Genomic DNA, 144,179 nt, shown 5'->3' on the forward strand with positions numbered 1-144,179 from the left:
ATTTGATGGATGGTATGGGGATGATAGCTATGGGAGATGGAGGTGATATTATAGATGGGGAAGCTTCATTATTGACTACTTCACATGGATGGATTAGATGACATGGCTTATCAACTGCTGGAGGTGACTTTTCTTGTATTTCCTCTAGGAGATTCCTTGGAGACTCATGTGTCAGAGGTGGAGGTGGATTGACAGGAATAGCTAGTGTGATGGGGATGGAAGATTGGAAGCTTGGTTGATTGTGTGATGGAGGAGAAGCTGGGATATCAGATGGCATGAATAGATAGTTTGGAAGAATGCATGGATTTTGTGGGATGCTTGGGGGAATGTTTCTAAGGCTTTCAATATACCCATCATAGTCAACAAGATTTTCATCATCATTGGAATAGGAGGTGGCAGGAGCAAGGACAATATGACTGAACACATCATGATAGGTTTGGAATTTCATGTTTTGATGAGGAGTCAGATGGGGATGAGGTCTTGCATATGGATGAACACAAAAGCTCATGGTTGGATTTGGATTAAGCGCAAATTTTGGATTGGCTGATGAAGGATTTTCTAGGGAGAGTCAAAGCTATATGACAGACCTAAGGAGGATTGGCTGGAGATTTTTGGCTTTCCTGTGGATGGAAGACTTCAAGGGCATGCTGTCAAAAAGTGAGAGTTTTGCTTTCCTATGCACTGGATTGGTGGAGATTGTGTCAACTTAAGGATAGAATAATGATCCTATGGGCATGACACGAGATTGACCACTTGTGGATCCCAACCTTTAGCTCAAGGTGATGAGGGATAACAAGTGACAAAGCTAGATTACCCTAGACAAAGCTCTGTCAAAGTGATAACCTTGGTGAGGCTGGTGGATTGGTTGAATTGATTGGATAGCAAATTCTAGTAGAATGACAACAACTCTCTAAAAGATTGGGTGTGATTTTGGATTGGGTTGCTAGCTGGTTGGAGGGGATGATTTGGAGAGACTTTGGATTTGGGATTGTTCTAAAGCAAGGAACTAGATAGATTCGGTTGCAGCAGGGGAGCTTGGATGATTTTCTGATCAGGCAGTGACTATGCTAAGTATGCCTTGAGCTGGGAGATTTTTGCTTTTTTGGGATTTTGACCAAAGTTGGCAAACATTCATTAAAAAGCTATGAACAAACAAGCAGACAAAATTTTGGAGCAAGCACATCAAACACACCAACATCCTAGGAAGCTTTCTACAAGGATGAAATTTGTTATAGCTAGGGAGTCCTCGATATACGCAAGGTACGTGAGGCCCAAATCTGTAGATGAAACCAAAAAGATGTCACACAGCCGAGAGGAGCGGTAACCCACTTCTCCTCTTTCACTTCTCAAGGGTATAAAGTTCTTTGAGGCTTAGCTCGAGTGACAAAATCTTGATCCCAAGAGAGGTGTCTTTCGATTCACCTCTTGGTTCTTATACTCTGTTGAAATGCTAGAGTTGAGGTCGTCCAAGGGGTGATGAAATCCCCAAGCAGGCCTCCTAAAAAGAAATAAGGTTTTGGATCCTAATCTTATGCACCCAAGATGGCCTCGAAAGACGACAAGAGGAGAGAAGACTTGGATGACCTTGGGCTAAAAAACACGCTTGTTCTTTTACCATCTGACTCTTATGTGTGCTGATCTAGACTTTTCAAGCACTCATGTTTAAGAGACAATGTTCAATTCCAACTTTGAAATGCGCCAACAAAGAAAAATCGAGCGAAGAATGAATACAAGAAGACGAGCTAGGGTCAACAAAAAAGTAAACCCGCACGCCCAGAGGCCCTCCACGTGAAGTATCGATTAATTTTCTTTAAGGCATTCAAGAGTTGGTGTGATTTTGTTTTTAAGCCCAAAACAAAGATGTGCGAGATTCCATTTCAAGCGTGCGCCCGGAGGCCCTCCACGTCAAGATTTGTCCAATTTTTATGACCAAATGAAGTATGAGCGAGATTAATGTGCATTCAAGGAATTTTTTTAACTTAGAAAAACCACTAAAGACCCAAGTGAGTGGAGTTTGATCTTTGTGGAGCATTTAACACCCTCTTAGGTAGACCCATCCCCATAGATGGCGCTGAGATTGCAACCAATGGTTAAATTGATGGGTGATTAAAGAGGGTGAGTCCAACTACAAACTTACTCAAAGCATCTTTATTAATTTTTATAACTTAGAAGATTTCAAAAATGTGGATTCCTTTTATGCTCCAAAAGATGATTATTTGATCTATGGCATTCAAGATTGGATTTGTTGTTTTAATCATGCATTCATAAAAAAAATAAACTTGATTTTAATCCATGGCACTCAAGAGTGATTTTAGCAACATGCATTCAAAGACAAGTGATTAAACATTCAAGTTTTTTCCTTTGAGCATTCAAGATTGAGATTTTGTGTGTTGTTTTAAGAACTTTGAAGTGCTTTGTTTTAACCTTAGATCATTCAAGATTGTTTTGGACTCAAAAGTGAAAATGACTCTTTAGACTTTGGTTTTCATTCAAGATTTTGTGTTCTAGTTTGCATATTTTAAGCCCAAAAATGATATTCCTAGATTGTTTTGATGCATGAAAAACCTAAGAAACATTCAAGATTTTGCAACAAGACATTTGTTTGGAACAAATAACAAAGCTTTTAGGACCATTTTTGGCAACCATTTAGGACTCTTAGTTTTCATGAGATTTTTAAAAGAACTTTAAAATATTTGCAAATGAGGTTCATTTTATCCTTGATTGATGCTTTGAGTTTGATTTAGATTTTAGTATGCACTTAGTGTTGATTTTGAACCTTTTGAAATGGAAACTTGAAGTTCTTTTTAAATTCCCAAAAATGAAGTGTTCCTAACTTTGCATGAATGCATCTAAAACCTTGATGTTGCAAGGATGCAAATGATTGGATTGGTTTAGTTTCACTTGTTAAAAGATTTTTTCTTTTTTGCAAATTTTTAATTTTTTAATGGATTTAAGTATGATTTGGGGGTTCATTTTAAGCACTAAAAAGAAGTGTGTATGATTTTTCTTCCTTAAAAAAAAATGGCCAAGATCTCCCAAAAGAAGAAGAAGAAGAAGTAGATGGAATAAGAAGAATATAGACAAGAAGAGAAAGAAGAATTCCAAGTGCTTTGTCCACCTATAAGCTTGAAAAATCTGCAAATACTATGAGATAGACTATGAGTTCCTTTGTCTTCTTCATGCTCATGTGGACCTACAAAACCAATTTATACAATCCTACCAATCACAAAAACAAGCAAAATTAGCCAAAATTAGCAAATGACATACAAAATTTAACTAAAAAAGCTAATGAAGATGACCCATGCGGGGTCCCACTAGGCGTGCCAAAATGTATATGAGCAATGCTAGTATGCTAATAGAAACCAAATTTAAATAAAGCTTCTACAAACTAAACAAAATTCATAAACTTCAAGATAGACTAAGATGAGCTCTCAATTAAGAATATGAGCCATTAATGGGCTCTCTCAATAAGAAGCTCTCTTGTTGAGTGGCTTTGTCTAAATAGATAGGATGTATGCTCAAGCTTATGCTTCAAAAAGGGCTGTAAATGGAGTTGGAATTTGGGTGTGAGTGTATGGTTTTGATGTAAAATGGCTTCTTAAAATGGCATTATGACTTTACTTCATGGATTGTGTTGTTTTGCAAAGGGGAAGGATCCAATTTATAGGCAAGATGCTTGAGGGATTGAGGGCTAAGATGCAAGGATAGGGAAAAGCTCATGGAGGGCTCAGATTGCATGAGAGGAGAGCACATGGATTGTGCTTCCTTATAGCCAATCAAGGAGTGACACATGTCACAGGGTGAGAGGATGGAGGAAAGGGGAAGGATGAGTCAAAAAAGGAGGCTCAAGGGATAAAATCTTCATAAAGACCCTCATAATGGCTTGTAAGAGCAATAAAAGGGCTTGGAAGAGTCATTTATGGCCTAGTGGGCTTTATAAAGTTTTATGGTTGGGATATTTTGAAGGAGATGAGAAAATTTTTGACTTGGGCTTGATTAGGAGGGTTTTAAGCTTTCTTAGGATTGTGCAAATGATTAGAGGATGGATTAGGATGGTTTAGGATTAGCTTAGGGATAGGCAAGTGGATGGCATTTAATGAGGGTGGGTGAAGGAGGAGATATTTGTTAACTTTGGCTTGGGTTAGTAAGTTTTAACCCATGTTTAGGGAATGTGACAAGATTAGGAGGGGATAAGGATTAGGTTTAAAGACATCTTCTAGAAGAGTCTAGACTTTGGATGAGGATAAAGACTTTCTAGAATATCTAGAACTTCCTAGGATGAGGATGAAGACTTTCTAGAAGAGTCTAGAACTTCTTAGGATAAGGATAAATTAGATTTTTAGGAAATAAATAAAGTTTTATTTAATTCAAGGTTTTGGTTTGAGGAGATATTTATTAAAACTTTTTTAATAAACATGAGGATTAATATTTAATCTTAATTAAATATTTTGTGTTGGGATTAGGGGTAGGAAATGATGGGATTAGCCTTTAATCAAAATTAAAGAAGGATTAGAAGATTTTGGAAGAGGTTAGTGGTCTTAAGGAAATTGGCCAAATTTTGGGCAAAAAATAAATTTTTTATTTATTTTGAGTTTTTTGGTCAATTTATTAATTAAATAATTAATAAATAAGGAAATAATGTTTAAATAAGATTTAAACATTTTTGGGAGGGATTCCTTAATTAAATATTTTTAATTAAGATAAAAGAATTTAATGACATAAAAATTAATTAATTAATTAATGATGATGTCATCAGAATTTTTTTAGAAAATAAAAATACTTTATTTTCTAAAGATTTTTAGGTGTCTACACTAGTTACTCAACTCACACTAAATATTTGTCCCTCAGAATATACTATTTGACAACTTATGCTTGATATGTATTATTTGTTTAGCATGAACTAAGTAAATAACTTAAGTATATTGTCACTCATATGTCAAAACCAGTCTAAGATTAACACAAGTGAGTTGTTTTGTTATCAGACCAAGTCCTACTGCTACTTTCTAACAATCGTATTAGTCTAGATAAATCTTTTGGATTAAGGTTGACCTAATAGTCATGTGTAAATCCTTTAACCGGGTGATATTCTAATGGAATATTCTAAATTCCTCTAACAAGTCTCACTCCTAACAGGGTGATTGAAATCCTTTAATCAAGGTCACATTTAATAGTGTACATGTAATCTTTAACAAGGTTGGCTCCTCATAGGGCTCACTTAGAAGAGTGAAAATTTGTAGCATGTTACTAGTATTTTTTCCCAAATTGGGTTTCCACATTAAATCCTTTTGTAAAATTATGTGAATGATTTTTTAATGTTTCATTTTTACATTTCTACAAAGTTATTTTGACCTAGGACAATAATATAAAAAGTTATGGATTTATTGAATGATTTAATCAATGCATGCACATATATGTTTGATGAGTATTGAAAAGTTTTATTTGTACATTTGGACCTTGGATAACTGATTCACCCCCCGACCTAGTTATTCTAAATATTCCAAAAAAAATTTCTCAAAAAAATTATTATATATGTGTGTTGTGTCTGTATATGTATGTGTGTGTGTGTGTATCTATGTATATATGTGTGTATATGTATATATATATATATAGATATATACATATACATATATATACATACATCTACATCTATATGTGTGTGTGTGTGTGTGTCTATATATGAATGTATATGTATGTAGATTTATAAGTATATTTATATATTCAATAATCATGATCCACAACACTATGGAAAAGTATCCATAATTTCCTAAGATCTCACAATACATATGTATATATGTGTGTGTGTATGTGTATGTGTGCATGTATGTGTATGTGTATATACATGTATATATGTATATGCATATATACATATACATACATACATACATATATGTATGTATGTATGTATGTATGTATGTATATGTATATGTGTATGTGTGTGCATTGTTGATCTCCAATTCATGTTTCCTATTAGTTTCAAACACTTAATCATTTCCTAGGAAGATTCGGTCGGTCATCATTGTGACCAAGCTATTTTATGAAGGTCAAGTAATGTGAATGACTTGTTCACATTTCATTTTGAGTCGAGAAAGTCTTACATTTTCAAGCACCCTAGTATGTAATGAGTGTGAGTTTATTTGAAGTAAGTCAAAAGTTAGTGGAAGCCGAGATAAACAGAGTTAGTTCACGCTAAGTCACATAGTTAGTACCAAGCATTTAGAAGTCAAGTGACATGAGTTGTAGTTGTGACCGAGCATCGAGGTATTCAAGTGTCGATTTAAACAGTTTTGGTATATGTGTTTGGAATGGAAAAAACACTTATGTAAACCATTTTGGCCAAATTTTTTACATTATTTATGGTTCTGGAGATAGCTAAGGAGTTGTTTGTGCATTTTTTCAGAGATTATTCATCCCTATGAAGGTAGTGTAACCAATTTTTAAAAATGGAAGGACTAAGAGACAAAAGGGAGAAATATGGATCATTGATCATAACCTAGAACCTTCTCTAGTTGGTTATTTAAAGAGGGTCTAAACCATAAATCAAAAAGAGACAAAGGAGATAATTAAAGAGAGAAGTATATGTGTGAAAGAGGCTATGTTTGGATATTTGAAGCAAAGACCAAGTAGAGAAACATAGTAGTGAAGGACATAACATATTTTATCATATAGGAGATCATATCATAATGGGAAAGAGGATATTTGTAATCTACACTACTACATTTGACCTCATTTTTCTACAAAAATTTCCAACCATCGATTAAAAAGGTTTAGGTTGGTCAGATTGTAGAAGGATTTTTTTTTTAAATCAACCCCATGTTGGTCAAAATTTTGACCAACACGGGCTTAACTTTAAAATGAAAAATTATCTTTGATTTCATTAATGTTTGATGGAGTGTGCAAAGGAGCTGGATGGAGCATGGTGTAAGGGTTTCCTTGAATTTTCATAAGATATTTAGAATCTCTACACTTGAATCCTCAGCATACTTACCACTATCCTATGTTGTACACCGCTTATTTTCTCGTGCCTCATTTTGAGAGGAGGTAGCACTATGGGCATTAGAAACATGGTCTTCAAGTTTTTTTTGGGAAGTGTCGACTTGCTCTTCTAGGTTTTTTAGGATCTAGATTGATTTGTTCATAGGCCAATTTTAATGAAAGATAATCATTACTGAGGAATAGAAATACAAATCTCTATTTGGACACCCTTGATTACCAAATTGGGTATATGTTTCAGCTCCCCACAAATTTGAGTTCCTTGGGCTATCGGTCTAAAATGAGGTAGGTATTGTATTTTCTCTCTGAAAGTTCATTGTGTGTGATACATACATGTTATTCTTATTCAATTTGAATATTTTAGAACATAAAATTGATTTAAATGTTAAGGGTTTTTTAATTGTGTCAAATGTTGCTGGAAATTCTATTTGACATGTATGAAAATTGTAGTTGCAAAGACAATGCACATGAACTATTGTAAAAAAATGCTTCAAAGAAATTTGTTCTAATAGAATGCCTTGATTTTTGGGTATTTACTAAATGGATATTTTAAAACTTGAAAGGGCTTTAGGATTCTATGAGAAAATGCAATTGATAGGTTTGAAAGATGAACACTACAACCTTTGTGTTCCTCTTAGCAGCATGTGGATGGAATAGGTTATGGACATTTTGTTCATAGTCTTGTGTGGGATGAACTTATAAGGAAATACAATTATTGACTGGTGTAAAAAATGAACTCTAGAACCTTTGTCTTCTTTCTTGTAGTTTGTGGAGAATGGAAGCTTTGGAACAGGGTATGGATGTTTTGTGCACCAATTGGTGTAATTGTGCTCAAATTTCTTGTATTAATGTAGGCCTTGTGTGGGCTAAACAAGAAAATGCAATTATTGACTGGTGCAAAAGATGAACTTTACAACCTTTGTCTGCTTTCTTGTAGGTTGTGGAGAATGAGAGCTTTGGAGTAGGGTATGGATGTGTTGTGCACCAATTGGTGCAATTGTGTGCTCAAATTGCTTGCATTAATGTAACACTGTAGAATATATACCACAATTATAAGAATTATCTATGTTCTATGTGTATGTAGCCATTTAGGTTTAGAGGGTGAGGATTGTTATTTAAATCACATGAAATGGCCTTAATTGCAACCCTACAATGCATGACCTTTATCCAACGACCTTTACTTAGCTTCTTGCCTATGCCGAGTAACTCAAAGGACATCCTTAGCTTAATCATAAAGATGCTAATCAAACCTATAGTAGTTGGGGTTGAGCTTCTTACTTATGCTTAGTAACTCATAGGAAATCTTAAACTTAATCATTAAGATGCTAGTCAACCTGTGGTTAGTTGCATGGGTGTCTTTATAGGTTTTTGAGTATTTGACATTGCCTTATTTGGGCAAGTGGTGTAAGATTCAAATGCTATATTATTACATCTACAAGCAAAAGAGGATTAGTGTTTAAAGGATGAGGGTTTCTATTTAAATCACACATGAAATGACCTCTATTGCATGATCCCTACAATTGATCATTGTGTGCATGGTTGAGCTTCTTTCCTATGCTAAGTACTCAAAGGACATCCTAAGCTTAATCATTAAGATGCTAATCAAAACCATGGCAGTGGGGGTCGAGCTTCTTGCTTATGTGGAGTAACTCAAAGGACATCTTTAACTTAATCATTAAGATGCTATTCAAACATGTGGTTGTTCCACACCATGTTTTTTAGGTTTTTGAGTATTTGGCATTGCTTAATTGGTCAGGTGATGTAAGGTTCAAATGCTAAATCATTATGTCCACAAGCACAAGAGGATTCATGTTTAGAGGATGAGGGTTGGTATTTAAATCACACATGAAATGACCTTTATTGCATGGCTATATCGAGTAACTCATTATGTGCATGGTTGTGGATGGCCCCTATACTGAGTAACTCATTATGTGCATGGCTGTACTTTTTGCCTATGTTGAGTAACTCAAAGGGACATTCTAAACTTCATCAGTAAGATGTGTGATCAAATTTGTCAAATCTGTGGTAGTTGTAAGGGTTGAGCTTCTTATGTATGTTGAGTAACTCAAATGACATCATAAACTTATAATCAAATCTGTGGTAGTTTCAAAGGTTGAGCTTCTTGTGTATGATGAGTAACTCAAATGACATCTTAAACCTTAAATCATTAAGACGCTAATCAAATCTATGGTAGTTGTTGGGGTGTTTTTAGATTTCTAAGTATTTGACCAACTTTAGTTGGATGGGTGAGGTAAGGTTAAATGATATTATTACATCCATAAGCACAAGCGAGTTATGATATATTACCAAGAGATTGACTGGGTAGATGAAAGTAGGGTATTTCTAGATTAAGGACATTTATGTAGTAGTGCTGAGTAGGAAAAATGTTTTTTCCTCTACTACCATAGAAGATGAAATTTTTTCACTTGATTATGCATCCATAAGCTGATTGCCACATTGCAATAAAAATAATCTCCGTAACTTTTGTAAGAGGATTGGTGGAGAAAAATGTAAACACTTTCATCATTTTAAAAAGGGAAAATGTTTTTTTGAATATTATTGGAGAATAAATGAGGTAACTCAAATTTCTAGAAAGCTAAATCTAGTTGTGTTTTTGTTTCTTGTTTTGATAATAGCAACATTTTTCATAAACCTATCATAAGTAATGATGCTTAGGGTCATTAATGTGTCATCTATCCATGTGATTTTTCACTGAATAAATTTTGACCTATATAAGCATATACCTAGGTTGGTACACTTTATGATTAGCCTTGAACAAAAATGAAGATAGTTGTTGAATAGTGAATGCACATAACCTTGTACATTCAGATATATTGATTTTTGAATTGTGAATGATAATATATTGAGACACATTTTGCATGATTTTTGCTAGTCTTATTAATAGACTATATTTCAATGATTCTTTTTTTAGTTCACGATCCATTTAATGAATATATTTCAAGTGTTGGAAGTGGGTTGATCTAAATAGGGCCTAAGGGATTATTATATGCTTATAAATCATTTGATATGATAGATGGATCCAAAACCAATCATAGTCCAATTTTTTGTTTTTTAGAATGCTTGTAAAAGTAATTAAATAATAGTTAGAAATTCAAATTTTAGAAATCTAATGACTAGTTCAAGATTATGAGGGAAACTTGATTTAATGCCTTTAATGAGTTTGTAATGAATTGAAACCTGCATGGATTGCTTGGGACAATTGAGAGGTACTTAACATTGCATGGTCAAGGCATGGGATGAAGGGGAGTGAAAATTGGATTGGAATTCAAATGCAATATAGCAATTGATTTTTGAAAGGCATGGGATGAAGGGGAGTGCAGATTGGACCGGGATTCAAATGTTATAAAGCAGTTGATTTTTGCATTTTTCCTCTATGATTTTGATTGCTCATTTGTTTCTTATGAACTTCTAATGATTAAGGAATACTAGTAGACTTTCCTAGAAGCATTGCATGATTTGAAGACACTTTAAAAGCATTTTCCTTTCACTTGCTATTGATAGGGTTAAAAGCATTGCATTTTAATATTTTTTTTGAGTTTTTATAGAAAGCAATCATTACATGACTATATTGATATGTTTGTCATGGAATGATCATAAAATGACATGTATGATATGATACTAATTATTTTTTGCAAAGTAGTGTTGAAAGTTGGTGATCACTATATGTTATCTAAAATTCGAAGTTCACATGTAGTTAGGAAATTCATTATGATATGGGATCTTACAAGGGTTAAAATATAGTACCCTAGAGTCTTAGTTGAGTGGTTATGAAAAATTATTTTTGTTGAGATAATCCTCATAAAAAGCTCTTTTTTAATACCATTTATCGATGTTCTATAAGCTATTTGTAGATCCATATGCAGATCACCGGGTATCGTGAACTATAAAAGATTCTTTCTTTTTAATCCCTACAATTTATTATGGTAGTAAATATTTGATAAATGTAATATTTGAATCTTTTTGCATATACAGATGCATGAACCATCAAGTATTTCATTTGCTTCTGATACAACACTTGCATATCCATAATTTCCCCAATTATAGTGGACACAAATGCAAATAGGCTTGTCCTGCAATATGGAGGAATCTAGAGAACATGCCCTAAAAAAAAAAAAAAACACTTGGCCCCTATTGAAGGCTGCAGAGAAGCCAATTCTCAGGTACCTTAAATCACTTTACTACAACCATGTTAATCTTATCAAATTTCCATATTCTGTTTGAAATATAATTTTTTGTTTGTTTTTGGATTTGATTGTGTGTATTTTTTAAGCATCAATGTTTTGGATCACAGAATATGATCCAAATCATTGATGCTAAAAAAACACACAACAAAATCTCGAAACAAATAAAAGTATACAATCACGTTCAAAATATATTGATAATGGATTTTTTAAGAGGTACAGAGACACTTAACTAGTTTTCATATGAATTTTTTCTAACCTAGAATGATCTCAGATGCAAAATCTATGGGATGATGAACTACAAAGTGTTGTTCAATTAGGGTTTGGGAAAAATATGCAACCTACTTTCACCCCTCAAAGATTTCAAGGTTTGTTCATATTTCTAACTCTGAGTAATTGGGTGCCCATTTATCTTTTTCTTCAATACAAATAATCTTATATTGTCTTCAATACATAGAATCTCTATATAGATTGAATGAGTTGCAAATGCAATATTTGATTTTGTAAGACAGATATTTGGATATGTTTGTGAATCAATCTTGTATGGATTGGATGAGTATAATTTTTGATCCAAACAGTAATCTTGATATGATGGCATCAAATGGATTAGAAAAGGTTAAATGAATAAGGTAACCTCCCTTAAATGAAATAATTATATGCTAATAGCAACTTTACAAAATTAAATATCCAAGTTTTATTGCTTTCTGCACTGCACACAAAAAACAACTTTACAATTTGAATTAGTGATGAAGAGAAAAAAGGGCTGCATGATTGGTGAAATTCTTTTTTTTTTAGTATTGTCATGATCGACAAGATGAGAAGTAGTCATTGCAGGTAGGAAGAGTATACAAGGAAAATGTTCCTTCCCTCTTCATTCTCTTAGGAGTTGCTTTGCATGTTGCACTTTTGCTACTAATCTCTATTCTTCAACTCTTTTGTGGGTTGTCAACATTTTCTTCCTTAATTTCTCTTCTAAACTTGATCTCATCTTTTCCATTTTCACCTACCACACACCACAAATTATAGCTTGTAGAGGATTAGGGTTTAAAATGGTGTAATACCCATTTGCAGATGGTTGTGAATGAACTCTTGTTCAAGTGAAAAATGGATGTTACTGTGAATCTCTATATTGAGAAATCTAATACATCTGCAATGAGAACATAACAAAGTATGATTATTTTATTCTTGATTCCATCTACTATGTCATCGATGGACATGGGAATAGGTAGTCATTGTTATGTTCATGGAAGTGGATACATATGCTTAAAACTATGCCAACCATGGAAAACTAATGCTCAGAGTTTGAGTAATATAAATGAATTAAAAAAGAATGCACAGTTTTACCTCAAGTTTGCTTGATTTAGATTCGGCTTTGGCACTCTAAAGTTTTACCCAAGCTTTAATTCTTGCTTCTTCTCATTGGTACTTGGTTTGGAGTTAATTGTTTAAAGAATTTCTCAATCTATTTAATGTCCATAAGTCATTCATGAAAATGAAAATCCATTTAATCCAAACAATAAATAAATTAAACTCAATATAATACTCTGTATTCTAACTCAAAACTATATGATTGAATATCATAAAATTGGTGGACTTTGAAAGTCCAAGCTCTGGACACAACCTCAATCGTTCAAAAATCCCAATATTTGAAAAGAACATGTTGGAGATTGTTGCCCAACATTCTTGATCTGCCTAATGATTGGGTGACTTGGATATTTCTATGGATTATATATTAATCTTTCTATGGAGTTTGGTTCCAAAACATACTACTTACAAATGGTGTGAAGTAGATAGAAATGAATTGTGAATTTTTGAGCAGTGCTATGAAAATTTGACAGTCTAGAATAGGTAGTTGCAGGAGGAAGTGCATGAGTTGCAAGCTCTAAAGGTTTCAACTCTATTGTACATGCAACTTCTAGCAACAATCCTCACCATGTGTTCCTCCTACGAAAGAGTGAGAAGTCTCATCCATAAGAGACGAATGGAATCACATCAACTACCTGTAGAATAATTTGAAGGAATCAACAGTTTTCATATATTTTACAAATTTTATTGTCTTATGACTATAATTTATAGGCTTAAAATCTATAAGCTTATTTTTATAAGATCAAAATCTTTTATAACAATTTAAGAAAGATTCATAGTGTCCTTTGGGTAAAATTCAATTATGTCCTTGTCATCAAGTATAGAATATCCCAAACATGGGTGTGCGAAATCATGGAGTTCTTTTCCCACCTCTAAAAAGGCTTGAAATAAAATCATACAAGCTAATCATCTGTAAAATTTAGAGAAACCTCCAATGGATTTAAATATACATCATTTCATTATCACAATTAGCCAACTCAAATTGATTATAGGAATTTGAAGGCACTTCCACCATTAGCATGTTTGTTCAAGAATATGGAGAAATATACTATTTGGAAGCTTGTATTTGTCTATGGCATATTTTCTCTGAGGTTCTCTAGTATTTCTCTCAAATTATCTTTGTTTTTTTTAAATACATCCATGCAACAAGATATTTTGTTCAACTCTTATAAGTTTTTTTTTTTGAGATTATTAGTAGAAATATGACATGAAGGAAAAGCTATACATTAGATGCTTCAAACAACCATCAATCTCAAAAATATCAATACCATATATGGAAGTTCTATGGAGTTCAATTTATCATGATTTATGACTCCTTGTTGAATTTATTGCAAGCAATGGAGAGAAGGGAAAAATTATTTGTTCATGTACCACATATAGCATATGACTTGAAAGGGAATATAGCCTATAAGAAAAGAACAGGGGGATGGAAGGCATCACCTTTCATTATAGGTCTAGTAGACTAGCACATTCTGAAATCAAATCAATGCTTGGTTTCAAGTAACATCATAGTTTCATTTATTATTATTATTTATTCATTTGTTAAGTGTTAAGTATTATGTTTGAGTAGACTTGTGTCAATTAACATCTACAGTTTCACTTATCATTATTATTTATTCATTTGTTAAGTGTTATGTTTGAGTAGACTTGACACAAGATTTTTCAAATAAGAGACTTATAATTTATGATTTTTTCTTTTCTTTATGTAGAACATTAAACAAATGACAATAAGTTTAATCTGTTTGTGTGGATTAATAGTTTAGCACTTCCTCAACAACATAATCTTTATATGATCTCTCATTTTTCTTTTTGTGTGGAGTAACAGTTTAGCACTTCCTCAACAACATAATCTTTATATGGTCTCTCATTTTTTTGAGTTTTGAATTGTGATTTAATTACTTTGAATGTGTTGTCAATCTATACAGTCTTAATGGCCTTGTCCTCTAAATATGGTTTTACTCAAATTAGATGAAATGATACTAATGTTGAATTCATGTGATACTTTGCAATGAATGAGGTGGTTGAAAGGCTTGCATACTATTTAGTTGATATGAACATGTTCTTATATGTGATAAGAGAGTTGCATGAGAGCACACCAAATGCTACTAATTTTGATATAGACTGGATAGGTGCTACTTTTGTGCTTACACTACTTCAAGCCTTCCTTGCTGATGCATATTTGGGATGCTAATTAATTTGCACCAAATAGTAGATGTGCTTAAGCCTTAACAAATAGTAGATACTCTAACCATCATTAAAATAGTCCTTAATATTTAAGACCATTGATGAGCATTAACGAATAGCTAGAATCCTTCTGTTGATGTATGGGAGTGAAAAACACTTCAGCAGCCTTGAATACTTTGAGCCACAAAAAAGACTTCAACTAAGAAGGTGGTATATTATGCTTGTAATTCAGCTTAGATCCTACTTTGTACTCCACTACAACATATAATCTTATATGGATTAACATTGCTTTTAAAGTACTACTTCAAATTAGTCGATTCTCCTGCAATAGTGATCCTAAAACTTATTAATCTTAATTTTAGGCCTTCTACACTTGATTGAACTATATCCTCCTCTTTTTTAATTATTAGAGGTTATCCTCATGCTCCACTAATTATACTACAATACTAGATTATGTTGAAAGACTCAAATCATCTTCATGGATACTTCAACCAAACACAGTATTTTCAAACTTGGTGAAGGTTGACATATTGAAGTTAGTCCATACATAAAATTTAGAACTCAAATCCTAAGGAATTGAATTCTAGAACTTGGTATCACTAGATTTTCGTATGGATCATCCCATGTTAGGTTCATTAACAGTGAGCTCAACCATCTAGTCTGTGGATTGGTCTACCAAACCCAGGAAAAAATCCAACACACTCTGACTGCCATAGTGGAAGAATCCATGAGGAATTTTGGACATTTTATCTTAAAAGTTTTGTCTTTTTTATCAACTCAACCCCCTAGCCCTAAAATTATTAAATAGGCCAGTGACTTTTGAAATTTTTTTGCTTTACTATTAATCTAGCTACTCATTCTAAATTCAAACCTAATAGGCATTGAATCTATTTCTCATCCCACAGCTTCTATATTTCTGGTTCACATGTTGTTCAATTGCTCTAAGGGTGAAGCTTGTATGAGGTAAGTCAATCATATGCTTGTACTCATTTTCATCTTTAGTTTTACCTTGAGATGTTTTATGTGCTACTGCCATGATGGAAACCTTCTCACCAAATGAAAGAGTTGAGCAAGACCTATTAGAAACTAAAACAAGAAATGGGTATTGTTTTTTGCAGCAAATAGATGCATTGCCAAATCACTTGAAACTAGGGATGGATGTAGAGCTGTGTTTAAGAAAAACCCGCAAAGAAGAAAGTGCAAGGCCAGAAGAAGCAACCAACAACCTATTTCCTCTTGGGGCTATACATGTAACAATTAAAGAGGATGCAATGCTACCCCTGATTGGACATTAAAGAATTGCCCAATCCATAGCCTTTAAATCAACAATGTTGACCAAGTTGAGATTAGAAACTGTATTCAACACACTTTCACTTATTTTTTTCACTTCAGCTTCTACATTAGCACTCACATAGGGGATGGGATCCCACAAAAAAATGAAGACCATCGATCTGTGGTGCAAGTTCATCAGTGATGAAGTGGACAATGAAGAAGTTCCCTCTCCATAGCCCTTACAACCATAATGTCGACCTCATGGAGATCATAAACCTTATATTAATTGGTGGGTTTGACCCAAAAAATTTGGCTACATCTACATCACTCACATAATTGATGGTGCCCTATGCATAAATGTCCAATTTTTCCATGCTGTATCAAGCAATTGTTTTTAATCCAAGCCATTTAATTTGCAACCTTTTAAATCTCTGCAAAGATAAAGTTGGAGCAGGAGAATTTTTCTTTTCAAAGCTGTCCTTTGACACTTTACAATCAGATAACACCTTTAAGAAGAAAAATTCTCCTACTCCAACTTTATCTTTGCAGAGATTTAAAAGGTTGCAAATTAAATGGCTTCGATAAGAAACAATAGCTTGATAAAGCATATTAAAAAAATTGACCAAACATTGGTGGAAATTTCAGACAATTCTTGATAGTTTTCTACTAAGAATTGGTTTAAATTTCCACCAATTATTTAAAAAAAAAAAAATTGACCAAACATTAGTGGAAATTTCAACCAATTCTTGATAGTTTTCTACCAAGACTTGGTCGAAATTTCCACCAATTATTAAAAAAAATTGACCAAACATTTGGTGGAAATTTCAACCAATTCTTGATAGTTTTCTACCAAGAATTTGTCAAAATTTCCACCAATTCTATAAAAAAAATTCAACCAACCATTGGTGGAAAACAATGACAAATTAGAGCTAGCAAAAATTAAAAAAATTTGACGAATGTATAGGTCAAAATTTTGACCAACCTGCAGTTTGATCAAAATTTCAACAAGAAAAATTACTACGAACTATTTGGTCAAAATTTTGACCAACCTAGGTCAAAATTTTGACCAAAATTCATTGAAATTTGAGTTTAAATTTACTAGTGCTAGCATCAGAGTGTTAACTAAAGGATCAAGTGTTGATATATTCTAGAAAGTGAATCAGGGTAAATCTCTTAATAGAGTGGTCCTAACAAGCCTATGTAAATCTCCTAATAGAGTACTTACTTAGTTGTAAGTTTAAATCCTTTAATCAAGGTAGACCAAATAAGTCTTGTAATCTCTTGGCAGGGAAAACCCCTCACAAGGTAGATCACCAAAATTGATCAAACATTGTAGCCTTAACAAGCATTCTTTATTATTGCAGTAGTGAAGATTTTTGAGTGTCATCTCCACCCTAGTTTTAGCTTCACCTTAGAGGGTTTCTAGGTAACCAAATATTTTATATTATGTGTTTATATTTACTTTCTTATTTATGCATGTGATGGTAGTTAGATCTATTTTAGTTTATCATTATATGATTCATGATGCTAATATGCGATGGGTTGAAGGTGAATACATTTAATTTGTTTATAAGTAAATAAAAGTTTTATAGATCATGATTCACTCCCCTCCTCTTAGTATCTTGCTTTCCCAATAGACTTCCAATAATTTATATTAGAGAAAGGTTCTCTTAGAAGAAATCTAACCACTTGAGAGTTGAGATCTTGGAGATGGAGACTTATATGTTGGGAAAGATCATTGAGAATCATAATTTTGACAAACAAATCATACTACAACAGCTTGAACTAGTAAGAAAGGAATTTTCTATCCAATATAATGACACTCAATATCAAGAAGAAGACATTGAAGGTCTACTTGATAATGTCAATTCTAGTGAAAGTAATGAGCAATAGAAGACCTATTGGAAAAGAACAACACACCGAATGACGAGTAAGAGCACTAAAGAGAGAACATAAAATTTGGTAAGTAAGATTGTGTGAAGTGACTTGTAGTGTATCATCTTAAAATGGAAGCACTTTCCACTTCTATCTTGGTAGGTTTAGCAGCCTCTTTTAGTATATTTATCATGATATATTTACATTTAGGATGCATTCTGCACTTGATTCCTTCATTTTAGGTGAAATTAGGGTTAGGATCTTAGAGATTCTCCTTACTTTCCCTCCTCTATGGCTCTATTTTCTAGGTAGAACTTATGAATAGGTCCTCCTATCCTTCATCATATTCATTATAGGATTTTGTGCCTATTCTTGGTATTCAGTCCTATTCTGATATCATTTCTAGGTCTCTAGGTATCCTCAAGACTTTTCTGTTTTTTGCTCTAGTTGGGTTTTGACCCTTAGGTCAACCCTGACCTAGGGCAAGGTTGATTAGGTCAAGCCCAACCTAGGATAGGGTTGAGGTCATCCCTAACCTAGGTCAGGGTCAAGGTCATCATTGACCCTCTTCTTGAATTGATTCCCTTTTCAGATTTTGGTCTTGGAGGGTCCTGAAATCAATGTTGGGCTTTCAAATTCGAATATGAAAGGGGTTTATTCAAGATTCATTTAATTATTTTTCCTCCTTAGTTTTTTATTGTGATTGGACCATAATTTGAAGCAAAATTTGAATTATGGGTCCTCACATTACTCTAGGAGCCTCAGCTTGAAGCCTCTATATAAAGACTCTCATTTGCATATATCTACAACTAGAGAGAAGAGAAAGAGAATAAAAAAGAAACTATAAAAGAAAATACAATCAAGAGATGACACTTTGAGGATGAAATATTGCAAGATAATTATATAGAAGATCAACCTATTGTGGACATCAAGCATTTTTATACCCTTGTGGATATCTATTTGGAACAAGAGAGATCTAATCTTCCTTGATCCACCATTATCGATACTCAAGCATTCAAAGATATAATCATGGGGTAGATATTATAGATTATGAGTTTGGTAAGAATACCTTAGCCTTGGGGGCTTGGTATTCTTTCTTATCCTATTTAAGTCTATGCATTGCTTTCTCATATATATATTCATGCTAGACTTTTAATCTAGTAGATTAGATCTTGGCATTACACACACATTCTATTATATCCAGTTATTTTTGGAGGTGGAAATCACCAAAATGAGGGTTTAACTAAGGCAAGACCCTATATAGCCACCCCAAAACCCTATTTTTAGATATATGCAAGTGTTGTTTGAAAGATCAGAGTGCAGATTTGGATACCCTTTTTTGGCAAACTTCCAAGATCTACAAACAAACATTTCATTAGAGCAGAAAAGGTCAAGGTCAACTTTTTGGGGCACAATTGTACCCTGCCAATAAGGTCAAGGTTGACCTCCCTTCAAAATGACAAAATATTTTTGGGTTTTTTTCCATTTCAACATTTCCATTCTAGAATAGATTACATATTTTCCAAAAATTGTGCACAGGCATCAAAAAATGGGTATTTTCATATTGGTTCCATTTTGAGGTATGTATCTTATCCTGTCAAATTTGAATCATTTCTATTACTTTTTTCATATCAACTCTAAATAAAATGAATAGTGATGAATGTCTTATGCATTGTAAAAGATCCACTTTTACATTATTTATTTTGGTGAGCCTGCGATAGACACCTCTTTCTTTTTTGTGTTAGATCTTGCATGTTAATTATATTTCCTTTATTTATATGTTTCAAAAAAAAAAAAATGCAAAATTTCTTAAAAAATACAAAAGCATTTATATTTTCACACTTTTTGTATTTTAATATGTATTATTTTTGTCTGGAATACTTTGATGAAGTTTTTATTGTAAAACAGGATAGATTCCCTAATGAGGTACATGGAAGTGAGATTGAAAATGGTTTAGATAAGATCTCCATTGATCCTATTCATATTTAACTCCCCTCCTCAACCTCTCCAATTGACATTTACCATAGGGTGTGTGCATGGTTAACTTCATATTCCACTATATGCAATCATGATAAACCTAAGATGATATATCCTACACCTTTGATGACAGTTAAAGGATGTCCTTGAATAAAAATTAAGGGTAAACCTAGAAATCCTTTGGATTTATTTGATAAAATTGATTCCATTTTACATGCTTATCGCACATGGAATAACCCTCAACCTATTTTTCCAGTATCTTTACTACCTTCTCAACCTATTCTTCCTCAAGCTCCTAAGTTTTCTTCTACCTTTAAGGAGTATAACTTAGTTGATCAATTATGTGTTGCTCCTACTAAGATATATTTATGTGAGTTACTTCAAACTTCTCTGACATATTATGAGGCATTGCAAAAAGCTATATCTAATCTTCCTGCTTTGTCTCCTAATCAAAAAAATATTCATTCTATTTTGGATTGCATGCATAGTATGCCTTTTGTACCTCCTATTATCTTTTCTAAAAATGATTTAACTTATCTTGGGGTGCAAAATCAATATGATGCTCTTGTGGTTGTTGTTTCTATTAATTAGAGTATCATTCAAAGAACATTAATTGATAATGGATTTGGACTTAATGTTTGTAGCATGGAATTGCTTAAAACAATTAGGGTTGATCTTACTACTATTCAACCTGATAATGTTCCTATACATGGATTTGATAATATTACGAAGAGAACTTTGGGAATTATTACTTTCCTATTAAAGTTGGTCCAATTATTCTAAACACACCTATTCATGTTATTCTTGGACCTCTCAATTATAATCTTTTTGTTAGGAAGACCTAGGTTACATACTATGCATGTAGTTTTGTTTACTCTTCATCGTAAGGTTCAATTTATTTATAATGCATTAATGTATACATTACATGTGGATGATGCACAAAATCCTTGCTTAAATGTAGATTATGTTAAAATCTCTGAGCCACTTCAACCAAGTAAAGAGATTGAAAAACAACCTGAGATTCAATAACTAGAAACTTCATCTTCTTCTTTAATTGAGGATGATTAGCGGACGTTGGATTCTAATCCTACTTTCATTGGAGAATATAAGGTCTCTAATTTGGAATTCATGAAACAATAAATTGAATTTGAGAAACAAATTTTTATACCTTCCCCACTTTCTGAGGAATTAAAATGTAATTTTGTTGCTGCCTTGATCAATGAAATGATTGAAATGGTAAAACCTAATTGTTCTAATATTGTGATATATGCCACTCTTTGGATTCCATCTAAAATGGCTGATTGGTATGGTCTTGGTTATCATTTGCTTAGGAAATTGGAATTTAATGGAAAAGGATGTGATAAATATGATCAAGGTATACAAGTACCTCTGGGTAATGAAATTTATTATCGTGTGTATGGATTAGGGTTTAATCCATATCAACAACCATTTTCTTTTCCTCTTAATGTTAATCATATATGTGGTGGTCAGTTGAAATTGGTTAACCCATTGCTTATTGACATAAATCAAGCACCTACTTTGGATATTTTTCTTGAAGATGAAAGTTTAATGGAATTTTTTGGGATTTATGATGATTTACCTAAGTTCCATCACAAACAAAGAAAGCCTTATTGTTTAAATATAGATGCTTATTTTGGAGAACATGATAATCAAGATATTATTTCTTTACTGATGGATTCTTTGATACGAAGTGATTTGTTAATAATTGAAACTATTGATATTCAAATGGATGAGAATAATCCTAAGAAGATAATAAAGATTGGGAAATGTTTGAATTAGGATTAGTGTGATCAATTAGGTTCCCTTTTACTGGAATTTAAGGATTTTTTGCTTGGACATATTCGAATATGCTGGGTATTGATTCTAAGATTGTTACTCATAATATTATTTTAAAACCAAATATGAAACCTGTGAAGCAAAAATTTTGAAAGATGAATCCACATATTTCTTTATTAGTCAAAAGTAAAATTGAAAAGGTATTGGATTATGGATTTATCCATTCTATTGATTACCCCATTTGGATTTCAAACATTGTATATATTTCAAAAGGAGAAAATAAGATAAGTATGTGTACTAATTTTAGAGATTTAAACTTGGCATCCTTAAAGGATGATTTCCTGTTACCCAATATTTATATGATTGTGTATTCAACAACAAGTCATGGTTTGTTATCTTTTATGGATGATTTTTTTCGGATATAATCAAATCTGTATTCCTCCTAAAGATCAATTTAAAACTAAATTTATAACACCTTGGGCAACATTCTGTTGGGTCATGATGCCTTTTGGATTAAAGAATACAGGAGCAACTTATCAACACGCTATGACTTTGATTTTTCATGATTACATCCATAAGATTCGTAAAGACTATGTGGATGATATTTTAGCAAAGTATATACAAAGAGAAGATCATGCTACTATTTTATGACAAATATTTGAATGGATTAGAAGTTACAACATGAAATTGAATCCTAAGAAATGTATTGTTGGAGTTGACTCTGGTAAGTTATTAGGATTTATAATCTCTAAGTGAGGCATAGAATTTGATATTGAAAAGATTGATGCTATTTTTAATATGCGTTCTCCTAAGAATATTTCTCAGCTACATAGTTTACAAGGAAATATACAAGCTATTCATTGATTTGTTTCTAAGTTAGCTAATTGAACAATTCCTTTTACTTCCTTGCTTAGAAAGGATATCGAACTCTCTCCTAGAATGATGAATGTAAACGAACTTTTGAGAAATTTAAGGAGTATCTTGCAAATCCTCCTATCTTGCAACCAGCTAAATTTGATAAGCCATTTCACTTGTACACTTCAGCAATTTGAAGGCCGTGAGTGCCTTGTTATCTCAAAATGATGATGATGATAAGGAAAGACATGTGCGTTACATTAGTCAGCCTTTACTTGATTATGAAACAAGATACACAAATTTAAAAAGACAATGTCTTGATGTAGTTAACACATGTCAAAAACTCAAGCATTATCTTGCAAATGTTGAAGTCAATGTGATTGTCAAGTTTAATCCTTTGAGACATCTTTTCTCACAAACTAATCTCTCTGGCCATTTGGCAAAGTGGGTGATGTTACTTAGAGAATTTGATCTTAATTTAATTTCTCAAAAATCTATTAAGGGACAAGCTTTAATATATTATTTAGCTAAAGCTCCTTGTCCTCATTTGGAAACATATTCTACTTCAATGGAATTTGCTGATGATAATATTCTTGCTATTCAACAAGACGATATTTGGGAATTGTATTATGATGGATCTAAATGTAAGACAAGATCTCATGTTGGTATTATCATAATTCCTCCTATGAAAAAGCTAATCCCTTTATCATACAAAATGACTTTTCCTTGTATTAATAACATTGGGAAGTATGAAGCTCTTATAGCTGGTTTACAAGCAGCTTCATCCCTTAACATCAAACAATTGCAAATATATGGAGATTCATAATTGATTTTTGAAAAATTTAAAGGAGGTTATCAAAATAATAATGATAAAATGACACAATATAGAGATTTGGATCTTGATGTGCTTTCACAATTCTCTTCTTATACAACTCAAATCTTACCCAGAAAAGATAATCGACATGCAGACACCATGGCAAGTGCAACTTCTTTGGTATGTCTTAAAAATAATGTGGAGAAATTTCAATTTACTATAAAAACTCTTAAAAACATACAATTTATAAAAATATTACCTCTGATTATTTTAGCTTGCATTTGGATGAATGGCATTCTCACATTTTTCATGTTTTGAAATATGGTACTTTTTATGAATTAGCAACAAGAAACATGCATAATCATATTAGGAATCTTGTAGCATGTTACATAATTTTAGGAGATATGCTTTACAAACACTCTTATGAAGGATTGTTATTAAGATGTCTCAACAGAACTAAAATTTTGATAGCTTTGGGACAAGCTCATTCTAGTTCTTGTGGAGGGCATTTTGGTAGAAAATCTTTGGTTAATAAATTACTTAGAATGGGATATTATTGGAAAACAATGGAGCAATATTCCTTTATGTTTGTTAAGAAATGTCCTTAGTATCAACAACATAGTAATTTTATTCATGCTCTTGCTCATGAACTTCATAATCAAGTTTCTCCATGGCCTTTTAGTATTTGGGGTTTTGATCTTATTGGAAAAATCTCACCACCTTCTTCTCAAGGACATACTTACATTCTAATTGCTATGGATTCTTTTACAAAGTGGGGTGAATTTGTTCCTCTTTGTTCAAAAACTACAGATGTTATTTGTGATTTCATCCTTAATAATATCATAACAAGATTTGCTATACCTTCAGCGATAGTTTTGAATAAAGGTACTTATTTCAAAAATAAAAAAGTCACAAAATTCTTGGAGAAATATTGAATTCAACATAAATTTTGAACTCCTTATTATCCTCAATCTAATAGTCAAGTTGAAGCATCAAATAAAATCATTGAGAAGATTTTAAGAAAAACAGTCAACAAGCATGTGAAAGATTGGATACTCAAGGGTACTTCTCCTCACAATCTCGTTTATGGTATTGATGCTACTATGCCTATGGAATTAGAAATACCTTTTTTGTGTGTTTCATTTCATGGGATAATTGAGAAAGATACTTTTTGAGAACAATGTTTACAAGAGTTAGAAATGTTTGATAAACAATAAATACATGCATTAGAACATATAAAAGCTTATCATAAATCTTTGCGAAAACAATATAATCATAAGTTAATTGAACGGAAATTTTCAGTTCGTGATTTAGTTTTATATGAGAATCAATGGAATGTGAATGTTTTACCTGGTGAAAAAGGAAAGTTTAGCCTTAATTGGCTTGGACCTTTTGTTGTTATTGAAGATTTTGGTTCAGGTGCTTATAAACTTGCTGATATGGATGGTGTTTCTTTTAAAGAACCTATTAATATTGTGCATCTTAAACATTATTATCCTTAATTTTAATCTTTCTTTTTCTTTTTGTATTTATATATTCCTTATAGACATTGTTACATAGGTTATGTATTTTTAGAAAAATTACATATTGAATATATTTATGCATCTTTTATTAAGTTGTATATTAAATAGTAAACAAAGTTTTTCATTCATCACATAGTGATTTAATTTTTGATACATATATGGGCAATGGCCCTATCTATCATTATTCCTATCACTGCGCTTTGAAGGTTGATGGCTACCGGATGTCTCTCGCCTATAATAGGAAGTGATAGATATGTGTGTTTGCATATGACTCCTAGTATGCTCATACTATGTAAGCACTCTTGGGCACTTTGTAGCTCATCTATCAGTTTCTCCTCCCTTTCCATGCACATCCTTAACTCTCGTTGGACAACTACAAAGATATCGGCATGCCTATTGGAATCTTTGTAGCCAATAGATGACTCTTGCTCACTCACTAGTAGTTAGTTGGATATACATGTATCCTTGAAAATCTTAGATACAAAACTCCTCCACTCCTCTATGCTAGCTATAGAATAAAAATTAAATTTATCAATTTCATACTTTTTCAAGTCAAATTACATATTTACTCATATTTCATATTTCATGCCTGGTTCTGCCTCCTAGATGTCACTGAAAGGTTTCGATGGTGGGGGCATGGAGTGACTACTCTCTCCATGCTTACTATATTGAGGCCTTGTTGGTGATATCTTTATGTGGGTGTGTGGGGACTGTCGAGATCTTAGTGGTGATATGTGATAAATGTGTAAATCTTCACCAATATCACCAATTGGGGGCATCTCCTCTACTCTCTCCTCCTTAATGGTCTCTCATTTAGAAAAGTGCTCCTTCTCATCTCTGATGTCCTCATCATCCCTTATGTTAGGAATAAGGTGTCTCAACCTTGTATAATTCATATTCATTATTATTTGTTTTGTAAAATGTATTTCTTGCAAATAATGTTGATGTGTCAACATCTTGAATTGTGTGTAAGGAGATCATGACTAAAATGGTTATGAAAAAATCCTATGACATGTAAGAGCTATGTTAGGAAGATTCAATGATAGGTGAAGACATGTGGCAACTAAGATATTTGAGTACTGTACACTCTACCCCAATAGTGGGGTTCGAGGCATCGCCCTAAAAATTTTTTTGGGGTTCCTATTTTCTTGGAGAATGGTAAAACCCTAATACGGTTTACCTTTGGGAGTAGCCCTAAAGTGAAATGCATGTTATAAGAATTTTTTAGGGTTGCGAGGAGATGCAATGTGAAAAAGGTGTATTGTTGGTACTGCGAGTAGCTACTAGAGTTTTCTGTTGTCAATGTTGAAATTGCATTGCAAGTGTATTGTAACCTTATGTTGAAGATAATAAATTGTGTAGGTTCTGAAGGGGTGGGGTTGTTTTACTAAAAGGTTTTTCCCCACTGAAAAATCCTTGTGTTATGTGTTCCTTTCTCTATCTATTTTTTGTATGCATGGTTGGCTGCAATATTGTTGTTTACATGATATTGAATTTGTAAGTGAAGAAGATTTTAATAGGATTTGCATCATACTTTCCTTATGAGATTAGTGTAGGAAGCTATTTTCACACCTGAGTTTCCTTACACCTTATTGTACCATCATCTTGGTGTGTCCTCTCTAAAGGACCTAGATCACCTATAAGATAATCCTCAAGGAAGATAGGATGGGACCCCTATAGACTACAGTACCCAATGTAATCTTGGCTCATGCTTGAATAGGTCATGTCTGATGGTACCTCTATATCATCTATATCATCGACATCACTATCCTCCATATCTATTGTCAATGGTTGACATATGGTGTTGGGTCTCTGATAATACCTTGTCAGATGTACATAGTAGGTACTTCTCTAGGGACTCCCTATACTAGATGAAACTATCTCATCACCCAATCCTAGTAGTAAGGCACCACTTTATGATTCAGATGAATCTCTAGCATCTTTCACCACTATGAGTATCTCATCTAGAATCATGTATCAAGACACTCTATCATCCAGTAGTAGGGTCTCCATATCACATCTACACTAGGAATATGGTTTAGAGATACTCTCCAAAGTAAGATATCTTCAAACTGATAGAAATTCTTTAGTGTATAAGGAAAAACTCTAGATATACTTGCATCTACCATCACTGGGATACCCTATGGGCGTGTACATGTAAAGTGCTCAAACAACCAAATTTGTAGAAGAGTGCAAATAGATAGACACTCTCTCTAATATCTCACCAACTGACATAGCTCATGGTATAGTTGAGCTAGCATGTTGTGACCTCATGAGAATATATCCCTCTCACTCTCCATCCTCTATATAATGTGAGTAAGTAATGTCAAAAATATAGTACCCTTTGAGTTGGGTAACACAACCAAAGATACTATACCAAGCATCACTCTCTATACTAGAGGAGTAGGGCTTGATAATATGGATGATAGAAGGACATGGTCTAATTGGATCTACATCTATGGAATGTGTCCCAAGAAATACTCCTTATCTATAAGGATCTCCTCATAGACTCTTTGTGATCTAGGTTTTATGGTCTCACCTCGGACTAGAAGCCGTGGGATCCTATACACATCCTCTAATATAATTATGATCTCTCTTGAGGGAAGATGAAAGGAGCAAGTATCCTCATCCCACCTCTCTATAAGAGCTGATAACATGGCTCAATGTAATCTAATCTGTGGGTACGACTACTACCTAGTATAGTCCTACATCTCTCAATAGTTGTATATCATCCTCATCTAGCTCAAAAAATCTCTCTCTGATGGTAACAAGAAACTCTCCAAAGGGATGCTCTCAAAAATGAACTATGTACTATAAGCACAAATAAACAAAATATCAATATTTAGTATCATCAAATCTCTAAATTGAACTTGACTAGGTCAAGGTCAACCTTTATGGGTCAACGTTGACCTTGTTGGGTCAAGGACAACCTCATTCCAAAATGAGAGTAAATTTCATAGTTTACGTTGACCTTCTTGGGTCAAGGTCAACCTTTCCTATAGAAATCACATATTTTAAAAGTACAAAATCAAACAAAAACAAACTCACCTCAAGAAGTGGTTGTCTGGTGGCTAGGCACTATCTCAACAACTCTAGGTGTGTCACTCAAAGTTCTTCTCTCCTCGACATCTTGATTCCTCATTTTGAATCTACAAAAGGTAAGAATGAGTAAGTATGAATCCCTTTTCATTATTTGTAGGTAAAAATAGGGTTTCTTTTAGGGTTTACTCATGGTAAACTCAGATTTCTCTTATTTCATGCATTTAGTTAGACATTCATTCTTTTCATCATAACTTGAGCTCGATTTCTTTGGTTTCAGTTCCATCAGTGGCATTGGAAATGTGATTTAGATACCTAAATCCTTGAATAAATTTAGGAAATTTATGAATCCTTCTAAGTGGTTTAAGAAATATCTTTTCAAAAAATTTCATATTCAGTGTCTAGAGTTATCCTTATCACCCTGTTTCACCCTTCGGAAATAGAAAACTAAAATAGGGGGCATAAGGGGATTTATGCACTTCTCAACTAATATTTAGTAATATTTAGGTGGTTTATGGATTTTCATTAACCTTGTGTGTTGTAGTTTCTAACCATTTTTGCAGGATCTCTACATCGAGGACTTCGCTATATCATTTTTATTTACTATGATATTTTCTTACTTTAGCTTGCATATTCATGTACTGTCATATTTGAGATAAAGTGGAGGCTAAATGTATCATCTTAAAATGGAAGCACTTCCATCTTGGTAGATTTAGCACCCTCTTTTACTATATTTATCATAATATATTTACATTTAAGATGCATTCTACATTTGATTCTTTTATTTTAGGTGAAATTAGGGTTAGGATCTCGAAGATTCTCCTTAATTTCCCTCCTCTATGGATCTATTTTCTGAGTAGGACTTATGAATAGGTCCTCCTATCCTTCATCATATTCATTATAGGATTTTGTGCCTATTCTTGGTGTTTAGCCCTATTCTGATATCATATCTATCTCTCCAAGTATCCTCGAGACTTTTCTATTCTCTGCTCTGGTTAGGTTTTGACCCCTAGGTTAGGGAAAAGTTGACTAGGTTGACCTTGATCTAGGGTAGGGTCAAGGTCATCCCTGACCTAAGTCAAGGTCAAGGTCATCATTGACCCTCTTTGGGATTTGATTCCCCTTTTTAGATTTTCGTCCCAGAGGGTCCCAATTAAATCAATGTCAGGCTTTTAGATTCAAATATGGAAGGGGTTGATTGGAGATTCATTTAATTCTTTTCCTTCCTTAGTTGGTTATTTTGATTGGACCATAATCTGAGGCAAAATTTGAATTATGGCTCCTCACATTACTCTATGAACCTCACCCAGAAGCCTCTATATAAAGACTCCCATTTTCATCTATCTTCAACTAGAGAGAAGAGAAAGAGAATGAACAAGAAACTAAAAGGACAACTAAAATAAAGAGATGATGCTATGAAGATGCAAGATTGATAGATAATGATATAGAAGATCAAGATATTATAGACATCAAGCATTTTTATACCATTGTCGACATCTATTTGGAGCAAGAGAGATCTAATCTTCCTTGATCCACCATTATCGATATTTAAGCATTCAATGATACAATCATGGGGTAGCAATTATGGATTATAAGTTTGGTAAGAGTACCTTAGCCTTGGGGGCTTGGTATGCTTTCTTATCCTATTCAAGTCTATGCATTTCTTTCCCATATATATATATATATATATATATATATATATATATATATATATATATATATATATACATATATATATACATATATACATATACATATATATATACATATATATATATATGTATATATATATGTATATCTATATATGTATATATGTATATATATATGTGTATGTATATATATATATATATACATACACATATATATATACATATATACATATATATATATATATATGTGTATGTATATATATATATATACATACACATATATATATACATATATATGTGTATATATATATGTGTATGTATATATATATATATATGTATATATATATGTATATATATATATATATGTATATATATACATATATATATATATATGTATATGTATATATATATGTATATGTATATATATATGTATATATATATATATACATATATATATACATATATATATATATATGTATATATATACATATATATATATATACATATATATATACATATATATATATATATACATATACATATATATATATACATATACATATATATATATATATGTATATATATATATATATTCATGCTAGGGATTTAATCTAGTAGATTAGATCTTGGGATTACACATACATTACACACACACTCTATTATATTTGGCTATTCGCAAAGGTGGAAATCACCAAAATGAGGGTTTGACTAAGGCAAAACCCTATATAGCCACCTCAAAACCCTATTTTCATATATATGTAGGTGTTGTTTCATAGATCAGAGTGCAGATTTTTATACCCTTTTTGAAAAACTTCCAAGATCCATGAATAGAATTTTCATTGGAACATAAAAGGTCAAGGTTGAATTTTTAGGGCACAATTGTACCCCGCCAACAAGGTCAAGGTCGACTTCCCTTCGAAAAGATAAAATGTTTCTGGGTTTTTTTTGTTTCAACATTTCTAGTCCAAAATGGAATGTAGATTTTCTAGAAAATGTGCACACACATTAGAAAACATATATTTTCATATTGGTTCCATTTCAAGGTATGTATCTTATCCTATCAAATTTCAAGCATTTCTATTACTTATTTCATATCAACTCTAAACAAATAAATAAATAGTGGTGAATGTCTTACACATTGTTAAAGATCCATTTTTAAATTTTTCAAATAGAAATGAAAGCTAAAGAGGATAAATATCATAAATCTATGAACTTCATGACAAGACTAGTGAAGTACAAAGGCTTACTCAAAAAAAAAATGATATGGCTAATAGGCTTCTCCATACAACTCAAGAGTTCAAGAAAAAGGATGTGGAGATTGCAAATTTGAATTCTAAGAATGAGAATCTCAAGAATTTACTAAAACATGAGAAGGAATTCATTGAAAGGTTGAACAAACCTAAAGAATTTTGTGAGATATTATAAAGAACTAATGAGATTACAAAGAATACCACATGACACATCTGGTCTAGGCTATACCAAGCACCTATCTAAGGAAAGAGAGTCATCAAAGAGTGGAGAGAAAAGAAATGTAAAGTCAAAGAATAAACCTACATGTCATTATTGTGCTAAGCTAGGCCATACAACAAACATTTGTAGAAGAACGATTGGTAAGAAAAACCCTAACCCCAAATTTATTGGTAACTTGTTTAATTACAACAAGCAAGGACATGAAGCACAAACTGTAGATCCAAAGTAGCAATACACCAATTGCACCTATATTTGAAGGTCATTGCTATGATTGTCAAAAATATGGACATAGAGCTCAAGACTATTGATCCAAGGAAAAATATAACTAGACATCCAAGAATCAAGGGAATGCACCTATGCAAGGTAACTCATATTATTGGGATTACAACACATGGTAAAACTATCATTACTATGATGAGTATGAGCATGGTGCATCAAATTTCATCAGGACACATTTTAAAGGTAAATCTAAGAGTTAGATGAATGGAAGTTTATTTTCTATAATTGTTACAAGATTGGACATGTGAGTAAGAACTCCAAGACTTGAGCATCATCACCTAACAATGAACATAATAAAGAAAAAGGCAAAGCTGATGTAGAAAAATTAAGGAATCAGATGAACCAAACCTAGAGAAAGAAGGAAGAAGAAGGAAGTAGTGTAACCAATGAAGATAAGGTCACCTATCCAATGGATCAGGTGATCACACTACTTCTAACTAAGCAAAGAAGGTATATAAGGAATTATACATTTGAATGTTAAATTTTATACCAGTTCCTAACATAAGATGTGTTAAAAGTTCATATCTACATAAATCAAGATGCGTTAGGAGAAATTTGAGGCAATAATTGAGCAAAGAACTCATATACATTATTGATATCGAGGCCAAGTGTTGAAGTGACACCAATACATATAACATTGTCAAGCACTAGTACACCAATGGAAAAGAAGATGAAGAAGAAGATCAAGTCACTTGGAAAACTAGTGACACTAGATGAGGTCATAGCAATTCCCAAGTTTGATCCCAATAATATGACTCTTGATCAAATGCAAGTTTTCCAAGATGTATTGGCCAGGAAGACATAGCAAGAAGAAATGAAAAGAGAACATAAATAGAGGAAATTACTACACAAGATCAAGGATATTTTTGTTGATGTGTTTGATATACAAGGTATTAATGAGTAGAAACCTCTAATAGACTAGTTAACTAACATTCTTGATAAGGTTAATGATGATGACATTGAGAGGCTAATGAAAAATCATTGCACTAGTCTGAAAAGAAATTTGAGAAACAAGTTTTGGAGAAAGTGTCATCTGAGATTGCTATAAGGCAAGTTAAACTTTCTAGCCTTGTATACAATATAGAGGAAGTTGTAAAGAATATTTAAATTTTGTATAAAACATTGTGTGATGTACCAAGGTTCACGCAAGATATTCAGGATCAGATTGAGAAATTATAGCTAGACTTGAAGACTACATGACATTCTTCGAGCATGGATGCAAGTTTAGGCTCTATTCATTTTAATAAACTAATTTTTGTCCAAGGAAGATTGGCTGAATTACAAGCCACTGATAGTCACATGATCTAGCTAAATTGACTTCTATTCAATCCATGTTGATACCTCATTTGGAGGTAACAAGTCGAGATTCCCATCTCTCTATTGCAAAAATTCTAGTTGATTAGCTATTCAACTAGAGATTAAAATTTCGTTTTTGGAATTTGTTAGAACTAGTTGGGATAATGCACTTTCCATGGTTATACAGATTCACAAATCATTTTTGGATAAATATGGTTTGACCCCTTCACACAACAACCATAAGTGAAAAAAATAAAGGGGAATTAGACAAATAGATACATGCCACATGGGGGAATAAGATATGACACACATATTTTAGTCACATTTTTCAATACCTAGTTTTTATTGCACTTAGAGTATTTTATAGGTCATGTATATATGATGTATATTATGAAGTATTTATGAAGATCAAGTCACAATCCAAGAGGGAGTGCTATTTTGTAATTTTAAATCTAATAATTAGTCCTGAAAAAGTTTTTCTACTACTAATTTCAAAGGGGGAGATTGTTGACCACCACATCATGTTGCCTATTAGTGTCAAACACTTAGTCACTCCTTAGGTAGAGATGGTCAATCATCACTATGATTGAGATATTCTATGAAGGCTAAGTAATGTGTATGACTTGTTCACATTTCTATTTGATCCAAGAAAGTCTTAGGTTTTCGAGCACCCTAGTATGTACAAAGTGTTAGTTTATGTCAAGTAAATTAGAAGTCAGAACACACTAAGCTAAATAGAGTTATTTCATGTTGATTCACACATTTAATATTGAGCATTCAGAATCAGAGTGACAACATAAGTCATTATGTTTTACGAATCATGACCGAGCATCAGGGTATTCAAGTGTCAAGTAAGTAGTTTTGATATATGTGTTTGGAATGGCACAAAAAATTTTGTAAACCATTTTGGTTGAATTCTATACACAATTTTACGGTTGTGGAGACAACTAAGGATTTTTTACACATTTTGTAAGAGATCATTAATACCTATGAAGGAAGTGTAACCAATCAGAAAATGAAAGTACTAAGTGATAAAAGGGAGAAAATGGGATTGTTGATCACAATCTAGAATACTCTTCGGTTGGTTATTTAAGGAGGGCCTAAACCCTAAATCAAAAATAGATGAAGGAGAGAATCAAAGATAGAAGTGTATGTGCAAAAGAGTTTATGTTTGGATATTTGAAGAAAATATTAGGTAGAGAAACCTAGTGGTGAAAGAAAAAACAAAGTTTATTAGATAGGAGATTATATCAAAATTGGAAAGAGGAGATCTTTAATCTAGCATCAGAGTGCTAGCCTAAGGATCGGGTACTAATACATTCTAGCAAGTGAATCAGGGTAAATCTCTTAAAAAAGAATCCTAAGAGTTCTATGTAAATCTCCTAATAAAGTTCTTACTTAGTTATAAGTTTAAATCCTTTGATCAAGGTAGATCACAAGAAGTGATCAACCATAGTAGCCTTAACAAGCTCACTTTATTGCTACAGTAGTGAAGATTTGTGGGTTTCATTCCCACCCCAATTTTTGGAGGGTTTATGGGTAACCAAATCTATTTTTTTATGTGTTTATATTTAGTTTCATGTTTATGAATGTGATGGATAGTTAAGTCTATTTTACTTTATGATTATATGATTCATGATGTTGGTATGAGATGGGTTAAAGGTGAATTCATTTGATTTGTTTCAAGTAGACAAAAGTTTTTTAGATCCTGATTCAACCCTTGCTCTTAGTATCTTTCTTTCCCAATAGATTTCCAACAATTTATATGTATATATTTATGTATAAATGTATACATTTATGTATAAATGTATATATTTATGTGTGTGTGTGTACCTACATATACATATATCCATAGATTTCTATATAGATAAATAGAGGTACACAAATACATACATACATGTATATATGTAAACAGGCACATATATGTACACATACAAATATGCATATGTGTGTGTGTGTGTGTGTGTGTGTGTGTGTGTGTGTGTGTGTGTGTGTGTGTGTGTGTGTGTGATCATGCATTTACATATGTAAATGTATGTATATATGTATATGTATGTACATATATACACACACACACATACATACATACATATATAAATATGATAGTGAGATATTAATTGCATAATAATAAATATCTTCTAGTTGAATATATATCATGGTTTTCACACACTCAACTAAGATTCTATTAATGTTACATAATAAAATAGAAATAATAACTCTAATCCAAGAAAACATCATTCTCTATCAAAATATTTTATTGAAACATATAACTAAGATATTCATGATATTATGATTAAAACAATGTTACAATGAAATTCCCAATAATCAACTATCTAGGCACTCTAGCCATCCATTTTCTCATCCAAATATAATATGATAAAGTACAATAAAAAACAAAATATTGATGACCTAGATATGAATCAACATTGATAATATTTATTACTATAAATAATGCATTTCTACATAATGTACATGCAAAACACACCACAATGTAAGTATCTAAAGTTTAAGATAGTAAAAAAGATGTCTTGTTGATCTCAATTCTTAAGTGTAAAATCTATTTATTCAAAACAAACCTACGATCAAGTAACCATTGTTAAGGAGAAAAGTAAGCATCCAAACGATATGAGAAAACTCTATTGAACCAAAAAAACACCTGTAATGATGAACAATAAAATCAATACTTGTAGGCTCACATTCATATGAATCATGTATGCATGTCTATATATCAAAGAGTCTCACATTTGATAAGCTAATGTACCATCATATTGTCCTTAAAAAAATATTTACTCCCACAATTTTTTACCTACAAATTCATCTTTATGTTCACATAATCATACCTTGAAAAGCAGTCAACTATAAGGGTTCAAAAATATTTTCCTTACCTTCCCAACTTAAAACCACTTGATCCATTATGTGACATGTGACAAATAACATCCATAAAATTATAAAATATATATTTATGTGTGAAAGATATGACCTATTAATCATTCTAGGGAAATCTCAACTTCATGCTTCAAACTTGACACAAATAACAAAATCCAAAATGTCAATCTATACCACTGCATATTTTGTGATAGATTTCTAAATGATTGTGAGCAATAAAAAATATTTAAACATTGATGAAAGTTATTATATGAATTCATTGTTGTGATTTGTTCCATATTACTCATATTAGAAACAAGAAAGACATTCCTTTTTTTCAAGTTTTGTTTGCATTTCTTCAATATAATTTCCCTCAAAAAAATAATTCATTTTTCTATCCTCAATACAATCCTCATACAAAAATTTATATTTTAATATTAAGATTCTTTAGATGCCATTTGTTTCCACTTCACAAAATCTCAATTATTTTTTTAATTAATGATTTATGAGATAAGAGTTTGTAGTTGGAATAAATTACCTATTATGTTTAGTACTTGTTTAAGCTAGTCAGGTTGGGTAGTTAGGTGGTGAGGATATACTTCAATTGGTTTCCAACTAACTGGCCCTTCTATAAATATTTTGAACATTGGTAATATACTCATGTTTGTTTTTTGGTATGAATAAAGAAATCATTTCCTTGCCTATTAGCATTATGGTATGTTCTAAGTTTTACTTCATATGTATTAATTGATTATTTATGTATATGTGAACTTGTGTAATATCCCAATATACATTTTTGGTGTTATTGCCTAAGTCCGAACCTAGAGGTTGGCAAGATGGAGTAATGGGAAGGTCATTTGTACCACTTATCAAGAAACAAATAGTGATAGGAAGAGGAGGAAATAACCAAGGATGATAAGTTGAAACATGATCTGGTGGTGGCATAGGAAGTTGCAATCAGTACATATGAAGTGAAGCTTGTGAGAGAATGGTCCCTAAAGGTATAGTAAATGATGAACTTCCAGTATCATTAGCAGTGTGTGATCTCCTAGGAGAGTTTCCTCGCCTGTTAGCAAGTAATTTGTTATGAGTAAAAAAGAAAGACAATAGAAATGATTCATGCCCCTGATTCCTAATATATATCCCAGGTAGGAATAGGGAGAAGAAACCGAGGAAGAAGTTTCCTTGAGGATATTACATCTCCAATAGTAGGAGGAGAGACATTGTAATTGGAAAGGAGGACAAGGGGATCCCATGAGAATCTAGGAAGGGTTGATCAAGAATACAATCAAACGTATAGCAAATTTTGTCATCTCTAAGACACCAACAAGTTGGGATACAAAAACCTAGAGACACGAGTAGGAAGAGACTTTTGACAAGAGCAAAATCAAGAAGAAGGGGATACTTTTAGTAGTTCCTCCTTGAGAGTGAACTTCAAACTGGGAGGGAGTGTTCCATCCAGAGGTGTTCCATGGGGAGGTGCTCCATTGGAAGGTTTTCCATTTGGAGGTGTTCACATAATGGTAATAGATAAACAACAATTACCAAGTTTCACAATGGATGGCTTGGAGGACCCTGCTCACCACTATAAAACATGTATAGCAATATGGTAGGGGAATGGACAAAATGATGTGGTGGAATGGCTAAAAGCCTTTTTGGCCACATTAAGGGGTATTGCCATTAATTGGTATATGGACTTGGAGGTAGGAAAGAAAAACACATGGAGTAATATCTGTACAACCTTTGAATAAGAATTCAAACTCTTGAGAGGTGATGATGAAATAGTAACAGAGATTTATAACACAAGAGAAGAGTGAATCTATCAAAGCTTATAGTAAAAGAATGAAAGAGCTGATAGGGAAACTAGATAACAAGCTGATAGATGGACTAAAGAAATGATGGTTCATCAAAGAATTAACACCATCTCTTACAAGAAAGATGAAGATAGTCTCACCATCAAATTTTGTAGATGCATGTACTCATGCCATGGACATAGAAAGTCAAAGTAAAACCTATAAGGTGAGAAGGCATGGAAGCTCTAGTGAAAGTTTCAAAGAGAGTGAAGAAGAATCCAAAACTATTAAAACCTTAAGAAAAGATCTGAGATGATTGATAAAGGAAGTGGCAGGAAGTAAAGAAGAAAAGAAAGAAGGGAGAGAACTCTCATGTACTAACTATGAAAAGGAAGGCCATACAAGAGGATCTTTCCCAAAGAAAGCATTTTGTGAGATTTTTTAGGTAATGGGGCACACAATTAAAGTTTGTCCTTACAATTTAAAAACATGGAGCACTCAAGTATTCCTAACCCAAGGGGAACAATCCACACCTACCTCCACTCCTTAGAAGACTACAAATATGGAAGCTTCATTAGGAGGATATAGAAACAATAGGAGGGTAAGTATCAATAATAGTAATAAAAATAGCAATAACAACACACCCTGGCATCCACTTTATTATGATTCCAAAGGGAGACCAATGATCCAGTGTAGGAGATGTAATGAATGGAGACACTTTGCACAAGATTACCAAAGCAGAGGAGGACAAAATGGAGGGATGCTTTGTAAATGGTGTGGGCTAGGCAATCATGAAGATGAAAATTTCTTGAGATAGAAGGAAATAAATATGCTAGACACTGAAGATGTAGAAGATGAAATTCGTGCGATCACCAGGATGCAAGCTAGAAAATTAACCTACCTAGATGCTAGTACGAAGATGGAAAGATTTTAGGAAGTGAAGAAAGAAATTCAAGATAGCATGAGGGAGGGAGGAAAGGAAATGTTAGAAAAACCTACTTCCACTAGGGGTGTAATGAATATTGTGAGGCAAGTACTAGAAACTACTATCCCAGTAAAATTAGGTGATTTATTAGAAACATTACCCCAATTGCAGTTAGCAGTAACATAAGGGGAAAACCTAAGAGGGACAACCTCAAAGAAAGAGAAGGAAGGAGAAGGGAAGGAAGAAGAAGTATGCACAAAAGAAAATACCCTATTCACCATAGGAAAGGGGATACCATTGTTGATGGAGTTTCTAGTGTAAATGTTTTATCAGAGGAAACATGGAAGGAATTAGGGAAACCTACACTATGGCCCCCAAATTTTCAACTAGTAGGAGTGGACCAACATGGAATCAAGAGTATAGGAATTCTTATGGGACAAAAATCCATCATTGGGTATGACTCTTTATTAGGTAGGAGATGGTTGGTCACAATAAAAGCTACCATAACTAGAAATGGAACATGCTATCTATTGAGATTGAAGGAAGAAAGTACATCATAAATCTTAGGAACTAGTTAGTAAGTCAAGACTTGGCATCAAACTCTAAAGGAGAAAACTATGGAGGGATAGAACTAGATGAGGAAGGGGTGCTCAGACTAGGGGAATGCTCAAACGATGACACAAATTCCCTTTATGGATTATTCCACTGGAAAATGGGAGACTATGAAATTTTCCATGCAAAATGTAATATGTTACAAATACAAGACTCTCAGCCAGAAGGAAGGTACCTTGAGGAGTACATGAAGTATAAAGAGAATGGGGAACTGAAGTTATCTACTTTGGATAACAAACCTATCAGAGACCTAGTAAATGGGTCTAAGTTAAAAGCATATGAGAGACAAAATAAATTAGCAAGTAGCTATTATATAAATATAAAAGAGGAAAAAAAGGAAAAAGGACAAAAAACAAAAAGAGAAAAAACTGAACCAAGCCCTTATAAAGAGGTAGAGTCACAAAAAATTACCCAAAACATTAACCAAAGTGACTAGAGGAATTACCATTACCAGAGAACGAAGTGACAGATAAGAAAGTAGAGAGGCAGTCAAAGTTGTACAGACAATTGTACCTAAGGAAAGAGTGGTTGTATGGATAGCCATAAGAAATGAAAGGGTGGTTGTATAGAAGGTCATACAGTAGGAGAGAAGGGTGGATGAAGTAGTAAGAAACATAGTCATACATAGGGTATCAAAACTTATACAATCATTATAGGAAAAGAGCCCATACGGACAAGGAGTAAGGAGAAGACCACTATACAGAAAACCACCGTATGGTAGACCATCATATGATAGACTACCATATGGTAGACCTATGTACAAAATACTTGCAAGAAGACCCTCATACAAACTAGGCATACACAAATTTCCAAATGCCCTTGTATGGGCAATGAATAAGGTCATATGGAAAAAGTGCTCATAAACCAAATTCATAAAATAGGGAAACAATCCTATACGGTTATAGTATGGAAATAGTTTTGCATGAAAAAATAGTTTCATATGGCAATAGCAGTACCTGGGAGGGGATTTCATACGGGGCAAATTTAGAGAGAAATCTGTACCAAGGAAGGAAGGACAAAAGAGAGTTGTACTAGGGGATACCATGTAGTCAGTGCAATTTGTGAAACTACATAAGAGAGTTGGTTATGAGCAATTACTCTAGAAGGATAGCTAGTATAGGTGGCATATACAAATAGTTTGAGAGATTTGGAGATTGACTCATCAATGTAAAATGGTGAAATTAAGCATAGGGAATCCTAACTAGGAAAACATATCGTCTCCAAAAAGAATAAACATGTGGCACTAGAAACAAAGAAGATGACAAAAAGTAGAGGGAAAATGACACAAAAAATCACAATCATAGCTAAGAATATTACATTTGAAAGTGTGATGGGAAGCAATTGCAGGACTTGGTGGGAAAAAGCTAAGGCAGATCATCATCTGAAGAAAGCATTATGTGTAGCTGAGGTAGATAAAATTATTTTCATGTCAATTTTTGAATTAAAAGAGTTTGAACCTACAGAACATAATTTAATGACAAGGTATGAGGCATCAGGTCGTAAATTGGTAGTACAACATTTTCAACAAATAATGATAGTTTCTTATTTCAGAAGAAATAAGTAGGGTTTTTGGAATTCTCAACAAAGGAAAAGATGTGGAAAAAATTCTATGATAGTAGAAGACAAGAAGAAATGGTTGAAATTAATGTGCTAGAAAGATCTTACAAACCTGGAATGGAAAGGTATCTTGAAGAACGGCAGGGGTCTAAAGAAAATTTTCATAGCAAATGATGAATGGTGTTGTGCTATAGAATTGGTGAAAAGTAATCTCACTTTAGGTGTAGAACTTAGTTTAGTAGTGCAAATTAAAAACTACCTATTAAGGAAAGCATTAACAATACTAAAATGAGTAAACACTTAAGATAGGACTAATTTGTTATCACCACAAATGGAGGCAAACCAAGAATGGTAAGCTCCAAATGATATAACACAATGATACAATAGATTTTTCCCCGATTTAAGGTATGTGTGCTCACAAGTATAGCTCAAGCTTCAAATGGATGGATGAGGTGAGTGAGATAAGGTTTCAATAAAGGATTCATGGAATGATTCCAACATTATAATGGTATTTTGGTAGTTTATGAGCTCTCAAAATAGCATTATAGCTTTGCATGGAGGATGGATCCTTTTTGTGAAGGGAGGAGGTTCAATTTATAGGCCAAGGGTTGAAGGAATGGATGGCCAAGATGCCAAGATGATGAGATGGTGAGGGAGGGTCAGGATGCACTCAAAAGGGAGCACAAGGATTGTGCTAGTTTAGCATCAATGGGGAGGTGACACTTGTCACAAGGAGGATGAGTGTGAGAGGATAGTATAAGAGTTGGTCAAAGGCTTGATGAGGGTGGTTGAGTATGTAAGAGTCATGAATGAAGGTGTAAGAGCCATTAAGAGCAGTGTAAAAGATATTTGAGGGTCATTTATGTTGGAGGGTGAGGGGAAGATATTTGTTGACTTTAGCTTGGGTTAGCAAGTCTTAACCCATGTTTATGATTGTGCACATGATTAGAAGAGGTTTAGGATTAGCTTAGAAGGGGGGTTAGGGGTGAGTGATTTAGATTTGATGGGATGGGTTAGTTAGGTGGCTAAGTGAGGTTAGTATGTGTGAATGGGTTGGATTAGGGGTTAGGATAGGGTTTAGGGAGGCTCTTGGATTTTAGATATTTTATTAAATGTTTTATTTAATAAAATGGGGAGTATGGAATTAAATTGAATAGATTTAATGATTTATTCAATTTAATAGGGGAAGAGGGATTTAATTGATAAATTGATTTTGGGTGATCATTTGATTTTATCAATTGGACTATAGTTAATTTAATTAATTAATTAACTAGGGGATGACAATTAATTAATTAAATAGTAAATATTTAATCAATAATGTCCTAGGAGATGACTAAATATGATTACTTATTGATGTAATCAGATTTAGGTGTCTACATTTTGCCCCTCTTTGACATAGTGTTGGAACAACACTATTTCAAAGAAGTTCAAACATAAATGACACAAAGAAGACTTTTTAAGGAAACATAGTTGCCCTAATTTTGCATAGAAGAGGAGAGAATGGACTGCATGATGCCCCTTCAAGAAGGTGATAGGGAGAGAAGGTGAGGCCTGACAAATTCTTGAAAAGCACAAGAATCAAGGACAAGCAGGAGGACAGAGAGGGGCTAAGAGAGGAGGGGAGAGAGGTCATACTCTCACTATGGGAGAATGAGATAAAGGAAAACCATGTGCACAAGGATAACCAAGGGCTGAGAATGGGAGGGTAGGGTTGGGGAGAGTATGATTCTAGGATTATGATCAGTGATGATTAAGATTATGATTGATGCAAGAGCTATGATTATGATTGATGCAGGAGATATGATTATGATTTAATGCAGAAGCTATGATTATGAGTGATGCAAGAGCTATGCTTATGATTGATGCAGGAGCTATGATGATGATTTGATGCAAGAGCTATGATGATGATTTGATGCAAGAGCTATGATTATGATTGATGCAAGATTGGATATGATGGGATTGAGAGATTGGTTGGATCATGATAGCAAGATTGATTGGATGGGATGCTTGGATAGGATGGGATGTTTGGATAGGATATGAGGCTTTGATAGGATGGAAGTGTGAAGTAATCCATTTAAGCTTGAGTGTGGGGGTGTTCTAAAGGGAAGCACCATCATGTGATTGAGCATTTATTTTGATATAGGAATTTAGGGTATATGCGAGCATTACCAAGAACATCAAGGCCTTTGTACCAATATTACATAAGACTAATATGAAACAAACACACAAGGGTTGCCCCAGCATCACACATGAATCTTGGAAGAATCAGAGTGGAAATGATACTGGGTAACCCACAAGTAGAAGAAAAGAAAAGATGAAAGACCTGATCAAGACCTTGCACTCGAATTGCCCCATTCATAGCACACCATGATATAAAAGATCATGGTGACCATGAGGAGGGAACAACCCAAATTACTTGGAAGAGATACATTAAGAACCAAACTTGAAATCTCAAAAAGAAAATAAATCGAAAGAAAATGTAAATCCATAAAAAAGTTAACCTTTTGCCAAAGAGATCGGTAGGACTAGATACTGATGGACCAAGATCAGATGAGAGGAAGGATGCATCTTACAAGGATCTATCAGTAATATCAAGGACTAGGATGAGTCGGGCAATTAGAACTCTTTGGGACAACATTTTGATGACAAGGGATCTTGTATGAGGATTCACTAAAGAACCTAACCAAGAAAACTACAAGTTGTGATCAAGCATGAATTGACACGAAGAGATGGGAGATATAGAAAAGGACTGATGTGCAAGGAACATACATCTAATAGATCAAAGGATGTACAAGGGATTACTAGACAAAAACATAGCATGATAGGATAGCGGCAAGAAAGATAAAGATGAAGAGATAGTGGATGAAAGATTTGGGATGAGAAGATAGTGGATGAAGAGCTTGAGATGGGGAGGTAGAGGAAAAGCGTGGGATAAGAAGATAGAGGGGATGAAAACCTCAAAAGGAGAAGATGGTTTGTGAAAAGCTTAAGATAGTGGGATTGAGAAGCTCAGGATGAGGAGACAACAAGAGAAAAGCTCAGGATGGGAGGATAGAGAATGGAAGCTCAAGATGAGGAGATAGTTGAGGGCTAGATACCAAGGACAAGGGATGTACCAGGTGATGGAAAGATGGAGGTAATGCTAGGAGATTCAAGGATAGATGAAAAAGGGAACTATGGATAGAGGGAGTTGGGTAGAGGAATGCCAAAAGATAAGGATTGATGGAAAGATGGACATGACACGGTCTCCAAGGAATACAGTGCCCCCAGTTATAATATGCTATTAAAGAGAATTTTTTATGAGGGATGCCATAGGATTGAATATTGGTCAACAAGAGGATGAGGGAGATAGATGGAAGCTAGGATGTGAAAGGTTAATGAGGTAGAGGATAATGAGGATGGGTGGATTAGGGATAGGTGGATACAAACTTTGATGGAAAATGGATGTCAAAGGGATGACCAAAAGCATGTATCTAGTGGTGGACGTTATTTCTATCAAGATCCAAAGGAGGATAGTGGGGGAAATGGATAGGATGTGGTTGGTATGGTGGGATGAGATGAGTATGATGGGTGATGGAAAGTGCCCCCAAGTGTGTAGAGCATTTGGATGGAGGGATTACGCATGACGCTTGTTTGCCAAGTTTTCACCATGGTACTTGTCCAAGGCACTTGAATTGCCAAGTTTTCACCATTGGACGATTTTTTTTGTTTTTTGTTTTTATGACTTTTTTGATGCATTTTTACTCATAGATGTTGCTAGGATGGATGGAAAAGGATTGGATTGAACAAGTGGAATGGTGGGTGGGAGTTTGGTAGATAATGGATGCAAAGACATAAGGCTTGTGGGTAAATGGATGAGGAAAATGGAAAGATCATCATTGCCACACACCTTAAAAGGTGAAGAAGTGGTGGGAAAGATGGTGGTGGATGAGGTTGAGGAGAAAATGGAGGAAGAGAAAGATAAGGACTAAAAGTAGAGTTGGAAGATGGAGGATGAGAAATTTAGGATAAGAAGCATATGGACTAAGAGTGGATTGGGGTGATGAAGGATACATATATGGGGATTTGGATAAAGGATGGATGGATGAGGCTTTTTGAGTAGCATGAATGGATGCCAATTGAGATTTTTCTTTGAGATGCATTTCTTTTATGAGCATCTTGGGTATCCACATGATTTTTGACTTTTGCAGCTTGGGCCTTTGTGGCCTCTTGACTTTTTCTTTGGTTTGGATCAAATGTTTCTCTTCTTGAACATGTATTTTAGAAGGGACATGTCGAGACTTGGATTTTTGTGGATTTTTGGATTTATGATTTTTTTATTTTGGCATCTAATATGCTTTTATTAGCCATGGTATGGGAACAACAACATGGGGGATATGGAGGGATTATTGGAGTGAGATAGGTTGAAGGTTGGACAGGATTCAAGGATGAGTGCCTTTGATGATCTAGCTGGTGGATTTGAGGGGAGGGAAGGATAGATTGGAACATAGGATATGGATGGATATAATTGCCCAAAATGGATGGAGGGAATGAAGGATATGGGCCCAAAATAGATGGAAACGGGGAAGGTGTAGGTCCCAAGATAGATGGAGGGGATAAAGGATTCATATGAGGTATATAAGGACCCAAAATGGATGGAAAGGGTGTGGGATTTAGATAAGGGATATATGGACCCAAAATGGAGGGTTGGAGATAAGGAGTAGGATGAGGGCCCAAAATAGATATAAGATAAGATGGATGGGAACTTTGGGGTGGAGATGGAAGGACTTGCGACCATGCAGGAATAGCGAGGATACCAACATCTAGAGATACACTTTTATTTCTTTCTTCAATATGATGTTTATTATTTGGAACACAAGATGTGAGTCCATTATTAGCTAAAGGAGTTGAAGCTTCATATATGATAGTTAGTTCTTCTTCGATGGATCTATCATCATGGATTATGGGAGATGTATGATCATGGAGTAGAGGGGGTGGAAGGACACGATCTTGAGTTGGATGGGTTGATGGAAATGGATCTTGAGATGGAGTAGGTAAGATGGTAGGATTCAGCGATGGAGGAGATGGTAAAAGTGGATCATGTAGGGGAATAAGGAAGATGGTGGGATCTTCTTTTGTGTCAGGGGATATTTCAACATGCTTTTGGACAAGATCATGATAAGAATGGATGGGAGTAGCTAGTATGATAGAAGAAGTATGGATGATCTTTCTAAGTGAGGTAGATGGATGGGTAGGAGGTTCTACAATGGGGATGTTTTGATGGAGGATGGACTCATTAGGTTCATTATATGGGATTTGGGTAATGCTAGGAGGAGGAGATGTGGATGGGATTTAGAGGGATTCAATGGATGGGAGGTAGGAGATGGAAGGGGTTTGATAAGTGGGGTGGATGCGATAGGGATGGTAGCAATAGGACGATGTAAGAGGAGTGATGGGGGCAGGAGAGGGAGTTGCTTTGGGCTTCCTTGTAAAATTCCTTAGAGATGGGCATGTTGGATTGGGAGGAGTAAGGGGATTGAGGGAATGTGTTTTATGACTAGGATTGGTTGGAGGATTTGGAAAGGGGTTTGGAGGATATTAGGATGGTGGATTTGAACTAGGGATGTAGCTACTAGAATTGTTCTGGAATGGTGGAGGCTGGGAGATGAAGGTAGAGGAAGATGGAGATATGACTGATGTATAAGAGGAATATGTGGACACAATATAAGGAGGAGGTAAGGATGAGGATAATAATGGATTTCCCTTGTCAAAGGCATGGTAAGGAGTACTACTAGGTATGTTTGGAGGAGGGATGGAGTAGTTTGGAGGAATGTTTGGATTTTGGGGGATGTTGGGGGTAATATCTCTAAGGCTTTCAATATACCTGTTATAGTAGGAAAGATCATCATCATCATCATTGGAATAGGATGAGGTAGGAAAAAAGGTGGGATGACCAAACTCATCATAATAGGATTGTGACATGATGTGTTGGGGATGAAGGATGAATACGAAAATGCAAATTAGGATAAGTTGGGAAGCTCAGATTTGGATTTGGATGATGAGTTGGGTAGGGATGGAATGTTGCACAGTTAAGACATGGAGAGAAAAAGGAAGATTCTATGGAAGACCTCAGGAATGATGATGCTAGAGGAAAGCTTAGAAGCTTGGATGAATCTTGGATGAGGTAGTGACTATGCTAAGTATGCCCTTCATTTGGGTTGAATGATTGACCAATGGTTGGGTTGTTGCGAATGGACTTGCTAACAACCATTTCAAAGGATAGACAAGTGATCTCTTTAGCAAAATGATTTGATTTTTTTGAAACATGGGGAGGATGTTGAACATGCAAGCATGTCAAACACACCAACGACCCTATAAGGTTTTCTAGGATATGCAAGATTAGCTAGGGGTGTCCTCAATATATGCAAGGTACATGAGGCCCAAATCTGTAGATGAAACCAAAAAGATGTCACACAACTGAGAGGAGCAGTAACCCACTTCTCCTCTTTCACTTCTCAAGGGTATAAAGTTCCTTAAGGCTTAGCTTGAGTGACAAAATCTTGATCCCAATAGAGGTGTCTTTGGATTCACCTCCTGATCTTTATACTCCGTCGGAATGCTGGAGTTGAGTTCGTCCTAAGGGGTGATGAAATCCCCAAGTAGGCCTCCTAAAAAGTAAAAAACAAGACCACATAAGTGATCTTGGGTTTAAAAGACACTCAGTATTTTCCAATTGATGATTTATATTTTGTAAGCTATGATTGAAAACACTTGTGATTATGGCATACAATGTTCATTCCAACTTGACAAAGTCGTCAACATAATGGAAATCGAGAGATCGTTAACATAAGTAAATCACGTGCATGAAAGCTTTTAAAAAGGAAGGAATAAGAACATTTTCACTTTAGAGCATTCAAGATTGAATGAAGTTCATTTTAAGCACCAAAGTTAAAGTGTGTTGATTTGCAATGTTCTTTAATACCCAAAATCAAATGTTCATCGCATTCATTCTTTTTAACCTTTGACATCCAAGATTGTGTTGATAATGCATTCCAATGAAAATGTTATGTTTTAATCCATGGCAAGATTTGATTTGAGCAACATGCATTCAAAGACAAGTGTTTAGACATTCAAGTTCATTTTAGCAACATGCATTAAACCATGTAAGGAGAATTTGCAAGAAAAGTGGTTAGTGGTTTCATATATGCTCCAATCTGTAAAGCTACAAAAGCCAATTTGATTAGTCACAAAAAATCTCAAAAATCATAGCTTAACTATGGGATGATTATGATTTGATTATGATAAATATATGATAATAAAACCCACAGAAAACCAGTTAGAATAAAAACATGTACCAAAAAATGCAAGAAATTTGAACCAAGTAGTTAGAACAGCAAACCCACAGGTTTAAGTAGTGATTCCGTAGGCACGAGAATGTGGTAAAAGGTCATGGGAACATGACACAGGATTGTTTAAAAAGACAGGAAATGAGGCCACAGGCTAAAAGCTTGTAGAGCGATCCCGCGAAACAGCGATCCCACAGGTTCTTGGGAGAGTGCTCCGCAGAGATATAGGTTAGCAGGTTTGAAGGAAAAGGAGAAAATTGGTTTTCTGTGATTGACTACTTTGGACCAACATTCCCGTAGGTTTTAGCAGCGATCCCACGGTCGCAGATTCATGTTCCCACAAAAAAAAATTTGGCGGGGATGCAAATTTTTTTTTGGAAACGTGGTAGAAACTGGTTGGGGATGAACAACAAACTTGCAATCGTGAGTTTGCATTCCCGCTGACAAATAGCCATGTTCCCATTGTCGCGGGATCGCAAGATAAGCTTGTTTTTGAAGTCTTCAAAAATGAAAAATGATGAGATGGAAGGGAGCACAATTTCCAAAAGATGACCTATATACTTGCAGCAAGATCAACAAACTTATCACAAAAACACACAAGCAAACAAGGTTAATTTGGTTAGTTAACACAAAAAATCCAAAAATTGATTAGATTGACCCAAATGTTGGGTCCCACCGAGCGTGCCAAAATGTAGAACCTAGCTTAGTAGTGCAAATTAAAAACTAACTATTAAGGAAAGCATTAACAATACTAAAATGAGTAAACACTTAAGATAGGACTAATTTGTTATCACCACAAATGGAGGCAAACCAAGAATGTTAAGCTCCAAATGGTATAACACAATGATACAATAGATTTGTCCCCGATTTAAGGTATGTGTGCTCACAAGTATAGCTCAAGCTTCAAATGGATGGATGAGGTGAGTGAGATAAGGTTTCAATAATGGATTCATGGAGTGATTCCAACATTATAATGGTATTTTGGTAGTTTATGAGCTCTCAAAATAGCATTATAACTTTGCATGGAGGATGGATCCTTTTTGTGAAGGGAGGAGTTCAATTTATAGGCCAAGGGTTGAAGGAATGGATGGCCAAGATGCCAATATGATGAGATGGTGAGGGAGAGTCAGGATGCACTCAAAAGGGAGCACAAGGATTGTGCTAGTTTAGCATCAATGGGGAGGTGACACTTGTCACAAGGAGGATGAGTGTGAGAGGATAGGATAAGGGTTGTTCAAAGGCTTGATGAGGGTAGTTGAGTATGTAAGAGTCATGAATGAAGGTGTAAGAGCCATTAAGAGGAGTGTAAGAGATATTTGAGGGTCATTTATGTTGGAGGGTGAGGGGAAGATATTTGTTGACTTTAGCTTGGGTTAGCAAGTCTTAACCCATGTTTATGATTGTGCACATGATTAGAAGAGGTTTAGGATTAGCTTAGAAGGGGGGTTAGGGGTGAGTGATTTAGATTTGATGGGATGGGTTAGTTAGGTGGCTAAGTGAGGTTAGTATGTTTGAATGGGTTGGATTAGGGGTTAGGATAGGGTTTAGGGAGGCTCTTAGATTTTAGATATTTTATTAAATGTTTTATTTAATAAAATGGGGAGTATGGAATTAAATTGAATAGATTTAATGATTTATTCAATTTAATAGGGGAAGAGGGATTTAATTGATAAATTGATTTTGGGTGATCATTTGATTTTATCAATTGGACTATAGTTAATTAAATTAATTAATTAACTAGGGGATGACGATTAATTAAATAGTAAATATTTAATCAATAATGTCCTAGGAGATGATTGGATATGATTACTTATTGATGTAATCAGATGTACGTGTCTACAGTAGGTAGCCATACTTTCAACATTTCCCTTTGGATGCTACCTATAGTGGATGGATTATATAAAGGGTAGACATATAACTGGGAAAAAATTATTTCTAAGAGATTTTGAGAATTTATGGAGTTGAAACATAAAGCCTTTTATATGCCTCTTATACGGTGGCCTTGTTTTTAGAGGTAGTATACACACAGGTGAGTAGTGAACATTGGGGAACACTAGTACCAGCTAGTAGAGTAGAACCATATAAGCTAGCTATGACCTTTTGGCTCCATCCAGATACCTCGGATTGAGGATCTCATAATGGAGGTGAACCCAAGAAAAAGAAACCCAAACAGATAGTAGTGATTGAAGAGGTAGAAGAGGAAGAGGATGATGAAAGTTTAGCAGAAGAAGGTAGTGATACAGATTCATCCTACTCCAACTCATAGGAGGTGGAGATCTGTCTAAGTCATCTCTAAGGGACTCCACAAGTAGTGACATTTTTAGCACCTACAGAGGGATCACTTTGAGTAGGGATAGAAAAACCTCTAGAACTTTACTAGAAATTGCCTAGTGATCTCAATAGAATTGAGGTAGTCAATGCTTCCAAGCCAAATCAAGTAGGAGTCAAGGAAGGAACAGGTGATGGGAAAAAAATCTCAACATGGGGGGCTTCTAGAATATCAATTTTGAAGATGGAACCACTTATCTTTTTGGAATAGCCCTCTTGTACTAAAGTCATAGACTTGAGGTGCCAAAAAAATTGTGCTCATAAAGTAAGGGTACAAACACCCCGTGGTCTAGAAGTAGTCCATTTGGTTTCTCTAGTGGTACAACTAGTAGGAGGAGTAGGAGGAGAGGAGAACAAATGGGAAAATTCATGCTCAGGGTAGCATGATGACACTAGTTGGTATAGATGGGGCCACGATAGATACCATCCTAGAGGAGGAAGACAAGTTACTCAAAGAGGAAGGCATGGTTTCTTCACCCATAGAGATAGTTGTTGAAAAGTAGGTTGAGATACAAAGTGAGTAAAATAAATCACCAGACATAGCCTCTTTTGTAGCCAAGGTCAAACTATTCCTCATTGAGCTTCATGCCATGGAGCATTCTACTAGGAGGATCATGCAGAAGGCCAGGACTCAGAATCTGGAGACCATCATTACAGCAGCAAAGGCATTGGTTGCCTTTATGTAGATTGAATACCACATAAATTGGGGACTTCTAGAATAGGGTGGCTATCCAAAGGAGGGCATGGCTACCACATGGATAGGTAACTGTATCATTTTCATGGGACAGGAACAATCGCCTCTCCTAGAAGTGCTGACAGCAATGGAGGTTGGCTTTTGGGGAACCTTTTTGAAACATCAAAAGGAGAAAAACCTAGCTAAATTTTGGGGGTGAGAAAGAAAGAGTCTTCAATAGTAGTGGGAGTGGAGAAAGTTGTTATGCAAGAAGTTTAGAACAAAGAAAAGGAGAAATTGGAGAGCAAGGTCACCGCAATAGAAGCTAAAAAGATGGACACACTATGGGTATTACAAGGCATTCAGACAAAGCAGAAGATAATGGAGCAAGACCTACAATGGATAAGGGGAACTCCAAGTACAAGGATGTCCTCCCATCCTTCTTCTTAAAGTTAAAGTTTTTTTTGTTGGTTTCATGTTCTAAAGTCATTTGGAAGATGACTTCTTTTTTGGGGGGATAGATGTAGTCAGAATAAAGAACCTATTATGTTTAGTACTTGCTTAATCTAGTTGGGTTGGGTAGTTAGGTGGTGAGGAAATGCATCAGTTTGTTTCCAACTAACTGACCCTTCTATAAATATTTGGAACATTGATAATGTACTCATGTTGGTTTTTTGTTATGAATAAAGAAATCATTTCCTTACCTATTGTTATTATGGTATGTTCTAAGTTTTACTTCATATGTATTAATTAATTATTTCATGTATCTGTGAACTTGTGTGGTATTCCAATCTACAAAGTTTTTTTATAGTCATAATTTCAAATGATTTTTAGATAGATAAATATTTGATATTATGATTATTTACAACACAAATGATAATTATATTATTAAAATTATGATAGATATAATTTAATTTTATAGTGGTGTAAAGGAAATAATTCTTTGAATACTCAATGTGATATGGAAAAGATTGGCTTGCATTATAATAAGATATTAAGAGTGATTTGGAACCCTAATAAGTCTTAGACTCTACAACAAAGTAATAATTTAACATACAACAAGAAAAATCTAGCCTAGAGCTAGCACACATACAACAACCAATAAATATAGGAAACCTAAGGAACCAACTACACAAAAATCCAACTTCTTACATCATAAAGAAAATATTAGAAGAAAATAGATCTAAGGAGAATCACAAGATCTATAGGCCACAATAATTGCCTTTTGACATGGATCCTAAAACCATTCCTAATCTTTCAATAGAACCATCAAAATCAAAACTAAAAGCTAAATAAAACAAGAAAGCATTCATATCCTCATCTCTCAAGTGGGTTCCACTAAAACTATCATCAACACCCACCAACTCCTCAACAAAAGATAGTTCCACCTCACTAGTAACAGTCAGAAAAAGATCAAGAAGAAATTCCTTCACCTCCAAAGGATAAAAGAACCTAGAGTGAGTGGGGAAAAGAGAAGGTCTAAAATCATCAATGACCCATAGAATTTTTTTTTAAATACCCATAATCTTCCACACCATTACAAATAGGGCACCAACAACTTAGAACGAGAAGTCACCCCAAGATCAACATGCACCAACATCCTAAGAAGACACCTCTAACAAACAAGGGGCAGAGAATGAAATTAGAAGGAAAAAGATCGTTAAGGCCCCCATTCTTAATAAAATCAAAACCTACCAATGTCCACACTTCCACCATCATGACACCACCATACCATAAAGAGATGCTTCTCAAAGAGAAAACCTCAACACAATGAGAAAGCATGTCCATAGAAGAAGAGACCCTAAAGTGAAGCAAGAGAACTAAAAGGATTGTATCAAAAAATCTACATCTCTTAAGGAAGCTATCACTATTAAGTAACCTCACCACATAAAGTAGTAAACCAACTCCCCTTGAAGAGAAGACTATCAAAAACCAAGAGCAAGAAACAAGGAGAATCACCTCTTGAAGGAATAGGCCCAGTGTAAATAAAGAATATCAATAAGCTTGAAATCATTAGGCAACCTTAACATAATAAAATAAGACCTAGCTAACATACCCATCCCAATAATAATGAATTAAAAGAACCATAAAGATATTCCATAACAACACCTACACCAACCACCATCACCATGAAAGAAAACTGCTAGAGTGAAGCCAACACTGACAAAGAAATACATGGTAGAAAGATCCAAAAATGGAGAAAGGAGGAAGATGGGGTGCAGTTCATCAAAATAGTCTCTTGAAATAAAACCAACCTCCCCCCCACCTACCACCTTTCCCCAACCTCAAATAACCTTGTGATCAATAAATATCCACCAAGAAGCTCAATTCCATAACCCAAAGTGTAAAAACATATCTTCTCTAATAAACAATGATGGGTTAGCAAGGAAGCAAAAGGGCCAAAATCATCAAATCCTCCTTTCTTAAAAAATATCCCAAGAGCCTTGACAAACCAAAGAAACTATTGGAGGACCATAAATAACAAGAGACCATTTCAACTTACTTGAATGGGGAGACAAAAGAAACATTGAAAGCTAGAGGGATACCAACCATAAGTAGAAGGATAAAAGGTATATATAGCCAATAAAGAACCATATCTTAAAATTAATATAACCAACCACCCCCACCCACATCTTAAAAATAAAACTCCAAAAAAAAGAACCTAGAGAAGTCAACTCAAGAGTAAAAGGACCCCTAAGGATAAGGGAGGCATAAAAAAGGACAAGATCATCAAAGTTGCCTCTTTTAAGAAAGTCAAAACCATCATTCACCACCCACAAACCAAAAAGGAGACTAATCATCCTCAAGAGGAAATCTCACAAAATAAATTCCAAAGTGGATCCAATGATAGAGAAGAGACATATAGAAGAAAATACCCAAAATAGAGAGGGTAGGTAGAGGGGTTGAGATCATCACAACACCCTTTTGAGAGAAAATCAACTGCATCTAACCTCATGTTCTCATGCAATTGCTTAAGTGCAATTTCCCCCTAAATTTAAGCAAGTAAAGTATTCCCATGAAATTTTTAATTCCACAAAAAGAAAATATTGCAATATTTTCCTAAATAAGTGGAACATCTATTGTTTAGGAAATGAAAATAAGCTATGGAAGAGGGGGGGGGCTGGCTAAAATAAGTAACAATTGCTTATTGGAAAAAACTACACATCTTCATAAAAAAAATTTATCTCATTTTTCATTGGCCCAAAAAATTTCTTCCATATTTTATTTACAACAAAAAATATAAAATATTTATTCAAAAACTATATTTAAGAGTAATACTTAAAAATAAGTAGCAAATTTTACTCTAATGGGGTCATCAACTCCAACAAATTACTCCTATAAATATTGAGTAGTAAGTGTGATGAGGGCACAACTTGAGATAAAAATAAATACAACATAAAAGGGAATTTTCTATTATCTAAAATAAGAAGCTAATAAATGCATTAAAGAAAAAATAGACTCAACTATATTCCTTGTGGCCTATAATTTTATCATATTCTAGAGAAAAACCCTTTTGACGGTACCTTCTCCCAAACTCCACCGAAGATTGTTAGCCCTCAAGGATGGGCCTTAAGTAGTTTGTCTTACATTTATAGTTAGGAATAGTGTTTAGATTTTGAAATTTTGTGCCCAATTCCAAAACAAAGGTTTTAAAATTCAAATTAGAAGTTGATGCAAAAAGAGAAGGTTCTAGAAAAATTGTCCAACTTTTGAGAGGCATAACTTTTGATCAAGGACTTCAATTGACTAGCCATTTACATTTTTATAAATCTCTCTAAGATCTCTATAGTAATATTGACTTCTTAAGGATATCCCCCATTTTTTATGGTTGTACATGGAAATTTAGTGTCTCAAGTATTAATTTGAAGTATTTCTAGGAGGTCGCAGAACAAATTAAAATTGTAATAACTTTCAAATCGTGAAACATGTTGACTTGATTATTTTGATGAAGCACTTGGAATTTCAATTACAGCCTTCTATATAATTCAAACCCTTTAATTCTTCATAATTATGTCTCACCAACAAAATAACCCATTTTCTACATTTGAATGTATCCCAAGGTGTGCCAAAATACTAACCTTGAAAAGTGATAGTGGAAATCTAAGAGTTATAACCTCTATTTTTACCAAATGGATATCCATCAATACACATTGAACAAAAACTATCTCTAAACATATTTTTGGGTGATATAAGATTATCCTTACACTATTGGATACTTTTGCATTACAAACTCGAGATAATTTGGGAAATGACCTCATCGCACCTTAGCTATTTAAGGAAAACCAAAATGTTCAACCTCCACCTTCAACCTCATACTCCCTATTTCTAATACTCCTTTCCACATGGCTATCCAAGATTTATTCAATCTCCTCCTTCTTAGAGGTAAGAATAGGACATTGCTTAAGTATCGATTCCTCCTCGATATGACCTTCTTGATACCATGTTACATATGCAATATAAAAAATAAGATAAATATGGATTCCATCTAGTCACCTCATATGCATTCCTTGAATCATGTTTTTTTTCAAAATCTTGTAGGGACCAAATTTCTTCATCTTTAACTTGCTGTAGATGTCCACTGTAAACTATTATTTCCTCAAGTACACCACAACCTAATCCCCAACTTGGAATTCCTTATGAATTCTCTTTTAATTTTCCCTATTCCTTTGTCATATGTTCATCCTAGTGATATGCTCACACACTTCCTCATGTAGGTTCTTAACATGTTTAACAAAGTCCTCCACCTCAACACTAGTCATGTCTCCATCTTCTTTAATTCTTGTGTAGTACTTGGACTACTAGCATACACAATTTGGAATGGTGACCTACCAATACTATTATTCACATAATTATTGTAAGAATTTTTCTCTATGGTAGAAAAAAATCCCATCCCTTGGGCTTATCACCTACTAAACACCTCAACAAATTACCTAGAGTTTTGTTCACTACTTCATTCTACTCATCATTTTGTGGGTGATGTATAGAACTAAACTTTAACTCTCTCTTCAACTTATTCCACAAGGTTTTCCAAAATTACCAAATAAATTTTGTATCTCAATATGAAACTCTACTCTTTAGAAGACTATGTAACCTCACCACCTCATTGACAAACAAGTTTTCAACTTGAACTGCATCATGGGTCTTGTAGAAAGGAACAAAATGAACCATATTTGAAAACTTATTAACCACCAAAAATATTTAATCATTACACCTTTGTGTCCTTGAAAATCCAAGAATGAAGCTCGTACTTATGTATTCCCAGGGCCTTGATGGAACAAACAATGGCTGATATGATATATTTTGACTAACTCCATTAGCTATCTAACACACTTGACAACTCAACACAAACTTCTTGACATCCTATGAAAATTGAGGCCAAAAACAATGTTCATTTACAATGGCAATGATCTTGTCTAATATAAAGTGTCAAATCATTCCTACACTATGTTTCTCTTTGATCAATTTATCCTGCATAGTACTCCTCATAATGCATTGTTGACTCCTTTTGAATAACATTTCATCTTGGATCATGTAGTATATCCACCTTGTCCTATCTAAAGTAATAGGCTCCTTGCAATCCTTCCAGGCCTTTGTAAGTCAAGATCCTCATGGTACATAATCTTGAGTTTATTTAACCCAACCACCTCAACCTACAACTCTATCGATAATATTTTCCTCATGATGATCAGTATTCAAAACATTTTTATGGGAATAAATAATGCCTCAATTTCTTTAATGTATGAACTATTACATAGAACTCCTAATAAAAAACATAGTACTTCTTTACATCATTTAATTTCTCAATGAAATATGCAATAGGATTACTTTAATTACTTGATATAACTCCAATAATAGTACCATTAACATCACAATCCACCTAGAACATCATATTGAAATCAAAGAGTGCTAACACAAGATGATGTCACCTTCTTCTTCAATAATTCAAAACTCCTTCTAGCTCCTGCAATCCACTTGAACTCTTTCTTTCCCCCTTATTATCTTAGTTATGGGTGCACATATACTACTAAAATTTCTAATGAACTTCCTATAAAATCTATCCAAACCATGGAAAGATCACAACTTAGTGGCAAACCTTAGCATTGGCCATTCTAGGATGACCTTCACCTTCTATGGATCAATTATAAAACCATCAAGAGAAACAACCCCAAATAGGCTAAATCCATTTTGATAAAGATACACTTCTTCAAATTAATCAAAATTTTCTCTTCCCTTAGCTTCTCAAAGACTCTACGAATATATAAAAATTGTTCATCTAGAGCCTTTCTAAAAATCAAAATATCATCTAAATAAAAATAACAATTTTTCACATAAATTTCTTCAATACCTCATGCATAAGGTTCACAAAGGTGCTCGATGCATTGGTTAGCCCAAAGGGTGTGACTAACCACTGATATATACCCTCCTTGGTCTTGATTATAGTCTTCCATTCACCACCCTCTCTTATCCAAATCTAGTGATAGCCACTCTTGAGGTCTATCTTTGTGAAGTACTGATCTCCACTTTATAAGTACATAAGATCATCCATCCTTGGTAGCGGAAACTTGTATTTGATGTTTATCTTATTTATGGCCCTATATTCTATGCACATCATCCACTCTCCTTTCCTCTTTGATGCTAGAACTATAGGCATTACACATGGACTTGAGCTCTCCCGAATCAGACTTTTCCTCAATTGTTCCTAAACTTTTCCATTCAACCCATTAGTCTTAGTAGATTCTTCCTATGAGAATCCTTGTTAGGGAAACTATCTTTAGGGACTAGATCTATTTGATGATTGATTTTCCTTACTAGGGGCAACCCCTCAAGGAAATTATTAGATAGGATATCTTCAAACTCATTTTAAAAACCTAAAACTTCTATTAGGACTTCTCTATTACCTTCCTGACCTACCCAAGGAATTAAAGCATAACACAAGTTTTAATGTTCCATGCCATCTATAAATTTTATTCCATAAATAATACATACCCTAGCACTATTGCATACATTTTACTTTTCCTTCACTAGGGGTTTAATTTTGTGACAAACTCCATCATTTATTAGAGATCAGGTATTTGTGCAACCATCATCTAGAAATTTTTTGTTGTACTACCATGAACTTCTCAATAACATATGATATGAATCCATCAATATGACATCACATTGTACCTTAGCATGGTAGCTTCTAATCTTGAGCTTCAACAATCATTGTTCATTGACCATGACCTTGTGGTCCTCTTGCACTTAGGCAATTTGGCATGTGTGTTTATCTCTCTTGAGATTTAATTTTTTTTAAATCTCCTCTAACAAAATTTGTTTGATTCTCCCACCATCAATAATCATAACACAATATTTACCCTCACACTTGCACCTAGTATGAAACAAGCTCCTCCTTTTTTCAGACTCATCATCACCACTCAACAAGACTCTTGTGTTAATTAGGACTTCCCCTTTTTCAAGATATTATGAATGTGATCACTTGGCATCCTCATCCACATGTGCAACCCTTTCATGTGCTTCATCTCTCATATATGTCCTTCTTTGGTATTGAGGGAATTCATAAGCCCAATCACCTTCTTCTCCATAGTGAAAATGTGTTCCACAAAAGCCTCCTCTTCTAGGTATTTTTCCTCTTACTCTTCCTCACTGATCTCCATAATTTTTATCATGGGAGTAGTTAAAACCCTCATTCCATTGGTTTTGGTTAGTACCCACATCTTCATTTTTCTTTAGGTCCTCATTTTGGCTTCCAGAAGACCTACCACTACCCCTTACTCCGTGGCCTTGTCCTATTTTCTATCCATCACATGTATTTTGTATATTCTCCTCAACTTAAGAAAAATGGTATTCCTCCCCAACATCAATCATTCTAACCAAACTTATTTACTCCTGAATTCTTGATATTGACCCATTAAGGTAATAAGCAACCATCTCCTTGTAATCTTCTTCTTGTCATGTACTAATAAGAACTTGGTATAAAAACTTTGTATATTCCTAGACATATTTTCCCTCTTATTTTGACCCTTGCATCTTATTGAACAAATCAAGCTCATAGCCAATGGGAATGCACTACTTCTTCAGTTTCTCCACTAGTTGAACCTATCTGGTGATTTTCTCCTTTCCTCTTATATTTTTTTCCAACTAGACCTCCTACCAGTAAATCTTAGCATGAGCCTTCAATTTATTCTTCATGAAATTGACCCTCTTAGGATCTTCTACATCTTCATACTAAAAATACCCCTCCAAATCATTAATCCAATTGATTTAACTCTTTTGAATTAAGATTCCTAAAATTGTGCAACCATTGATTTTGAGTTTTTTCCATTGCTAAAAATAACCTGCATAAGCATATTAGCCTCTGGATCCCTTCTTCTTGAACCTCTTCAACTTGTCCCTGTTCTAAAAATTCTTCTTCAAATTAATCTCCATCCCCATTAACAATCCCTCTTCGCAGTTATTCTTGCAAGGCTTCTACTTGCCTTTGGAGGGCTCTAAAACCCTTACATACCTCAAACTCTTTTGCCACATTCTCTTCATGAAGGAATTTAATCACTCTCTTACTACCCACAAGTATAGTCTTGGTATATTTTTCCTTTTTTTTTTAATTCTTCTACACACTCAAGAACTCCTACTCTGATACCACTTAATGAGAGCACAACTTGAGACAAAAATGAATGCAATAAACAAGGGAAATTTCTATTATCTAAAATAATAAGCTACTACATGCATCAAAATAAAAATAGACCCAACTACATGCCATAAAAAATACAATATTATCATATTTTGGAGAAAAAACCCTTCTCACTAGACCTTCTCCCAAATTCCTCCAAAAATCTTCTTTACCTCTCAAGGATGGGCCATACGTAGTTTATCAAGTTTAGGGTTAGGAATAGAGTTTACATTTTGAAATTTTATGGTCGATGCCAAAATAGAGGTTCTAGAAATCAAATTAGAATTCAATGCAAAAATAGAAGGTTTTTGAAAAAGTAGTGCAACTTTCGGTAGGGCATAACTTTTGATCCAGGACTCTAATTAATGAGTCATTTATTTTTCTAGAAATCTCTATGAGCACTGTATAGATTTATGGAATGGATATGGTCATCCACCATTTTTAGGGGCTATATGAGGTCATTTAGTGCCTCAAATCTATCTCCAAAGCATTTATAGGAGGTCACTAAGCAAATTAAGATTGTAATAACTTTCAAACTATAAACATCTTAACCTAATTCTTTTTTTGGAGTGCTTGAAATTTTAATTACAACCTTCCCTCCGACTAACACCCTTTAATTCTTCATAATTATAGCACACTAACAAAATAACTCATTTTATTCATTTGCATGTATCTCAAGGTGTACCAAAATACTAGACTATAAAAGTGACAATGAGAATTTGAGAGTTTGAATCTATATTTTTCCCAAATGGGTATCCATAAATATAAAAACATCAAACTAAACTATCTCTAAACATATTTATGGATGATAGAGGATGGAACTTACACCATTAGATGCTCCTACATCGAATTGATAATCAAGATAAATCTTAACAACTACATGAGAACACTTAGACCACTCCAAAAATAAGAAATATCTGACAAAAACTCAGAACCAATGTAAACAATCACCTCCAAAAGGGAACTAGTAGAGAAAAAAAAAGTGGAAAAATATAGAGATCTTGAAATAGATATGAGAGGAAGAGGGGGTTGAGATCATCAATGTGCCCTCTCAAAACAACATTAACAACCTTCAAGAAACTCAACTTCCGAAGTGATATATTATCATCCTAAAGCCAAACCAAACACTAATAAAACAAGAAGAGGATTCATCAAGGAAAAAGAAGTTTACCCAAGCACATAGGAAAATCCACTCCCTTTTATGATTCATGATCTTACAAGCAAGGGGAGAGACCTAATCATCAAACCAAGATAAACCAAAACTACTACTAATACTCCTCCAACTGACAACATTATCTTCATCAAACTACATGAGGAGGATTATATTACAATTTATTTTTTTCTCTCAAAACAACCACAACTAAAGTTACATATTAGAACTTTATCCTCAAGTTGGCACCAATCAAAACTAGACATGGACATCTAAAGGACATCAATCCTCAACACAAAAATATGAGTCCCCAAATAGAACATCACAAAGGAGAAGTTGAAAACTAAGGTCAAGGATCCAACTAGCTAATTATAATCAATCAACTCTCGAGACCCAAAAAGACTACGAGATCTAGAGGAAAAAAATCCCCAAATTTCAATATATTCCAAAGTGGGTGGGGGTAGTGGGGGACCAACATGTTAGATAAATGAGAGAGGATTTGAATCAGTTATCCTCAAGCCCTTTAAATGATTCCCAATACTTTTAATAGCTTAAACTTATCAAAAAACTCACTCTATAAAAAGATCTAACTTATGCAACTAAATTATAGTAGTAAATAAGAGTTTTCCCATTTAAACATGAAATAACACGTAAAAAATTCATGTACACATTAACACCAGTATTTTTAATGAGGAAATCCAATATGGGTAAAGATCACCTAGGACTTTTGACCCAAAAATAATTCACTCTTCTGAAGTGACCTTGCTTAACAGCTAGCCCTATCAAAGTTTGATGTAATGCAAGGTAGTTTTTCTTCCTTAGTCCTTACATTATCAAGGTATTTCTTAGGTTTTATCTTATCCTATTAGATATCCCTTTTAATACCCTAATCACTAGAAAAACTCTATTCTATCCTCTAACTACTCAATACCTAATTACACCAATGGTTTTAGCTTCTTCCTCCACCAAATGCCTTTACAAGATGACTTGAAAACTTCATTTCTTAGTCTCTCCTGATCATTTTCTCACATACATATATTGAGGGGATCATACATGAGATGTTAGACTCATCCTAGGCTTCTAGACACAAATCCTACAAGTTTCCTTCAAGTTCTTTTCTTCTACACCAAAACTACCAAAAATAGACCTAATAGAATTAGCCCTACTAATTGGGTTTTTGTACTTTAACTCTAATTTTCTCTTTAAAATGTGGAAAATTAATTATGTATTTGAGTAAATTTTTGGAAAACTGGGTCTCAGGTCTCCAAGCCATCCATACACCTGAAAGCAATTTTTATGCCTATAATCAAGGGTTTCACAATATGAATGGCAGGGCTAACTAGAGTTTGATCATTCCCTCAAAAAAACTTGTTTGAAACCTTTCTCATTTGGAACATAGCGACACAACTCACCCCTCCTCCTCTTTCAACTCTTGGTTTAAAGTATCCTTCACATTCAAACCTCAAAAACCTTCCTATCAATATTGTGATCGCCTAACCAAGTGTTTGTGACTTGCCTAGGGAATCATATTTAAATCTCTTAACCAACTCTCCAAAGCCCCAAAAGATATATATAGTATGTAAATTGGCTCCATTCCCATTTCCCTTAAGGCCATGATAAATCCATGGTAGGAACTCATGGGGAGCCATTTTTGTGGAAACTACCAAGATTGGAACAACACACAACTTGTTTACAAAACATTTTCAAAACCTAACTAAATAAACTTCTAAAATATATAAATATGAAACAAAAAGGACTATATAAACATGAACTACACTAATCCAAATAAAAAAAACTCAAACTTCAATCCATTATTGTGAATATGCAAATTGAAACATAAAAAAATTTCAAAATTAGGGTAGAATTCATAGTTTTTAATTAATGACAAGACTTTCCTCTTACAATCTCCAACCCTTGGAATGGTTCATTTCATGTTTTATAAGCCTACCAAGAGGTTTTAGATAGTTATGGAAATAATCCACCTCAAAACCATGACATATGCAATTCTTGCTCAAATGTTGTCAAAACTGCAAATTTTAAACCTCTATCACTTGGAACCTTCCAATTAGGTATAACATGGTCCATTTATTATTTATAGGCATGAATTATCCTTTAGAGCATCAATCCACATTTTTTTGACCACTTTGTCCTATTTGACAATTTTGTCAATGTTGACATCTTTCTTATCTCTTGCTCCAAATGACATGTAGGATCTCCAGTTTATGCAATGGAATGTAAAAACATCATGGAGGACAAGATAGGTTAAAAATAATACCTTTCTCATTGTTTTATGGTCCTAGTCCCATAACCCCTAACACAAACAACACTAAATAATCAAACCAAGATCTCCTAGAATGGAAAATTTGCCTAGGAAGAAACTCAAACAAAGTGATGACCTTGAAAAGGTCCAAAACTCACACTCCTAACTTGGATTGAGTTAGTACATGCCAAAATCAATTGAGAAACCAAAACAAGGGGATTTTACTAGGTGCTCCTACACCATACTCCCCCAAACAAAAATAATTTAACCCATCCTTGGATTGAGAAGGTTTAAATCAATGCCCAACCTCTTGAAGTATGTTCCTTTTATCCAAGTAGCATCAACATCATCCTTTCCAATCCATTTGATCATATGTTCCATGTATTCCTTCTTCCTAGTTTTCTTGTAGACCCTTAAATCTAGGATTTGATTTGCTTATAGAGGTGGAGCAGGAGTGAGATTCAGATCTACTACCTCTTGCATAACTTCTTGAAGGTTTTGATCATCATCTTGAATAGGTCTTTTATATGAAACCAAATATGCAACATTGAGGTGACAACCCTATGGCTTAAGGAAGTTCAACTTTATAGGAATTATTGCCATACTTTGCAAGTATTTTACAAGGACCTAATCTTCTCAACTCTAGCTTCTGTGGTACCCCTTTTTGTAACCTTTCTTTTTTTAGGTACACCATCACAAGATCCCCTATTTGAAATTAAACATCCTATTTTTATGCATCTACCTTTTGTTTTAGTTTGTCAGTATTTTCAGCTAGTGTCTTCCTCACATTTTAATGGAATTCCCTCAAGGAGTGGGAAAATTCCTTAGTGTAGCCACTACCTTTTTCTCCATCATTCAACTCTCTCAACTCAAATATCCCTCTAGGATGAATACCATAAACAACTTCAATAAGACTCTTACCAGTTGATTTGTTTATTGTGTCATTATAGGCATATTCAACCTACCCAATAAGTTGGTCCCATGTCTGACCATAATATTTTGTGAAGCATCTAAGAAAGTTGCCAAAAATCCTATTTATCACCTCTCTTTGGCCATTTTTTTATGAGTGATACAAAAATCAAAAAGATAGATTAGTTCCAAGCTTTTTCCACATTGTCTTCCAAAAGTGGCTCATGAATTTGGTGTCCCTATTTGAAAGAATTCTTGTAGGTAGTCCATGGATCCTAACTACCTCTCTAAAAAACAAATGAGAAATCCAACAAGCATCATGTATGGTCTTGTAAGGTACAAAATGGACCATCTTACTAAACCTATTCACAATCACATAAATGTTACCATACGTTTGTCTTGTCTTTGGTAAGCCAACTAAAAAATCCATAGAGATGCATTTCCATGGCTTGCTAGGGATTGGAAGTGGTTGATAAAGGCCAACATTAGTGGATGTTCCCTTTTCCTTTTGACACACTATACAACTCTCTACATATTGTCTAATGTTTCTAGTCATCCTAGGCCAAAAATAGAACCTAGTGACTAACTCTTGAGTCGTATTGACTCTAAAATGATCACTAACTACCCCATTATGCTTTTTCTAGATAAAATTCTCTCTCATTAACCCTCTAGGAACATAAAGTTAGCTTTTCTTAAATAATAAATCATTCTACAATGTATAATAAAAAAACTCACCAAGAAAGTTATTTTTGAACTCCTTGCATACCTTGTAGATTTGAGAAAAATCTTCATCATCAGCATATAGGTCTTTGAAGCCTTCAATGCCTTTGCTTTCAAGTTGAATCTCTTGAACTATGAGGAATATCCTACTCAATGCAGCAACTACCTTATTCTACATCGCCTTCTTATGTTTGATGATAAATGTCTAGGCTTGTAAGTGTTCTACCCATTTTATATGCTTGTTGTGTTTGTCTTGGGAGTTAAGGAAACTAAGAGCTTAGTTGTTTGAGTCTACAAAAAAATCTTTTGGAAGAAAGTAGTGCCTCTACTTTCTTAGAGCTTGGACTAGAGGATACAACTTTAAGTCATAGGAAGAGTACTTCCTCTTTTCATCATTGAGATTCTCACTATGAAAAACCACTAGCCTTCCTTCTTAGCTTAGAACATCCCTAATCACTACATTACTAGCATTACATGCCTAGAAAAGTTTCTCAAAGCTAGGGAATACTAGTGTCGGTAGTTTTGCCATCTTCTTTTTGAGTGTCTCAAAACCACGATTATCTTGTGGGATCCAATGAAACTCTATCTTCATACCTCCCTTGATTGTATCCAACATAGGAGCACATATGCCACTGAAATTCTTGCTAAACTTTCAATAATACTATGCCAAACCATGGAACCTTCTTACATCTAATATAGTCTTGGGAGTAGGCCAACTTATAATGGCATTCACCTTATCTTGATCCATTTTGAGGTTACCTTGAGACAAAAAAAAGCCAAGATTACCTAGCTCCTATTTCATGAAGTCACACTTTTTCAATTTTATCATTAGCTTTTCTTCATATAATTTCTTTAAAATATTTTTTAAATTCTTGATATGCTCATCTTTAGTTTTTCTAAAAATTAAGATGCCATTTAATTGACTAAAACAAACTTACCAATGTAATCTGTCAATACTTCATTCATCGACAGACTCATAAAAGTAGATGAAGTGTTGGATAAACCAAATGGCATCACAAGTCATTCATATAAACCTTTTTCAATTTTGAAGTTTGTTTTCCACTCATCCCCTTCATTGATTTTGATTTGGTGGTAGCCACTTTTTTAGATCTATCTTGGTGAAATATTTTGCTCCCCCTAAAGACTCTATTAGGTCTTCAATCCTAGGTATTGGGAACCTATATCTAATGATGATTCTATTAATGGCTCTAGAATTAGTACAAAGTCTCCAAGTTTATCCTTTATTGGGTGATAAAATGGTAGGGATTGTACATGGGCTAATGCTTTTCCTAATTAGGCCTTGGTACAGAGGTTCTTGAATTTGTTTGGCAATTTCTTCATTTTGTTGAGGAGTCACCTTATAGGCATTTTTTTTTGGGAAGGGTAGCTCCTAGAATAAATTCTATTTGGTGACTAACAAGTCTCTTAGGGGGTAGGGTGGAAAGTTGTCCATCACAAAAAATAGATTTTTATTCTTCAATCAATTCTTGTACTTCCCTTGGGAAGTTGAGCCTTTTTTAGGGCACCTATATGTAGGGTGTCCTAACTGATTACAATGATAGCATTTAATGGTGGCAAAGTAGGATCATCTCCCTTGGTTGTTTCTCCTTCCTCTCCAACTATTGTTAGAGAATTTACCTCTGTTGGAACCTCCTCTTCCTAAACTTCCTTCTTGATGTTTAGTAACCTTGTTGTATCCTTGTGGCCTAGAGTCTGATCCTCTTCCACCATAGCCCCTTTGACCTCTTCCATATCTTCACTTACCTCTACCTCTAAAGTTAGATTTTTCCTTCTTCTTATTCTTATCTTCCACTTTTAGAGCAAGTTAGAAGCTTTCATGGACTTTTGTAGGAGTCTGTAGGTTGATCTCTTCCTGTATGTTCCATTTCAAGCATTCTAGGTACCTAGCCACTTTGATAGCTTCATCTTCTTATACTCTTGACCTCAAAAAGAATTTCTAAAATTCTTCAATATAATTTTCCACATCCATATCTTTTTTTTTTAAACTTTTTCTCTTCTTGTGTAGTTGAACCTCATAGTCCTCTGGTAAGTATTGTTCCTTCACCTTTGTTGCAATAGGATTCTTTTCCACTTTTTCCCTCTCTTCTTGGAGGTATTTTCACCATGTCAAGGCTGATCCCCTTAGCCTATATTTGGCTACCTTAAATCTTTTTGCTTCACTTACCCATTCACACTCAAAGTGGTTCTCTATCCCTTCAATCCACTCCATTACAAGTTCAGGGTCCATTTTCCCACTAAACAAAGGAATCCCTTCTAGGGATTTTCCACCTAATTCCTTTATGGCCCTTAGGAATGGCTCTTCATCTATTGGGGGTCTAATTTAGGGATAATATCTTCTTCATAAAAAATTTCTTTACCTTTATTGTTGCTTACATCTTCTTGGTCTTTCTTCTTATTAGCTACCTCAGCAAATTCTTCTAACTCTTCTTTTGTTTCTTCTAGGGATTCTTCAAGGATTTTGTTTCTCTCTTTTTTATCACCCATTTCTTTGGCCAACTCTACATTGTTCACCATGATTGTTTCTCCAACTAATTCTTCAATCTAAACATCTAACCACAAACCCCAAATTTTCATGCTCTGATACCACTTTGATGTAATGCAAGCTATTTTTTCTTCCTTAGTCCTTACCTTCTCAAGAACTTCATAGTTTGTCTCCATTTGGTACAACTCACATAACCCACACCAAAATAGTACTTTACCCCTAGAAAATCCAGTCAAATGCTACACCTCAACACATTTTGGGGAGAATCAGCTAGCTCAAAGTTTGAGTGGCATTTCACCCTGAACCATAACTCATCTGCTAATTTTTCAACATCAGTATGTTCAAACCTCTACTTAGCTTCACCTAAGCTTCATCCTAGTCATGGATAGATCACCCAAGTTCAGGTCCATGAGTTGTGAAAACTCAATTTCCCTATGAAGACTTGCTCTTGCTATGATTCTGGTGGGTTCCCTTAATCAAGCCACTACTTATAAGTCATTGGCTTATTCTTTAACAAGCACGCAATCAGCTCCTGCTTGATTCAGTTTTTATCAAACAAAACATTATTTTGCATTTCATGTTCATTGTTTCAGACAAATAAGTGTATTAGGATTTCTCTTATCCTATTAGGGTTCACTTTTAATACCATAATCACTAGAGGATCTTTATTCTATCCTCTAACTACTCACTAGCTAATTACACCAATGGTTTTAGCTTCTTCCTCCACCAAATGCCTTTACAAGCTGACTTACCAACTTCATTTCTTAGTCTTTCCTAATAATTTTATCACCTAAATGGAGTGAGGGGATCACACAAGAGATTTTAGACTTATCCTAGACTTTTGGATGCAAATCCCACAAGTTTCCTTCAAGTTCTTTGCTTCTACACCAAAACTACCAAAAATAGGCCTAATAGAATTAACCCTCCTACTTGGGTTTTTGGACTTTTAACTCTAATTTTATTTGAACAAGGTGGAAAATTAATTATGGATTCAATTACCCTATTGGAAAACCTTAAGTATTTTGTGGGTCTTAGGTCTCCAAGCCATTCATACACCTAAAAGTAATTTTTATGCTTATAATCAAGGGTTTCAGAATATGAATGATAGGGTTGGCTAGGGTATGATCATTCCCTCATTATCATTGGGCATATAGTGATATAACTCAACCCTCATCCTCTTGAAACTCTTGGTTTTAAGTATCCTTCACATTCAAACCTTAAAAACCTTCCTCCCAACATTGCGATTGTCTAACCAAGTGTCTATAACTTGCCTAGAGCATCACATTTAAATTTCTTAACCAAATCTCCAAGGCTAATATATATATATAATTTACATTGGATCCATTCCCATTTCTCATAAGGTTGTGATGAATCCATGGTAGGAACTCATGGGAGAGCCATTTTTGTGAAAACTGCCAAAACGAGAACAACACACAGTTTGTTTACAAAAGATTTTCAAAACCTAACTAAATGAAATTGTAAAATCTAGAAATATGAAACAAAAATGAACATATAAACATGAACTACACTAATCCAAAGAAAAAACTTGAACTTCAATCCATTATTGTGAATATGAAAATTGAAACATTAAAAAACTGTCAAAACTGGGGCAGAATTCTTAGTCTTTAATGACAAGACTTTCCTCTTGCAATATCAAAACCTTGGAATGGGTCATTTCATGGTTTTTATAAGCCTAACAAGAGGTTTTAGATAATTATGGAAACCATCCACCTCAAAACCATGACATATGCAATTCTTGCTCAAATCTTGTCAAGCAACTTTTCAAAGTTGTTGACGCATTTTTGCAATTTTTAAACCTCTATCACTTAGAACCTTCCAAGTGGGTCTAAAATGGTCCATTTATGATGTATAGGCATGATTTAGCCTTTAGAGCATTAATCCACTTTTTTTTTTACCACTTTGTCCTATTTGACAACTTTGTCAATGTTGACATCTTTCTCATCTCTTGCTCCAAATGACACGTAGGATCTCAAATCCATGAAATGGAATGTAAAAAAGATCATGGAGGATGAGATAGGTTAAAAACCATACCTTCCTCATTATTTTATGGTCCTAGACCCATAACCCCTAAAACAAACAACACTAAACAATCAAACTAAGGTCTCCTAGAATGGAAACTTCACCTAGGAACAAACTCAAACAAAGAGATGACCCTAAAAAGGTTCAAAACCCACACTCCTAACTTGGCTAGAGTTAGTACATGCCAAAATAAATAGAGACATGAAAAAAAGGAACTTTGACTAGGTTCTTCTACACCAAAGTTGACATACACATTTGCTAGAAGTGACCTTGTTAATGTTGTGATGTGGAGCATAATCAGACTTGGAGGTTTAATCGGTGTGGTTTCCCCCCACATTATTTCTAAGGGGGTTTGGAGGTAGCATCCCTATAGGGTCATGGGGAAATTCCTCATGTGTGCTCCCTGTCATAGTACAAGGTGGGGTTGAGGGTCAATGCCCTTGTGAGGGTTTTTGGAGGGATTACTCCCAAAGCCAAAAATGACCTTATATTGTAAAAGGCATCGACAATTATTTTTCTTTTGGATGACTTATTCCAGCCATAATTTTGTAAGTATAAAAATCTTGTATAAAATGGCTTAGGGTTAGGAATTTCATAGTGTATGGTGATATTGTAGCTTCTTGTGGTGGTATTGAGGTGTAAGGGTTGTGGATTGTAATCACTGGATAAAAATAATATTGGAATTTTTGTTGGTGGACAAATCTTAGGGATTACGTAAACCATGTTAAATATTTGTTTCTTGTGTTCTCTTCTGTGTGATTTTTTTTTTTTGATATTGGTTATATTTGCATGTAACTATTAGATTTGTCTAAGGTTAATCCTAACCGTTAGGAGATTTTCACCAAAGATCATCTTGACCTTACCCTTTAATGAGTGGTCTATCTAAAGGGATTTGAAACATTTGGAATGTCACCTTACAAAAGGATTACAAATAGAAATATTAAATCCACCCAGTAAAAAGATTTTCAGATATAATGCTTAGAGAGTAACAATGAAATGATCTAATAAATATGCAACTACCTTTATTTTTCCAAATTTCTATTCATTCATATATTTCCTTGCTTGGTATGCACTTTTGTAATCAACTCTTTCAACAACTTTACCAACAACTCAACCAACAAATAGACTAGAAGTGTTTGCCTTCTTTTCCTCTCTTGATATAGATTTTTTTTTTTTCCAAAATAGATTCTTTAGGGTTTCCATGAATTACTCTCATCCAAAAAATCAAAAACCAACACATATTTAATGTATCCGATCACTTGTAAATTGTTTTACTAATCATGTTAGTTGTAACTTTACCTAGGAACTTGAGCATTTCTTGGATCTCAAAGCGTGTATTAAATCTTCACCATCTAATTTTACCTTACTAGTTTCATCTGTTGACCTTGCTAACGGACTTTTTCCTTATCTTATAATCTTATGGAATAGTCTAGATCTTTACTTGATGTCATCCTCTACTCAATCTTCCACAAATAGATATTCTTTACCGAACTGTATTCTCACTTTGTCAAACACCTTCATCACTCAATTAAAATTATGCTTGGTTAACACTAAGATCACTTGGTAACCATCCTTGCACAATTATAACTTCTTATCGATAACACTATTCACCAAATAACTTGACTTACTTAACCTTCCTCTTCACTAACTGACCATGTTGTCCTGCATTTTTTCACCATAAAATGTAGGTAACAGTATGAAACTTATCAAACTTAGTTTCACATTTCTCCAAGTTTAGTTCATTATTTAATTGTTTAATATTGATCAACTAATTATTTCCAATTTATATAATGAATCCTTTTACTTAAGGCTTTCATCAAGTCTTTCTCATTTTTCTATTCCGTGAGCCTATGCTTGTTTTTGAAGCCTTGAATGTCCTTTTTCTTATTTTTGAGTCTATTTTTGTTGGCTTTTGGCCCTTTGGTTTTACTCAAATCATTGCTTTCAATTTTTCCTTCGATTTGATATATCTTAGGGCTTAATCAGATATGGCAATAAAAATATATGACCATTTTAGTGCCAAAAAAGTGGACTTTCTAGTTGCAACTGCAAGAATTAAAAATATCATGTTATATTTATAAGTTGACATTCACCTTTTAAAAAATATAACATAAATTCACTATATGTTATATTTTTAAGTTACTTTATCCTTTTAATTTTCAATTAAAGTAACTGTAGTTCATTTTATGTTATATTTTTAAGTTGAGTTGTTTTTTAATTTTAAACTTAAGTGATCATATTAACTATATAGTTTGATTTAATTTTTGAATTTTAAATCAAATGTCATAGTAAATATTACTTTTAAAATGATATTTTCACATTATATTTTAACTATAATAGTGTAAATATTATTTATGACCCATTTAAGTAATATTTCTTCAAAAATTAGATTGATATGTGCTTAATTCATCATTTAAGTTGTCCAAACATGTCTAAAAGCATAGTTTCATCAAAAATATGCAATTGTGCCTAAAAGGTGCAATTTTGAATGAAAATGCATTTGAAAATACTTAGTACATGTTATTACATGTGTTTTCAAAACATACAATAGCACCGAAAAGGTGTGTTTTTGCCTAAACGGCATTTTTGTGCAAAATTTAAAATATCCATATGCACCTAAAAGGTGTGTGTGCACTTGTGGTTCTCATTTATAACATGCAATTGCATCTCAAAGGTTTGTTTTTGCCTATTGAGCCATATTTAAAGTTTTTAAAATATGCATTAGCACCTAAAAGGTGTATTTTTGCTTATAACTTTAATTTAAAATGTACAGTTGCATCTAAAAGGTATGTTTTCTACAAGGAGACCATTTTTGAAGTTTTTAAAAATATGCAATAGCATCCAAAAGGTGCATTTTGTCTCCAAGAGCATGAATTTGCCCTCGCAAAACCTATTTTTGAAGATTGAAGAGAAATTTTCATGCATGTGCCCTCCAAGAACACGTTTTTGCTTGAAACCTTAAAATCTCTTCATTCTAAATCAAGGAAATCTTCTCTATAGGGTCTTTTTTGTATTGGAAGGCATTTCTATGCGTTAAATGTTGAATCTCCATACATTAAATGTTATTTTTCATTCTATTTTAGGGTACATTTTGATAATAAAAAACACCCAAATTTGGCCATATTTAAATCATGTTTTTGTATATAGAAGGGGTATTTTGTGATGTTAATCCATATCATTTCTGTTGGAAGACATGTTTTCACCCTTCAATGTCAAATTCAACTCATGCGATGGCAGATTGAAACCACTTTTTTTATGAAAAATGTCCCATAATCATACATTTATTAAAAACATTGGAGTTGAGAGGGATTTTTTGGCACATTTTGGGCATTCTTATCCAAAAATGCCTCATTGGATGCTCATTTCAAATTCATCATTGCAAGGTTGAAGAGGTCCAAGTTTGTTTGAGAATTTGTCAAAGTTGGAACTTCATTCCTATCATTTTTGGCATATTAATCTTCAAGTGGACATTTTCTATTTTGTTAATTAATTCATTCTTATGTTGCTGATTTGATGCATGTTTTAGCTTTTTGTTGCACACTTGGTGATATAGATGCCATAAAAAGTGCATTTTCTCTTTTAAAATTCTGAAAATCCTCATTTTCATACTTTTGGTTTTTTCCCAAATTCCAAATTTGAGTTTGCATGTTAAGGTATCTTGCTTTTTGACATGTTTAAAGGTACAGGTTTCTTTTGTGTTTTTTTTTTATTGTTTTCTTGCTTGTTTTATTGTTTCTCTTCTTTTGGAAGAAGTTGCAAGCTCTTTCCAAGAACTTGAGCATATTTCACTTCACTCCATCTTCCATCAACATATGCAAGTGCATCTTTTCATTCTATTACATGCCAAGGCATATTGTATCCATTCCTTTCATATGCAATTACACTTCATGAGCAATTACATGTAATTCCCCTTTTCATGTCATAACACATTACATCTCATTCTTTGCATGCAATTACTTGTGAACTCACCTTTCATCCACATTTACATGTAATCTCACTTCTCATTCCCAATCACACGTCACATAAATATTTAATTCACTTTTCATGCAATGACATCTTGAAAACCCATTTTTGACTTAAAATCGTTCTTTAAAAGTCAAAATTTTCATTTGCACACATTCTCATGCATTCAACCTGCATGCCTTAAAAGTATGCTCATTAAATTTCATTCTCGCCTCATATTTCCATTTTCACAAGTCATATTTCAGCCTTTTCATATACATGATGTTTCCTAACTATTGCATTGGATCTTTGAAGTGTCTCATCCATACTCCAAAGCTTTTTTGTTGATCAAGAATCAACATTTTTATGGAAGCAATATTCTCTAATGTTCACATTTTGGAAATTTCATGTTGCAACACAAGCACAGGGGATGCCCACATCTACAAAATCAAAATTCCAAATGAAATATCAATATGATAAAGATTTGGCTCATGCAACTCCATCCCAAGTCACATCTTGATAGTGTGTTAGAGATATAGATTGGGCATGTGGATATGATTGATTTCATGTGAAGGATAGAAGCTCCTGCTAATCATGAAATGAAATGTATCAATAGGAATAACATTCATTTGGTGTCTTTCCAAATTTAATAGAGTCCACGTCACTCATATATTCTAGGAAGCTAACCCAGTAGCTGATAGGTTTGCTAATATAGGGGTCGGTGCAAACCAAAAAATGACATGGCATCTCAAAAATAGTTTACCGACAGATGTCAAAAGCATGATCTAACTGGAAAAGATCCAAGGAAGTACGAAGAATATCAAAGTGTAATTATGATTGTAAATGGATTAAGGGGAAAGGGTACTTCCCAAAAAGGTAGCATGGAAAATCGTAATTGCTTTAATTTATTACATACTTTTCGACACGCTTTGTGGGTCATTTTTTGCATTTACAATAGGAGCAATAGAAAGGTTAATTCTTTCTAAATTCTACACATACACAGAGGTTCCTATCAGTTACAGTGCAAGGTGCATATGAGAATTAAGGGTGTGCAGAGTGCAGATATGGAAGGTGAAAGGTGTAGAAAGGATCCAGTGGGTGAAATAGAGAAATGGAGAAGTAAGGAAAATTTTTGGGAGAAGCTGAATCAAGGCAGGTTAACCAAATACATTATGAAACTGCATGGATTTGATCAGGAGGTGACCAACAATATGGTTGGATCATGGAAGGATGGCAGAGTAAAGGTGAACGGGGTTTCTTTCATGATAACTGAGGAGGTGATATCAACCATTTCTGAAATCTCAATTGAGAGTTTTAACTTCTTCAGGGACAAGAAGCTCTCGACTAACGTTGTGCAAGATTTTGTGAAGGATGTGGAGGAACTGAAAGCCCTAAAGAAGATTGACATGTACTATGTTCTTGATACCATGAAGAAACTATGGAGGTATGTTCTGAGAGCTATAATCAAGCACATCACTCTTGACCCTAGGTTTGATCGAGCTCATACCCACCACTTTTTTCTTTTGAATCATTTTCGACATAGCTATAAAATTTCTTTTCCTTTTTACTTGTTAACTTCCATGAGCAAGGTGGTGGATAGCTTCAAAAAGAAGCCCACTGATAAGGGGCTCTAAGCACTTTAAGGCTCAGACAATAAGCAATGCCCCCCCTCAGACTGAGAATGTGACCTCTGGAAGTTCCAATTTCTCTTTTGACTCAAATGATATTCAGAGTTTAAGCTTTGAGGATGGCGGTATTTCATTCGATGGTAAAAAAGTCACCCATCAAGTCAAGAATTCACCTTCTTCCATAACCCCTAGTAGAAAAAGCCCTAGGGATCATGGGTAGAAGCAATCTGTGAAGGATGAGAAGGCTGACAGTGATGAGGAGGAGGATGTGGAGATGAAATAGGAGGAAAAGGAGATGTAGGAGGAAAATAAGGAAGACCGGGGAGGGAAGAAACGCAAGAGGGAGGGTCTGGAGGATGAAAGAATGTAGCAAGAACTAGCTATGTCTTTGCTACTTCTTTCTCCTATCCATCTTCATGCCCAACCTAAGGAGCAATTAATGAATTCTAAGACCAAGGGAGGGGAAGTGTAGGTCAAAGATAGGAGGAAAGCTTGGAAAAACTTTAATATTATGACCTCAAAATTGGGCATTTTTAGAGAGGCCATGAATTCGCAAGTCCTCATGGAAAACTAAGAAGGGTCATGACTTGAAGAAATCATAGACTCAAAGATTGTGGCTATTTTAGATAAAGCTAGGGAAATTGGGATGAACCTCTTGAACAATGCCCGCAATAGTATGATTGATAACTTTAGATCAATCAAGTGGCTTTTCTATGAGCTGGAGGAGGTCAAAGAGAAAGTGGGTCATATAGAGGAATACAAGAATGGAATAGGATCTGATAATAGAAACGGCCATGATGAGAGGCTCAATCTGGTAGAGAGAAGGATTAACAACCTCGAGAACTACAACCACAATCCCTCAAACCAGATGATTTTGTTGCTTAGATCCATTAACAACAACATCATATCTTTAATTGGCTAGATCAAACACAGAGTTATGAAGGAAGATGAGGAAGGAAAAGATAGGGAAAAAGCCAAACTGGTGGTCAACCCTACAAAGGAAAACATCAACAATGGTTAGGACCAGGAGGATCAAAGGGTCCACCAGCAGGAGGCTAAGGAGAACTAGATGGCCTATGAGGCTGCTCAGGTCATGCAAGAGCTGGAGAGAAAGAACGAAGACTAATCCACTGCCTATTCTTTTGTTTCTATCTATGCCTTTTTTTGGCTTTGTGTTAGGGATTTTTCCTTGTCGGCTCATGTTGTTTCTATTCCTGGTCTTTTCTATGTTCTTTTTTTTTCGGCTAGGCCTTGTGCTTATTTTCAGCCTTTGAACTTGAACTCTTTTGGTTGGGCTTTTCATGCTTATTTTCAGCCTTGTTAATGTTTTAACACTTGGGTTTCAGGGTCCCTGTAAAACCTATTTATCTAATCAAAAATATTCATTTGGGGTCTTCCTTTCCTATGGCTACCCTAGAACTAGACATTGTTATAGGATGTGCAAAGTGTTTTAATCTAAAGTCAAAAATAGTCAAGGACATTGATGGTAATGTTATTATTAGCCTTGATCCTAAAGTCGTTGAATAAATTTTTTAAGTGTCCCAGAGTGTAGAGTGTGTGGATTTGACTAAAGAAGCATCTTTGAAGATATGAAATGAAAATAATGGAAATTACTGAAAATATGTTAATTTTTATTGGTTGGATTGCAAGAGAAATAATTTCTCAAGATGGCCAAAAAGTATTCATAGATCCAATTTTAAGCCAAAATAAAAAGACCTTATTATCCTCCTTAGTATAGTATGTGGTCTCAATGATTCCACTGATTTTGAACCGTGGATGTACAAATCCATTTTCCAAATTGTGAATAATAAAGAACACATCTTTTGGGGGGAGATAATCAGCACTGCACTCTATGAGAAACTACTTTAAAATGGCTCTTCAACACCTTTTTGCATGAATTCCTAACTTGTCTATATCGCTGGTGCTATGGGATGTTTTTTTGGACTTTCAACCAAAGGATATCGTCTTCAAGTTCTAGCTTGGGAATCCTATGATTAGATTACTCTGACTAATAGTAAATATGATTATAGAAGAGTTCAAGATGCATTCTTTGGATTTTTTTATGTTTGTTTGATAAGAAATTATCTCTCAAAAGAGTATCATATGAGGCTTTGGATAAGATTAATCATTATGGTTGCATCTTTATCTAGTTACCAACCTTTACCTATTTTAGGGTTGGTAATTTCAAAAGAGAACCATATACCTTATCTAGGTATGCTATTAATAGGATCATTCTAATGGAGTTGGCCAAACAACTCATGGATGTCTAGTCTGATCAACATTCTCTGCATTGACCAGGTTTTGGTATTTCCTCATGCCAAACCCTTAGTGATAAGTCACTATATGATCAATTCAGTACACAAAGAAAAAGTTGTGGAAGCAAAACTTTAGTTAATTACACTAAAGAAGTTCAAGGCCAAATACAGTTTTGATTATATAAAGATGAATTCAAAAATCAAGAGAGCATTCACTCATGTTCATCGTATAGAAGATATTTGGATTAATATGCAAATAAAATTGGATCTAATGAAAATGGACTACTGTAGGTTTACTTTGCAAAAAAATTTTGATCTTAATATGCACGAGATCTCGTCTAGTTTCCAAATAAAAGATGATGATAATATTCTTGATCTAGAATATCATCAGTTTGTTTTTGACAAACAATGCCCTTTTCCCATTCAATGGAAACAAACAAAAAGTAATTATATCCTGGATCATTTTCAATCCATCTTGGCAAACACTAATAAGTGGTTAAAAATTAAATTCCTTAAAAGGGTAAATCCAAAGTTGTGGATAGATTTTGAAATTTTTCAGTCCTCCTGGAAGGAAGCCACAATTAGAAATTATGGGTAAAGATGGTGCATCTTATTCGAATATAAATAAATCCCTCAAATTAAAATAAAAGGTAGAAAGGGATTTAAATCATCTCAATGTTGAAAACAATTATTCAAGTGTGAGTTTTCTTTAATGTTACACAAAATGTCAAGCATTACCAAGCAATCACTATTTGTCAAGCTTACTTAGGCATTGAAGATAGTTCTCGTGTATGTCAAGAATTTCAGTTCAAAGTCAATATTAGCTAAGCTTACTTGGGTGTCAAAGGAAGATCATGTGTTAACTAATTTTACTCAGTTGCTAAAGGAAACTTTGTATGGATCATGTGTTGACCGAGTTCACTTAGTTACCAAAGGATAGTTAGCACAAAGTTAGTATTGACCAAGTTGGGTTGATTAACAAAGAGTTTTCCTGTGTTGATCGAGTACTCAATTATGTATTAGTCAACTATCAGCATATTGAGACTGATGGATCTATTAGTTAATACTAGTTGACTTAAGGGATGAAAATTGTTTGATTTAACATGTATTCAAGCCAACTTAACAAGGTAAATCATATAAGTATAAGGTCAAGTTGAGGATTGAAATATGGAATTGAAGAAGATGATTAAGGAAGTGAATTGAAAGGAAATCTATAAGAGGATAGAGTATCTAAGTTGACCAAGCTGTCAAAAAAAATTTGATCAAGGAGGATCAAGTAATCAAGCCAGAACAAATATTTGAATCAACAAAGTTAGTTGCATCAAAAATCAGGTCAACTAAGTGTTACTCTCTAATAATTGTAGCAGTGAATCAAATCTCCTAATAGATTTAGCCTAACATCTATTTGAAAAATCCTCTAACAAGGACACTCCTAAAAAGGTGAATTAAATGCTCTAATAGAGGTCACACCTAAGAGTATATTTTGTAATCTTTAACATGGTTGGCTCCTAACAACGCTCACTTCATAAGAGTGGATAATAGTAACTAGTTGCAATTGGTAGTTTTTCCAAATTGGGTTTTCACATTAAATCTTGGTGTCTCATGTGTTCATATTATTTTCTTTATATTTTGCAACTAAGTTAATTTAGGTTAATCACATTTAATGTCTTAAGATTTTCATATTCAGTGTTAACTAAGTGATTGTAATATATTTAGTGCTAACCTAGTTACAACAAGGATTTGTTTTTAAAAAAATTTGACATCTTAAGGGACTTGGATTTATTTTTGTGGTAAATGATTCACTCCTCCCCTCTCAGTTACTCCTTTACATTCCAATAACTGGTATCAAAGTTGTTGGTGCTTGCAAATAAGGTTTCAAGGACCTAAGGTAAAGATCAAGATGTCTTATAAAAGGGAAATTCCTAAGTTGAACAGAGATAACTTCCAAGCATGGTAGGAGCTTGTGAACTTTCATTTGTCAACCATTAGAGACAGGGGCCTAAAATACTAGGAAAACAAGTATGTGGCACCTTTTGGACCTTTTTTTGACTGTGGAACAAATTATAGAAAAGAAAAATCACAACATAATGATGATTGACATTGCCTCTACTCTCAACTATGTTGAATTTGATGGATTCAAAAATTGTCCTACTACTCATGAAATGTGGACCAAGCTAAAAGATATCTATTAAGGAGATGACAATGTGAGAAGAGCTAAGGCAAAAAGTCCAAGAGGTTAATTTGATCAAATGAAGATGAGAGAAGATGAAAATATTTTACAATACAATAAAATAATCAAAGCAAGTGTGAGTGCAATCAGAGCCTTAGGAGGTAAAATAGATCATGTAATAGTGGTTAGAACAATTCAAGAAATGAGATGTAATCCCAAAAATTACATAACTTTGGACACACTAGTGGGAAGGTTGACAACCTTTGAGTTAGATAACTTTGATAACTATGTTACTAACTTTGGTAGCATTGAATCTACATTTCAAGCTAAACTATCACTCAAAAAGAAAGGTGTAAAATCCAAATGAAAATAGTCTAATAGTGAAGATGAAGAGGATTCTAATGATGACCTTGAAACCATTGAATCCCTACTTGTAAGAAGATTACCTAAAGAGAAAGGAAAGTACAAAGGTAAGATACCCCTAATTTGTTTTTCTTGTGAAGAAATTTGTCACATTGTTGCAAGGTGTCCAAACAAAGAAGGCAAAGAAGAAAAGAGGTATAACAAGTACAAATGTAGTAAATATTTCAAAAGATACAAAGATAGCAAGGATAAATGTAAGAAATCTTGTTACATGGCTAAATATTCTAATAGTATTGATGATGATGAAATGGTTTACATTGTTATTAAAGATGAATCAGATGATGAAAATGATAAGATGGCCCTAATTTCTCATATTAGCAAGAATGACACATGGATCATAGATAGTGGTTGTTCTCATCACATGACTAGTGAAAAAACAAAATTTGAGCACTTGGAACACTATGATGGTGGGAGTATCAGATTTGGAAATGATGAACCATGTTATATAAAAGAAAAAGGTTGCATTGCATTAACTAATGAACTCAAATGTGACAATGTATATTGGGTTGAAGGTGTTGGAATTAATTAGAATAATTGAGAGGGGGGTGAATCAGTTATCTAAGATCTAGATGTATAAAAGAAACTTTTCATAGCTTAGTGAACCCATAAAACATTTATCATCATGCATGCATCCATAAGATTATGCAATCACATAAAACTAGTAGGTTACTGTCAAATTAATTTACAGAAATATAAATATGAAACATAACGGCAACACATTTGACACAATGATTTACATGGAAACCTAATTTGGAAAAAACCACCAGTAATGTGCTACTCTTTTTCACTCTTCTAAAGTGATGTCCTGTGAAAGGCCAACCCTGTTAAAGGTTACAATACACACTATTAAATGTGACCCTGTTAAAGGATTTCAATCACCTTGTTAGGAGTGAGCCTTATTAGAGGACTTTAGACCATTCACTTGGAATGTCACCTAGTTAAAGGATTTAAAAATGACTATTAGGTCAACCTTAATCCAAATGAATTACCCTAGACTAACACAATTGTTAGAAAGTAACAATAAGGCTTAATTTGATAACAACTTACAAATTCATTTGCAGATTACAGATCTCTATTTTAGTCCTCCATTTTACTTGGCCTTCACACATTTCAACTCAGATAGCTTGTTCACCTTTCAAGCATTCATACCCTTAAGCCTTCTTGCTTAATATGCTAATGCAGACTCTTCTCTTAGGTCACTTGATGAAGCAAAACCCTTGACTCCTTGTCTTCCTTAGGTTCTCACACATGACAAACCTTACTTCTGACCAGCCATTCCTATAAATAGGAAATTATGATCTTTTTTCGCTCATTCTCCATTGTCTAATTTAGGGTTAGGATAGATTAGGTAGGATACAATAAATATATTTCTCATTTCATATCCCTTCTAGAAACTTCTCCTTGAATCCTCTTTGAATTCACCTCAAAATGGGTTACCTTGAATTCTATGCCACTAGCTCATCAATCTTATCTTTCACCTACTTCAAACAATCCAAGAAAACAAACTTCTCAGCTCAAATCCACTGAATTCATGAATTTTCAAGTAATGCAACCACTCAGCATTAACTTGCTTTTGATGCTCAACACATACTATGTTGCTCGAAATCTTTTATGGAATCACTCAACACGAACTAAATTTTAATGGTGCTCAATGTAACACCCCGCCAAGGGATCCAAAAGAATTAACCTAAAGTTTCGCTAAGTTTGCTAAACATTCTTTTTTTTTTTAAGTAAGAATGTATAACATACACATCAAACACATAGTAGCGGAAGCAATAACATGTAATCATCGATAACCATACTTTGCAAGTCACATTTCTTAAGGATCCCAAGATGTTGAGTCACGTTTAAAATTTAATTAAACTCTAAGTCTAACAACTATCACATACATATGAAAGAATAATCAGAAGTCCCATGTCCATATTATACATTTGTTCTGAATGCCTCTTGGCAAATTAATTTGGAATGCTTAATCATCCACTGTACAAGTCACAGGGTATGAAAGGCTTAAAAGAATATACATATGTAAAGATAAAGATACAACATCCTCAAATCCATGATACAAAGTACAGTAAAAATATATGAAACTAATTCACCATACATGATACATCCATACATCCATAATGATAAAACATCTATCATAAAATCTAACCATCCATCATAATAATCCAAGAACATAGTGAAGGTAAATGCCAATCACGAAAACTCCAGCCACGGTGACCATGGAAGGGATCTCAATGGTAAGAGTAAAAGCACTACCACCCGACCACGTGGAACCTAAATGGTCCACTCCCACCACGCTGAGGAGATACTCTCAAGTCCCAAATAGGATAACAAAACCTATAATCATAAATACTCTCTAAGTCCAGGAAATCCTATAAGTATGCTAACTCAAGGGTTCCTAAAAAGATCGACATCTAAACCCAGAGGTACCACAAGACACGTAGGAAACCTAATATGCAAGCGGAAAAGTGTCATCGCAAAATTCATGTAGAAGTTACCCGAGCAATCCCTTAGGAATCCTGGGTCCCTACTGATCCCTGCGGCCACTAGTATCCTCTCGTACTGACAAGGCATACTATGGAATGCAAGGTCATAACCAAGCGTTCTCTCTACCCCATCCTAGTCTGTACTAGCACTCAAGGCATGGGAGAGAACATACAATTATCTTATTAGGTTCATTTTCCCTCATTTAGTGTAAATGTTTCACTTATTAAAACAACTTACAATGGGTTACTCCAGGCAGCCTCTTAGGGCCCCGATCCCCATTGCAACCCACTTCCCGACTCTACACATAGATAACCTACCCTAGGCTCATGAAATCACAAATCAAGAATCATAATAAAATCACCTCAGTCCTATACAAACAACTGAAAAACATCATAAAAGATAAGTCACAAAATTACATCAGTTCTTCATGAGCAACAGATAAGCATCCAATAATAATCATATGATCACGACAGTTCTCTATCAGCAACTAAAGGCATCAATGATAAATCACAAAATCCAATGGTTCTCCAATGAGCAACCAAAAAGTATCCCAATAGTAAATTACAATACTGATCGAAGACTCCAAAATGGTCAAGTCAAAACATGACATCATCAAGAACATAACAAACACTTCAGTCCTCTCAAGCGACCGAAAAGCAATCCAAGTATAACTGATCGAGACTCAAAAATGGTTATCAATATAACTGATCGAGACTCGAAAATGGTTAAGTCAGGTATCTCAAATACATACATCTCAGCTTCACACAAGGAAACTGGAAAGCAATAACAAATAGTAAACACAATCATGTCATAGAGCACTTCATCACATTACCATGGTCAGGTTAAGAAAGATCGAGACCAAATCATCATGACATCACATTCACAACCCTGAGCCTCTGGTAACAACCTAAACTGGTCAACGCTAAACCAACCCCAAAACACAGAGAACACATAGAAAACATCAAAGTCTCAGAGATTGGATTTGAAAGTATATTATTATTGAGTTAAGGTAAGGTTTATGTTTCCATTTAATGTCGAATTCAGGTAACTAAGTTTTCACAACTACCCCTTACGATTAACCCATTTCTATAATAACTTTCATTAAATCAATAATCCAAACCTACAATTTCATCAAATAATATCCATTATTAATTAACTTTAATTAAACTAATTTTAATTAAATTAATCAATAATTACTGTTCTAATTATTTATTTATTTAAATTTATTCATTAATTGTTAATTTATTAATATTTAACCAAAATTATTAATAAATTAATATTTACAAAAACTATGTTTAATGCATTAATATTTATTTATTAAATATTAATAAAGGTAAAAATATTATTAATTAAAATATATTACAAATTTATTAATTTAAATTTTAAATAATAATAAAATTATTTTGTAAATAATACAAATTTTTAAAAAGCAAATTAAAATATTTAAAAAGAAAGGCACGTATACAAAGCCGTCGGCTTAACCAAGCCTGCGGCCTGCCGCAGTCCTGCGGTCGCAGGGCCTGCGACGGCAAGTACCCTGTACCTGTCATCGCAGTACCTGCGACGCAGGTACTGTCGGCAGAGCCGACAATGGGGGTGGGTACGGGGTAATTCCCTCCCCCCCACTAATCACTTTAATATTTTATTTTTTTAAATACGAATTTTTTTTATTTTTTAATTTTTTAATTTTTTGTTAATAATCAATTTTTTTTTTGAAATCTAAATTTGTTTGAAGATATATATATATATACATAAATTTATAAACATGTTAAATTAATTCCTCTTAATATATATATATATATATATATATATATATATATATATATAAAGAAATTGCCTCCTTCTTTATAATGACAGATAAAATATAGTCAATCAACCGAACTTTTAATTTAGAATTTCAGTCTTAGGTTCAACCCTTCCCATTTAAATATTATGTATACAGAAGTTTATTGACAAGCATCTGATAATTCCAATATTGTAATGTTTAAACATTCATCGTAGAGAATTCAGATCTACAATCCACAGACACGAAGAAGACAGGAAATAAGAAAATTGCGTAAATGATCAGCGATCAAACACAAGACCCTACCTGATCGTGATGCTAATACGAAATCCTTGAAAAACTATGAGAGAATTCGCTCCCCTTCAATAACTTTCATCTGGAAATCTTTCTTGGTATCAGCCTTCTAAAATTCGCTTTCGAAAGTTGTTTCCCAAAAATTCCCGTCCAAATCTGTGTGTCCCAAAAATGAACCCCCAAAGTTGTGATAAGAAGTTTTCTCCTCAAATTGGGGCACTAATTGTGCGTTCACCCGAAAAGACTATTTGCACAACTGAGTTAACTCAAATTAACTTTTATTATCTTTTCTTTTATTTTGCATTCAACTTTCATGCACATTAAGTTAATTTATTAAATAACTTTATTTAATATTCTACTTGACTTCTATTTTAAATTAATTTATTACTTTAATCTCATGTGCACTTTATGAAATTAAAATAACATTATTAATTTATATTACTTAATCTTTTAATTTATTTCTCATATTTAAACTCATGCTTAGATCATGCAGTCTAGAATTCTTAATAATTTTATATCTTTCAACTTTTAATTTATTTTAGAACTTAATTGATAACATATTTAATTAATTTAAATAACAATAATATTTAGCATTTATTTAAAAATGAACTCCAAATATATTATTATTAAATTAAATAAATATTATCCTATTCTAAATTTATCTTTGAACTTTAACCTCTAAATTTAATTCTTTTATTTAATTAATTTCTCAATTAATTAAATATTAAAGACATCATATTAATTCTCCATTAAATTAAATCATTAATTAACCTTTTTAATTAGACTTAATTAATAGAAAATACACCAAGGACTCATAAAGCAACATACGAAAACTCATCATAGAAAAATACATACCAAATCAAACAAAAAGGGTTATAATCACGAAATTACATCATTTGATGCATTCGGAGGGTACTTAACTCAGATACTTGTCCTAATTATCAATTAGGACAATTGGCTAAAGGGTTTAGGATTTGGACTTAAGAGTTTATCTCCTCTCTCTTACCATTGAGATAATGCGATAGGGTACGCTCATCCTAGCAATTCAGGGAAGTCGATACCTGGTACCTGCAACCTGCATAAAATCTACGCATGTACAAACACAATATTCTAAGCTAAACAGACAATGGCAGGAAGTGGTGCATCGTGTAGATCCCGTCTAGCAGGTGACTACGACTCCCTTCCTTAACCACATCAGAAACACCATACATAAATAAAACAAACACGCACACCATACACATGCAGTATGGGGTAAGTATCCATAAGAAGCACATGGAATAATAAACCATCTAACTAATCATCATCGATAACTAAAACCATTGAATAATCATCATACATGCATGAAATATAGAGTACCAAGTAATCTCATCATATAATAAACTGAGTGTAAAACAACATTTGATAATCTCTAAAATAATAATACTAATCATCAAACATAAATTGGCCTAAACGAGTTTGGCAATGATAACAGAAATGCGACTTAGGGGCAGGCACTACACTCAACATCAACTAAATCTTACCCAGCATCCACTATTTTTCTCGACATACACTAGAATAGACTTTTACTCGAGTCCAACTAATTTTCTACTTGGCTTGCACTGACTTTTCTCGGCACCTACTATCCACTCAGTCAAGCTTAGCAGACAAACTTTGTTTAACTTGTTCTTCTAAACTTTCTTAGTGTAACCAACCTTTGTAACCTTAAGTAGGTTATCAATGCATCATATTATCACTGTCTTAGCTAATTCTTGTACTCCTTTACATAACATAACTCAACCTTACCTCTAGGTTCTATTGTTACATCTTTTGATAAAACCCTCTTCATCAATCAAATAAGTGATAGTACTTAAATCTTGTAAGCAGTTGTCTTACCAGCAAATAGAAAGTTTGACATCAGTGACAAAATAATGATTGAAACAATCTATTTTCAAGCAATCTTCTTCAACAATCTCCCTATCTTCTTCAACAGAAGGACTGAAATACAATCTACTTGGTGTGGCACAATTGAACAAAATTGGATTCAAGGTAGAACTTGTAAATGGAAAGGCCAAGCAGCTTGAAGTGAAAGGAAATCTAGCTGGTACTAGCAATTGAACAAAAAGTAACCTATTATATCTAGATCTAACTAAAAGTTCATGTTTCCTAGCTCAAGTAGAGGAAAGTTGGTTATGGCATAAAAGATTGTGTCATCAGAATTTTAATAACCTGGTCAACATAAGCAAAAAGAAAAAGGTGAAGGAATTCCAAGCCTAAAGAAACTAGATATGGGCATGTTGAAGAATTTTGAAATTGGGAAGATGGAAAAGACAAGCTTGAAAAGCAAGAATTATCTTTCTAAAGAAGATTTTGAGCTAGTTCATACAGACCTATGTGGACCTATTGACATAGAAATCTACTATGGGATAAGTATTTTATTTTATTTGTTGATGATTATTCTAGGATGATGACATTAATTTACTTGAAAGATAAATTTGAAGCCTTTCAAAAATTCAAGTGATATCTGGCAAGAGTGGAGAAAGGAATAGGTACAAAACTAAAACTTCTAAGGTTAGACGGAGGAGGAGAATTCATCTCAAATGAATTCAATAAATTATGGAATGAAAGAGGAATCAAAAGATGGACATCTGCACCTAGCACACTTAGCATAATGGCATATAAGAAAGAAGAAATGGATCCATTATGGATTGTGTAAGGACATTGATGATAGAGAAAAATATTGCAATCAAATGTTAGAAGGAATCAATCAGTACTACAATTCATATTTTAAACCTAGTTCAACTAAAGAAAGATTCAAATCAAACACCTTTTGAATTATGGTATGGCTATAAACCTAAAAAAATGTATTTCAAAGTATTTGGAAGAAAATGTTATTTCTTAAAAGATACAATGAAAGGAAAATTTTATGTGAAAAGTGATGATGGCATATTCCTAGGATACTCCAACAAAAGCAAAGCATATAAATGTTTGAATATTACTACTCACAAGGTTATAGAAAGTACACATGTAAAAATTGATGAGTTTGTAGAAAAGATTGAAGAAAAAAGCAGCAAAGAACTCGAAAACTACTAAAATTTTGTTTACTATGAACCTGATACTTTACATGAAGTTCAAGTAAATGTAATTGGAAATCAGCAGTCTTCACCACCTGAGTCCCCTAGATCTCTAGTTCAACCTGAGTTGCATCCAGTGCAACCTGAGTCACAGTTTGAGGGAGCCAAGTCTTAGCAAGAAAAAAGTTAAAATATTTTTTCAAGGGGTGTTACCAATACTCTTTCCTCTTAACTTTTAGAAAAGAATCCACTTACCTATAGAGTGAATAATGGGCAAGATTAAATCTCTAACTACACTTCTGTCTAGTTGTTGGAAATAGTGATATCGATAAACCAAAACCAACTCAAAGGCTAGCTAAAAGTGTACTGATTTGACTCTAATTCTAGTCATAATCTATTCGTCAACAAATTAAAGGTAGTAAAGAACAATCTTTAAGATTATTGTTTTTTTTTTCATTTTTCATGTTTGTAAATTGAAGACAATGCATTGTATGAAATTGTGTGATACAAATTGCATGTGTAGAGACATGTAATCCAATAATTTCTCTTTCAGTTATACTAGGTCAAAGATGGTTGTGTTGCTCCCACTTTTTCCTTCATCTTTTTCTCTACTCCTTTGCCTATATATACAAGTGTTCTCTTATTATAAAATATATCTTTTATTTGTATGCAAGAGAGCTTCAAAAAAAAAATTCTAGCATAACTTTGATTGTGTAGTGTCATTTTGAAAGAAAAGTGAATACAAAGAATCAATTGAGACTAAACTTTGATTGAGTAAAATTGTTACTTGTGCAAATTAGAAGCTTGGACTGTGATTTTCATTGTTATCTTTGGTTCATGTGTTGTTTTGCATTCTTGATCATTGAGTTTAAAAATAATTAGAAAGAAACTAGCCTAAAGCTTTGACTAAGAGCGATTTTGAAGATATTTAAACTAGAAGCTTTGTATATAGCTTATATCTCTTTCTTGATTCACAATTAGCTAGGATATATTTGCTTATGTAAGTCTTTGTGCCCCAATAGTAAAGAGTTTTCATATAGAATAGATTATGACTAGACTCAAAGTCAAATAAATACACTTTTAGCTATCCTTTGATTTGGTGTTGGTTTATTGATATCATTGTTTCCAACTACTAAATAGAAGTGTAGTTAAAGTTTAATCTTGCCCACCACTCACTCCGCAAGTAAGTGGATTCTTTGTTAAAAGTTAAGAGGAAATAATATTGGTAACAACCCTTTAAAAAATCTCTCAACTTCTTTCTTAACATAAGTTGATCCAAGAAATGATGAGAAGGGGGAGCCTTCCCTTTAAGGTAAGAGAGACTTTGTCTCACACGCTATGGCTATTCATCCTATTTTGTGACTAGATTTTATCCAAAACTGTTAGTTACAAAAATATACTCCTAGGAAATCACCATTGTTAGCTTGATGCAACTCACTAATTCCACTTTACAACTTCATTCCATTATTTAACAACCAAAATAACTCACTTTTTCATCATCTTGACACTTCATCAAATCATGTAAAATAATCCAACCACTATTATGTTTCCAGAGAATAATTCATCATTTTCCCAATTTATTTTGCATACTTAAAATCACTTCTTTATTGGATCTTCTATCATTACAATCCATTTCTCTATTCAAAACTACATCCTTCATATAATTTGTAACTTACATGATTCAATATTGTTAATCAACTTGACATCAATAACAACATAACAACTACTCTGACTCTTCTAAATACAATTCATGGCTAAGTTATCTAAATTTGTTTGTCATCAGCATCAGTTGTATCCAACAATCTCCCCCTTTGACATTGATGGAAACACACTCTAAAATATACCATCCAATATCAAACTTACATGATCTTCACAGCAACACATGTCACTTTCAAATTCTTTCTTGGCATGATAGCTCAACAATCAGTCTACTTCTTTTATTATTCTTCTCCTTTTCTTTCTTCATCTTTTCTCCTTCTTAGGTTCTCATTGTTCTCTTCATTCTCTCAACTGTTCAACTATTATTCTCCTCCTTAGGATACTCATCTCTTTAGACTCTTCTCAAGTAACTCTCTCTCCCTTACTACATTAAATTGCCCTTTGATAACAATGCCAAAGGCAACTTCAAACCTTGTTGTAAACTTATTTTTTGTGTAGTTGTACCTTGTACCTTGCTTGTATTGATTAATTCTATTTCTTTTCATCATTTTCATAGCTTTATGCAGCTCCTAAAGTGTGAAATCCTAAATCAACTCACAAATAGATGTTTTTAAAATTTGAATTGATGCAATCCTTTTTCTTCTTCTAGTGAACATTAGATAGGGGGATGATCCCCAGTTTACCTCTCAAATATTCAAAGGTATCCTTAGGTAATGGCTTTGTAAATATATAAGTGATTTGTTCCTTTGACTTCACATATTCTAGCCATACTTGTTTCTCTTGAACTTGATCTATTCAATAGTGATAATTAGTTGATATATGCTTTATTTTTTCATGCATCAATAGACACTCAACTCAACATCTCCATCTTTCTTGTACCATTAACCATAGTGCTCGGATTAGAAGAAAATATTGCCACTATACCTACAACATAAGCAATATCTCACTTACCATGAACAATATATTGTAGCTTACCAATCATAGGTAAATTATTTCATTTACCTTGGTAGAATCATCTTCCTTTTATAGTTTGTATCATGTGATCATCAATGTACCAGCTGGTCTTGAGTCTTCCATGCCAAATCCTTTCAACATGTCCTTGAATATATTTGGAGTAAGTTATGTATATACCATCCTTGACTTGTTGAACTTGAAATCCAATAAAGAATTTGTTTTTTTCAAACATTTACATCTCAAATTCATTTCTCATTTCATCAGTAAATGTTCTATACATCAATTCATGTCCTCCAAATATGGTATTATCAAAAAATATTTTAGCTATTAAGACCTTATCTTTAGGTTCACTTCAGGTATACATTATTATTTTCATTATTTCTAACAAAACCAAATCTCATCATATTAGAGTGCAATATTTCATACCATGATTGGGATGCCTACTTCAATCCATATAAGGGCTGATGTAGTTTACATACCATGTTTTTATGATTTTGGTCCTCTAGTCATTCTGGTTACTCAATGCAAATTTCTTCTTTCATAATTCCATTCAAAAATGTAGACTTCACATCCATTTGATAAACCTTTAATCCTTTGTAAGAATCATATGCAAGTAATATTCTCACACCTTATAGTCTAGAAATAAGAGAAAATGTATCACTATAATCAATTCCTTCTTCCTAAGGATATCCTTTACATACTAGCCTTTCTTTGTTCCTTGTCACTTCTCGATTTTCATTCAACTTGTTTCTATAAATCCACTTTGCACCGATAGCATTCTTATTTTCGAGTCTCAATACCAGTTTCCAAGTGTTGTTCTTCTCAATTTGATCAATCTCTCTATTCATTGCATTGATCTGGTCTTCATTTTCTAGTGCATCTTTGATTGTTCTAGGCTCAAATTCATAAATAAGACGTGTTGTGTCTCAACTTACTTCGTGTCATCATTCCTACATCCTCATCTTCAATTATTTGGTTTAGTAAATGATTCCTTGTGACATATTTTCTCAATATAGGTTCAATTCTCTATTGTTCAAAATTTTGTTCACTCAGTGATGGCTCAAAGGGTTGTTTGGTTACAACTTGTCATTGCTCGGTTACTTCATATTGTTGCTTAGGTAGGGTACTTGGTACACCTTCATAGACATATACAAATCTTTGATAGTTTTTAGGTTCTTTCTTGCTTTCTTTTTCATTCTTCTCTACAAACTCTAAATTCTCACATTTGCACTTTCCACCATTTTGTTAGTAACCTTGTTCAAACATCTATATGCTTTTCTCTTAGTGGAATAACCTAGGAAAATATCTCTATCACCTTTAAAATCAAAATTTCTATTCCAACACTACTACATTTGGACCTCTTTTTTGATAGCATGTCATCAAAATTACGATGCTCAGTCATCACACTATCAACACCATGGAGCGTTAGAGTTATTCCATCATAAGTTGCGACAATTGGAGCTACTATCAAAATTTTGATGGTCCTTTCCATTTCAAAAAATTACGAGGCTGACCAAAATGTGAAACACCCCAACCATCATAAATCTTGGCTAGTCATCATAATTGTGATGGAAATATTCATCAAAAATCCTTGACCTCTATTGTCGTCAGTCTATATGTTGCGATTAATAGTATGATGGAAACCCTAGAATATTTGCAACTGGAAAAAGTATCTAAGTTGACCGAGTTGCAAAGAATATTCTGATAAAGGATGATCAAGTAATCAAGCCAAAACAAAGATTTGAATTAGAAAATTTAGTAGCATCAAAAATTAGGTCAAGTCATGGTTACTCTTTATTAATTGTAGCAATGAATCAAATCTCCTAACAGAGTTAGGCTAACAACTATTTGGAAAACCCTCTAAAAAGGTGGCATTTCTAGATTGAAGTGTTTGAAGACCTTTAACAAGACCACTCCTAATAGAGTGAATTAAATCCTCTAACACACCTAACATTGTGTTTTGTAAGCTTTTACAGGGTTGGCTTCTAATAGAGCTCACTTCAAAAGAGTGAAAAACAATAACTAGTTACAGTTGGTGGTTTTTCCAAATTCGATTTCCACATTAAATCTTGGTGTTTCATGTGTTCATATTATTTTCTTTATGTATCTATAGCTAATTAAGGTTAATCACATTTAATATCTTAAGATCTACGTATTCATTGTTAATTGAGTGAGAATAATATTTTTAGTGCTAACCAAGAGACAATAATATATTCAGTGTTAACTGAGTTACAACAAGGATCTGTTTTAAAGTTGTGTTGAAATCTTAAGGGACTTGGATTTATTTTTGTGGTAACTAATTCACACCTCCTATCTTAGTTACTCCTTTACATTTCCAACACTTAGACACTTAGACAAGTTCAAGATTTAGAGGAAGAAATTGAGGAGGAACTTAATAAAGAAGACGAGGAAGAAAAAGGTGAAGTCATGATTATCTCTCCTCTATGACCTTCATAGAATCAAAAACCATCTATGCAAGAAACAACCTTTTTTGGTGTAATAGATGATGATGTGGATTCCTTATCCACTTTCTTCACACCCTCTATCATTTTTTTAGAAGTAAATCCATCAAGGTAGATCATGTGTTAATCGAGTTCACTCAGTTACCAGAGGAAATTTTGTATGGATCATGTGTTGATCGAGTTCACTCAGTTACCAAAGGATAGTCAGTACAAAGTCAATATTGATCAAGTTGGGCCAATTAATGAAGGGTTTTCCTATGTTAATCGAGTACTCAATTATGTATTAGTTGACTATCAACATATTGAGTCTAATGGATGTATTAGTTAATGATACCCGATTTAAGGGATGAAAATTGTTTGATTGAAAGTGTATTCAAGTCGACTTGACAAGGTAAATCATATAAGGTCAAGTTGAGGATTGAAATATGGAATTGAAGAAGATGATTAAAGAAGTAAATTGGAAGGATATCTGCAAGAGGATAGAGTGTTTGATTTGATCAAGCTAAAAATAACATTCTGATCTAGGAGGATCAAGTAATCAAAGCTAGAACAGAGATCTGAATCAGCAAAGTTAGTTGCATCAAAAATCAAGTCAAGTAATTTATACTCTCTAATAATTATAGTAGTAAATTAAATTTCCTAATAGAGTTAGCCTAACAGCTATTTGGTGAATCCTCTAACAATGTGGTATTTCTAGATTGAAATGTATGATGACCTTTGACAAGGCCACTCCTAATAGGGTGAATTAAATCCACTAAAAGGGTTACACCTAAAAGTTTTTTTTGTAACATGTAATACCTGGTTGGCTCCTAACAAGGCTCACTTTAGAAGAGTGAAAAAACATTAACTAGTTGCAATTGGTAGTTTCCCAAATTGGGTTTCCATATTAAATATTGGTGTCTCATGTGTTCATATTATTTTTTGTATGTTTATGCAACTAATTTAATTAAGGTTAATCACATTTAATAGCTCAAGACTTGCATATTTAATGTTAACTGAGAGAAAATAATATATTTAGTGTTAACTAAGTTACAGTAATGATTTGTTTAAAAGTTTTTTTGACATCTTAAGGGACTTGGATTTGTTTCTGTGGTAACTAATTCACCCCTCCCCTCTTAGTTACTCCTTTACATTTCCAACAGTTGGTATAAAAGTTGTTGGTGCTTGCAAATAAGGTTTCAAGGACCTAAGCTAAAGATCAAGACATCTTATAGAAGTGAAATTCCTAAGTTGAACAGAGATAATTTCCAAGCATGGAAGGAGCTCATGAACTTGCATTTGGCAACCATTGGAGACACATACCTAAAATACCTAGAGAACAATTATGTGGCACCTTATGGACTTTTAACTATGGAAAAAATTATAAAAAAGAAGAATCACAACATAATGATGATTGGCATTGCCTCTACGCTCAACTATGTTGAATTTGATGAAGTCAAAGATTGTCCTACTACTCATGAAATGTTGATCTAATGGACGGATCTAGACTAATTGCAGTATTGAATGTTTAAATAAAATTGAATTAGCAGAAGTCTTAATACATTTAACATAAATGAGATTAAGAATCACAAACTCAAAAGCTTGAGGTGAAATAAACAGAATTGAGAGAGAGAAGAAGATAGAAAGTGCAAACGAAGTTTGATTTCGGAGTTTGCCACAAACATGACTACGTCTCCCAATCGGCTCAATTAGAGTATGACCGATCTGATTAATCTCCAAAAATCAATTACAAATATGCACGAAAGAAGACCATTTCTTCTAGCACTTTGATAGCATAACAATACTCTGAAGTACGAAAATGGCTCCAAAAAATCTCCTAGAAAAATCTCCCTATTCCTTTAAAAAAAACTTCACCAAGAGCAATTTCTCTCAAGTCTCCCTTAATTTTCATTGCCCCAAATGACATCCTACCCCCCTTTTTATACAAAATAATTTGCTTAAATTGGCTCAAAACCAATTAAGGATATAAAACAAAACATCCCCTTTGAATAACCCCCTTTGCCATTTTGGCATTTATATAATTTTAGGGATTAATGTTGTTAAAAATAACAAATAATCTATTTTAAGGGGGCTCCGTTGTTTGATATAGGTTAAATAACACATCTTCCATGCATTTAATAAGCCACATTAGTGGTGTATTGGCAGGTACCTATTTTAGGGGCGGCCAGGTCGAGGGTTCAACTCCCACCTATGCATCTTTTCAAATGACTTTGGTGGCATTCATAGTTTAAATAAAAAATCTGCTACAAAGTTGTTAAAAGCTCCATGTGGTCTAGTGGCAAAGAGGGAAAGTGGTAAATGGGAGGTTGGAGGTTCAAAGCTCCTCAATGAATTTTTAAACCACCAAATTTGAGCTTGAGGTGCCATGTGGCACTATTTTATTTGCTCATATTTTTGACATGTGTCATCACTTGACCTGCTGATATCATGATGATGTCATCCACTATTACATTTTGCCTCCAAAATTCAAACGGCCATAACTTTTTCATACGAGCTCCGTTTCTGACGAAATGAAAGCCGTTGGAAAGCTCTCATCAGGCTCTTCATTTTGAAATCCATTATTGATCACTTTTGAGATGGTTTGATTTTGCTCCTTATCTAGCCTTCTGGTCAACCTGTTGACCAAAGATTTGACTGAGCGTAACTTCTACATTTGGACTCCATTTTGCTCCGTTCAAGTTGCATTGGAATCAGGATGCTGAGATCTTTTTGATGGTGCAAAAATCTGGAGATTTGAAGACACTTCAATTTTCACTGAAATTATCCACCAGATCAAATGTGGATCAAGCTAAAGGATATTTATGTAGGAGATGAAGATGTGAGGAGAGCTAAGGCAAAAATTCCAAGAGGTCAATTTGATCAAATGAAGATGAGAGTAGATGAAAACATTGCTTAATACAGTGAAAGAATAAAAGAAAGTGTGACTACAATCAAAGCCTTAGGAGGGAAAATAGATGACATAACAGTGGTCAACAAGGTACTCTGAACTCTTCTTCCTATTTATGCAATTAGAGCTTTAGAAATTCAAGAAATGAGATGTAATCCAAAAATTACATAACTTTAGATGCACTAGTGGGAAGGTTGACAGCCTTTGAGTTAGATAGTTTTGATAACTATGTTCCTAACTTTGGTAGCATTGAGTTTGCATTTCAAGCTAAACAATCACTAAAAAGGAAAGGTGGAAAATCCAAAGGAAAATAGTCTGATAGTAAAGATGAAGAGGATCCTCCTTGATTAGAATGTTCTTTGCAACTCGGTCAACTTGCATTGATTATTGTCTTTGGAATGAGATGTCATAGAGGGATATTTCTCTATCATATCATAAAGATTTTGTATCAATAAAGATGGAGAGTCATATCAGTAAAGAGGGAGAGTTTGTAGTCATAGAAAATGATTCTTGAGGGAGAGATTGATGTCAGAGGGAGTTCTCACTAATAGAGGGAGTTCTCATGGATGAGAATCATAATCAAACTAAGGATATTATTCTTACTTATATTTTGCTCTAAAATTTCATTGTACTATGACATGTTGTGTTGCCATTACTATTAAAGAGGGAGATTTTTAAAAACAATTATTCAATTGTATGTTGTCTTTGATGTTACACAAAATGTCAAGCTCTACCAAGTAGTCAGTGTTTTCCAAGCTCACTCGAGCATTGAAGATAGTTCCTTTGTATGCTAAGAATTCTAGTTTAGTGTTGCTAAGCTTACTAGGGCGTCAAAGGAAAATCCTATATTAACTAAGTTCACTCAGTTACCAAAGGAACTTTTGGATGGATCATGTGTTGATCGAGTTCACTAGGTTACCAAAAGATAGTCAACACAAAGTCAGTATTGACCGAGTTGAGTTGGTTAACAAAGGGTTTTCCTATATTGACTGAATCCTCAATTTTGTATTAGTTGACTATCAACATATTGAGTCTGATGGATCTATTGGTTAATGCTAGCCGAATTAAGGGATGAAAATTATTTTATTGAAAGTCTATTCAAGCTGACTTGACAAGGTAAATCATATAAGATCAAGTTGAGGATTAAAATATGAAATTGAAGAAGATGGTCTAAGGAAGTGAATTAGAAGGATATTTGCAAGAGGATAGAGTATCTGAGTTGATCGAGATTAAAAGAACATTCAAATCAAGGAGGATCAAGTAGTCAAGCCAAAAAAGAGATCTGAATCAGTAAAGTTAGTTGTATTAGCAATTAGGTCAAGTGATTTTTACACTCTAATAATTGTATAAGTCAATCAAATCTCCGAATAGATTTAGCCTAACAACTATTTGGCAAATCCTCTAACAAGGTGGCATTTCTATAATGAAGCGTCTAAATAACTCTAACTAGGCCACTCCTAACAAGGTGAGTTAAATCCTCTAATAGGGTCACACCTAACAATGTGTTTTGTAACCTTTGACAAGGTTGGCTCCTAATAGAGCTCACTTTAGAAGAGTGAAAAATAGTAACTAGTTGCAATTGGTGGTTTTACCAAATTAGGTTTCCACATTAAATCATGGTGTCTCATGTGCTCATATTATTTTCTTTATGTTTTTGCAACTAAATTAATTAAGGTTAATCACGTTTAATATATTAAGATATACATATTCAATGTTAACTAAGTGGCAATAATATTTTCAATGCTAACTAGTTGATAGTAATGTATTCAGTGCTAACCAAGTTATAGCAAGGGTTTGTTTTAAAGTTGTGTTAACATCTTAAGGAACTTGGATTTTTTTTTGTGGTAACTTATTCACCCCTCCCCTCTCAGTTACATCTTTACATGTCCAACACTCAAATACCTGGACAAGTTTAAGATTTAGAGGAAGAATCTAAGGAGGGACTTAATAAAGAAGATGAGGAAGAAGAAGGTAAAGTCTTGATTATCTCTCCTCTACAACCTTCATAGACTTAAAAAACATCTATACAAGAAACAACCTTTTTGGGTGTAATAGATGATGATGTAGATTCCTTCACTATCTACACATCCTCTATCCCTAATTTAGAAGTAAACACACCAACACTTCCTCTATCTTCAACAACCCCTCCCATTTTGATAGTTGAACAATGCAAACACTTAGGAAATGTATTCAAGGATTTTACAACCCTCATATATAAAAGGTCAAGTTTCTCAATTTGATACATCTATGACTAGTTTTGAGTTTTTCATGATAGAACCTTCCTACCATGCTCATATGAATTCAGTTGTACAACTTGAATCATGCTCAGTAACAACAGAGATACAATTAGGATCAATGATAATGGTCTTCACTGTACCTACTTCCACAAAAGAAAATTTTAGTTTGTTTACATGGTTAAGAAGGATTAGAATGAAGATAAGAAAGGTTGACATAACCCCATATGACCTTTCTATTATGAAAACTAAGTCTAAATCTTTGAAATATAAGATTGTTTCAAGGATCTTAGGTTATTCTGAAAAGACCAAGTTAGTAGAAATTATTGAACCATTGGTGAACAAGCCAGTTGCAGAACTTACTTATTTTGATAATAAATTTACCAAGGTAGAAATTGGAAAGTAGTCATGACTAGGTTTCTTAACAGATGCTTAAGACACACTTGCTAATGTGTCAAAGAGAAATCATGAATTATGTGAAAATAAAAACTAGCTCAAGCATGAGATTGCTTGCTTAAATGAAGTTATTCAATAACAATCCTCACAACATGTAGTTGTTGTATCTCAGACACTTAAAGAGAGAAAGATTGTAGAAGTGACAAAGTCTTGGATGGGAGAAGTTATTTCTAAGGGGATATAAGCCATTACAAATATGACCAAATTTCTTGGACACATCAAAAGTGTTGAAGAAATGATGCATGATTTCATTGGATCTTTGGCTCAAGAGGCTAATACTTTGAAAGAAATTCGGAATGATTGGAATGAGGTTTCCAAATTTGACCTATATGTAATCATCACATGTGGCTCTCTTCCATCTTGTACAATGTTCTAAAAATGCCATTGAGTCATGGGATACAATAAAAAGACAATAAGAAAGCTTGTAACAAAGTTGCACGCCAGTTTAGAAGATTTCTAGGCAATAGAAGTTGGGATCACCTGTGACTTGGAAAAAATACGATGCAAATTCTTGACAGACATGGTAACTTGGTTTTAGTTGAAGAGATAAATTTAGAATATAAAATTGGGATCAATGTTGACTTTGGTTCTAAAGATTATGGTTTTCATTCAATGAACAAGTTTTCTTTGTATAAATCTTTAGCAAAGCACTTATGAGATTTTATATCAAAAAATTCCAAGATTGTGAAATCAACATATGTTAATGCAGTAAGAATAGAAGCCATATCAAAGATAGTGGAGATTTATAATCTTCCTATAGTGTGTGATGTCATCATCAAATTCAAGGCAGTAAAGAACAATCTTTAAGATTGTTGTTTTGTTTTTCATTCTCATGTTTGTAAATTGAAGATAATGCATTTTGTAAAATGTTGTAATTACATGTAATCCAATAATTTCTCTTTCAATTATACTAGGTCAAAGATGGTTGAGTTACTCCCACTTTTTCCTCCATCTTTTTCTCAAGTCCTTTGTCTATATATAGGAGTGTTCTCTTATTGTAAAATCTATCTTTTATTTGTATGCAAGAGAGCTTCAAAAAAGTTGTGCAAGCATAACTTTTATTGTGTAGTGTCATTTTGAAAGAAAAGCGAATACAAAGAATCAATTGAGACTGAAGTTTGATTTAGTGAAATTGTGACTTGTGCAAGTTAGAATCTTTGACTATGATTTTCATTTGTTATCATTGATTCATGTGTTTTTCTATATTCTTGATAATTGAGTTTAAAAATAATTAGAAAGAAATTGGATCTAAAGCTTTGACTAGGAGCAGTTTTGGAGATATTTAGACAAGAAGCTTTGTCTATAGCTTATATCTCTTTCTTGATTCACAATTAGCTAGGATATCTTTACCTTTGTAAGTCTTTATGCCCCAATAGTAAAGCTTATTCATATAGAATAGATTACGACTAGACTTAGAGTCAAATCAGTACAAAGTTAGCTATCCTTTGATTTGGTGTTAATTTATCGATATCACCATTTTGAACTACTAGATAGAAGTGTAGTTAGAGATTTAATCTTGCCCATTACTTGCTCCACAGGTAAGTGGATTCTTTCTTAAAATTTAAGAGGAAAGAATATCGGTAACACCCCTTTAATAAATCTCTCAACTTTTTTCTTACCATGAGTTGATCCAAGGAATGATGAGAAGGGGGAGCCTTCCCTTTAAGGTAGGAGAGACTCTACCTCATACGTTATGGCTATTCATCCTAGTTTGTGACTGTATTTACCCAAAACTATCAAATACAAAATATACACCCAGAAAACCACCATTCCTAGCTCAATGCAACTCACTAAATCCTTGTATTTTTCACTTTACAACTTTATTCCATTATTTAACAACCAAAATAACTTACTTTTTCATCATCTTGATACTTCGTCAAGTCATGTAAAATAATCCAACCAATATTATCTTTCCAGAGACCAATTCATCACTTTCCCAATTTCATTTGAATACTTAACATCACTTCTTCATTGCATCTTCTATCTTTATGATCCATTTCTCTATTCAAAACTACATCTTTCATATAATTTGTAACTTACATGAATCAATATTGTTAATCAACTTGACATCAATAACAACATAATAACTCCTCTAACTCTTCTAAATACAATTCATGGTTAAGTTATTTGACCTTGTTCCTCATCATCCTTAGCTTTGTCCAACAATCTCCCCGATTGACATTGATGGCAACACACTCTGAAATATACCATCAAATACCAAACTTACATGATCCTCATAGCAACACATGTTACTTTCAAATTCTTTCTTGGCACAAAAATAAGTCCCCACTTTTATTATGCTTCTCTTTCTTTCTTCATATATGCTCCTTCTTAGGTTCTCATTGTTCTCTTCATCCTCTCGAATGTTCAACTATTCTTCTCCTCCTTAGAATACTCATCTCTCTAGTCTCTTCTCAAGTAACTCTCTCTCCCTTACTACATTATATCTCTCATTGACAACAATGCCAAAGGCAACTTCAAACCTTGTTGTAAACTTATTTTTTGTGTATTTGTACCTTGTACCTTGCTTGTATTGATCACTTTTATTTCTTTTCATCATTTTCATAGCTTTAGGCAACTCCCAAAGAGTGAAATCCTACACAACTCACAAATAGATGTTTTGATAAAACATGAATTGATGCAATCCTTTGTCTTCTTCTAGTGAACATTAGATAGGGGGATGATCCCTAGTTTACCTCTCAAATATTCAAAGGTATCCTTATGTAATGGCTTTGTAAATATATAAGCTATTTGTTCCTTTGACTTCACATATTCCAGCCATACTTGTTTCCCTTGAACTTGATCTCTCAAATAGTGATACTTAATTGATATACACTTTATTTTTGCATGCATCAATAGACACTCAACTCAAAATCTCCATCTTTCTTGTACCATAAACCACAGTGCTCAAATTAGAACAAAATATTGCCACTATACCTACAACATGAGCAATATCTCACTTGCTATGTAAAACATATTATAGCTTACCAATCATAGATATGTAAATTATTCCATTTACCTTAGTAGAATAATCTTCCTTTTATGGTTTGCATCATGTGATCATTGATGTACCAACTGATCTTGAGTCTTCCATGCCAAATCCTTTCAACATGTCCTTGAATAAATTTGGAGTAAGTTATGTATATACCATCCTTGACTTGTTGAACTTGAAATCCAATAAAGAATTTGATGTCTTCAAACATTTACATTTCAAATTGCTTTCTCATTTCATCATTAAATGTTCTATACATTAGTTTATGTCCTCCAAATATGGTATTATTAACAAATAGTTTAGCTATTAAGAGCTATTTTTTAGGTTCACTTCAAGTATACATTATTATTTTAGTGCAATATTTCATACCATGCTCGGGGTGCCTACTTTAATCTATATAAGGCAAGATGTAGTTAACATACCATGTTTTTATGATTCTGGTCTTCTAATCCTTCTGGTTATCAATGCAAACTTCTTCTTTTAGAATTTCATTCAGAAATGTAGACTTCACATCCATTTTATAAACCTGTAATCCTTTGTAAGAATCATATGCAAGTAATATTCTCACACCTTGTAGTCTAGAAACAAGAGAAAATATATCACCATAATCAATTCCTTCTTCCTAACCATATCCTTTACATGCTAGCCTTTCTTTTTTCCTTGTCACTTCATTTTTATTTAGCTTATTTCTATAAATCTACTTTGTACCAATAAAATTCTTATTCTTTGGTCTTGATACCAACTTCCAAGTGTTGTTCTTCTCAATTTTGTCAATCTCTCTAATGAGGCCAAATATTGCCTTTATTTCATGATAGTTTTTAAGCACTTTGCTGATACTTTGTTTTATTTTTTTCAAAACATTTGTGGACCTATGTTTTCCAAAACCTATGATAAACCTATGGGTAGATACTATGCCATCTTTTGCTAGTTTTATATATATTATGCAGTATTTCATATAATTATCACAATGTGTGTTCTTATATTTGAATTTAATTTGATAAATGATTATTTGCAAACATGTCTCTACATAATAACTAACCTATTAGTGATGAAGTTGAAAGATGATTGGAAGAATTCAAAGATGACTGCCAATAGCATTCAAGGAGAAAAGAACATTAAGGTGTAGCCATGGTGGAGGAAAGTCATAATAGTTCCAAAGGACATGACAGCGAGTATGGAGGAGCTAGCAAGACTTACTGCATTCTCTACATTTATTCCTATGGAAAGTGGATGTGTAGACTTTATTATTCTCGCCTTAAGCTGTTATCTCTTCTTCCCGCCTTGAGTTGTTATTTTCCTTCTTTCTCTCCTGCGGATTTATAGCTAGCTTATTTACTTTTCTTTTATGGAATAAGCGTCGATCTCCTATATATAGGAATTGACCCAAGTGTGTTAGCTCAACTAGTTAGAAAGAAAGAGTTTATGAGAACAGACAGTTAACTTTTACAGTGAGTTGTGTTTTTACAGTTCTATGTGTTATGTAATGAATTTTTGAAATGTAATGAAATAAGTTTTTTGGCTTCTACCCTATGTTAGTAGTTTAGTTGATGCCGACCAAGGGGGGCCACTTGGAAGGTGGATTAGATTAGGTTAGTATAGATTTATTTCCAAGCATTCTTAGTATTGTAAGTAGAAGTTGTAAGTTCCTTCTTGTAGCATCGCACTTCGTGAATATTCCTATAGCATATGTGAGAATAGTTATAGTGGATGAACTAAGTTGGAATATTTGTTAGCCTTTCATTGTATTTTTAGTATTCATAGAGTTAAGTGTGTTAATTTTCTGCAACAATAGTGTAAGTTCTTTTTCTTGCATTTTACTTTCCTGCAGCATAAGCTTAGTGACTCATTAAGAGACCTAGTGCACATACTGTGCCGATCATTTCAAGTATATGTCCCTAAGTTGACAAGATTAAATGCACCTCATAGTGGGAAAAATATTCCTTAGTTTGAATATATTATTCCTAAGCATGGCCTAGAGCATGACTATGATACACCTATTATGAGGCAGATCATTTTTGGCACCATTGTCGGGGATGGTGTCAAGCTAGGAGCATTTTTGAGTCATAGTTCTTAGATAAAGTTTTTTTAAGAAATTTTTAGTTTTGAAGCTTCTTTCAGCGGTGTGAAAAGTTTAATTGCATGCATCAAAGAGGAAGATGACGAGATGAATATGGCAGATTTCTTCCACGAGAGTCTGTTAATTTGAACAAAGAAATTGAAGAAGAAGAAGTTGAGTTACCTTTTGAAGATGCAAGCCCTATTTTTCCCACAACATCGTCATCAAGAGTTGAACCAATAGATACAAATGGTCTTCAACCTTCTACTAAACTTTTGGCCAATTTTCTTAATAACACTACTCTGAATCCACTAGAATCATCTAGTACCCAATGTCCCTTTTCAGCAGCAACCTCATAATCTAATACCTCCAGTAATGGCACAACCTACTTTTCCATTTCCTCTCCCAAGCCTTGTAAATACTGATAATCTCAAGAATATACCTGCAACTACCCTTCCAAAGATCTATGGCCTTGCAACAGAAGACCCTGATACTTTCTTGTTTGATTTTGACATACTTTGTTGTAGTTTTGACTACAACACTAATTCCCACAAGCTTGAATTGTTTCCAGCAATATTGAAAGAATTAGCTCTACAATGGTTCATGGGCTTAGGAGCCAATGCGGCAAGAAGTTGGGATGAAATGCAAACTTTATTTCTAGATCAGTATAAAAAGTATTGCAAAGCATCTAGTTCAAGAGGAGATGATTTCTTTAGGATGTCTTAGAAGGAGGAAGAAACATTGGAAGACTATGTTTCATGTTTCTTATATACACTACAGAAGAACCCTCAACATGTGTTGTCTGAGGATTCACAAAAGCTAGTCTTTCTAAGAGGTATGAATCATAACTATGTAGAAGCACTAGATGTGATGACTAGTGGTGATGTATATCAAGCTTCTTGGGAAGACCTCAAGAAGATCTTTCAGAACTATTCAAGGTTGACCATGAAGAAAGGTCGAGGACCTCATTTCACAGTCACTAAAGGAATCAGTCAAGGCATTTCAAAGCTCAAGATATCAAACATATTGTCAGATTTCAAACAAGACATCATCAATGATGTCACTACACATCTTAATACAATGACTGTAAAGAAGAAGTATGCAGAAGCTGAGCTACAACTAGCTAAATATTACCCTCATTGCTAGAAGCAAAAGAAGGATTGCTAATGTAAACTAGTCACAAGCATGGAGAACCAACATCTTCCAACTGAGTACATCAAGATAGATGGAGATGATGAGAAAGTATTCTTTTTTGCTCAACACCAACCATGGGCCCACTATCAAGGTATGCCTCAGGATCCTTTGTGAAATTAAAATTCGCATGGTAATTAATGGCAAAACCATAATCCCCAAGGTCCTCCATAATATCAACCTAATTGAAATAATGTTGGGCAAAAAAACCCACAACAATCCCAATGGCCTCAGAATTCCCAACCATCCTGGCCTAACCAATAGAGTAACCAATGGCAGAACCAATAGAACTATTGGTAGAACCAGCAGAACCAATGGCAACCACCCCAAGGGAATTGGCAATCTACGAACCAATGGAGGGGATCTCAATAGTGGCCTAACCAAAATAATAGTACTCCGCAATTACCACCTCTAGTTCAACAACTTGCTCTAATGCCACCACCTACAAATCTTGGACCTCAAAAGTAGACATAGTTACCTACACAACATTAGCCAAACCCAAATAGCTAACAACCACAATAGCCCATGTATAGTGTTATTTTTCAACAGTATCTTGCTTACGCTTTGGGTGTTGTAGATATAGATCTAAGATTTGGTACAACTTTACCAGTGCCTAAACTACCTCTTATAATTGAAATACCAGACCCTCCTGTAGCATCAGAACCCTTAGTTGCTGAAAAAATTGACCCAATCAATTTTACCATGTCAACTCAAGCTCAACCAATAGTGGAACCTCCTTTTTTAGAAAAGCTTATACAAAAGAAACCTAAACAAACAAAGGAACAACTCTATGATATTGTTCATTAGTTGAAAAACATTCATGTCCAAATACCCCTATTTCAAGCCATTAAGGATGTTCTAGTTTATGGAAAAGCCATTAGAGATGCTTGTCTAAAGAAGCTTAGAAGGAAGAAAAAGGACCCCACCACAGTCCATGTTGTAGGACAATTGGTTGACATCATGTTAGGGAAATTAATCACACCAAAATATTCTGATCCAGGAAGTCCAGTAGTGAATGTCAGTATAAATGGTTAGTTTGTTAAAAATACTTTAATAGATCTTGGCATTGCTATAAATCTAATGACCAAGGATACTATGAAGAAGTTGAAAATAGAAGGACTAAGGGCTACACCAAGAATTTTGCAACTTGCAGATAGTTCTACTATCACCCCTGATGGGATGATAGAAAACATATTTGTAACCTTAGATTTTCTAGAGTATCCTGTAGACTTCATGATTTGATCCCCCAAAATTAGTCTATTTGGTTACCCTGTCATCCTATTTTGACCATGGTTAGCCACAACTAATGCAAATATAAGTTGTAGATCAGGCAATATGACCATATCAAATAGCCAAGCAACAAAGAAATTTGATTTATATCCTCCATCTCAACCATTACCAGATTTGAGCACATCTATTTGGCCAGATTTAGGGGATGAAGAAGAAGAGTTAAATTCTATAGTACAGTGCATGATGTTACATAGACAATATTTTCTAAAATTGCAAGAGAAAGATTCAGTACTTCAAAGTATCCTTACTAGCAGTTGTGTAGTAGAAAAGAATGTATCTAAAAGTTTTGTGTTGGAATTAATCACATATGAAGAATGTGATAAGAATTATACTTCTCTAAAAGAACTTGATATTCTTCATCCACTCTTACCATGTGAATTAGAAGCAAGTCTAATCTTTGAAGCTGCTATGATAGAGTCCACCACTACTGTTGAACTGACTAAAGGTCATAATCTCCATGTTAATCCCAAATTAACACCCATACAAATGGAATAGTTAAAAGAATTGCTTCAAAGGCATGAAAAGGCCTTTGCATGGGACTATAGTGATATGAAAGGGTTGAGTCCTACACTATGCACCCATAGGATATACATCAATGAAGGTTGTCTACCACTCCGTCAACCCCAGAGAAGGATAAATCCAAGCCTTAGAGAGATAGTTAAAACTGAATTGCAAAAATTGTATGACGCTGGTTTTATTTATCCTATATCTAATAGTAGATGGTTGTCACCCCTAGTCATAGTGCCTAAAAAGAGAGGAAAATGGATAATTTGTGTAGATTATAGAGAATTGAATAAGGCCATCAAAAAGGATCACTTTCCTTTACCATTTATAGACCAAGTTCTGGACACTCTAGCTGGAAAGAAGTATTTCTCTTTTCTAGATGGGTATAGTGCATATAACCAAATCAGTATTTCTCCTGAAGATCAAGACAAAACCACATTTACATGTGCATGGGGTACTTTTGCATACTCTATTTTACCATTTGGTATATGTAATGCTCTTGCAACTTTCGAATGAGTAGTTATTAGCATCTTTGTTGATATATCACATAATTGTATGGAAATATATATGGATAATTTCACAACATTTGGAGTCACTTTTGATGAAGCAATGATGAATCTTGAAAAGGTTTTGGTATAGTGTCAAGAACATAATTTAGTACTTAATAGTGAAAAGTGTTTCATGCTCATGCAGGAAGGCGTGGTTCTTGGTCATTTCATATCAACTGTAGGAATACAAGTGGATCCAACTAAGATAGAGGTAATTCAAACATTTCCCATACCTACAAAATTAAAAGATGTAAGATCTTTTCCAGGTCATGTTGGATATTACAGATGTTTCATAAAATATTTTAGAAAAATAGCTAGTCCCTTGTATAAGTTACTCACAAAAGAAGCTTACTTTAGTTGGACATCTGAAGGTGATGAAGCCTTCTTGGAGCTTAAGAAACTTCTAACTATAGCCCCAGTTTTACAAGGCCCTAATTGGAATTTAACTTTTCACATATATGTAGATGCCTTTGATTATGCCATAGGTGTAGTCCTAGCATAGCAATCGCAAAATCTTGAAAATGCAATCTATTATATTAGCAAGAGCCTTCATGGACCAAAATTAAACTACACAATGATAGAAAAAGAATTGCTAGTAGTAGTTTATGCCCTAAACAAATTTTGGCATTACATAACTGGCTATTCCATATTTGTTCTTACTGATCATGTAGCAATTAAATATCTCATGAATAAACTTGCTATGACTTGCAAATTAGCAAGATGGTTACTATTGCAGAAAGAATTTGATATAACTATTGTTGATAAGCGGGGAAAAGCCAATATTGTAGCTAATCATTTATCAAGAATCCAGATAATACTGACACTACTTTGGCAGATGATGCATTTTTGGATGAGCATTTATTTCATATTGTTATTCAAACTCCATGCCATGCAGACATTGCTAACTACATTGCAATTAATAAAATACCAAAACATTTTTCTTACAAAGAAAAGAAGCTGCTTGTAGAGAAAAGTTTACATTTCCCCTGGATAGATAATCTCTTGTTTTACACTAAACCTGATCAAGTTATGAGAAGATGTGTGAGAGAGGATGAGACATATGATATTCTACATGCATGTCATAATGAACCATGTAGAGGAAACTTTGCAGCAAAAAGAACAGCCTTGAAAATATTGACAACTGGTTATTATTGGCCTACACTTCACAAAGATGCAGCCAACTATACATGGAAGTGTGACAAGTGTCAAAGGATGGGCTGACCAACAAGAACAGATGAAATGCCTCTTAGTCCTTAGATGGTATTAAAACCATTTGACAAATGGGCCATGGACTTCATTGGTCCAATTGATCCTCCATCTAATGGGAAATCATATATTCTTGTGTGCATTGATTACCTGACAAAATGGATTGAAGTCAAGGCCATGAAGCATGCTCGCGATGAAAAAGTTGCTAAATTTCTGTATGAAGAAATTTTTACTCACTATGGTGTACCCAAAGAGCTAGTCACTGACCAAGGTGTGCAATTTACCTCTAATCTAATCTCAACGTTGATGAAATAGTATAACATCAGGCACCAAAAATCCAGTCCTTATCAACCTCAAGCTAATGGACAAGCAGAGGTCACAAATTGTGAACTGGAGAACATCCTAACAAAAATGGTTCATCTACATCATAGGGATTGGACCAGTAGATTACAAGAAGTTGTTTGGGCTTATGGAACAACATAGAAGACTACTATAGAATCCACACCATTTGAGCTCCTGTATGGAAAGGTAGCAATGTTCCGCATTGAATTTGAACATAAAACTTTGAGAACTGCAATGGAGCTAGAAATTGAACTTCCTATAGCACAAAGAGAATGTCTTCTACATCTTAACTCTCTAGATGAAATGTGCAAAGTTGCTTTGGAACACACTGAACTTATACATAAACAAAGGAAACAATGGCATGACTCTCATATTATTAGTAAACAATTTCAAGTTGGTGACTGGGTGCTACTATATGATTCCAGATTTAAAGATATGCTAAGAAAGTTGTAGATAAGATGGATGGGTCCATATGAAATCACTCATGTGTTTGAGAATGGAGTTGTTCAACTAATTACCATTGATTTAGTACCTTTCAAATTATTAGTCAATGGTCACAGACTCAAATTATATAAATGGCCCCAAACAAAAGAGGACTTCCTACAGAAATTTCAGTGACCGGATTGAAATACACATCAGGTAACTCTTCTTGTAGCTGAAGGTGTCAACCTTTTGCCTGCCACTCTTCAACATTAGTTTCTTTGTGCATGTTCATAATAAAGACTTTATGTCCACATAAAGTTCACTTTTTCATTCACCTTCTCATTCCATCTCATCTCTTTACCTTCCACCCATCTACCTCATCTCATTTATTTACCTTCCATCCACCCACTTTCCATGTCATCATTTTCTAATGTTTCAATAAACACCACAACTTGTTGATGGATGCTATCATTGTTGATGCAATTTCTACCACCTTTTTGGGTATGTGTGATGATTAGTTGACATGTATAACATTTTCAAATTATTATTCACATATAGTATGTAGATTTCATTAATTATATTTAATATTGCATTCTTTATATGATGGTGGTGTTATGCCAGTCCCTTACCCGTACTAGGTCTGACAAGTGTGGACACTTGTCCATATTTAGCAAGGGGCAAAGAAGGTCACTAATATCTAATGGCATTTCTATTTATCTATAAATATTTTTCCAAATCTTCATATTTCCTTCATCGATGGAATTTAATTTCCATAAGTACACAAGTGAGGTGTTGTACCCCTTATTTTTGAATGATTTTATTATCAGGCTATGATGTGACTTGTGTTGAAATTTTATGTGATCACCCCATTTTTGGATGATTCTCACACATATTCATGATTTACCTTCATTAAAGACATATTATTATGCATAAAAATTTGTTATGACATTAATTGCTTGTTAAAAAAAAGCAATGTGAGTTGAGCCTGTAAAACAACAAAGTAGCTTGAATTCAAAAGGGGGAAAATGGAGCAAATAGAGAAAGTGTTAAGAAAATGGGTGGACACTTGCAGAGGAGAGAACTAGTGGAACATATTGTGTTTCTCTTAGATATAGAGGTTGTAAGAAGGTTTAATACATGTGGATGGTTAGGGTATTACCTGAGTTTGACTGCATATGATGAAGAGGCAACCGCAGAATTCACAAGGATGTTTGATGAAGGTGAAGCTTCTGTTTGGGGTTTAATGGTGATTGCAATGGAGGAAAACATTGCTGAAGTAACTGGTTTGCCTACAAATGGAGAACATTATCCTAGCAAACATGATGCGAGGTTAGAAAGAGCTCAATTTACTAGACTGACTGATCCTCAAATGGACATTACAAAGCAAGGTTGCAAGAGAATGTCACTGTTGCCACCGTACAATGAATTAGCCATGCATATTATCAAGTACCTTACATGTGAAGGCAGATTCTCATACTTACATGCACATCATTTCAAATTACTTAGTTGTATAAGGCATAATCTTTTAGTAAATTTCTTGTACAATATGCTCTGTATTAGTGCAAATGAAACTCAAAAAGGAAAAGATAATTTTGTTACCCATCATGCCCTAATTAAATTACTAATAGAAAGGTCACTTAGGGATGTGTCTCCCATGACATGGGATGAATTTGTACAAGCCAAAACTTTGCAACCCCAAGCTACCCCTAGTGAATAGCCCAACAAGGAAAATGTAGTCCCCACCAATGAGCCTATTGAACAAAATACCCAAGAAAATGTGCAAGAAACTATCCCTATTCAAGAGATTTTGCTTTCACTTGTGCAAGAAACCCCAAAAGCTACTTCTAGCAGAGCAAAGAGGAAATGAAAATTGCAAGAAGAAATCTCTATTTAGGAAAAGGAAGAGCCAAACCCTACAGTTGTGAGATAAAAGAGAACTAAGAAAAGTCCTACAGCAACTACTCATGCAGTAGGGACAACCAAAGGGAAAGGTAGACAAAAGGTTGTGATACAAGAAGAAACCCCCATAAGGAGAAGCCCTAGGATGAGAGGGAAAGTTTCTAAAGATTCTACTTTGTCCAAAACATCTACTAAGGAATCCCCTGTGCAAATTGTCTTTGATCACTCTCCTCTCCATCCTAAAATTACAAGCATTCTTGAAAATCCTAATGAGAAATGTAAGGATGAAATCAAAGAAAATCCAAATGATACCCCAGCAGGTCAATTAGATATTTTGAAACCGTTCCTGAACAAGACTATCCAAACACTACCCTAGTTCCCCATAAATCAACATGGATTACTGGTTTTGTAGAACATTTATGGAAGGAATAGAGGAAGAGGAAAAGAAATCATGAAGAAGATAGTGGTTCTATTACACTATAGAAACTCCTCTTTCAGTTGTCTGGATAGCATATGTTTGTTGAGGCCTTGTGGGAAGAAGAGAGGAAAAATATGAATAAAGTCATAGCATCTCAAGGTGAAGAAATCACAGATTTAAAGGAACAATTAGCAAGTCAAAAGCAATGGATGGATCATGCCCTCAAGTCGGTTGATTAGGCACTTGCTTGTAGACCACTGCCAAGAGTTTATGCTCTCTATTTAAAAGAACAATTTCTTTTGTTTCAACTAATGCTAACTCTAAAGGATATTAATGTAAAGTTCAAATCAGCACAAGAATTTTATGGATTATATTAGACTCTTCCACCTTGGCAACATAATTTTCTTTTTGAATTACATGTTCATAATTTTGTTATCCCTTCAGAGACTCAATGGAATTCCTTGCTCTATATAGGGGATATACATCTAAGAGCCCTCATGTCCTAGATGTCTAATGAAGCAAACTATGATAGGTAGCTGAATAATTATAGGGATGAGGAAAGGACTAAGCCCTTGCCTTTAAGAGCCAAGAGTAGCAAGCTAGATGAAGTTCTTAGGGATTGGTTCGCATTAACTTATGGAAAGAAGAATCTGGAAGTAAGGGATAGGATCTTTTCTGCCAAAGCTAAGGCTTATGCTGATTATGAGAATTTGCCCTACTTTGCTTTTCAGAGAGCTATGACTGGTGCTAGGAGTAGATGGGCCAGATTGCCTGAATCGCTTAAAAGTCAGAACCACATAGTCCCATCAACTTGGAGGCAACACTTCATAGGGTTCCAAAGTATCTAGAGTTAGGGAAGTAGGCCAAACTAGAATTGTGGTGTCCCTTAACTATGCAGCCTCCAGTGCTCCTATGGCCTTTATATGACAGTAATGCTAATAGACTCAATAAGTTGTAGGAAGATCATAGAAGGGAAGTGTGGGAAAGAACAAGAGGATTTTACTATACCTTCAAGAGTAGTAAGAAAGGAAGGACTGAGATTGGAGAGTTTAGGTCATTAACAAGAAAGTGCAATGCTTAAGGACAAGCATTAATTTAGCAGGGGGCAGATGATGAGGCCAAATATTGCCTTTATTTCATGATAGTTTTTAAACACTTTGTTGATACTATATTTTATTTTTGTCAAAACATTTGTGGACCTCTATTTACTGAAACCTATGATAAACCTATGGGTAGATACTATGCCGTCTTTTTCTAGTATTATATATATTATGCAGTATTTCATATAATTATCAAAATGTGTATTCTTATATTTGAATTTAATTTGATAAATGATTATTTTCAAACATGTCTATGCATAATAACTAACCTATTAGCAATGAAGTTGAAAGATGATTGGAATAATTCAAAGATGAGAGCCAATAGCATTCAAGGAGAAAAGAATGCTAAGGTGTAACCATGGTGGAGGAAAGTCATAATGGTTCCAAAGGACATGGCAGCGAGTATGGAGGAGCTATCAATACTTACTATATTCTCAGCATTTATTCCTATGGTGAGCAAATGTTTAGACTTTATTATTCCTGCCTTAACCCGTTATCTCTTCTTCCCACCTTGAGTTGTTATTTTCCTTCTTTCTCTCCTGCAGATTTATAGCTAGCTTATTTACTTTTATAAGAATCTCCTTCGATCTCCTATGTATAGCAATCAGCCCAAGTGTGTTAGTTTAGCCAGTTAGAAAGAAAGAGTTTATGAGAATAGACTGTTAACTTTTACAGTGAATTGTGTTTTTATAGTTCTATGTGTTATGTAATGAATTTCTAAAATGTAATGAAATAAGTTTTTTGGCTTCTATCCTATGTTATTAGTTTAGTTGAAGCTAACTAAGGGGGCCCACTTGGAAGGTGGATTAGATTAGGTTAGTATAGATTTATTTCCAAGCATTCTTAGTATTGTAAGTATAAGTTGTAAGTTCCTTCCTATAGCATCACATTTTGTGAATGTTCCTGTAGCATATGTGAGAATAGTTATAGTGGATGAACTAAGTTGGAATATTTGTTAGCCTTTCATTATATTTCCAATATTCATAGAGTTAAGTGTGTTATTTTCCTGCAGCAATAGTCTAAGTTATTTTCCTTGCATTTTACTTTCTTGCAGCATAAGCTCAGTGACTCATTAAGAGACCTAGTGCACATACTGTGCCGACCATTTCAAGTATACATCCTTGGGTTGACAAGATTAAATGCACCTCATAGTGGGAAAAATAGTCCTTAGTTTGAATATACTATTCCTAAGCATGGCCCAAAGCATGACTATGATACATCTATTGTGAGGTGGATCACTCTCTATTCATTGCATTAATCTAGTCTTCATTTTCTAGTACATCTTTGATTGTTCTAGGCTTCAAATTCATAAATAAGACATGTGTTGTCTCTCAATTTACTTCGTGTCATCATTCCTACATCCTTGTCTTTAATTATTCAATTTGGTAAATGATTCCTTGTGACATATTTTGTGAAGACAAGTTCAATTCTCTATTATTCAAAATTGTGTTCACTCGATGAGGGCTCAAAGGGTTGTTTTGTTAACACTTGTCATTGTTTGGTTACTTCTTATTGTTACCTAGGTAAGGTACTTGGTACACCTTTGTAAATATTTACAAAATTTTGATAGTTTTTAGGTTCTTTCTTGCTTTCTTTATCATTCTTCTCTACAAACTCATCAATTCTCACATTTGCACTTTCCACCATTTTTTTAGTAACATTGTTCAAACATCTATATGGTTTTCTCTTAGTGGAATAGCCTAGGAACATACCTCTATCACCTTTAGAATCATACTTTTTATTTCAACACTACTATATTTGGACCTCTTTTTTAATAGCATGTCATCAAAATTACGATGCTCAGTCATCGCACTATCAACACCACTGGGCATCAGAGGTATTCCATCATAAGTTATGACAATTGGAGCTACTATCAAATTATTGACAATCCCTCCCATTTCAAAAAATGGCTAGGCTGACCAAAATTGCAACACCCAACCATCATAAATCTTGGCTAATCATCACAATTGCAATGGAAATATTTGTCAAAAATCCCTAGCCTCTATTGTTGCCAATCTATATGTTGTGATAAATAGTGCAATGGAAACCCTAGAATTCTGACATCAGACCATCATAGTAGATTGTCAGATGGTTATTGTGGTTTTCATTTTTGTACTATATATTACAAAAGCAATTTTATATAATTGACAATACTACATCACAAGATGTTTCCATCACATTGTCATCAGTTATATGGCTTTCCCATCACACAGGGTGTCACAATTTTTAAGGACCATTAAAATACTAACAAAAACCAGTATTTTTTATAAAAGAAATGGATTCGCTCGGCCTGATGTGTGTTTGTAAAAAAATAATCACCATAGACATGCTTTCTTGGTGTAGGAAGAGCATGTGTATATGTCACTATCATGAAAGGAGGTGGAGGATAGGTTTTGGTTTTGTGGTGGGGGAATATTAAAAGCTCGTCCCATGATGTATCTTAATAGATTAAGAGAGAGAATGTATGTGTGTGTGAATATGTGTATTGTCAGTAGTGGTAGACTGTACTACACTATATTCATAAGACCCTTCCCCTTCCTTTTCCTTTTCCATTTCTTCCTTCTATGTTAAAAAAGATTGCAAAGATATAGATCAAAAGGGTGTAGGAAGAGACAAAATATATATTCATTGTTGAATCCTAAATGAATGAATGAAAAATCTAGGTGGGACATGAGTTATAACATAATCAATCAAAATTAATGACTTTTAGTTTCCCTTCCATTCACCCAACTATAGAAAAGCTTCCATTGTATAGCCCCCTAGGTTCATTTTATTATTGATTTGTGTGCATGTAAAGAGAAGAGAGTGAAGTGCATTTGGTCAAAATATCACATCATATTTGTATGTAACTTTAGCAATGGCCCTTCCCCTAAAACTGCTATGTAAAACCTTTCTAATGAGATAATGTGTTATATGCTCTTCATAAGTGGGATGGAACTTGAATCCAAGAGGAAAATGTGCATCACTCTTATCATGAATGTAACCAAAGCAAAGAGCCTCCATCATTTAGTTATCTTCCCAATCTTCTTACAAAAGCACAAGAAAATAAATGGATTTTTTCAACTATCCTACACTATATGGGTTTAGGCAACCCTGCTGAATTTGTCAAATGCCCACTTAGCCTTGTGCAAAATCTAATATGTGTCATGGGAAGATGTTACGTTGACTTATTATATGGATGTTATAAGAGGAAAAAAAATGAGATGGGATAGGATATGAGGAGAAAAGGTGAAGATTAATCCTATTGCCAGTCTAAAATGGATTCCCTAAGCCTTGTGCATACATGTGTAAGAAAATATCACCATAGATAGGCTTTCTTGGTGTCAGAAGAGTATGTGTATATATCATTATAATTAAAGGATGGGGGGAGGATTTGGTTTTTTTTTGGTGAGGAGCATTAAAATATTCTCCTATGATGTATATGAAAAGCTTTAGAGAGAGAATGTGTGCATGTGTGAATATGTGTATTATCTGTAATGTTAGAAAGTATGTGAATGTAAAATTAGGTCATAGGTGAATAGAAAAGAGTTTTTGGGGATGTAGCTAAGATTGATAAAGGATTATTTGAATTGTTTGCTACATGATCATATGATGGGGATGAATAGATCTAGGCCTAGTTATTATTTATGATCATAGTATAGTTTGCCTCTGTATCCTATAGTATGGTATAGTTAGTACTATTACAACTACTACCACTCCTACTAACTAACTTGGCCTCCTATTGCTCCTATTTGCTAAAAATACAATTGTATGTAAGAAACTTGTACTACATTATATACACAAAACCCTTATGTTTCCTTTTCCATGTCTTCATTCTCTACTAATAAATATCACTACAAAGACATAGATCACAAAGGTACAACAAGAGACAAAATATATATTCATTGTTGAAAGTTGCAGTTCAATAATGGCCCTTCTCATAAAACCTCTATGTAAAACCTTTCTCATGAGATAATGTGTTATGAGATCTTCGTCACTGGGATGGAACTTGAATCCAAGAGGTAGTTGTGAATCACCCTTTTCATGACTATAACCAAAGTTAAGAGCCTACATTATTGAATTCTCTTCCCAATCTTCTCGCAAAAATACAAGAAAATAAATGGGTTATTTCAATTGTCCTCCACTATATAGGCTAAGGAAACCTTGCCCAATTTTCTAGATGGCCACTTAGCCTTTTACAAAATCTGATATGTGTTGTAGAGAGATTTTTTATTGACTTCTTATATGGGTGTTATGAAATGTGGGAAATGGGATGAGACATGGGATATATGGAGAGACATAGATAAAAGATGAAGATGAATCCTATTGCCAGTTTGAAATGGATTTCCTTATCCTAGTGCATACATGTGTAAGAAAATCATCACCATAGACATGCTTTTTTGGTGTTGGAAGAGTATGTGTATATATCATTATCATTAACAGAGAGCGGGAGAGGTTTTAGTTTTGTGGAGGGAGAGGGGGTTCTATTACAAGCTCCTCCTAAGATTGATAAAGGATTATTTGGATTCCTTGTTATGTGATCATATGATAGAAATGAATAGGTCTAAGCCTATTTAATTTTTTATGATCATCATCAACATTAAGCCATGGAACCAAAAATCAAGGTAGCAACTTTTCTACTAATATTTACTATCAATATAGAAAAATATGTAATTGAAAAATCAAAATTGGCTTTGGAGATGTTATCTTGGGATAATGACCCTCCACCTTTTAGATTTGCTTTAGCTACCTAGACTTTGTTAGTTACTTAGGCTGCTCCATTATTGAATTCTCTTCCCAAGATTGTCACAAAACCATAAGAGAACAAATGGATTGTTTCAAATGTCCTCTACTATATTAACTAATGAAGCCCAACCCAACTTTCAAGATGCCCACTTAGCCTTTTGAAAAATTTGATATTGTGTTGACCTCTTGTATGGGTGTTACGAGAGGTGGTAAAATGGGACAAGATGGGATATATGGAGAGACACATATCAAAGATGAAGATGAATCCTATTGTTAGTCTAAAATGGATTCCATCAACCTAGTGCACACGTGTAAGAAAAGTATCACCATAGACAAGCTTGCTTGGTGTTGAAACAATATGTGTATATATCATTATCATTAAAGGAGGGGAAGGGGACATTTTTTTTTTGTGTGGTGGTGGTGGTGGGGTGAGGGTGGGGTTAGGAGGGGGGGTTATTAAAATCTCCTCCTATGATGTATCTCTAAATCTTAAGAGAGAGAATGCAAAATCAAGACATAGGGGAACATGAAGGAGTTTGTGGCATTGTAGGTAAGATCAATAAAGGATTATTTGGATTTTCTATTGAATGATCATATGATGGGCACGAACAAGCCTAGGACTAGTTATTATTTATGATTATAGTATAGTATGTCTCTTTATAGTAGAGTATGTATAATTAGTACTATTACTGCTACTACCACTACTACTGATTGACCTAGCCTCTCATTTCTCCTACTAGCCACTAATGCGTTTGTGTGTAAGACACTTATATTATACTATGTATACAAGAACCTTCATTTTCCCTTTCTTCCTGCTCCACTAAAAAATATCACTGCAAAGATATAGAGCACAAGGGCACAACAAGAAACAAAATAGATATTCATTGTTGAATCCTAAATGAATGAAAGCATTCTCTCCCAACCATTATAAGATACTTGAACCTTTCAAAAAAAAAGTGTTGAACTAGAGTGAGAAGAGAAAATGTTGTTTATGTAAACTCAATTTTTTTTTTGTTTAACATCGTGACAATTATACAGTGAGATGTTGAGATTTTGGTACATAAATCAGAGGCAGGTATTTAGGTAATTTTTTTACCGTAGATAAGGAATAACCTTATTGAACTTCACTTTTTTTTGAGAAAAAATTAATATTCTCTACTAAACAAGGCCAACCACATGAAGGTAGAAGCTCATTTTCCCCCACTCCCCAAACATCACTCTAAATGCCCCATTAACATCTAACATTCATTTCATTATTTCATCCATTAATAAAATGTAACATTCATTAATTGTCACATTAAAAAATAGTAATACATAAGATTCATTAAAACACAACATTCATCAATATTTATCAACACATTATATTTTTCATGAACAATTACTAGCACATAACTAAATTCATTAAGACATAAAAATCAGTCATTATCAATTAAGTTGTATAAATGGCAATCATTTCCTTGTTTCTTTGATTTTTTTGGAATTCCTAAATTCTTAAAGAGGAACATCCATGTCATCAATATCATTATTTCCCCCATCAATAATTCTTCTTTCTAGCTCTTCTCATGATCTTATTTACACATGTGTAGTCCTTTTCGCATGATGCAAAGGGGGGTTCTCTGCAATAATAAATAAAAAGGTTAAATTTTTTTTTAAAATTATTATAATTATTAAAAGTATTTCAATACTTTAAAGAACATAATTGTGGTTCTCTTTACCTAATCCAATGACATCATCTTATCTAGAGGCCTCAACCCCAACATGCTCATCATGAACAACCACCTATTTCATTAATCAAAACACCAATTGCAATTAAATTCATATTAGTACACCAATTTCAATTTAAGATGTTTACTTGTATTAATAATTACAAATAAAAAATTGAATAGCAAATGTATACCTCAACCATTGTGATGCACATCCAAACTAGGAACTTCGTCATGCTCGGGTGGTGTATGAAGATTGGAAGGTTGTATTCTAATGGCATGCATATTGTTATCATTATTTTCTTACTTAAAACAAAAATACTCACTTTATGTTTGAACTTAAGATCAAATAATAATTGGTAAAGTATTCAATTGGAAAGAAAATTCATTTGGCTTCTTTACCATGATAGATCCCTCAGTAGAACCTTGCACACTCATTTCCTTTAATCATTCATCTATAATTTGATAGCCTTGTTTGAAGGCTATTTACTTGTCCTCTTATGAGAGCTTTCTTTTAAACTTTGAGCCCTACATTTTTTCTTGGTATTGTGAATTTTTGTTGCACTCTTTCACCTAATCCAAATTGATTTCAATTTCAAATTATTTGCATATGGTTTTTCATTTACTAATACTTACAAATCATATGACAAATTTTGAATAACCACTAGAGTCAAGCTTGTGTTGCCTGTGCTTATGTACTTTTTCTTCTGTTACATTTGATGTGTCATGAAATCTATAAAAAAATTGAAATATGTTAGATTATATAAATAAAAAGATTATTTAGTTCATAATTTACATTCTTTAACAATATTACATACCTTCTTTTATCATCTTCTAGTGATTTTCCTTTATTTCTTTGGCTTCTCTCCCCTACATCCAACATAATATTTTGCCTCTAAATCAAGAATGCAGGGGCACTCGTACCTAAGGTTATTTTTGCTAATTTAGCCATGTAGTGGTCCCTAATGTGCCTCAAAAATAACTCTTCTTTCTCAAGGAGCCTAAGCTTCTAAAATGCATGAGGTCCAAAATAGTTTGTCATACTCTCAATGAGAACATCCTTTAACTTTGGACATTGGAGATTCCACCTTTTAAGGAGGGGGGAAAATTGTTAGATTCAAAAATAAATAAAAGAAAAACTATTATAGAAATGGTATAAAATCAAAATAGTAGATAGCAATTATACCCTATACGTATGGTGGGCCAAATATGTGCGAGCACTCCTAACTGATTTTTTCATAAAGAACATTATTCCTTGCAAAATAATCATGGGATCATTAGTTATTGTGATGGAGTGCATAGGGGGTTATTATATTAGATTATTAGTGTAAGATTGTATAGTAAAAGAAAGGACCATATTTAAAGTACCTAGAAGCTAAGAAACCTTCAAGAGAAGTCCATCTTCATCGCTCACAAGTAAGATATAATTCTCCATAATTTGTGTACAATGAATATGGGTACATCTAGGAAATTTGTGATCATCATGTGTGGCATCTTCTGCTACATAAAATGAATCTAATAAAGAAAATTGCTCCCAAGAAAGAATAATTCAAGGGAAATAAACACATAAACAATAAGAGAAAAAAGAGAGAGATCTATGTACTAATAGGTGGTATAGTAGCATCTGTGGCCATGATATGTGTTGGCGACATTGTACTTGGTGATACATCTAGGGTTATGTTTCTCATCGAAGGTGACATCACCATAGGATCATTAACAAGTGCTAAAGAATATGATTGTTATAGCATAAAAAAATCATGGACTAGCATGGACAGGATTTTTAGAGCATAAAAAAATATTGCTCAAACTTATTATCATTGATTATGATCATTCCTATATATATTCAATGGAAAACACAAGTGAGGGATAGAAAATGAACCATTACCACTAGAAGCACCCTCGTCAGGGTCATGAGGTACATAATTAGTCAAAAAAGTTTATAAAAACAATGCATCTAAATTTTAGTTAATGACATAGAAGAGTATAACATAAAAACCATTATTGAACTTTTGTTATAATTAAAAATTACATTAACTCTTATTGTATAACTTTGATATTTATGCATTAATTCAGGTGCCCTTTGGTGTGATTGAGTAGTTTGAGGCCATACAATTGCTAATTGATTCAATTCTTGTCCAATATTATGGAGGACCTTTCAAACTTCAGCCATAGTGTTAGGGGTTGGTGTGAAATCAAGAGTCAATGAGTCCTCCTCATAAGACTCCTCCTAAGGGATTGCGTGTTCTTTTCCCTTTCTATGATCAAAATCCATTTTTAACAACAATATCATTAGCACTATTAAAATTACTCCAAAACATGTAGTGAAGAAAAGAAACATAATAAAAAATAATATTTAGCATTTTGCTTGTATCTAATTTGTACAATAATAATGAGGTTTACTTGTTGGGAAGAAAAAGTGTGTGGAGGATCATCATTGTCATTTCTATACGGATGCTCCATATTGTAGCCCTGCATTTTAACAAAGTTTTATTAGGACATGTTAAAACACGTGTTGTTATTCTAAGTTATGTTGAATAATAAAAAATTATAATAGAGCTTCAATTAAAGGAAGAGATGATTAGACTATACAATAATAATGTATGACTCATTATTTTTATTTTCAAAAATTTTAATATTATGTACAAGTTTATTTTATTTTTTAATACCAATATATGAGACTATAAAAAAATCCAAATATTTACGAAAAAACAAGTACTAATCAAGCTCAACTATTTTTCACAATACTAATAGTTACAACTAGGAAGAGAGTGACATATATAAGTAGACTACACAATCACTCGACATGAACATGCATGCACATTTTTGGTATAAAGAAGGATTGCAATGTACAAAAAACAAATATAAAAAACATTAGCAAAAAAATTAATAATTTAATGGTGTGTTTGAGTCATTGATTGGAGGTTAGTTTAAATGGTGCATAGTGCATACCACCCCCATGATAGTGGCTTTCTTTGTATCTATTTGATTCATAAATGTCACTACAATTTTTAATAATTTTTTCTTCATCATGCCCTCCATCCAATATTTTCCACAATGTCTCTGTTGTATTCTTTACAATATTCATAGTATCAAACAAATGCACAATTTGTAGGTGCTCATAGTAGGAAAACCTACTAAATTATTTTGGATAACATTTTAGTAACTTTGGAAGGTGTTAAGTAATGGCTTCATGGCCTTTACAATGATCAATTACATAATCAACAAATGAAAGACATTTTTTTGGTAGTTTGATACTTATATTTCTTGTGGAGGAAGTGCCTATACTCATCAAACACATATTTTCCTAAATTGTTTGAATGATGAGATTTCATCTTTGGACCACAAAATGAACATGCAAATTTTCTCTTTGTTTTCAGCTACAAGATAATGACACAACTAGATTAAATATGTTAATTTTAATAGTTAGAACATGTGAGGCCTCGCCCCAACCCATCTTAGCATAGTTGATACATTATTATTTTGATACTCATGGCTCGATATGTCGAGACACTATCAGATACACTGAACATTATTATGTTATTCTATGTTGTGTGATGTTTTACTTTCAGATATTTGATCATGTTTTTTAATATTTTATGAACATGTATACTAATGAAGTAGGGTGGAAAGTGAATGAAAAATTAACACTTTGATTATGCAATTTTAATGGTTAAGAATATGAGTAGAAATGAGATAAACAACTGGTTATTTGAAAGATGGATGTTTAAATTTATATGATTTTCCTAATAAGTTATATATATATATATATATATATATATATATATATATATATATATACAGAGACAGAGACAGAGAGAGATGCATGTCATTTTCTTGAGCTACTGATGTGTGTAATGAGTGTGTAGGATATTTTAGCTGAGAAATCTAATGGAGAATCAAAACTAAACCCTATGTACCGTTTGTAGAAACTAGGTTTGAATCTAATGAAAGATGCAAACCCTGTTGTTGTATTTTATTTGTATCGTGAATTGAATGAATGCATCATTTTGTAATCATTAAGTGTTAATGTTTTGTAACAGTGATTTTATAGTGTCGCTTGACACTCATGACTCATATATGCATTTTAGCTTGATAGTTAGGGTTAACCAAGTAACCTAAAAATCTAAGTTGGACTAGGTTAGTGACTTTTTTACTAATTAGTTAGTAATTGAGATTAATTACCCTAATCAGGATTAGTGATTTATTTGAATTTTTTAGGATTGTTAGGAAGTCCAAATTTTAGATTTTTTGATAGGTCCCTAATTAGTCCTAAAGGCCAAAAATTATGATAACTAAGTACCTAAGGGGTATGGGTATGGGTTGGGGGTATTTTCCACCCCTCTAGCCCCTTTTGTTGACTTTTATGGTCACCCAAATATCTCATTTTTGCTTTATTGCGAAAATTGAATGTTTCACCCATGAGTTGGATAAGTTAAACTCCACCTTGAGGTTAGCCTTATGACAAGTTGAGTTAGAAGACTCTAGAACCTTTAGGCAAGTGGGGGAGTTATTGCATTTTGGAGTTGGTTGAGTTAATATTCTATTTAGAGGCAAATTCGAGAGAGGAAGAGTGTTCACCCAACCTCTAGTTTTAGAGAGCAATTTTGGATTGAAGGAGAAGGAAAAAGGAAGGGAAGCTTATCTCAAATTGTTCAGTTGCCATAACCTTATTGTGAAGGTAGGAGTTCCCTCAAGCTCTTTTTTTTCATGTTGTGTTTCATGCTTAAGTAGTTTTCTTGCATATGTATGTTCATGTGTTTGAAGAATATGTTTGGGAGGGATTGAAATGGGTTTTTCTTAGTTTTTGCTTTAATTTTTGAAGGGATTGTATGGGTTGTATTGGCATTACTCACCCTCGGATAGGGAAGAAGTGTCCATGTATGGGAGGAGGTCTTTAGTTGGACTCCGACAGTGTAGAGTCTCTTCTTAGGATGAGAAGAGGGAGAGAGAGTAGGGTGTTATGGGCCCCTACTCATCAACATAAACTATGTTTTGAGTTTTGAAATTTAAGAATTGGAAGAACAGAAGTTCTTGAGTTTATAGCCCCGAAAGGGCACCTATTATGGTGTTGTAACCGATGTCTCCTGTTAGAAAAATCCACCTTCTCCCTAGTCTGGTTCAATGATGAACCTGTTGTGCAAACCTGAATGGGGGTGAATGTTTGAAATTGTCTTCATGTTAAGATTGGTTGTCTCCCAACCAATTTTTGTTCTCTCCATGATCACCTTGATGTGTTGCAGACTTCTAATCTGATTAGGATCTAGAACTATTACAGAGGAATGCTAATTGATTACATAGAATTAATTTAAAACTTTTAACGAATCAAATTAACGTAAATGAAATAAGAGAACAACAAGATTAAGTTGATAAAAGAGAAATTGAGAGAAAGAAGATGCAAACAATTTGATCTCGGAGTTCATCTGCATGGACTACGTCTCCGAGTCCTGCTCCAATAGGGGGACCGATCCGATTATCTCCAAAAATTAGGTACAAATGTTTACAAAGTCACTCCTTTGAAGTACAATAGCATCACGCTATTTCAAAGTACAGGAATGAGCACTTCAAAAATCTCCCTTACTCTCAGCACTTAGACGTTCTCTCCTTTTTTCTGAATGCCTCCAAGAGTCTCCTAAACCCCCTTTTTATACATGAAATTAGCCAAAATAAGGCTATAACCAAATTTACAAAAATAACCCCTTCAATTAATTCCCCTCTCGGAATAACCTGTTAGCCATTTTTAACAGATTCGGCTCATGTCAATTTTGGGGTTAAAAAAAAAGATTATAACCTTAATTTACTAAGGTTGGAGGTTTGTTTGGCTAAGGCTAAATAAAAATCACGCAACATGATTTTTAAGCGCTAAAAGGGTGCAACGGTTAACCAAAATTTTATGGTAACCACCGATCAGGGGTTCTAACCCCGTCGGCAGTTTGCCTCATTTGAAACTGGCGCTAGCAAATGTTTAAGTTTTAGTTGCCGCCCATAAATTTTAAGAGCTATGCTTGGTGCAATGGTTGAGGTATAAATTTTGAAGGTAAATGGTCATGAGTTCAAATCCGACCATGAACTCTTTTTTTCCTATTTTCCCACTTTGCTGATGTCATGATGACATCAACTATATTCATCTCTTACCTTGAACTTCAAAATGGCATAACTTCCACGTACGGGCTCCATTTTTGATGAAACAAACACTGTTGAAAAGCTCTCGACGAGCTCTTTATTTTGAAATCCATTGTTGACCACTTTGGAGATGATTATTTTTTCACCTTTTTGATGACCTTCATTCTTGGTTTGACCAACCTTTGACTGACCATAACTTTTGCATATGGACTTCATTTTTGTCCATTCAAATTGCATTGAATTTAGAATTTCGAGAACTTTAACTTGATGTTGATTATTGGAGTTTTGGAGATACTTCAATTTTGACAAAAGTATCCCCCGGATCAAGCCTCCCCACTAAGAAGCTTTCGGACCATCGAAAGTTTGGATTACTCAGAAAGAAGGTGAGGGTATAGTTCCCTCACTTTACCAATCTCCATCCATCTTGCCTTGCTTGGATGCATCCCCTTCAATCCCACTCGGAGGTATTCAACTGGTCCTCTTCTTGAAGTTCTGACATTCCTGTCTAGGATAACATCTTCTGGCAATTCTGACATATACTTTGGTGACAGATCATCAACTGATGGAACCTGAACACTAATGTCTTCATCAAGATCATTGGAGGCTCATACAACTTCAGATTCTCAACATTGACAACTGAGTAAATTTGCATGTATGGAGGAAGATTAAGGCGGAAAGCATTGGTACCAATCTTTTCCAAGATCTCAAAAGGACCATACCTGATAGGCTTGAGCTTCCTTCCTTCACCTTGCATTCTTTTCTTACTGATATGTAACCAAACTCTGTCACCAACTTGGAATTGGTGATCAGTGCGATGCTTATCATGGCGAGCCTTGTATTTTGTTTGGCTCTGCTCTAATTGTGCTTCTACTGCCTGATGGATTTCTTGGACTTTCTAGATGAACTTTAAAGCCTTTTCTGCATCATGGCATCCATCTAAAATGTCATCCTTCCCAAAAGAAAAATCCATTGGTGTCTTAGGCAAGTAATCAAAGCAAGTCTCAAAAGGAGACCTCTTTGTAGAAGAGTGTGCCGCATGGTTGTAAGCATGTTGCACATAATGAAGACTTTCATCCCACAACTTAGGGTGTTTGCTGCAGTAGCCTCTAAGTAAATGCACGACTATCTTGTTCACTACCTCTGTCTATCCATCGGTCTACGGATGGAAGGCTGTACTCTTCTTGAGCTTGGTGTCCATGAGTCCCCACAAAGATGACCAAAATTCCCCAAAGAATCGAGAATCTTGATCCGATACAATAGAAGTGGGTAACCCAAAATGAACCCATACATTTTGAAAGTACAAATGAGTAGTCAGTTTAGCAGTAACTTGCTTTTTAAAAGGCATTAAAATACACATTTTGCTGAACCAATCAACTACTACATACAAATAATCATGACCCTTCCTAGAAATAGGTAAACCTCCCACAAAGTCCATAGACACACTTTCCCATGGACGGGATGGTACAGGTAATGGTGTGTACAAACCCAATTTCCTGTTACTTGGTTTGCTAGTTGCACACATTACACATCCTTTTATATACTTGGTGACAGTTTCCTACATACGAGGCCAGTAACTATACTTTTTTAATTGAGCTAGTGTCTTACTTACCCCGAAATGTCCTGCAATCAAAGAGGTGTGTGCTTCATGGATTACATGTGCATGTTCATCTTTAGTAATGCATAGTTTTCCCAAGTGGTACAACAAATTATCTTGCACATAGTAATCTTTCTCTTCTACATGTTTACCTTGGATTAAAGCTGCATAGATATCCTTAAAGTTCTCATCATTAGCATATTGTTCCTGAAAACTTTCATGAACCATAGAACTATTTTGAAGGATTATCAAAGCATTCTGAACAAGAGGTCTAGACAGCATATCTGTTACTTTGTTATGGGAACCCTTCTTATACTTAATCACCAAATGAAACTGTTGTAGAAAACCCATCCACCTAAAGTGCCTACTTTGTTGCAACTTAGATTGTGAGTGCAAATATTGTAGTGGCTGGTGATCGGTGTGGATTATAGTTTCTTTTCCCATTAAGTAATGTTTCCATTTTTTAACACTCTGAACTAAAGAGTAAAGTTCTTTATCAGACGTAGGATAGTTACTTATTGTTCCTAAAAAAGTTTTAGAGTGGTAGTAGACCGGTTTACCTCCTTGCATGAGTACAGCTCCCATGGAAAACCCGCTCGCATCTGTCTCAATCTCAAACGGTTGATGTAAATCAGGTAGAGCTAAAACTGGTGCAGTACTCAACTTTTCCTTCAAAGTATCGAAAGCCTTCTATTGAGGAACTCCCCACTAAAAAGTTGCCTTGGTACTGGTCAATGCATGCAACGGTGATGCAATGAAAGAGAAGTTTGCAATGAACTTCCTCCAATACTGAATTGCACCTAAGAAACTCCTGACTTATGTAACTGTACTTGGCTTAGGCCATTTTACAATACTTTCGACCTTCGTAGGGTCTACTTTTAATTGACCATTCCCTATGACATAGCCTAAGTACACTAAGGATGTCTTTGCAAATTCGCATTTTGACATCTTTACATAGAGTTTTTCTTTTCTCAATACATCAAGTACTTTCTTTACATGAATTACATGATTATCCCAAGACTTACTAAATACAAGAATATCATCTAAAGAGACTATGACAAAATCATCAATAAAGGGATGGAAGACATCATTCATGACTCTCATAAATGTAGTTAGTGCATTACAAAGCCCAAATGGCATGACCAACCACTCAAAAAGTCCTTGTTTTGTCTTAAAAGCAGTTTTCCAAATATCACTTTCTGCAATTCTTATTTGATGATATCCACTACGTAAGTCTAGCTTGGTGAAATAAATTGCATGTTTCAACTGATCAAGTAAATAATCAATTCTAGGAAGAGGGTACCTGTTCTTTGCCGTTATCTTGTTCAGAGCCCTGTAGTCAATACACATTCTCCAAGTCCCATCTTTCTTTGGAACCAACACAATAGGAGAACCACAAGGAGAAGTACTAGGATGAATAACTCCTTTCTCAACGAGCTCCTGAACTTTCTTTTTGATTTCTTCATTCTACAAGACTGATAAATGGTACATGCAGATATTAGGAAGTGGTGCATCTTGCTGCAACTAAATCTCATGTTGTATCTCTCTCTTAGGAGGCAATCCTTTCGGTTCCTGAAATAAGTCATCATAAGCGAAAACAACTTTGACCATTTCAGATTTATGTTTTGGATCACATACCTTAAATGCCTTAGATGTTTCATCTTCTTTGGCTTTTACAATCATCAATACACAATTCTTACTAGAGTTGACTAACCTTTTCATTTGACCAACATTGACTAATGCCAAATTAGTCTTAACCTTATGTGCCCGTACAATGTATTCAATCTTGTCTTTAAACAAATGATATTTATTTTCCCCCCTATAGAAGATAGCCTGTCGATCATACAAATAGGGACTCCCAAGTACAAGACCACAAATATCTAAAGGGACTACATCAGCTTCTACCTCATCCAAAAAGTTTGTAGTGATAGCAAATCTTAACTTGCATTGTTTAGTTACTTGCAATTGTACATCATCACAAACCCATCCAAGAGGATATGGTTTTGGATGAGGTGTTGTAGTCAAGTTAAGCTTTTTAACAACTTCCTCAGATATCAAATTAACTTGAGAACCCATATCAAATAATGTATCAACCTTAGTATGCTTGATAACAACTTGGATGTGAAATAATTCATTCCTTTGCTTATCATTCTTAGGAGAAGATTCTTTACTTGTACTTGCACTTATACTAGAAGAACTTGTAGCTGATGAAAGAGATATACCTTTTCATTTACCTTGAATCCCAATAGCAAAAATCTTTGTCTCATCTTTGGAGTCAGATCCAAGATCTTGTTGAGTTATAGCAGTAGTCTTTTGTTTACCTTTGTTTCCACCAAATCATTTCGGCCTCTTTTCAAGATGCAGCTTCCAGCACTTAGAATCATCATGCCCTTCTTTCTTGCAATGTGAGCATGTGGGTTTCTCGCCCTCTTTCTTTACTGTTGCTATCTTTTTACCCTTTCCTTTTCCTTTGGACTTTTCCTCAGACTTAGATGGCTTTTTATCAGACTTATCAATGAAAGTACCCTTACCCCTTGATTCTAAATGTGTTGCCTGGACACACACTTCATCCAAATTACAAGGATTCAAGACGAGAATAGAATGCCTTAGGTAAGAATGAAGACCACCTATATACTTGAGTAAGGTGTCTTGGGTAGATAATGGGACATTTAATGAAATAGCCTTTTTACAAAATTTGTGGGTGTAATCCTGGATAGACTGACCTTTCCCTTGCCTAAAATGTTGCTAGTTCATCATTAACTGTTGCATATGGCTGAGGGGGTAGAATTGCGTCTTTAAAGCAGTAACAAATTTTGACCAAGACAAATTAAACTTACGATGCTGTGAAGTTTCATCCCGAGACCTACTCTCCCACCAAGTTAAGGCTACACCACCTAATCGAAGAGTGGCTAACTAAATTCTGTCAACATCATCTACAAGGTTATGAACTCTACAGTAGACTTCTACTTGCTGAATACAGTCATCTAGTTTTTCGGCATTTAACTCCCCACAATATTTTGGCAAGTCAAACTTTACATCCAACTTGATTTGAGGCTTATGTCCACCCTTAAAAATATTAAAAGACTCAAAATGGGTAGAAGAAGGAGAAGAGGGGGCAGAAGGAGACGAGGGAGAAGAAGGAGAAGATGGAGGTGTCTTTGGCAGATCATGATCATCGCCTTTCTTTTTCCCTTTGTCCTTTCGAGTTGCACGTCTTCGCATCTTCTCTTCTCTTTCTTGTACCAAAACTTCTACCGTTGTCTGCAAATTCTAAAGTCTTCTGAATACTCTTATCTTGAAAAGCTTGTCCACCTTCGTCTACCATTTGTGATGATGGTTTAGTCCTTCATTTTCCAATCTCAGGATTGTATTCCTCGAGCTTTCCTTCTCCTTTCTCAATCCTGGATCTTGTTAGCATTCAAATTTGTAATACTAGTCCAACAAAAACTTTGATACCAAATTTGATCTAATTAGGATCTAGGACTATTACAGAGGAATGCTAATTGATTACATAGAATTAATTTAAAACTTTTAACAAATCAAATTAACGTAAATGAAATAAGAGAACAACAAGATTAAGTTGATAAAAGAGAAATTGAGAGAAAGAAGATGCAAACAATTTGATCTCAGAGTTCGTCTGCATGGACTACGTCTCCGGGTCCTGCTCCAATAGGGGGACCGATCCGATTATCTCCAAAAATTAGGTACAAATGTTTACAAAGTCACTCCTTTGAAGTACAATAGCATCACGCTATTTCAAAGTACAGGAATGAGCACTTCAAAAAATCTCCCTTACTCTCAGCACTTAGACATTCTCTCCTTTTTTTTGAATGCCTCTAAGAGTCTCCTAAACCCCCTTTTTATACATGAAATTAGCCAAAATAAGGCTATAACCAAATTTACAAAAATAACCCCTTCAATTAATTCCCCTCTTGGAATAACCTGTTAGCCATTTTTAACAAATTCGGCTCATGTCAATTTTGGGGTTAAAAAAAAAGATTATAACCTTAATTTAATAAGGTTGGAGGTTTGTTTGGCTAAGGCTAAATAAAAATCACGCAACATAATTTTTAAGTGCTAAAAGGGCGCAACGGTTAACCAAAATTTTATGGTAACCACTAGTCGGAGGTTCTAACCCCGCCGACGGTTTGCCTCATTTGAAACTGGCGCTAGCCAATGTTTACATTTTAGTTGCCGCCCATAAGTTTTAAGAGTTATGCTTGGTGCAACGATTGAGGTATAGATTTTGAAGGTAAATGGTCATGAGTTCAAATCCGACCATGAACTCTTTTTTTCCTATTTTCCCACTTTGCTGACATCATGATGACATCAACTATATTCATTTCTTACCTTGAACTTCAAAATGGCATAACTTCCACGTACGGGCTCCATTTTTTATGAAACAAACATCGTCAAAAAGCTCTCAACGAGCTCTTTATTTTGAAATCCATTGTTGACCACTTTGAAGATGATTATTTTTTCACCTTTTTGATGACCTTCGTTCTTGGTTTGACCAACCTTTGACTGACCATAACTTTTGCATATGGACTCCGTTTTTGTCCATTCAAATTGCATTGAATTTAGAATTTTGAGAACTTTAACTTGATGTTGATTATTGGAGTTTTGGAGATACTTCAATTTTGACAAAAGTATCCCCCAAATCAACTTCCTAATGGTTTCCCTATTGTGGAGCCAAGAGGGAAATTCAGAATTGTTATTGAAATTCAAATATGTTGGGAGATTTCTCCTTTAGATAGTAATCCTATGTAAAAATGTTATTTTAAATTATTGTGGAAATGGCTACGATGTCGAATTTTCTTCCTAGTTCTTTCCCAGTGGAGCCTTTGAATTAGGTAGTTCAATAAAAAATGATGAGTAGTATTCTTTCATATGAGTTTCTTCTTGTAATTTAGTTATATGTATGTGTGTATCAAAAATGGATAAAATGATGTTTCACTCTTCTTGAGGCATTATAATGTTTCGAAATCATATTCATTTAGTTTACATTAATTAGATAAAATGATGATATATAATTATGCAGTTTAAGATTCAAAGTATGTTAAAGAAAATTTGATGCTTGATTTGGACTTCATTGTATTTTTGTAATTATTAGGAAGTAAAGTAATCCTACCTTATTGTTTAAACAAAATATTTAAACTCGATGATTATAATCAACTTTAGAAAGAAAAATAATATTCCCCCTTGGTTAAATAGATTTTCTTTGCACAAATCCAACACTTGAAAAAAATAAATTATTATTCCCCCTTAAGCATGTAAAAAATATTGGACATTCAAAATCTATACTTAGAAAAAAATGGACAAGAAATGTTTTTTACCTCCCTAGAGCAAAAAGCTCTCTAGAGTTTGTATGGGGAAAAATAAATAATCCCCTTGTGATGACAAGAAATATTCTCTATTGATACCGTATTTAAATTTAAAATCTTTAAAAAATTAAAGAAGGAAATACATATAAATATCTTAATATCCTATCTACTCTACTTTAATTCTAAAATTCATTTGTTTCCATCTTTATTCTTACCTAGAAAACTTTAAAACATAAATTCTTATCCTCCATTTCCTTTACTAGGCATTGATAAAGGCCTCCAAAATATGGAATAAAGTACCTCACATGTTCCCATGTCAGTCTAACATTACAGTTCTACTAACAAATGAGTTTGAGTGGGAAATTTACAAGTGCAGGTTTGTTTGAAAAGTTTGTTTCACATTCCTTTATACTCTATCCTTGCCTAGGCGTACATCCTCCTTGGAAGCCTTCTTGGCTGCATTTTCAACCCTTGGTATGCATGGAAGACATGGGGAAGCGCCCAAGATTGGTATTCGGTGGTGGGGAGCAAGTGGGGTTATTGGGTAGGTTAGAAGTTAAGACAGATGTGGGTTAGTTAGGGGTCAGTTAGTAGGTTAGTTAAATTTAGAAATTTGTTAGTTTTTATTTTGATTTTGACTTTGTAGTTAAGTGTTAAATTTAATTTATAAAATTTAATAAGTTAAAGTTTGGTTTTTTTTTGGGATGTTAAGTTAGATAATGTTTTTTGAAATAGATTTTAGTTATTTGTTAAGTTAAAGTTAATTAAAGTAAAAGTAACTAGTATGTTTTTTTAATATTAGTATATTTTAATATTAGAATTTATTTCAGTTTTAGCTAATGTAGTTATTATTCATTTTTATATTATATGATTTTAGTAAATCTTTTTAAATTAAATAATGTTAAATGTTAGTAAGGTTAGTAGTGTTTAAGTTAGATAGTATTTAGAGTTACATTATAGTTAAAATTTTATATTAAAATGTTTAAATTAGTTTATTTAATTATATTAAAGCTTGGAGTTAGATGTTTTAAATTGTTACATTGTTTTATCTTATTAAAGATCATTTCAATGATTAGTATTTTAGGATTATAATTTCTTTTAGATCATGTTAAAAATTTATAGTTAGGATTTATGGTTAAAAGTTAAAGTGGTAAGTTTGAGGCTAGTTGTAAATATATTCGATGTTAAGATGGGTAAGTTTTTTCTTTTTTCTTTTTTTGTGTTGTATTAAATTAGTTAGTAGTTATTTTAATTAAAAGATGTTAGTAGACTAGTAAGGTTTATTTTACTAGTATAGTTAGTTATTTTGTTTAAATTTAATATTTTGATTAGTAAGAATTGGAATTAAATAATTGCTAAAGTAATTCAATTATGTTGATAATTAGTATTTTGCTTAATTAATATTATAATGGTTAAGCTAATTATATTTTAAAATTAACTCTACTTGTAATTCATATTTACTAGTAGGTTTAATGTAATTGTTGTTTTATGTATGGAATTTTTAAAACTAAATAAAAATAATATATTGTTTTAGATTAATTCAATTTAATTAAAACATATATTATTTTTATCATGTAAGATTTAGTTTTGTATTAGTAATGTTTTTTTTCTTTAAAAAAAATTACGTGTGTTTTTGCCCTATATTTTGGGTATGACAGAACAATCATGTGCAACTTGAATTCACCATAACATACCACAAAAATTCTTTAGTCAAAGAGCATCATATATTTTCCATACAAGCATTACATGGAGTTTAAATTATCTCTATCTTATTGGTCTATGAATGTCATACATAGTAACACCATTCCATAACTCCACCACCTCATCAATAAGAGTCTCAATATATACATTCATATTTTTAACTTGGTACATGCCTAGTTAAATGAGCAACAATGACATTATATAATTATTGTGACCATTTTATTATGAGACTCTTTTTTTTTATCGGTAAGAGGTCGAAGCCAAGATTAATTATTATGTATTATTATTAATTATTATTTTATTAAGAATGGAGAGATTTGAACCCAAGACATCTTCAATGAGAGACTCAAAATTTACCATTGTGTTGTAGGTTCTTGCCTAAGTTTTGTTTTGTTTTGTTTTGTTGTGAGACTTATAATTACATATAGATAACTATTAGATGATAAAATACCTAGAACAATCATTTCCAACATAATGTTATCCCTCTTTATTGACATCCATGGAAGAAGGTTATTATTGATAACAAAAATAGGCTATATCGAGTAAAGAGGTCTCCGCTCTCCAAATGGATTGACATTGTTTGTTGCCAATGAAAGCCTGAGATTTTGAGATTCTTCTTTAAAGTGTTTCCACTTTTCCTCTATGTCCATAAATTCTAAACCATTTGTAGGAATTCAAATATTGTCATCTCAACTTCTATTGTGTGCATGGTAATCCATAAATGGTGCAAAGCTATTGTGCCTGAATAATTGTTGCAAATGTGGAATAATGAGCATGCAATGAAGAACCTTGTGAGGCACCTTTTTTGTTAGTTGATCTGGTATATATCTACTTGCATCATATTTAAGGTGTTTTTTTTTTCAAGTTCATGGTCTTCATGGTAAGCTTGGTAATCCATTTCAATATCTTTCATAGTGACACATAATTCTCAGTAACAACAAGGAAGAATATTTTATTTTGGTACCAAAAACTCAACTATCAATCTACAACAAAAAATTTTAAAAATTAATATAAAGAATAGTAATGTACATGTTTCACCCCTTATTAACTATAATGACATATATGACAAACCTTAGCATGAATGATATTGTTATGTTGGATAAACCATTCATAACCTTCAAATTCACCAACAACAATACAACAAAGAGGAGATTTATTTGGGAGCCTTCATTAAGGGTCATGTTTTCCTTCTTAAGTAGAGGCATATCATGGATGGCATCAATGTCATCATGATCATCATCATTAGTTTCATGAGTACCAAATGTATTATGGATCAATGCATGCATACCATCATCTTCAAATGTGTTTTCTAGCGCAAGATCATCATCTTTAATGAGATAATGATCTCTAGATTCAATATTCACACCTCTATGTTCCTCCACTTCTAAAACAATATTCTTTGGGACATGGTGATCCATGTCACATATTTCCCAGGGGAGATTTATCTATATAAAAATGATGAACATAAATAAACCATAATCATGATATCATCATCAAGGAATTTTATGTGCATATTAATTGTTAAAATAATATAACAAACAACTTACCATTCAACAATATTCGGATTCCCCTTCAATGTGACAATAGTCCCTACAATGTCTCTTAGTTGTTATGATTAGAAGTCTTATAGTGTTTAAGTCCTTACACCTTTTGCAGGGACAATACAATTTTCCATCACCTTCTCTTTGAAAGCTAGATCACAATCTAGTGATTATCTCCCTAATTTCATCTTTTCCACTTGTATTATCTAACATGATCATTCTTCATAGGATCTTGTACTTGTACCCTTTTTTAATTGGTTATACTTGCTAGATCTATCATTGATAACCATTTCAACATACACATTAACATTAAAGAAAAATTGAGAGAAAACCTTGATAATGAACAAAAAACATTAAGATGCACTTGTTGGAAATGTAAAGGAGTAACTGAGAGGAGAGGGGTGAATCAATTACCACAAAAACAAATCCTATATCCCTTAATATGTCAACTTTAAAACAAATTCTTGTTGAAACTCGGTTAACACTAAAAATATTACTATCACTTGGTTGACACTAAAAATATTATTGTCACTTGTTTAACACTAAACATGCAGATCTTAAGATATTAAATGTGATTAACCTTAATCAACTTAGTTTTAGGATCATAAAACAAATAACATGAACAAATGAGACAACAAGATTTAACGTGGAAACTCAATTTGGGAAACCACCAATTGCAACTAGTTACTATTTTTTACTCTTCTAACGTGAGCCTTGTTAGGAGCCAACTCTGTTAAAGGTTACAAAATACACTGTTAGGTGTGACATTGTTAGAGGATTTAGTTCACCCTATTAGGAGTGACCTTGTTAGAGGTCTTCAGATACTTCAATCTAGAAATGCTAACTTTTTAGAGGATTTGGCAAATAGTTGTTAAGCTAACTCTATTAGGAGATTTGATTCACTACTATAATTATTAGAGTGTCACAATAACTTGATCTGATTATTGATGCAACTAACTTTTTTGATTCAAATCTCTATTCTAGCTTGATTACTTGATCCTCCTTGATCATAATTTTCTTTGTAGCTTGGTTAACTTGGATACTTTCTCCTCTTGCATATATCCTTCCAATTCTCTTTCTTAAATCATCTTCTTTAATCCTCAACTTGACCTTATACTTATATGATTTACCTTGCAAAATCAACCTGAATACACTTTTGATCAAACAAATTGTATATCTTAAGTTGGCTAGCATTAACCAATAAATCTATCAAACTTAATATGTTAACAGTTGGCTATTACAGAATGTAATACTCAGTCAACACTAGAAAACCCTTCATTAACTAACCTATTTTAGTCAAAACTGACCCTATGTTGACTATCCTTTAGTAATTGGGTGAACTCAGTCAACATAGGATCCATGCTAACTTTCCTTTCATAACCAAGTAAACTTGATCAACACAAGATCTACCTTCGATGCCCAAGTGAGCTCGGTCAATACTATCTCTAAAATTTGGTTATAATTGGAATGCTTGGCATGCATAGAAATTGCCTTCAATGCCCAAGTGAGCTTGGTTAACACTGACTACTTAGTAAGGCTTGACATTTTGTGTAACATCAAAGACAACATACAATTGAATAATTATTTTCACCAATCTCTATCTTTGGTATTGATGGCAACACAACATGTCATAGTACAAGGAAATTTTAGAGCAAAATAGAAGGATAATATCTTTAGTTTGATTCTAATTCTCATCCATGAGAACTCCCTCTAGCATCAATCTCTCCCTCTAGAATGATTTTCTCTGACTTCTCTGATTTCAATTTCTCCAATATGACAAAAAACTCTCCCTCTTTACTGATACAAAATTTCTCTGATATGACAGAAAAATCTCCCTCTTTACTGATACAAAATTTCTCTGGTATGACAAAAAACTCTCCCTCTTTGACATCTCATGCCAAAGACAACAATCAATGGATTTTCCATGTATGTGATGTACTAATTCATATGTAATCTACTAAGATAATACTACATCAACTTGACTGATCTTTAACTACTCGGTTGATGCATCACTAGTCTCTGTTTAGCAAGCTTCAAATAAGGGAATGACCCCTATTTTACCTCTTATATACCAAAATTCATCCTTAGGTAATGACTTGGTGAATATGTCTGCAATTTTTTCTTTTATATTCACATATTCTAATCTGACCTCTTTATCTTGCACTAACTCCCTTAGAAAATGATATTTTATTACAATGTGTTTTGTTTAATGCCCTACTTGTGAACCCAAAAGAAATAAATCTAATATGTTATAAATTTTACTGAACTACTTTTTTTTTTAAAGTTCAAACAACATCAAAGTAACAATTCATTCAAACATTTGAATTTTTCTTCCTGCCTGGCTCCCTGTGCCTAGCTTTCGCTTTGGCTTTGGCCCCTAGCTTCGACTTAGCTCTAGCACCTAGCTTTGACTTCAGCTTCTACCCTGGCTTTGTTCTAGTTTCTGTGCTTGGCTTTTTTCTTATTTTAAGCTATTTTTTTGTTTTTTCTTCCTGCCTGGCTCCCCACAATAGGTTTCGGATTCAGCTTTGGCCCTTGGCTTCATTTCATCTTCTGTGCCTTGCTCCTTCACCTAGATTCAGCTTCAGACTTAGCCTCTGTGCCTGGGCTCAGGTAGGGCCTGAGTTCTGCTCCTAGGTCTAGATTTGGCTTATCGTCTAGCTTTTTTGCCCAGCCTGTCTTGTTTTGTCTCTTGCATTGGGTTTTTATGGCTACTTCGGCTTCTTCTCCTATGTCTGGCTTTGCAGCGGTCACTTCTATTGATCGGGCAAGGGTTGCACCTGGAGTTGTGGGTGGTTCAGCCATTTCCTATGCTGATGTGGCTACATTTAAGGTTGGTATTGGTGGTCAGATGGTGCAACCTGGGTCTCGTGATTCAGGGTTTCGTGCTGCTATGCCGGTTGTGGTATGTAACCCAAAAAGGCTTCTTCTAAATTCTTCTTTAGTTGATAAGATTTCTATAAATTTGGATGATTTATTGGCTAATGCTGTTATCTTTCTCTTTAAGAGTTTATGGTCCTCTCTTTCAGATTTGCATGCATGGATATCCCGTGTTTGGGAACCATTCATTTTGAAGAGTACCTAGATTTACCCTGTGGCAAGGGGTTTTTTTGTTGTGAAATTTGATATTGCAGATGACAGAAATGCCATTCTCAGCAATAATTTCTCTTGGGATGGGAAGTTTCCCTTGATGGCAAAAATTTGGCACAAGGATTTCAACCCTTCAACTGAAACTTTTAATAAGACCCCTCTTTGGGTAAGGCTATTGAACCTTCCCCTTCCTCTTTGGCTGGAACCTTTCTGAGTGGAGGTGGGGAATGTACTTGGAGACTTCATGAAATCTAATACAGATACTAATGACTTGTATTGATCAACTTTTGCTCGCATTCTTGTTGAGATTGACATTTCTAAGGGTCTCCTGGATATGATTTCGGTGGAATCTCCTCTTGGTTTTTGGAATATTCTTCTAGACTATGAGGGTATCCCCTTTCGCTGTAGGAATTGCCACTTGACTGGTCACCTGGCTTCCAGGTGCTCTTCAGGTAAATCTAGATAGAAATTGTCCCCTTCTTGGTGGAAGGGGGTCTCAGATGACCACTATACGTATGTGAAGGTTGTTGTGAAAGCTTCTCATAATCCTTCTTCTCCTGGTATCTTGAAGATGGTTCCTCCTTCTTCCCCTTCCGTGGTGACTACTGGCCAGTCTCTGGCTTCTGTTCTTGCTCCTGGTTTTCCTACTGCTATCCCTGCTTTTGGGGTGGATTCTACTTCTGTTTCACTTCTGTCCCCTCCTCTGGCTCCTTCAATGGTGACAGCAGGTCTGTCTCTAGACCTAGTTTCTAGATTAGACTCTGCTCCTGTCTCTGTTGATCTGCCCTCTCATGAATTCTTGTCAATAGATTCACTTTTTGCTCCCTTTGTTGTGTTTGTTGGTCTTTCTTCTGGTGTTTCCAATGTAGTTCCTCCTATGATACCTTTGCTGGGTGCCACTTTTCTATCTTAGGTTTCTGCTATCACTTCCGCTTCAACCTCCTTTTTCCTAGCCTCTGGGGTTTTAGGTTCTGGCTGTGATGGTGTTGATTTTTGGTGGCAGAAGGCTGCTAGTTTGGTGGAGGATGGATGGACTACAGTAAAAGGAAAAAAGGGAAAGCCTCCCATTCCCTCTTTTGACATGGCACTGCAGTCTAACATGAAGGGCTCAAAAGGGAAAGTCTAACTCACCTGGCTTTTGGCCAGTTGTTCCCTGGCTCTTTTGGCCTTTTGCTCTTGGAAACATGTTTCATTTTGGAGTTTTAGGAGCCTGATAAAAACCTATTGTTGTGGTTGTTATTGTCTTTTTTTTTGTTTTGTCACAATGGTCACCTTTTGTTTGGTGACTTGTTTCTCCTTTGTTGACTCATATAGGGTTTTAGGCACCCTTCAAAACCTAGTTATGTGGCTGATGTGTACTATTTTATTTGTGATGCCACTCTGGTCACTTCTATTTTGTGACCCATTCTTCCTTAGGACTGTAGTTTGTTTGGTTTGGGCTTCATTGAAAAATCTTGATTTGTAAAGGGTTTCAGGGTCCCTTCAAAGCCTGTTTATCTTATCAAAAACAATCATGCAGGAACAATATATACATACACATCAAGAACACATAATCAATTACAAATATACTTTCAATTCCTTAAGGGTTCCTTCATATTGAGTCACATTTAAGAAAGTTTTATTAATAAGTTTAAGTCTCAGTTACAATGTACATAATCATAAAATGAATAAATGCATACATAATCATATAAACAAATGCATAAGCACAACTACTAATATGAAAGAAAATCTAATGAATAGCATCCACTGCACATGTCACAGGGTATGTGAAAAATAGATATAAGTACATCAATATTTAATACAATATCCTATTGGATCTCAAAATACATGATACATAGATACATCAAATGAATAGAAGTCTTCAAGATAAGAGGAAGAATGATAATGTTACCATTGCATCAATGAGCATCCAACAACTAGCAATGTAAGGGGGACCCAAATCGTAAGAAGACACTACCTCTTGACTGCGTGGTTAGCTAATCAGGCTCCTACTCACACCATGTAGGAGAGATAATATACAATCCACACACAGATAATCAAATCATAAAATAATTATAGACAAGGAATCCTGATAGCCAAAACTACCTCAAGGGTAACACAAACTACTTAAGAAGAAAAGTTAATCAAAATCAAAAGGACACTCATTCCAACACTGACCACCTCAAAATCAAGACCAAAAATATACAACCACCTCAAAATGAATGTCAAGAGTCACAAGCACAACAACCAACAGATAAATAACTATCATCAATAAAAGTAAACTACCAATCACTAACTCCAATAATAAAAACACCACTAATGAATAATTGATCATCATTAATAAAAATCAACTGTCAATAATAAATGACATCCAATCAATGAGTAACAACTCACAATAAATAAACCATCAAAAATAATATCCAACAAGTACACCACTAGAGGCAAATATAAAAAAATCATGAAGGAGACTCAGGGTACATACTATGGAGTGCCATCACATGAGCCAACTCTAAGGTTACCCTGGGAGTCTCTCAAGACCCCAACACCCTAGTGACTCTATGCAGAACTAAAATACCCTCTCATGATGATGAGGAAACTAGTCATACCTTTTACTAAGTATCATCCCATTCCCATCCTTAGCCTGTACAAGCACTCCGAGCATGTGTGAGGAAAACATTTCTAACTTATCTTTTTAGTATGTTAAGAAAAAGGGCTAGGCAAGATATTTTAATTACTATATTATCACTTGTTACACAACTTACAATGAGTTACCCTGATAGCCACTTTGGGCCTCGACCCCCATTGCAAGCCATTCTCATAGACATGCACCTAGAATACCTTTCCAAAAATCACAAACTACAATAATGTCTCACACCACAATAGCAATATTGATCAAATTCAGTTCTTTAACAGGCAACCCAAAAAATAACATTAGTTCTCGAAACCCAAGTTCCCATAAATGCTCAATAGCATAAAGCTCATAAAACATAAATCTCGTTTCAAATCATAAAGTTTATCATGATATCAAATCAAATAATCATAAAAGGAATCTCAAAAATGCCTCTAGTGCACATTCTAACTTGGTCAACTAAACAATTCACAAAGAAAAACTATCAAGAAAATAAACATCACAAGACTATAAATAGAATATTAAAAAATACATAGTTTTCAGCCACATGATTTAATTCCACCAATTTCTCTTATTTAATTTGGATCATAAGGATGTGTTTGGAAATAAACTAGGAATATATATATATATATATATATATATATATATATATATATATATATGGTAATATACTTATTTAAAATAATAATATTTAAATATCCAATCTTTTTGTGCATATAAAATATTATGCAACATTATCATGTTATTAATTTAAATAATCTTAAATTATAAATAATTTAATTAATAACATAAATGTATATTACTAGATTAAATACTAATGTCAATTTTATTTGTAAAATATTAATTTGACTTCTATTTAAGTCCAATATTAACATTTACTTTTCCTTTAATTCATAATGCAACTAGAGATAAAATTATAAATTTAATTTAATTATTTATAATTTCTCTCATAAAATCAAATAGTTATTAACTAAATGATTACAAAGTGAACTCTACCACAATTTCTTTTATAATAAAATTCTAAATATTTATTTATTAACCTCCCTCTTGCATTAATTAATATAAATTCATTTATATGCAACTAAGATTTAAATTAGACTTAAATAATCACTAATACTAACATTCACTTTATAACTAAATGGATAATGTTTATTTAATTCTAGAAATTTATAAATTATTATTATTTAAATAAATAAATCTGAAAATTTAATTATATAAAATAAAAATACACATGCAATTAGTATTTTTGCATGTCTTTGATCTCTCAAATCATGAAACCATACTATACTTAATTTTCTATTTTTAGCATATTTGTTTTCACATACATGTAACCATACTATACTTAGCTTTTTATTTTTAGCATATTTGTTTTCACATGCATGTAACCATACTATACTTAGTTTTCTATTTTTAGCATATTTGTTTTCACATGCATGCATAAGTCCGGTTACATGTTTTCCTCTCAATTAATCTTTTTTATTTTTCCAATAAATTTTGTAATTAAATTATTTTAGATATAAGAATAATATTTATCTATATTTAGAAATTTTATGATAATCACATAGTTTTAATGACAAATTTAAAGTTGAAACCCTAACTGTTTGATTTTTTGTTTTCTACAATTTTTCTATATTTTTTCTCAATTAAATTTTCTTAATTAATAAGTTTTCCTTTTCAACTCTACAACATAATTTCTTATTCAACAATCATTACATTAAATTAATAAGCAATATGCAAACACCCAAAAAGACACGAAATAGATAGATCTTTCAATAAAATTTTGCAATGGGTTTTCAAACCCTACCTCAAAACCATAGCTAAAATCTAAGACAATCTATGAACGCACGCAAATCTTGATCCCCTGAAACTTTCAATAATTCTTTTGATCCAATTTTGATTTTTTCTCTCCAAAACCCGTCTATGTAGAAATGAGCTCAAATCTCCTAATAGAGAGTTTAACTCTACCTAGGGTTTCTGGTTTTTGAACATGCAAATGACTCTCATTAAAAATAAACTTTTATTATTTAATCATTTCATGCACACTTAAAGAACTTTTTAATTAAAATATTCTTTTATTTTTTCTTTTCCTCCAGTTTATTAATTAGTGCAAGCACTAATTAAAACGTAATTTATTATTTAAATTAATAATAATAATCAAAGCTCATTGTTTAAATGCAACTCTAATTTAATTACTATTAAATAAATAATTAGAATAAAGCGATAGTAAATATTTTAATTCTTTTTTTGTCCAACTTCTTAAATTAGACTTTTAAATTAAATCTTTTAAACTAAAGTACATATTTAATTAATTAATAATTAATTAAATATCATCATATTCTAATTTTTCATTAACCAATTTTCTAAATTTAGACTTTTAAATTAAAGCACATATTTAATTATTTTTTTTAACAATTTATTATTTTCATACTTATTTTCTTTTTAATCAAATAATATTTAATAATTCTCAATATTATATGATTAACCAAAATGTTATAATTAAATCATTTACCAAATAAATCACATAGCGAAATCCATATAAAAGCAACATTACCAAAATAGACCAAAGCTTAAAATCAAACAACACATGCAAAGATAAACTTATGGGTTTAAAAAGGGTGGAAAGTAGATACATGTCCTCCTTCTTAGGACAAGTAATTAGGCCATGGATGGGATTGGACATGAACATTATCTCCTCATTCTTACCATTGAGTTATTACGATAGGGCATGTTCATCTTGGTAATTTAGAGAAGTTGATGCTTGGTACTTGCAAACCTGTATAAAAGATGAGCATCTATATATATATATATATATATATATATATATATATATAAAAGCTAAATAGACAATGGCAGGGAGTGGACATCCCAACTAGCAGGTGACTACGACTCTCTCCCTTAACCACATCAGAAATGTCAAACAGAAAAGTAAAACAAACATGCACACTATACACATGCAAGTATGGGGTAAGTACCATAATAATCACAAGTCAAACATCAAATTTTCAGATAAAATAATACATTGTTATGAATATGAAGTAATCATCATTAAAGCATCATTTGACATTGCTATGAAAGAAATCACATTTATTAACTATGAATCGTTAAAGCATCATTAATGCGCTAGTAATCATAATCATCAATCAACATGTGAAATATAATCAACTAAGTAATTCTTTATTGATATACATGTAATCCAAGTCATAAAATAATGTCATAATTATAAATCTAATATCCTTGAAACTAACACATGCATGAAATATACATAAAAGAGTTTGCTAAATATAATGGAAAAACAAACTATGGGTGGGCACTACATTTTGTCTTGGTATGCATCATTGGATCCTTGGAAATGTTAATTGCACTAGTGTTATCACAAAAGATAACTACTAGATCTTTGATTTCTTCCTTTATACCTAACAACAGTCATTTGAACCAAATGGTGTGGGAACAATTGACTAGTGCTACAAAATATTCTACTTCTTGCTTGTCCAAAATACTAGCCTCTTTCCAAGAAAGAATGCTCCACCACTAGTGCTTTTCATGTCATCAATACTTCTTGTCCAATTAGCATTAGTGAATGCTTTTAATTCAAGGTTTCCTCCTTTCTTATACCACAAGCCATTATCTTCAATACCTTTTAGATACCTCATTATTCTTTTTATTGTCATCATATTATTTTCCTTTGGATTAGTAGAAAATATTGCCACTATGTCAACTGCTAATGCAATATTAGATCTTGTGTGTATTGCATACTAAAGTTTTCCAATTATTGATCTATATGTAGTCTGATCTACCTGTTTGGAATAATCATTTTTGGAAAGCTTATGTTGGATAAACATAGGTGTTCCAACTGGTCTAGAATCCTCCATTCCAAATTTCTTCAATATCTCCTTGATTTACTTTGATTGAGTAATGTAGATTCCATCCTTCTTTTGTTGAATTTGTAGGCCAGCAAAGAATTTAATCTCTCCAAACATTGACATTTAAAATTCTTTATTCATCTCCTCAGAAAAATATTTTCATAAGTCATCATATTTAGTGAATAATATATCATCTACAAAAATTTCTACTAGCAATATCTTCTTTTCTAGTCCTTCCTTGATATATAAATTGTTATTGTCATTTTTTCTTTGAAAACCATTTTTTACAAAATAACTATGCAATCTTTCATACCAAGCTTTGGGGGCTTGTTTAAGACCATA

Source organism: Cupressus sempervirens, chromosome 9, assembly GCF_028749045.1.
Source record: "Cupressus sempervirens isolate cs-2001-9-10 chromosome 9, ASM2874904v1, whole genome shotgun sequence".
NCBI lineage: Eukaryota > Viridiplantae > Streptophyta > Pinopsida > Cupressales > Cupressaceae > Cupressus > Cupressus sempervirens.